Source organism: Artibeus jamaicensis, unplaced genomic scaffold, assembly GCF_021234435.1.
Source record: "Artibeus jamaicensis isolate MK-2021 breed Jamaican fruit bat unplaced genomic scaffold, CSHL_Jam_final contig_1998, whole genome shotgun sequence".
Lineage (NCBI taxonomy): Eukaryota > Metazoa > Chordata > Mammalia > Chiroptera > Phyllostomidae > Artibeus > Artibeus jamaicensis.
The window spans coordinates 1,784,053-1,914,416 of NW_026521407.1; the positions used below are offsets into that span (position 1 = coordinate 1,784,053).

The 130,364-nt window shown below is 54.1% G+C and overlaps 5 protein-coding genes and 1 long non-coding RNA gene across 11 annotated transcripts in view; 3 read left to right on the forward strand and 3 right to left on the reverse strand.

The window, feature by feature from the left end:
* Window positions 1-5,760, reverse strand: part of SP6 (Sp6 transcription factor) — a 5,986-nt gene extending 226 nt beyond the window's left edge. The window contains exons 1-2 of one of the 2 annotated variants that reach the window (XM_037150011.2): window positions 5,346-5,760; window positions 1-3,229 (exon numbers count right to left, since the gene is read on the reverse strand). The exon at window positions 1-3,229 is cut by the window's left edge and continues 226 nt beyond it. In XM_037150011.2, coding sequence (XP_037005906.1) covers window positions 2,038-3,171 — 1,134 coding nt within the window. In that variant the 5' untranslated portion in view covers window positions 3,172-3,229; window positions 5,346-5,760 and the 3' untranslated portion in view covers window positions 1-2,037. Of the gene's footprint in view, window positions 3,230-4,256; window positions 4,660-5,345 lie in introns of those variants that run through there. The other variant, XM_037150012.2, reaches the window with a different exon arrangement.
* A 37,817-nt stretch (window positions 5,761-43,577) lies between these two features.
* SP2 (Sp2 transcription factor) lies at window positions 43,578-67,377 on the forward strand. Of its 2 annotated transcripts, none has more exons than XM_037149884.2 (7): window positions 43,578-43,659; window positions 58,163-58,239; window positions 58,992-59,966; window positions 63,266-63,578; window positions 64,913-65,087; window positions 65,301-65,494; window positions 66,177-67,377. In XM_037149884.2, the coding sequence occupies exons 1-7, from the start codon at window positions 43,653-43,655 to the stop codon at window positions 66,275-66,277; spliced, it is 1,842 nt and encodes a 613-aa protein (XP_037005779.2). In that variant the 5' UTR covers window positions 43,578-43,652; the 3' UTR covers window positions 66,278-67,377. The 2 variants fall into 2 exon arrangements, with proteins under 2 accessions (XP_037005779.2, XP_037005777.2); XM_037149882.2 differs by having other exon boundaries at window positions 43,599-43,659; window positions 58,160-58,239.
* LOC128625978 (uncharacterized) lies at window positions 53,172-74,893 on the reverse strand. The gene is made up of 3 exons (XR_008389833.1): window positions 73,600-74,893; window positions 60,993-61,118; window positions 53,172-54,382 (listed from the first exon to the last, which is right to left on the reverse strand). It is a non-coding gene; the product is annotated as an uncharacterized LOC128625978 (long non-coding RNA).
* Window positions 74,894-74,979: 86 nt separating this feature from the next.
* On the forward strand, window positions 74,980-80,961 carry PNPO (pyridoxamine 5'-phosphate oxidase). Its single transcript, XM_037149886.2, has 7 exons — window positions 74,980-75,250; window positions 76,398-76,522; window positions 77,690-77,789; window positions 78,673-78,726; window positions 78,951-79,079; window positions 79,405-79,475; window positions 79,695-80,961. Exons 1-7 carry the CDS (start codon window positions 75,206-75,208, stop codon window positions 79,861-79,863), a joined length of 693 nt encoding a protein of 230 aa, XP_037005781.2. The 5' UTR covers window positions 74,980-75,205; the 3' UTR covers window positions 79,864-80,961.
* Window positions 80,962-84,234: 3,273 nt separating this feature from the next.
* On the reverse strand, window positions 84,235-89,217 carry PRR15L (proline rich 15 like). Of its 4 annotated transcripts, none has more exons than XM_053673148.1 (2): window positions 87,524-88,871; window positions 84,235-85,373 (listed from the first exon to the last, which is right to left on the reverse strand). In XM_053673148.1, the coding sequence occupies exons 1-2, from the start codon at window positions 87,691-87,693 to the stop codon at window positions 85,043-85,045; spliced, it is 501 nt and encodes a 166-aa protein (XP_053529123.1). In that variant the 5' UTR covers window positions 87,694-88,871; the 3' UTR covers window positions 84,235-85,042. The 4 variants fall into 4 exon arrangements, with proteins under 4 accessions (XP_053529123.1, XP_053529125.1, XP_037005902.2 ...); XM_053673150.1 differs by lacking the exon at window positions 87,524-88,871 and adding an exon at window positions 86,172-87,088; XM_037150007.2 differs by lacking the exon at window positions 87,524-88,871 and adding an exon at window positions 88,962-89,217 and having other exon boundaries at window positions 84,236-85,373.
* Window positions 89,218-102,205: 12,988 nt separating this feature from the next.
* On the forward strand, window positions 102,206-112,344 carry CDK5RAP3 (CDK5 regulatory subunit associated protein 3). The gene is made up of 14 exons (XM_037149959.2): window positions 102,206-102,307; window positions 102,533-102,578; window positions 105,269-105,400; window positions 105,698-105,798; window positions 106,148-106,196; window positions 106,852-107,030; window positions 107,236-107,372; window positions 107,595-107,739; window positions 108,144-108,254; window positions 108,883-108,961; window positions 109,516-109,604; window positions 111,192-111,397; window positions 111,724-111,895; window positions 111,993-112,344. The coding sequence occupies exons 1-14, from the start codon at window positions 102,302-102,304 to the stop codon at window positions 112,056-112,058; spliced, it is 1,518 nt and encodes a 505-aa protein (XP_037005854.2). The 5' UTR covers window positions 102,206-102,301; the 3' UTR covers window positions 112,059-112,344.
* The last annotated feature ends 18,020 nt before the right edge of the window (window positions 112,345-130,364 follow it).

Genomic DNA, 130,364 nt, shown 5'->3' on the forward strand with positions numbered 1-130,364 from the left:
GGGGGGCACACCCATGTCGCCCCCCCCTCCCCGCCACCAACACCCATTCGGGAGTTTCCCACTAGTATGGTCACTGGGAAATGCTGTCCCAGCAGCACAGGGAGGGGGCGGCTGGTTTCGATGGGTGGAGGAGAAAGGCATCTCACACCCACGGTGCCCTCCCTCTCTCCCCCTCTCTCCACCTGGTCAGGCAACCTGCAGGCATGGCCAGCCCTCTCCTGCCCCCAAACCAGCAAGAAAAGGGGCCTCCGGCAGGGTCAGCAGAAGGTAGTAGCCCTAGAGGGGGATACTAAAGAAAGAACATTACTTCTTACACTACCCCAGGCCCACGAGTCTCTCAGGGAGGGTCCCGCTACCCCTTTTAAGGACTCCCTTCTACACAAACACATATTCCCGCCCAGATCCCAGCCTCCTTCCCCATCAAGCTCCCAGTCCTCAGACTGGGTCCCAGCATCCCCAAGGGAGGAGGAGGCGCTGTAGGCCTGGGCCCCAGGACCTCGGACGGGGTGAACAAGATGGGGTCTCCCTGGCTGGAGACCCCAGGCTCAGTAAAGAAACACACACACACACACACACACACACACATACAACATGCCCTAATATTAAATAAAATACCCTTTGCATATAACTTAAAAATCAATACACAACTAATCCTCAAATAAGGCTCTGCATGGAAAGAGGGCCAGGGGAAGGGGAGGTCAGGGGGAAGCTCACGGTCTCCGCCTCAAGCCTGGGAAAGCCCACTAGCGCCACACCCTTCCCCTCGCTGGTCTCAGCCTTAGCTGGACTTCTCCCCTCCCCCTCCCCCGGTCCATGATCACAATCAGGATGTAGGGCTAGCATCTAGAGGGGACTAGGGACAACTTCACGGACATCACCTCAGAAGACGGACCCCTACCCAGTGGGAGAACCACTCCTTCATAGAGAAGGGGGGATCTCTTAATGCACACTCTGCAGGAGGGGCAAAGCTGCAGGGGCAGGGAAAGGGGAGGGCGAGCAGGACATGGCCAGGCAGACACAGAGTCCACGGAGGGGGACGCCCACCGACGTCCAAATAGCCGAGGTAACCCGTTCCTTCCATCCCCACAGGGAAGGCAAATAAATGACGGGGAGCCTAGGATGAGGAACTACATCAGTTCTAGAGTGGGGTCTTCTGGCTGCCTTGAAAGCCCGCACGGGGTGGGGGTGGGGGGTAACAGATGGGGAATGTGGACTAATGAACTTTATTTTTTATAAAGACCAAGAGTTAAAGGCCGAATCCAAGTTTGAGAGGGAAGGGGTTAGTTCCTTCCATTCCCCCATCAAACTGCTTTCCCTTATTTTAGCAGGGGACCTCTTTACCCACTCCCCAACACCGAGTCTTGGAGGGTGGCCCCCTTCCCCTCTTCCTTCATGGCTCCCTCAGACTGGGTCTGGAAGGGTTAATTAATAAGAAGGAGCATCAAAGGAGTTATTTCTACAGCAACAACCCTCCCAGGCTGATAGAGACCCCTCCCCAGAGGGGACCCCCAGCCTCCACTACCCTATCTCAGCTCTCCGGAAAGCCTAGGGGAAGAAGCACTATGAAGGGGATGAAAGAGACTGGGGCCGCTGGGCGGTTCCGGAGGCGCTTTTATGTCCCGGTTCCCAGGCACTAAGAACGCGTCCAGACAGCTACCCCCAGCGCCCGGGGCCGCCCCACCGCTCTCTGCTCCCGGGATGCACGTCTTCTCCAGCGGGTCCCCTCCGCCCTCCAGCCGCGGTAGGGATACCTCATCCCATCCCCCCAACTCGGGGACGTGGGTGAAATAGTGAGGAGACAGAGCACAGAGGGCCATGCGCAGCTCCCCTGGCCCAGCCAAACAGTCAAAAGCGTCCTGTCCAGCCCGAGACTAAAACACCCCTAAGCCCCCTCTCCCTGACCCCACACCACTTTTCTTCCCTTTCAATAAATAACCACTTTCTCCTCTTACTCAAGCCGCCCCCCAAGGACATCAGGCCAGGGGGGGCTCTTCTGATGTCCCCAGGGTAACCAGCGGGGAGGCGGCACTGAAGAGCTCAGTTGGAGGGAGCTGCGCCGCTGCCCTCGGCCTCCCGCTTGCCCTTGCCCCCAGGGGGTTCCACCGCTCCTCCGGTCTTGCCCTCGCCGGTGGCAGCCCCAGCAGCCTCCTCTTTGGCGCCTTCGTGGGTTTTCATGTGTTTGGCCAGATGGTCACTGCGCATGAAGACCCGGCTGCAGACGGCACAGGGGAACTTCTTGGTGCCGGTGTGGGTCTGGAGGTGGCGCTGCAGCTCGTCGGAGCGCGTGAAGCGCTTGCCGCAGAAAAGCCAGTTGCACACGAAGGGACGGTCGCCGCTATGCCAACGCAGGTGCGCTTTGAGGTGCGACGTCTTGGCGTAGGCTTTCCCGCAGCCCGGGATGTGGCAATTGTGCAAATGCTTCTTCTTGCCCCCATCGGGCCCGCACGGAGACCCCAGTCGCTCCGCCTCCAGGCAATTGGGGCAGCGGCACACGGTCTGACCTGAGCTGCGGGGCACTGACCGCCGGGAGCCTTTGGGCCGGGCCGCCCCATCCAGACTGGAATCCAGCCCCTGGGTCTCCGGGGCGGCAGCTTCCAAGGCCTTTGCCCCGTCGGGAGGCCCCAGGAGGTGCTGCCCTCCGGCGGCTGGGAGGAGGTGGTGCGGGTGTGGGTGGGATGGCGGGGCACAAAGCTGGTGGTCTCCAACGTAGCCCCCCAAGCCAGCCTGAAGCGCCCCCGGGTGGCCAGGTGAGGTCAGCGCGCCCTGAGTGTGGGGGAGGTCCATCCAGCTGGTGCCCGGATGAAGGTCCCACCACGAGCCATCCTCAGTGCCTGGGTGAGTCGGCCGGAACCACGATTCATAATGGTGTGACATGTCCGGCTGCAGGAGCTTGGAGAAGGGTCCCGGGGCCAAGGGATTGTCGCTTTCCAGGTCCTCGCAGGTTACTCGAGAGGAGGCCCCTGGCAGCTCATAGCCCTGTGAGAAGTCCACCTCGGGGCCCAGCTGGAGGCTCTGCAGCTCTCCAGGCTGCAGCGGGGAGGGGTAGTCCCCGGCCTCCGGGCTCGTGTGACCCTGGTATGTTTGGAGAGGCTGCAGGTCCAGGCGAGGAGGGGAGGCGTGAGGCGCGTCCGAGTGCTGGCTGCCCAGAGAGCCGCAGACAGCGGTTAGCATTGCCGGGATGCGGGCTGGGGTGGGGGGCAGGGACGGTCAGGGACACCTCAGGTGGGACCTAAAGGAGGCAGGAAAAGGCGAAGTGAGCAAAATCACCAGCTCATTTTCGATCCCAACCGGGATCCCTCCCTGCAAAGTACTGCTCTCCAAGCCCCCAAGTGAAAGATGGATGCACCTCTGGTTGGGGACTGAAGATCAGTTAAGAGAATTTGAGAGCCCCTAGGAAGGACTGAGGATGTGAAGTTCTTGGCCAAGGGCAGAGGATGATGGAAGTCTACCTTCCCCCTAGGTTATCTCTCCTAGGGGACTGGGCTTATTCTGGGAGCTGGGCTGGTCCCAGGCTGGTAAGCGGGATACTCCTACCGTACAGTGGTCAAACCATCCCACCCCAGCTGCCCAGGCCAGCTCAAGGACAGTGGCATTTCCCCCTTGCACACCTGCTGCCAGCCCAAGTGGAGGATCTAAACCCATCTCAGCTATCCCACTTTAACTCAGGACACAAATGGGGAGAAGGAGTCGGTCTGTTTCTGAAACTCAAAGCTCGAAGTAATCTGACTTGCCAAAGCCCAAAGCAGATTCTGAGATTTTGGAAAAAGAGCCCTCATTCTATCACTTAGTGAGGAAGAGCATTTCACTGCTCAACTGCACTCCTCCCAGCTCCCTGCCTGACCCCCAAACTTTTCCTTCGGGCAGACTTCACCTCCCTGGGGCTGCAGTGCCAGTTTCTGGGGGACTTCTGGCCACCAGAAAGTTAAGCTCCCTTCTCGGCCCTGACCCACACCAAAGCCAGCCAGCTTGTCTGTCTGCTACCTGTGCCCTCCTTCAATGGAGGGGAGACCGAGCTGTGAAGCTGGGAGGGGTAGGCGTCCCCAGAGAAGGGGTCAGGAAGAGAAGAGCTGACCAGTAAGCTCAGGAAGGCAAAACTGCCGCCCCTTGAAGGATTCAGGGTCAGAGAGGGGGAAGCAGAGGGCAACAGGAAAAGCCAGAATCCCAGAAATCAAGAGGAAGGCTTGCCCAAAAAGATTTTATAAAGGGGTGCATTCTAGGCGCGGGTCATTTTTAGGAGTCACACAGATCATGCTAACCTGTAGCCAAATGTTGAGAACCACCGCTCAGGTTCACTCTCTTGTTTTTTTTTTTTTTTTTAAAAGAGGAAACTGAGTATTTGCAGTATTTGGAGAAGCGACTTGAACAAAGACATTCACGTATCCATTCCGTCAAAACGATGGGCTGTGTGTTCCTCTGCGAGCCAGGTCTCTCCACTCTTTCCCTAAACCATCGGGGACCTGAAGACCGCCACTCCTTTCTTGACCTGGGACTTGAAGGTCCCCCTCTTCTCACCACCTCTCCCTACGGCCTGGGGGCCCTGGTGTCCAGGTGTGGGGTTTGTGTCCCTGGGCCTCCTCGGATTGTCGCAGAGGAGGTGCAGTGGTATCCGGCAGGGACTTCCCACAGCAGAGCTCCACCGACCCTACTGCTTTCCGCCTCCAGGACAAGGGAGGTGGCCCTGGTAGTCGGGTAGAAGGAAAAGGGGGGGTCCTGGGGCGCCTACTAGGCTCCTGCTGCCTCACCACAAGAAAGGAACAAGGCGAAGCAGCAGGAACGGAGCCTCAGGCCCAGGCAGGGCAGCCCAGAGGGGGCTGGGCGGGAGCAGTGAGGCCTGGGACCCTAATAGCTCTTGGCGCCTGGAAATGGCCCCAAGGGCTAAGGGGTGTGGAGGCTCCAGGCTCCACGGAGTGGCCCCTCCCGACACAGGGCAGGGAGCCCAGACCTAGGTTCCAGGGCCTGCCCGCAAGGTTTCGGGGAGGAGGACTGCAGGACGCGCAGCACTCCCGGCTTTGCGTTCTCCAACGCGGTTAGGTGGCTAGAGACACCCTCCTCCCCTTTTGGGTCAGCTGCCTGTCCCGATCACCAGCACTCAGGTGGTCGGACTTCCATACACCCAGTCCTCAAGGATCGAGTCCTCCGGTTTTCCCAGTTGCTCTCGTTTCCCCAGTTTCCAGCCTCCTCGCTCCCTCCAGTCTCTCCAGTCCACCCAGTTTTCACTCCGCCAGGGCTTAGCGCCCTCGGATTCACCTTCCCCAGCGCCGCGGGAGGCTGGGGCGCGTTCCGAGCAGGTCTTTCCGACAATCCCAGCAGCGCTCGCCCCGAGCCGCCCCGAGCCGGGCTCCTACCTCGAGGCTGCACTCGGACTCCGGGCGCGGCTGGCAGGCGCGCTATTCGGCGGGTGCTCCCGGGCCCTGCGCGCTGGCGGGCTCTGCAGCGGCGAGGGGCAGGGGCCCAGGGCCAGCGGGGGCTGCGACCCGACCCTGCGGAGGAGGGGCGGAGGGCGGGAGCCAGCGAGCGAGTGAGCGAGCTAGTGAGCGAGTCCAGCTCCGCCCGTGACTCACCCGCGCACTCTGCCTTCATCCCAGCCCAGCGCTCCTTTTTCCCCGAAATCCAGGCCCCGCCCACCGCACCTGCGGCCGCCTTTAACCCTTGAGGGTTCGACTCGACTGGAGGCCTTGCCCGCCCGGCCCGCGACGAGGGGGCGGGAGAGGAGTGGGGGCGGGATCGCTAACTAGGTCGCCGCCCTCCCCCTCCCGCGCTCCTCCCCGGCCCTCCACTCCGTGGATGAGGGGTGCGGGCGGAGCGTTTCCCAGGTTCGGAGACCCGCCCCGCGGCGGGGAAAGCTGCCCTCCAGCCGGCTCGGTCCGGCTGGGAACGCGCGGAGGCTCAGACCGCGGGGGGCGCAGAGGAAGGGCGGGCACTGGGGTGACGCGGAGCCACTTCGGGGCGCCGTTTGCGTCGACGGCCCTCGGCCCACCGGCGTGGCCGCGAACCTGAGCGGAAAGAAGGAAACAAGACTGAGCGCCCAGGCTGTGTCCGCTCTACTCCCAGCCCTAGGCCGTGAGAACTGGTCTTGGCCGCCGCACTCCTTCCCTACCCCCCGCCACTCTGCCGCACCGCCACCTCCCTCCCCGGGCCTGCGCTCTCCCTCGCTTTCCGGTTCTCCCTCCCCGGCCGCTCGCCTTTCTGGGTGACCACCTCCTCTTCTCCCCCACCCTCTTCACTCCCCCACTTCCCCGTCTCTAGCTGCCTCCGCTACTCCTCCAGCCCCCTCGGCTCTCACTCTCCATCTGCCTTAAAGCCGCGCCCCGGCGAAATCCACCCTTGAGTAGCCCCACCGTTCGCCCCCGCGCACCCGGCCCTGAAAACCGCGGCCGGCGCCCGAGTGGCCCTGGGCCGGGACTGGGAAGGATTGAGCGACCCCGTGCCATCACTGCTTCCCGATTTCCCCCCAGACCATGAGAACCTTAGGTTCTTAACTTGGGAGGAGGGTATGGCGTGTCTTTGAGAAAAAACAGACGCTCATAGTGCATCCTTCTGGCAAGATTTCGGGGCGTTCGTGGCTCCCACATTCTTTCAAGAATCGAGCTGATCGCGATGCAGAGCGCCGGTCGGTGGCAGGGCCCCCTTCCCCCGGCTGCCCCCGCCCCGCCCGGCTGCCTTCCGCGCCCCCGTGGTCCGATGCGCCTTTCCGGGTTGGCGTCTCTTCTATCCACCGCGCGGACCTCCCGAAGTCACCCTTGTCTTGTAATGGAATTCTGACCAATTTTCGTAATTTTTTGTTTCGTTGGGCCAGTTGGCTTTCCCTAAGCGCTCTGCCATCGGCTTTTAATTTTTTTCGTGGCTTTTTTTTTTTGGGGGGGGGGGTCTTTACATTTCTTTTTGAACAGCCGAACCGGAATTCAGATTGATTCAATCTCGCTTCTGCAACCGCGATTCCACCACCGCTGGTTCACCCGTCTTGCTTTCCCGTTTGGGATACACTCGAAGTGCAAATGTAAAATGGTTAAACTGAATCCACAAGCCAAGTGAAAAATCGATCTTTGTGTATGTGTTTCCCAAGTAACACACGTTCTCACGTCCGGAGCTGATGTCTGACTTCTCTGTGCATCGTCTTTTCTGTGACTGTGTCCTCATCGAGACAATCTCGGTACACGTTTGGGAGAGTTTCCTGGGGCTTAAAGGAATTGATGTACTTAAAATACCTAGCTCCGTGGGCACCTGGCGAGCGCACAGTAAACGAAAAGATGTCGTCGTCGTTGTTGTTAATAATTATTTTACAAGTCTCCCAACACCTGTTTGTTGGATTAAAGTAAATTCACAAAGGTCTTTGGACTAAAAGTTGATGCACCTAAATTCTAGCCACAGCCCTGAACTTGCTAGGCTGACCTGGCCAGTCAGGAGCCTCAGTTTCCTTCCTGAAATTCCGTTAGGTCAGCTGCCTTCCCCTCACCCCGCGCCGGGCACATCAGGGCGGGACTTTCCGATCAGTCAGATTTCATTCATCCTGACACTCAGGCTCCTGAGTGCAGATGACCAGGAACTGCTCTGGGGGGTCTCCGTGGCCACGGCTACGTTGACAGCCCTCTCCATCCTCCGGTTTTTATCATTCAGCCTGCAGGTGCTGGCTGCATGGGTTTGCATCCCAGTTCACAGCCGCATCTAGAACAGGTCTCCAGGCTCATGGCACAGAGCCCGTGGCTCAGATTCCCAGGGTTAAGTCCTGTCTGACCTCTAGCCATTCTTTGCCTCCTCCTGCCTGCAGCCCTCTAGCCTGCTGGCTGCTCCCAAAGTTACTGCTCTTAAGGTGCTAACAGTTGCTCAGAGACCTGGCTCTAGGTGGGTGACCAGGTTCCCTCCCGCCGTCATTTGTAGGCACCAGATTGTCTGATCTTTCTGGCTTCTGCTGTTTCCCTGAAAAGCAACGGGGAATGAGATCCTACATCCCCTACACGATAGATATCCACCCCACTTTCACCCCAGGTCCCCTTTCACCCCACCTCACCCCGACCCACAGATACTTGGGTTTCCAGAAGCAAAGACCTCTCATAATATGGCTCATCAGCACGAAAGCAAACAGTAATGTAGTTGTGCTGGAAAGCCAGCCATCCTGATTTCCTGCCCTGTCTCAGTGTCTGCTTCTGACTCCAAGCGCACACTGCCTTCCAGATGACCTTGTACTTGCGTCCCTCTGATTCCAGCCCTTTCCATTTTGCACAGGCTAGATGGTTTCCCACTGAACAGTGCCCATGGTCTGATGTGGACATAACTGTCCACTATCTTATCTCAATGCCAAACCAGGCTGCCCATCATATCTCCAGCACCACTGAGACCTGCCCAGGACTTGGGCCATTTCCACTCCTCTCTTTTATTCCCCCAAAGGCGCAAATAGACAGATTTTGCCACAAGTGTCCATCTCCCGTTCCTGCCACTCACTCTGCTTGCTACTCGCACGTCACTGAGAGTCGGCAATCCATTTTGTACGTGGAGCAGCCTCCATCGTCCCCGTGTTCCTCATATCCCGCATTTATTTCTTGAGCATCTTTAATTCTTGTGAGCATTCTGCTAAGTGGTTACTATTATCCCCACAATATAGATGAGGAATTCTGCCAAGGATCGAAAAAGTGAAATGATCTGGCCAGGATGGCGCAGCTGTTAAGAGACAGAGAAGGGAACCCTGTCCGGGTCTGTCAGGCTCCCAAGCCGTGACGGCCCTTCTAGTCTAGATCCTACAGGTGGAGGGGAGAGCATTCTTTTCTTTTTTTTTTTTTTAAGATTTTGTTTATTTATTTTTATAGAGGGGAAAGGAAGAAGAAAGACAGGGAGAGAAACATCGATCAGTTTCCAGATCAGTTTCCAACTGACTAGGGACCGAACCTACAACCCAGGCATGTGCCCTGACTAGGAATCAAACTGGCGACCCTTGGCTTTGTGGGACAACGCCCAACCAACTGAGCCACACCGGCCAGGGCAGACAGGACAGCATTCTTAAACTGATCCTTAGATCAAAGCCACCTTGAGTTGCTGGGACAAGTCACAGCTACATCTGTGATCCCTTCCAAACCTCAATTTCTGTGGTGATTGCACTATGAGAATATCTAAGCTAGACTTCCCATAAAAGTTGTGTGGTGCTAGTCCTCGTTTCACTGGTCGGGAAAAAATTCCAGAACAGAGAGGCAAATAGCTCCAAGTCACACAACAAGTTCTAACTTGCTTCCACGCAGAGCCGGGACCAGAACCCCCGTCTCCTCATTCCTGGCTTCCTAGTTGCTCACTCTTCTCTACCCCCCACCCCAACCTCCAGGCTGTGCTTGGAAGACGGCAGGCTGGCGATCTTAGGACAGCAACCCACTCCTCCTTTCCTTTCCTCTTCCACCCTGCTGTCCCAGGTTCCTGGGACACTGGACAGAGCCCGGAGCTGGGGCCAAAGGGTTTTCTTCCATTCATCCATTGTTCATTCAGCAAACATTTACCGAGGGTCTACCTGGAGCCCAAGCACTAGGCTGGACATTAATTCCATTGTAGATCCAAGTATCAGTAGCATCCACATCTGTTTTCAGTCTGTAAGGTGAACCTCGCTGAGAATAGTGCATTTGTGTGTGTCTGTGGGGGGGTGTTATCTACAAATGTGTGTGTGCATGTGATGCCTGTGTGCCTTCTGGGCTGGATGGTGGGGTGTCTGTCCTCTTTCTCCATGACGGAGGGAGTTAGTTCCCCACTGGACGCGTTCAGTGATTCCTCCTTCTACTATTTTGCAGGTTTTTCTCATGCATGAGCTTCCGTGAGGTGAGTGTGTGCCCTATATGTCTGTTAATATTTGCCCATCTTTTCTATCAGAATGAAGCCCCCTGTCATCTAGTAACTGGTGACTCCATTCCACTCCTCCACCAGATCCCAGCCCAGCCGAGTCCAAAGACCTCCAAAGAGATTCTCTGCGGTGTCCACACAGAGACCCCCCAGATCTCCCTGTTTTCTCCCCCTGCCCAGTTCAGAGACCAAACCCTTCTCCACGACCCCCATTGAAGTGGAGACCTCCATCCTCTGAACCGACCGGAGAGTAGGCCCTCTTACCAGTCCATGGAGCCCAGAGCTGGCAGCGGCAGTGAGGGGCAAGCGGGGTGATGGGAGAGCCAGGCTTTATAAAGAAGGCGACAGTCAGAGCAGAGGGGGAGGCGAGGGATGCTGGCAGGGGCGCTGCCAAGTCCTCACGGCCTCGGAAGCTTTTAGGATAATCCAGGAAACAGTGGCCCCCAGCTCTCCTGGGGAGTGGTGGGGGGTGAGATCTGAGACTCCGAGGAGTGCCAGGAAAGGAGGATTTCAGCTGGAAGAGGCAGCTGGGGGTGGGGGTGGGAGAGCAGGACTTCCTTCCCTCCCCAGAGGTTGGACGGGCAGTGGCAGAGGGACAAAGCGGTTTTCGGAGAATGGAGGGAGGGAGAGCTGGCGTGGCTGGAAATCTCCAAATTTTACACCCCCCCCCCCCACTCTTTTGAGGTTTCCTCCATGGACTGGGTGGGAAAGAAAGTACCACTTCTACGACCTGGGCCACGTACACCCCCCCCCAAGTCAGCCCCTCCCTGCGGAGCTCCGCATCAGCGTCGTTGGCTGCTCCGGCAGGTCTCTCCTGCTTCTACTGGAACCTCACTCCTTCTCCCTTTTCTGTGTCCCCCGCCCAACTGAGACCCCCGCAGGATCCAGTGGAACACACCTTTGGGGTCCCGGCTCTCTCATCACAAACTGGGGAGGGAAAACCCTCTGCCTGACTTAGGATAGGGTGAGGCAGCTTGGGACGAACGAGAGTTCAGCCAAGACCAGAGCCCGAGCCCAGCCAGGAACTTTCAGAGACAGCTCAGGAATCCTGGGGCCCCAGGAGGGCGAAAAGGCCGGGGACATGGCCTGGGAAGGGAGCGGGGGCCTGGAGGTAAATCTAGGTGGAGTCTCCCCCCCCAAGCCCCAACTATTTACATGAACTTAATTTTAGGGTGCCTGTAAGTTCAGGCATGCTGACTAACCGGAGCAGGTCCTGGAGCAGAGAAGGACAAAAGACCAGGGAGGAGAAAGGAGATGAAACAGAGTAAGAAGGCTCCCCAGAGCTCTCTGAAGATAGGAATCCCGACCCACGCAGGAGAGCGGCCTGGGGACTTTTCATGTGTTCACCTTCCATCCTTGGCCACAGCTCAATGCTCTTGGCATGAGCACAACAGCTGCCATGCACCCCCTCCACACATGCTCAGAACCCAGTAACCCAAGGCTTGCCTGCCACCTCCCCCAAGTCCCCCACAGGGTGAGTCAGGCAATCTTGGCCCTGAACTCTTGTCCTGCTCCTCCCCCTCCACCCCCAGAAACCTCTAGATAGGGGATTCCCAGTCCCTTCATTAGCTTTTCAGTAATTATCCCATAAAAGCCTCGACAGGTCCTTCCTCTACCCATTTCAGAGATGAGAACATTGAGGCCCTTAAGAGCTAAAAAGCTCAGCAGAAAGCCACCATCAGGTAGGAGAGAGTGGAGTGGTGGGGGGCTTAGGAGGCAGAACTGCACCCCTTCCATCAATCATCAGCACAATTAAGAGGACAGGGCCAGCCCAACTCCCTGGGGGCACCCAGGCGTCAGGACCGAGGCAGGCTCCAGGGAGGGGCTTCCCTGTCCCTCCCTACCTTCCAGCCCAGAAAGTCAGAGTGAGGGGGGAGACAAGCTGAGGAGACCACACAGGTGGAGTAAATAATGTTAATACGGGAGCATTATCACTAGGGCATTTCCTCATGGATAAATGTCTCAAATACCAAAGGATGCCTCCAAATTATAGTTAATTACAGAGTTGATTTGCATAAATTATAAGGTGAGCATACAAATTCTTTCAATCGGTTCCATATGCTTAGGTAGCAGGTCCAGTCCAAAAGATGGGAGACTCTTGGGGTGAGGAGAGTTGGGGGGAGGAAAAAGACAGCTCTCGGGATGGCCCACACCCTTTCTCCAGCTCTGGATCAGTGAAGGGTGTACGGAGACCCTGACTGGTTTGCGGGGAGGGGAGCTATTACCACAGCACTTGACCCTGTTTGGCAGGAGACCCCCTTTCCTTCTCCATTTGCACCTCAGAGCAGTGTGCTTTTTCACCACCAATGACGAGGCGGGGAAGTGGGAGGGGGGAGGGGGGGGCGCCTGGAGCTACACAAAGAGGGTGGGACGCTGGTACTTGGTGAGGCTGAAGACCCAGCAGGGTTACGGAGAGATACAGCCCCTCTCTCTTGCTCTCAGCTCCCCCTGATCCACAGCACCCCCCCCCCAACTGCAGCTCACTCCAGAGCCAACCCTCCGATCCCAAGTTTGATGTTGCCGCTGCCTGCACCTTCCAGGTGGCTCCTCAGAGGCTCAGACTCCCAGACTTTTGTCTCCAGTGCCTGGGCCCATTTCCTCTGCCCTCGCCTCCCCGTCCCCCACCTCCTCTGGCTGCTAAGACTCTGCTTCCTTCTCCAGCTCTCTAATTTGTCCCTCCCTCCCAGCCCCTACGCTCCTTCTCTCCATCTTTCTCCTCCTCCCCAGCCTCCCTCCCCCAGAGATCCCAGGTCCCCCCTGCACTCAGCTCTCAACTGGGCTTTTTCCTCCCACCAGCAGCTCTCTGCTGCCCAAGCTGCTCACCCTCCCACCTTCAAATTTTCTTACCTCATGCTGTCCCCCAAATTCTTACTGCATGTGTCCTCTGATTTTTTCATCCCCCCCCCCACATACCTGCTCCAAAGGCAGAAGCTACTGGATAACTGGGGTTGGGGTAGTGAAAGGGGGGACTGGGCTGAAGCCCCCAGGTACCTGTGGGTGAGAGTTTACCTTCATCTTCAAATCCAAGAGTCAGCAGGAGAGGGGTGGGGGGTGCAAAGAGACCCTAAAATGGTTCCCGGTACTTAGCAAGTGCTTAGTATGTGTTCAGTGAATGAACGAACGGATGAATGAATGAACTGGGAATGGCGGCTGGTCTTTGAAAATCCTAGAAAAGCGCCAACTTGGTCCAGGAATTACTTCTCATCTGGACTGTTTTTCGGATCTCTCAGAGGTTTTCTGCCGCTTCCCCGCCCAGCCCCCTGAGCTGTCCTGCAGACCAGTAACGGATGAATCACCCTGAAATGCCGCTCCAGCCTGGAACTCTCCGTCTCAAACACGTCCAGTGACTCTGGTGCTAACCATGACATTCAAGACCCTGCTCCTTGGCCTCTGTCACCTTTGCCACCATTACTTCCCTTGGTCCTTGAACAAACTCTCCAGCCCAGGCCAGCCCGCTGCACTCAGTATTCACCAAATATGTCCAGCCTTCCTACTTTTTAAAAAAAGATTTTATGTATTTATTTGTCTTTAGAGAGAGGGGAAGGAAGGGAGAAGGAAAGGGAGAGAAACATCCATGTGTGAGAGATGCATTGATTGGTTGCCTCTCGCACATCTGCCACTGGAGATCTGGCCTGCAACCCAGGCATGTGCTCTGACTGGGAATTGAACCGGCAATCTTCTGGTTCTCGGGCCCACACTCATGTCCCTGTGCCACACCAGCCAGGGCCAACCTGGCTCCGACCTGGCCAACTTTTGCTCCAACCCTTTCCACCTCGCCACCCCATCTCTGCTGTGGGAAAGCTTATCATCCCTCAAAGTCCCTGCTCACAGACTGCGTCTCTGCAGAGTCCGCCGGTCGGCAGCCTCGCCGGCTTGCTTCTCTGAACTTCCCTTGGACTTTCTGCCATGCGCCTGCTCCCATGGAGTTGTCTTCTTACTTCCCTACCGGTTGGTCGGTGGGCTCTTAAGAGGGCAGGTCCCAGGTCTTTTTCATGCCACACAGTCCTCAGCCTAGTGCCTTTCTTTGAGAAGGGGATGGATAAGCCACAGCTAAGTGAATCAGAAAATGTTTTCCTGAAACCAAAGCCTCCAGAATCTCTCATCTGAGGAGGGTCATGCCTCCGAGAAGCATGGCTCAGGCTGCAAGACGCAACAGAGGCCTCGAGACCCACAGACCCAGGAGGGGAGTGAGCCCAGGTTCCCTGCCATTCCTCCTCTGCCCACCCGTCCTCCCGCCCCCCAACCCTCACACTGGCCCTGGGTGTGTGATGGGAGTAGAGGGACCCAGCGGGGCGTCTGGGACGTGCAGGGTTGGGGTGAGAGCTGAGTGAGGGGGTTGAAGCACTCTGCCCGTTAGCCTGCTTGGCACAATAAGTCAGAGGTTTGGCACAGAAGGAGCAAGGGCGAAGAGTGAGAGCTGAGCGAAAGAGCTGACAAGACAGCAGCCATGACGAAAGGCAGAGGCGTAAAAAGCAGAATCCCCTTGTCCCACTGTGGACGGTGAAAATTCTCATCATGGTGGCCACATCCTGGTCAGGTCCATGCCTCAGCTCCAAAGCATTTGAGCTCTGGCCAGTGTGGCTCAGTTAGCTGGGCAACATCCCACAAGGGGAAAGGTCATAGGTTCAATTCCCGGTCAAGGGCACATGCCTGGGTTGCAGTTCGTGCCCCCCAACATACACACACGTGTGTGCATGTAGGGTGCAGGGCATGATGTGGGCTGGGCTGTGTTCTCACATTGATGTTTCTCTCCCTCTCCTCCCTCCCTTGTCCTCTCCCTAAAAATAAATTAATTAATGAACACTCTAAAGCATTCGATAGCTTTCCATTACGTACAGGAGGAAATCCATGCTCTTTGGTCTGGAATCCAAGCACCATACCCATCTGGTCTCATCCACCTTTCTTGCCTCATCCCTTACACTCCCCAGGTTCCAGCCTCAGGGGGATTCTACTCCGTCCTTACTGTTCACACATTTTCATGCCCGTGCCGTTCCTGGTCGGAAGTGCTCTCCCCGTCTCTCTGCCTCCGAGCTCCCACGGACCCCCTGCAGCCCAGCTCACGTGTCTCCCTCCTCTAACAAGCCTTCTCCAGTTCTCCAGGTCACCCTCTTCTGAGTTCCTGCAAAGCCCTGAAGTGCAGAGGGCTTCACGCTGTCCGACGGGTGATGTGCTTAGTTGTGTGCGTGTGCCAGGTCACGAGCCCCCTGAACAGCTGGAATTTCCTCTGTTCATCCTGGTGACCCCCCAGCATCTCGTACACTAGCTAGTGCTGAGTGTGCGATAAACGTATGTTGTACTCCATCGAATTGTGCCCTTCGTCACGGCCATCCAGAGTTCACGTCACGGGGGCTTCGAGTCGCTGCATGCCCTCACCTTCCTCTTTCCACCCCCACTGTGCCCAGTGCCTCATCAGGAATCCAAGATCGGGCAGGCACATGAGGATCCCTGAGGGGCCCAGCATCCTGTGTCCCGACCAGCTGGGCACTGCCACCAACCTGCAGTCAGGGTCACCCAGAGAACCTCCAACTGGATCCCACGAGAGCGGAATTAGAGGGGAGGGCTGGGTACCAGGACCTGGCAGCCAACATTGGTGGGTCGGGGGAAGGCGGGCAGTGCCCTGGAAAGGGGGCCGGTCCCATTGTTGTGGTCTGTCTGGGAGATTCCTCCTCTTTTTAATTTGCTTCCTGATTGAGGGGTTGGCTCTGCCTGCCCAGCTCCCCCGTCATTATCTGCTGCCGGTGGCTCAGGTGCTGGCGAGCCTGGTGTGGCCCCTGGGTTATTACCTGGAGCTCTGGGGGTGGCAGAGGCTGCCCCTCTGGCCGGGGTGGGGGCCTGTCTGGAATCTGCCCTGATCCTACCACCCACAGGGGCAGCCCTTTTGATGCCTCGCATGGTGGACATACTCACAAGGTAGGGGGCTGCTTTGAGCTTTTATGAGAGAGACAGCTGGTCCCAGGGGAACTTCAAAATCTAGAAGAAGTTTCATGTGTAAAGCGCCTACAATATTGACTCAGGAACCTAAGCCAGGCAAGACTTAAAAGCTGGAGCTGTTCCCTAAAGGCCAGTGAAAGGTACTGAAGTCAGACATCCAAAAGGACTTCCCAGACAAGTTGGGAATCAGAATGGGAGAGGGCCATGAAGGTTGGTGATGCCCACCCTGAGATCCTCCTGTTCCGCAGCACTAGAAAACCAAGGGTGGTAGAGGGAAGGGCATGGCGTGGGGTGACCAGAACCCAGAATCCGGGAACTTCCTGCAGAGTGGGGTAGGGGGACTGGGGCTCCTCACTCAGTGCCCTGGAGCATCGGCCCCTCGACCTCTGCCCAGCACCCTGGGCTGCAGCCTAAAAACCTTCAAGGAAGGGCCCCCTTGCCTCACCCTCTCTCTGAGTCCCCAAAACTCCTGCCCTTTGCCCCATCCCTGGTTGGGCTTGTGGGCTTCAAGGACCAGAGATAATATCAAGACAAACAGGAAGTGCCCAATTAGAGACATAAAGTTTGTTGTTTTAGAGGGTGCTCAGCGCCAAGCAGCGGTGCCAGGTTGGCCGCCCTGGAGCCTGGCGGCTGCCTGCTCCCCGTGCAGCCGGCTGCCCCTTCACAACCTCACCCAGGACCTCGGCCGCGGGGCTCCCTGGAGGGGGCGGGAGAGAGGGCAGCGAACGACAGGGAAGGGGTTAAAAAGAGATTCTTTTTCTTCAGCAGCTGAACCTCAGTGGTGTCGCCTTTTATCCAGACCGGACATTTAGTCATTTATTCAGCAAATACTTGTAAGTGCCTACTCTGTCCTAGGGGTGCACTAGGCACAGCCACTCCCGCCCCCGCCAGCCCAGAGCTAACACAGGACGCACTGGAATGTAAGCCCCATGGAGCCAGGGGTTTGTGCATCGCTCCGCTCCCAGGGCTTGGAACAGTGCCCTGCACGCTACAGAGAATTTACAAGTTTGCAAAGTGGATGAATGGAAGGATGGATATGGGGGAAGGAAGAAGAAGAGGGAGGGGAAGAGGGAGAGGCCCTTGGAATGGACGTAGGAGGGTCCCATGGTTTTTCAATTCACTGGCCTTCTTAGTGAGAGTATTGATGATCCGCAGGTGCGCTCCTCCCCCCGCTCCCCCCCCCAGGTCCACCTCGAATGAACCTTAGGGTCTCGAAACCAGCAGGTGGCCAATGGTTCATTTTCTTGCCCAGACGCCACCATGGAGGTCAGCTCCTAGGTTGCACAGAGAGAGAATGAGGGCAGAGATGATCGGAAATCATGGGCTATCCGAGCAGGAAAGCCCACGAGGTCACGGCAGGTCTCCCCTGGGCCCTGGCGAGCCACCTTCTGCCCCAGTCCTCCTCCTCCCTCTGCGAGGGTGCCAGGTAAGGCTTTGGGCTCGGCAGAGGCTGCACCGAGAGCCACCCCATCTTGTTTCTGTGGCTCCATCCCCCCATCCACACCCAAGAGGTGAGATCCTGGGGCAGTTGGCATCTGACAGCCTGGCATCGACTCATGCCAACAGCTTGGAAGCTGCAGTAATTAGAAGGGAAGAGGGAGAGGGGGGGAGAGAAGGAGAGGGAAGGCAAGCTCGGGAGAGAAACCTTCTCCTGCCTGCCTCGGGGCAAACTACTTCAAACGAATTCGTTTCACTCTTGTGAAACTGAAGACAATTTCCTTTTCTGTCATAAAACAAATTATTGCTCATCAGGAGTGCTGGGCTCAGGACTGTCTCTCTCCTGAGGGTTTGCTGCCGCTCCCGTGCAGGGCCTCGGGTGGGCAGGAAGGTGAGGTGGGTGGAGGGAGGAAGCAGAGGCCCAGGGGGCGATGCATGGGGAAGAAGGTGTGGAGAGACTCATGTTCCCCTCCGAGGTGACACGGGACTCCACCCCCCTCATCGACCTCCTCCACCCACCGGAGAAGGGGTCCAGGAGGAAGCCACTGGCCCCGGCCTGGGGGAAGGCCGTCTCATCCACCGTCCTGCCTCAGGCACCTGCTCCTGGGGTGGACGGGTGGGAACAGGAAAGGGAGGCCCAGAGAAGTCGAGGGACCTGCCACAGATCACTCAGCAAATTAACGGCAGATCCAGGATTAGAACCCAGTGGCTCTTCCAGGCCGAGACTGGAGGATGGCTGGGGCCTTCGTTAGCACCTCCTACGACTCTGGACCACTGCGGTGAGCCGGGGACAGCCAAAGCTACTGCTGGGCACGTGGGCTCGGGGAAGAGGAGGCTGACAGAGCAGCTTCGCTCCGCGCTCGACAATTGCTGCCAGCGCCGGCCTCCACCGTGTCTGCCTGTATAACAGGGACTGTCACCTGCCCCAGCCCTTGCTTTGGCAAACTCTTCTGCCGAACTTCTCGTCGGCCCCACCAGAGGAGCCACCAAAACTGCCTATCTTCCCGCCCGCGTCTCTGCACCGCTGTTCGCATCTCTTCCTTTCTCTTCTCTGCCCTGCCCACCCTGGGCCAGAGGTCAGGGGGACACGGTTCTTATTTACTCCTCAGCTCGCGCCCATTCTTTCCCGTCCCTGCCCCTCGTGATCGCCCTCTTCGAGTGAGGGAGCACGTGTGGCGGCTCCCACCTCTGGGTGTTTCTGATTGGGGTGAAGAGAGATCCAGGCCCCATCGCAGGGAACTCCTGGCTCATCTGAACAAGATCCAACCCCCACACCAGGAGAGACCCCGGCGGACTCCGGCTGAAAGAACAACGGGGGGTGGCATTGGGACTGGGGAGATGGGGCCGGGAGGAAGAAGAAGCAGGGCCAGGTGGCGAGGGCTCCCTGGGGAAGGAGGGGGAGGAAGGTGTGAGGTGTTTGGAGGAGAAAATCCAAGCCACAGAATTCCTGGAGATGAGGAGGAAGATGGGCCCACACTGGAGAAGCGCCGTAATGGCTGGGAAGGGTCTAGAAGCCTGGGCACGGGGTCAAGCAGGCAGCTGGGAGGGTCCGAGGCGAGCAGCCATTTCCAGTGATGTGGAAACCCAGTGCTAAGCCAGGGTGAATGGAGAATTGTTTGGGGACTGGCTGCCAGACTGGAGCAGCCAGACATTTGCGGGGAACAAAGGGTTGGGGATGGCGTCCAAGAGCGGAAGGGAGGCTGGAGAAGTCACCCTGCCTACTCTCTGCCCCGAGGCACTCAGGTTCCTTTCCCTCCCAGTCTGCTGACCAGCACTATTCTGCTCTAGGGAAACTGGGGCCTACCACCTGCCCAAGTTTCCCATTTGACAGAGCCCCCAAAGTCCTTCCTAGCAATCCGAACACAATTCTCCTGGTGGCTGGTGGCAGCTTGGCAAGGAGAGGGTCAGGAAGGAGACTGCAAGCAGCGGCCCCTCCTGAAGGTGGTTTCCCTGCGGCTGGGAGGGAGATGGGGAGGAGGAGGCGGGCAGAGGGCAGGGCCGGGAGGAGATCGTGTCCGGGCGAAGACTCTGGCTCATCGGATACGCCACGCTGGGAATCCGAGAATCCACTGTGGGAATGGGCCGGGTCGACAGGAACAAAGGATGAAAGGGAGGTTCTGTGGCCGGCTGGGACACACCCACCCCCCACTGACGTACTTCAGTGGCCGGTGACCTCAGCCAGGCCGCAGACCCCATCGCATGGCCCTGTTCCAGTGGGGTCCCCCTGCACCCAGCCCCCAAACGAGGCCTGAGGACATGAGGGAAGTCGGTTAGACTGTAGAAGGACCTGCTGTTTTTTTGGTGAGCTTGGGGGATTACCCTGCCTGAGATGGACAGGGTCGGAGGAGGGGACGTGGGAGGGTGAAGAGAAGTAATGGGGCTTAGAAGGAAAGTGGAGAAACCATGATATTAGCGCCTCCTGACTTGAGGCTGCAGGGTTTCCACGATCAGTGGGTTCTCATCTATGTAAGGATTCTGACAATGGGAGGGCAGGGCCTGGGTTGGCCTGGAATATAGAGGAATTAGGCTAGACACCAAGCAGAACTTTCTTGCATTGGGGTAATAGGACCATGAAGGGCCCAAGTGCACAACCCCGCAGCCAACCCATGAAGTGTGAGTCATGCCTTCCATTCAAGGGCAAATCACCATTTGCCTCCAAAGCCAGTCAAGGGCTCTGACCCTCCTACCCCTGCCTAGTTTCCTGGCCTCCCAAGGAAACCCACTGCCAGCGCCCCCCCACCCCCCGCCCCGCTCCCTTGAACCAGGAGGAGGTGAAGGACCATGGTGTTAGGGCGGTAGGTGCCTCCAGCCCTTACTCTACTTTGGGGAAGGAGTGCGCCCTTACTCTCTCTCTCCCTGGTCAGGGACCTTGGAAGGAAGAAGCTCCCTGGCTGGGGGTCTTATCTGCTCTGCAAAGAACTCACCACTGCTGAAAGCCCTAGTCAGCCTCTCAGGCACAGCCACTCTTGCCTGTGCCCCCACCACCCCCCTCACGCCCCGGACACAGATGGCTACAGCTCCTCCTGCTCAGAGTTTCCCATGAAATCACACACGTAGATCCTCTGCCATCACACACACACACACACACACGCATGCACGCACACACATGTACACACCCTCAGATGTCATCACTCACTAAGCGGCTCATTCAGACCTGAGCTCAGACAGGCGCTGTGGACTCGCCCTGCTCCTCATACACCGCAGTGACCGCCGGTGTGTCCCCACACGCACATCCCCCCTCGGGTGTCACTGTGGTGCACAACGGCCACACACACTCATGCTGGCTCAGAGACCCTCACACGCTTCCTTCACGTGCCCCCGTCACAGTCCGCATGCACAGCAGCACGTGGTGCAGACGGCACCTGCCGCTGCCGGGCCCCGGGCTGAAAGCATCGTTGCGAAGCAGTGCATTAAGAGCTGAAAGAGGAGTAAACGTCATGGACTGTGGAGACTACAGCCCAGGCTTGGGGGTCCACGGAGCCTTCCCGTGGGAAGTGGTATCTCTCCCACGCCCAGGTAACTCCCTGCTAAAGGCTAAGTGTTTTATATGCATTGTCTCATCTATTCTTCACAACCACTCTGTGAAGCAGGCACTAATACCCCCATTTTACAGGAGAGGAAACTGAGGCTCAGATAAGTGAAAGGCAAAGCCATGCAGCTAATAAATAATGAAACACGGATTCCAACACAGAGCTGCCTGAGTCAGAGCCCAAGTGCTTGTGGCCTCCATGAAACAGCTTCTGTCATACACTTGAACTTTCACACTCAGGAGGCTTAATTCACCTACTCCATAGGGCCTCTCGGTAACCCTCCTGACGCCACCCAGACCCTCCAGCCCCTGACCCTCATGTCCACGAACAGGCCCACCTGCCAGACCTCTGCTCTCCAGTGCCCTCCCTCCCAGGAGACAGGGCCACTTGTCACTAGAGGAGCCATAATTGGCAGGTGCCGAGGCTGCTGCCCGAGCTTTAAAACAGGCAGAAGGGAGGGAGGATAAGGGTTCCTGAGGCAGGGGGCTTGAGAGCTGGAACGAGGAGAGGGGGGGCTGGCTCCAGTGCCCTCTCCTCCGATCTGCAGGTGTAATTAGCCCTGGCAGATGAAAGGGCGTCTTTGAAAGCAGGAGAGATCCTTGTCTGTCAGCAGGGCGCTCTGGGTGGCATCGGCAGCTTATCCTGAAACCACACACGGCACCAGAGTCGGGCTGTCTGGGTGCTACCTGGGGGTGGAAGGGCAGACCCTGGGGCCTGGGGCCTGGACTCCCCGCTCCTCAGTGTCTCCGGCCTGGGCTCCCTGCCTCTTTGGGCAGGAGTGTCTGTGAACGTGAACCCTCCAGAGCCTGGCGAGGCCCATCGCAACAGGCTGACGCCCATCCCTAGAGCCTCAGGGGACAGGGTCCTCCTCCCCTCCCCCGCCAAGCTGGACAAGAGGCCAAGGACAATGGCCCTAGGCAGTCCTTTCATCCTGAGATCTCAAAGTGCCATCTAATTTACCCCACCCAGGCTGGGGACTTCCTCTAGAGTCCCTTTGGAGGGGTGCGGTCCGGGGCCAACAGTTCCCAGATCCCAGCTCGGATAGGAGCCCCAAGAAGAAAGGTCTTCCAGAGTGTTCATCCTGCTTGGAACCCGGGAGTCTAGAGAACCAGCAAAGTGGGGGTGCTGACAACCGTCCCCAAAAGGGGGGCTGAGAGGAATCTCCCAGGAGCCTGAGCTCGACATCCAAAGGCCACGACTTCTGATACATCCCGCCCCTTCCCTCGCAGCTGGGCTCAAACTCAAGCAAAGCCTGAGTGTCACAGACGTGCAGAGTGAGAGGCCAGACGCAGCAGCCTACACAGGACTCGACTCCATCAGTATGGAGGACACGACGGGTGAAAAAACGTCTATGCTCTTTGAAGTCAGAACAGAGATTCCGCTACCCGTGGGCGGGGGGGCCAGTCACCAGACCTCGCACAGCGAGGGCTTGGAGGGGGGCTTAGTACGTTCTGTCGCCTGAGCTGCCTGCAACTCGGTGAAAGCGCCCCGCGGCGTTTACTTATGATTTGCTTGTGTCATATGCTCGTGACGGTTCTCCATGTGTGTGTCATAGTTTATAAACATTTACATTAAAATGCTTTTACAGGTCAGGCCCAAACTCAGCTTCGCAGTTCCTTTAAGGGGCTCTTACGTGTGTCTCTTTTCTCCGTTGGAGCATCACAGGGCTGAACGAAGACCTGGAGGTGAAGCTGCTTTGACACATTGGGTAGGATCCTGCACCCGTTCCCCACCGGCACTACCGCCACCCCCACTGCCACCACCGACATCTCCACCACCATCGCCACCGCCACCCTCAATACAAACACACTAATCGGTTCTACTGTGCTGAAAGCCCATGGGTGCTTCAATGCCAAGGACACCAATGAGACTGCCAGAATCCCTGCACCTCGCTGCCCCACCCCCTCTATCTGCCCCTGAAATCCTTCCCAGTCAGGTCCCACCCGACCTGCTGTCCCCTCTGGCCCCATCCTGCCTGTCCAGGGTCAGCTCTGCCCCTTTCATGTCCTCTGCTGCAGGGCCGAAAAGAGGTAGCTGGGGAGAGGTGGGAAGGGATGTTCGTGGAGGAGCCTTTGGTCCCCACCTCATCAAATGACATCCCTGCTTCTTTGTCCCTCCTCCACCCCGAGAAGGGCAGGAGGCACTGCTTCCTCTGATGCCACGGAGGGAGAGGGCTTGGAAATGGACCCTCAGGCCAGTTCTTCATAGCTGGGGTGGCAAACCAAGTCCTCTCGGAAGAGAGAAAAGAACCAGGAGGAAGGTGCAGGTTTCTCTGAAGACTGAGCTGCTCGGAGACGGAGGGAGAAAGGGGATCATCTGACAGGCCCCTAAGTGTGCTGGGTTTTCCCTGCAAGAATCCTGGCACCCAGGAAGGAGCTTGCTCCCGACATCACATTCATTACCTGAATAGCAGCATGTCCTCAATGGCTGGGTTTCCCAGTTGGGATCCCAGAACTCACGGCCACACCAGATGCTGAGACTCTGCTTATGCTGCATGACTTTGGGAGGGATCCGCCCCTCCTGCTCTGAACTCAGTGGGTGAACCACTGGCAACCCGGTCCCCGCTGGTTTGATGGTCTCCATAACCTGGAGCTAGATCTCACCTCCCATAGTTTTTGGGCAAATCCCACCACCCTCTGAGCACATCCTGTCTAAGGAGCATTCCTAAAACATGCTGAAAAGAGGAATTTGTACTTTGCTGGCCTTCCTTCTAGAGTCTATTACCCCAAGTATTCTGAAGGATCTTCATTTTGCTCACTAATTACGTCAGGAGCACTCAGAACAGTGTCTGACATGTAGCAGGCGGCTCTAAAAATGTTTGTTGACGGCCAGGACCGATGTGGCTCAGCTGGTTCAGTGTCATCAGGCAAAGCAAAAAGTTGATGCTCATTCCCAGTCAGGACTCATGCCTGGATTTTGGTGCTGTCCCTGGTCAGGGCTCAAGGGGGAAGCAACCAACTGGTGTTTCTCTTGCACATCACTGTTCTCTCTCTTTTCTTCTCCCTCCCTTCCCCTCTCTCTAAAAATAAATAAATAAATAAACTCTTTAAAGAAAACTTCTTAAGCGGCCATAGAGATGGACAATAGACAAATGAAAAGATGCTCAGTGTCACTAATCATCAGAGATGCAAATTAAAACCTCACTGAGATTCCATCGCACACCTGTCAGAATGTCTCTCATCAATAAATCTACAAACAGCAAGCGCTGGTGAGGATGTGCAGAACCTTCTGCACTGTTGATGGGAATGCAGACTGGTGCGGCCACTGTGGAAAGCAGAATGGAGAGACCTCAAAAAATTAAAAATGGATCTGCCTTTTGACCTAACGATCCCACTTCTGGGAATATATCTGAAGGAACCCAAAACACTAATTCAAAAGAACATAAGCACCCCTGTGTTCGCTGCAGCATTGTTTGCAATTGCTAAGATATGGAAGCAGCCCAAGTGCCCATCAGTAGATGAGTGGATAAAACAACTACGGGACATTTACACAATGGAATACTACTCAGCTGTAAAAAAGAAGAAAATTTCACCATTTCCGATGGTATGGATGGACCTGAAGAACATTATGCTAAGTGAAATAAGCCAGTCAGAGAAAGACAAATATAACATGATTTCAGTCATACGTGGAATCTAGTGGACAAACTGAACTAACAAGGGAAACAGGGACAGACACACAGAGAGCAGGCTGACAGCTGAGTAGGAGGCTGGGGCTGGAGGGCTTGAGTACGAGGGAAAAAGGACTCATGGACGTGGGCAACAGTGTGGTGATTGCTGGGTGGAGGCGGGTATAAGGGGACTAAATGGTAATGAAAAATATACAATGAAAATAAATTAGAAGAAAAAACAAACAAATATTTGTGCTTTTTAAGAATATTTTATTTATTTTTAGAGGGGAAGGGAAGGAGAAACAGTGGGACAGAAACATCAATGTGTGGTTGCCTCTCATGCGTCCCCCACTGGGGACCTGTCCTGCCTGTCCCCACTGGGGACCCAGGCATGTGCCCTGGACTGGGAATCGAACCCACAATCCCTTGCTTCACAGGCCCCGGCTGAACCCACTGAGCTACACCAGCCAGGGCAAAAAATATCTGTTGATGAATGGTTCTTATGTGTAGAAAGTCCCTCCTCCAGAACTCCACCTGATATGCCTATTGCTGCTATTTAAACACTCAATTGTCCTAGTCTCAAAAGAGAGGGGTCACCTGCCACCTATTATGACTGATTGAACACCTACTATGTGCAAGCCTTTGCGATATAGTAGTCTCTTCATAATTTAAGAGTCTTGGCTTATCCCAGTGCCTCTTAATGCCCCTCTCCACCTCCAGCTCCAGCCTTCATTCAATCTCAGCAGTCTGTTCTCCAAGAGTTGCCCGAAATTAAATAAATATCTTGCTTTTTCTAGTTATATCGGCCCGTCCTATTTCTAATGCAGTCTCGATCTGAGAGAAGTGAAAAGCTCTCCATTTCTCTGCCACTTCGTGTGCCTGAGGCTCTCTGAGTCGCCTTCTCGGTGGCTCCTCCGTGTCTGTCTCTTGGCTGGAGTTTATTCCCTCCTTGGTGTAGAACGCCTCGGGCACGCACTCTCTCTCTCTCCTTCTCTCTCCCCTTCCTCTCCTTTACAACAAATAGATAAACTGGTGCCTAGGAAAAGAAGACGACGAAGCAGCAGCTGGCGTGGAGTGTTTTCTCTCAGGCATCAGGGCTGCAGGTCGCTCCAGCCGCGGCTGGGAACGAGTCCCGACAGGTGCAGCTCCTTTGCAGAGGTTGCGCAACGCCAGGCGCGTGCCCGGAGCCCCGTCCTGGGGCCGGTTCCCGGGGAAGAAGACGAGGTAGGGATGCAATGCAGACCAGAAATGGCCTTCCAGGTCCCCGTCCCAGAGACCGACCCCAGCCGGGCCTGTCCCTCCCCTCGGGGCTGGAGGGAATGGGGGGGGGGGCAGGCAGAGAGGCTGTTTGCCGGGAAAGGCCAGCTTGGGACGGGGCGGGGAGTTCCCTGCGTCTGGGCCGTGGGGGGAGCTGCAGGCCGGCGGGGTGAGTAAGGCCCAGCGGACGCAGGAGGTTCAGTGGCGGCGGCGGCGGCGATGGGGAGGAGGGTAATTACGCAGGGAGGCTCTCGCCACAGCACGTCCCCACAAATGAGAGGCCCCGGGCCCCAGACACCACACAACAAAGCAGGAGGCAATTATTTGGCTCCAGTGGGAGGGGACAGCCCTTTGCCGGCCCACTGCCGCTGAGGCCCCAGCCTCTGCTGAGGGCGCGGAGGGTGGGGGCGCGGGGACCACTCTCACCAGCCCCCGCGGGCAGGGGAGGGCCCGAGGGACTCCCGCTGGGCTGCCCTGGGCCGGCCGGGGTTCGGTGGGAGGCCTTCAGCCAGCCTGCAGCCTCCCGCCAGGCCTCCGCGAGGCCTCGGCGCACCCCGCGGGAGCGAGGCGATTCGGGCCCGGGGCCGGGCTTGCAGGCCCTTTGTGGGTCCTGGGGATGCCAGTGGCCGACATCGGAACCCCTCTTCCCCAGTTGTGGCCACATAACTGGCAACGGGGAGGCTCTCGGGCAGGCGGGGAAACGGCAGAGGAGGGAGCCAGAGCCAGGGAGATTCCAGGGCGCTCGGCCGGGCCTGGGAGTCACACAGATGATATGCAAATGAAATGCAAATCTGGCAACTTTTTCCCCTGAAAAATCTTCAGATCTGGCCCTTTTGGAAGGAGAGCACTTCCGACCAGCCGGGGGTGTCCCGGCCTCTGCCGGCCTCCCTCTCCCGCTCCATCTTCCTGTGTTCGCTGCGGGGGAACTGTCAGCAGGGCCCACCAAGAACTTGGATTCATCTGGGACCTCCCTGCAAAGGACTTTCCCGCCCTTAGATGAAAGAGCCCAAAGTACAGATGGGGAAAAAGAGTCCTTAAGAGATTCAGGTACTTTCCCCTGCGCTAACCGCCCACCTGGAGGACGGCGGGACTCTCCGGCCTTCTGATAACAGCTCTGGATTGCCCGCCTGCCAGCTGGGGGAGGGGACAGAGTGCGGAACGGGGGGCCTGAAAACCTGCTCTCTGGTCTCAGCTCTGCCTCTCAGGGGCCGGGTCAGCACGATCAAGCCATTTCTCCCCTTCAAGCCGCGGTTTCCCCGAATATCAGCGGCCCATCTCCGAACACAAGCTCTTCCAGCTGTGGAGACGTCCCCTTTCTCAGGGCCACCCAAGGCTGCTGCTCAGAGGCCTCGGGGCCAACTGTCCCCTCTCCGTCCTCATCAGCTTACCCCTGTCACAGCTCCAGGCCAGTGGAGGATGAATCCTCAACCCCTGTCTTTCTACCTCTTCAAAACCTCACTCAAAATTCACTTTGGGAGGCCTCCCCAGATTAACCCTGATGAGCTGTTGCTACTTTATCTTGGGGTCCCCGCCATCTGTGAAAGGCTAGGTTTGTCCCCGTGCTTATATGTTGCTGCAAGGGCTCCCAAGTCATTTTGAGAATGTGCGTAGCACCCGTATGCGCCCCGCCCCCACTGCAGGCCGCAGGCCGGGGCTCTGTCTCCTCTGGAGCCTGTGGGCTCCCGAGGACCTGGGCTGTGTCCTGGGGACAGAGAGCTCCCATGGGGAGATTGTGCTCCGCCATCAGATTGAGATTTTTCTCTAAGGCTGAGGGCTCTGCCTCTTCGACCCGCCCCAGCCTGGGCTCTGCAGGAAACGTTCTATAGAACTAGCAGGGAGCCACCCAGACAGCCTGCCTCTCCAGTCTTCGCTGGCTTTCTCAGCTCTCCCTTCGGCCCCCAGCCATGGATAGGGCAGCAGCTTCTGTCGTCTCTCTCTCCTGACCAGGAGCGATTCTGCCTCTTCCTTCTTCAGAAAACTGGCCTGGCCTCTGTCTCCTCCTCCTCCTCCTCCTTTTCCTCCCCCTCCCCTCCCCCAAGCCTCCTGCCTCCAGCATCTCTGCCTAGGGCCTCGGGGCAAGCGTTTGCCAGCGCCAGGTTAGTGCGCTCCTGGGCCTGGCTGCCGGGCTCCCCGCTGCCCTGGGGTCCTGGGACCCCCGCCCGGCTGGCCTTCCTCAGCAGGGCTGGCCTTCCTCAGCAGGGCTGGCCTTCCTCAGCAGGGCTGGCCTTCCTCGGCACAGCTGGCCTCCGCACCCACGGAACGCCCGGGCCCCTTGCTCCCTTCCCTCCCAGGCTTCCTGGCACTTACAATGCCAGGGCTCCTGAAGTCCTAGACTGCTTCTCTGCTTGAAGCTGGAAAGGCCTGAGGGGAAGCCCGAGCGCCCACCGCAGCTGCGGGCTCCGTCCTCAGCTTCCCTCTTCCACATCTTCCCTGTCCCCCTCAGGGAGCCTCCTTCCCTCGAAGCCCACCACTTTCTATTCATTTGCATACTCTAGTGCCATATTTATTAATGCAAATGCCATGCAAATCAGATGCAAAGAGCAACAACAGTGGACGGCCTTGACAGGAGAGGAGGTCCCCAGGTCTGTAAGAGCCTGGGCTCTCTTTCCAGAGGTGGTCATTTGTCGGGAAGACTGAGGCTTAGAGAGGAGAAGCAACTGATTCGCACATTCCTGGCTAGGATGCCCGGTCCTCTGGGGAATTCCAGGGGCCACCGACCCGAGTTGTGCTTTTCTCTTCCTTAGGCCTCCTCCAGCTGCGTCTCTTCTGTCACAGAGTTTTGGTCATTTTCCTTTTCTCTGATTTTCCTCTTCCCTGGCACCTGCCACGCCCTGCCCTGGGCATGGGGGCCCTGTACCAGAGCCCTGTACCCATCCCATCCCTGTAGGTGGGCAGTGGAGAGCTGAGAAGCCTCACCTGCCCCAGTGAGAGAGGCCTGCCAACCTGCCCCAGGCACCTACAACCCCTACCTTTAGACGGTTTCTGTGAGTGCCAGGAATTACGCAGGTGCATTCTGTTTAAAGAGAGGCGACCCTGGGGTGGGGGGGCGCAGGGGAGAGCTGGCGGGGGGGGGGGGTTGTTGGAGAGGCAGGGAAAAGGCCTGCAGTGCAAGAAGGGACCTTTAGTCTCTAGAAATGCATTCAGTCATTGGTGTTTATGGGACACTTACTAGGTCCCAGGCACTGAGCCGGGCACCGAGGGTGTGTCGGAGAACAAGAGAGCCTGCCCTCCTCTGGCACAAGGGGGTCGTTCTCTAGCTTGAACCACACCAGCATCACGTGGGACGTTTCTAACATGCAAGGTCACTAGTCCCTCTTGACTCAACTCAGTAAGTCCACGGAGGCCCAGGCGTGGGCACGTAGACAGGATTCGCCCTTCTCTTTCTCCGTGATGTTGGTGCACGTAGCCTGGGGACCACACTTTAAAAAGCTCTGCTGGCGTGTCCTGGGTTCTAAGAACAGCCTGGAGTTCCCCAGGGCCCCAGGAAGGCAGAGAGGGGAGGCAGGTATTGAAAGGAAGAGCCAGTTGAGGCAGGAGGGGACAGGCAGGGTCTTCTCCCCAAGGCCACCATATCCTGGAGGAATTAGGGCTCCATCCACCAGGCTTTCTGCCCGAGTATCTCTCTCCTGACCCGCGGCTTCACCACAGAGCAGGCCCAGCTCCCTCTCCTAACGCTGTTCCTTGTGGACGCTCAGGTTTCCCAGCATCCTGTTGGTTCCCACCCTTCACCTGCCTCCCAGCCCCAGGGCATCTTCTCTGGAGTCCAGTAGGGAGAGATGGCAGAGCTGTTTGGCAGAGACCCCAGACCAGGCCCCTACCCCACCTGCCCCTGGCTATTTGTCCCAGAGGGCCTCCTGGAGTCAGTGGTCAGGCTAAAGAGAGAGGGGCTGGGAGGAAGGGATTGGAGAAAGCAGAAACAGAGGTTGAGAGCGGAGGCCAAGAGAGGGAGGCTGCCCCCCCTTCTTTTGAGCGCCCGTCATTTGATGCTGGGGGAGCCAAGACATCTCCTCTCCCGGAAACGCCAGGCCAGACAGATAAACACAGATGGAGGGAGAGACTCCGATGCTTTATTTATGGGCCCGGTGACAGGCCCTCTCCTGTCTCAGAGTCACTAATCTACCGGGCGGAAGAGACATCCCACCCCCTCGCCACCGTCTTCCCTCCCTCCTGTGACTGGGGCTCAGCCAGGCTCTGAGCCGCCCCCAGCCAGTCAGGCTCAGGCCTGTGGTGCCAGTTCCCGTGGGCTGGGGAAGAGCGTCCAGGGGCTCAAGAGACACCCTGTCCCCTGCCTCTCTTTCCTCTGACGAAATGGGCAGTGCACAGCTCACCCCTTGCTTCTTCGCCCCTGGCCCATCCTGGCTTGAATGACTGTCAGGACCCTTTGGCTCTGCCAAGAAGACCCGCCCCCCGAGATGTGCCTGGGGACAGGAGGATGGCCTAGGCTGTCTGGGTGTGTCCCGCGGAGAGGTTGGGCAGTCCAAGTGCCTTGACTTGGAAAGTACCTGAGAAGAACCCCTGGGCTGGCCCCGCTGGGGCCTGGCCAGAGCTGGGGTTGGCAGGGTTTCCCCGATGTCCCCGCAGGGTCAGACCCAGAGCTGAGGGGTCCTGTCCCCTGCAGTGTTTCCTTCTAACGAAGCCCCTCTAGTGGCAATTAGCACCCACATAAAGGGGGCCCTGGGGACCCGTATTAATTCCTCCTCTCCTCCGTCACCTTCTCCCCACCTGCCCACACCACACATGCCTGCTCCTTACAAAGGGTTGAATTCCTCTGTGGCTGTTGGAGAGGGTTGCCAGCAGTGGCCAGCAGTCCCATTAGCTGGACAGCACGGACATCTCTGGCCCTGTTAGTCCGTGCCCAGCTGGATAGCCCCTTCACCGTGCCATTTTCATCCATGTCTACCCCGAATTTGGGTAGGGGGACAAATCAGCTTTCCAGAGAAAATGGGTTCTTCCAGCTCTGGGGTCAGAGGTCAGAGAGCAAGAAAAGGGCGGGAAGAGGAGGAGGAGAAGGAGGGGGCAGATCACGACCTGGCCGGTGGCTTCGAGGCCAGACACGGGGAGCCTTTAAAGCCCCAGAGATTCTGAGATTTGGCTTTAGGATCAGACGCCGGCTGGCACCTGACTCACTGGGGCCACCACTGGGACCTGTTCAACTGGCCTCTCTCTCCTTTTCATTTAAGTGACTCTGGGTCATCCGAGGGCCAGGGAGGAACTTCGCCAAAATAACAAGCTTCTCCTCCCTGCCCCACTCACCCCTTCACAGCCTCCTCCTTCTTTTGCACCTTACCCTAGCACCCTCCCCCAACAGGGGGGAGAGGAGGAATTTGGAACCTGGGCTCAGATATACCGTGGCCTCAGGCACTTTCTTCTCTGGATAAATGGGCATAGCTTAAGGATAAATGGCGTCCATTCACTGGCCTCTCCTCCCAAACCGTTTTCATATTCTCCCCTGGGAAGCGTTTTTTCCCCAACAACTGCACTCAGCCCCCTCCCTAGATGCCGTTCTAGCACAACCGCAGGAATCTCATTCATTCGCTATCTGCCCTCATTCCTGGACTCTGCTGAAGGGTCAGGAACGCGTTCTAGCTTCCGCACCAGACTCAGTGACCTTTGTGGTCAGGAACGATGTCTCCCCCATCTGACCAAGCGCTCCTGAAAGTGTCTCCTCCCGGCCCTGCTTGCGGCCTGGGGACAGAGCCCTAAGGCCAGGCAAGGGTAGCCAACAGCAGGCGGGAGGGAGAAGGGGACAGTGGGGGAAGCACATTCATCCCTCCACTCCTGTAAACAAATCCTTGGAAGGTAAGTGCAGGGAGGCAGGGAGCGAGTCATGGCAGCAGATGGAGAGGCTTCCCAGTGGGAGTGATTTTAAGTTGAAACCAAAAAGATAAAAGGAAGAAGAGAGAGCATTTTCCTTCAAGATTTTCCCAAGAGCTGCATAGCCCCTCCTCCTACTCCACATCCCCATTCCAGCTTGATTCTGCCAGGGAGGCCCGGTACAGAGGCCTGTGGGGTCTGTCCTTCTGAAAGGTCATGGTGCTCCCTCTGCCTCCCCTTAGCCCGTCCCGCTTGCCTGAGGGCTCGGGCTCCACACCAAGTGTGTGTTCAGCCCCACCCAGGGTCCTTAACTCAGGGTGGAACTGGCTGGAGAGGCAGCGCCTCCTCTTCCCCGAAGCAGCTGCCATGCCAGAGGCCCCCTCCCCCTCCCCAGGAAAGGAAGTGTGGGTATGTGAGGCAGCTTGAGGACCACTCTGAACTCAGGGGCATATCTCTAACCATGATGAAGAAGGTGGATGTGTGCTCAGCTTGGGTATGGTTTTACCTCCTGCTTTCTCCCCTCCTTTAGGAGATTTTGCAGTCTGTGATCTGGGAGCCGTCATTGTGTCCATCCCCCTGCCTGTGCCCAACCCTCCGCCGTCCTCCAAGCAGCTCTGCTGGGTTTGAGATGGCTGTCATCTGGCAAAGAAGCCACTGTCCTCCTCCCTGACCTTCTGAAGCAGCAAGACGCACAGCCCCTTCTCCTCTCCCCTCTGCCATGATGGCTGGGTCCTAACTCGATATCCATTTCATCACTGTGCTCTTGGCTCTGGGGCTCCGAGATGGCCCATGCTAGCCACAGGTCTCCTTGCTCACTCCTGGAGATAATGAACATGATCTGTCCACCTGGATTTCAGCCAGAGACCCACACGCAGCCTCCAGGACAGCTCTCTCCTGTCCCTCCCATTCGGAGGACTACCCCTCAAAGTCCGAGCTGCGGGAGCCCCATCCTGTTTTCTGATGGGCAGGAAGCCACTGCCCAGGAAGGAGTCTCTTCCCTTTTGCCAGATTCCCCACAATCTAGTGAGAGCTCTCATGTACTGAGCTCTAACAGTGGACTGGGCCTCAATCTTCCCCACAGCCCCTCCGGTGGGTCCTATTATCACCCCATTTTACAGAGGAGGGAGTGGAGGCTCCGAAAGGCTGGTGGCCCTTCCTAACCAGAACGTAGGCCCCTTTCCGTCAAAGCCAGCATCATGGTTCTGAGGACAGCAGAAGTGACTCCCTGCGGACAAAGCTCTGCCCTGGGCAGTCGAGGGGAAGAGCATGGGACAAACACTCTCTTAGGCGTGTTCAGTCTGGTGGAGGAGACAAAACCACTCTCCTTCGGGAGCTACTGGTTGGACAGAGAAGTCAGATTGTGCTGGAAAACTGGGAACTCCCTGACACCTGAGCCAACATCCAGGAAGGCACCAAGCACAGGCCTCCAGGACTGTGTAGGTGCCCCGCCCCTGCTGACCCCGTCCTGGGACAAATGGGGATGGCATTTTTCCTCCTCCCTGAGTTGCTGGAGCACAGGGCACTAGAAAACCCCTCTCTCCTGCTGAGGGACCCTGGGGAGACACAAAGACCTGCTGATCCCAGGGCTGCAGCCTCACTTGGGGAAAGTTCCCCCGATGGCATTTTGGGAGGCTGGGTGGGAGGGCCCAAATGCCATCCACGGGGTTGACTGGGGTAAACTCGGAAGGCATCTTGGAACTCCATCCTATCCCATTTCCTCTTCTTCATCCTGGCCAAGTTCTGAGGATTATGATGGTGTGCGCAATAAAAAGTGCTTAATTGGTTGTTGTCCAGCTGAGGGTGCTCCCCACTTCCCTCCGTGGGAGTGGGAAACCAGCTGAGTCAGTTTCACTTTTGTTGTTGCCCAGTTTCCTGATGGTCGCTGGGCACCAGCGGAGGCAGGCACCCAGTGGGAGTCAGCAACTGGTCCCTGATGCTGCTTCAGAGGTGGGCCATCCGGGGAAGCAGAGGGGCTTGGGAGGACCTGAACGTTAAGTCACATTGCTCCTTTCCTGAGGAAAGAGGCCAGCACCACTGTTGGCCTCTGTGGGAGCCCGGAGGGGATACAGCGATGTCCTTGGCCCTGGCCTTGGTGATAGCATCCCTTATTTAGTGGTAAAGGGCAGAGGTGGAGAACCGGGGCTCTGGAGCCAGGCTGCCTGGGTTGGAGTCCTGACCGTGCTGTTATCCGGCTGGGTGATCCTGAGCAAGTCCCTTAATTTCGCTGTGCCGCAGCTTTCTGCTCTGTAGAGCAGGGCTGAGTGCACGAAACGTGCCCAGAGCAGTGTCTGGCACTCAGTGAGTGCTCAGCGCATGCTAGCTGACCCTGACCAGTGTGGCTCAGTGGGCGGGGCATTGCACCACAAAGCAAGAGTTTGCCAGTTTGATTCTGAGTCGGAGCACATACTGGGTCACAGGTTCCATCCCCAGTTGGGGGAGCGTATGAGAGGCAACCGATCGATGTTTTTCTCTTGTGTCAATGTTTCTCTCCCTCTCTTCCTCTCTCTCTCTCTAAAAATAAATAAAATCTTTATACAATAAAAATGAATGACAGCCGCTAGCAGTGTCTTGGCCCAGAGTGACGGTGGGAAGGTCAGGTGTAAGTCAGGCTGAATGTGGGCACAGTGGCAGGGCAGAGTGATGGGCAAGCTGACTCCCACAGAAGAGAACCGCCAACAACATGGGTTTCCCAACATCCTCTCTTCCGGAAGCCAGATTCCTTCTGGAAAAAGCTGGGAGTTCAGTGAGACCCTGGGGTGAAAGGTTCTCCGCTTGCCAGGCTGCGTTTGATTTCACCACGAAGCCCCCTCCCTGCCTTCGGTTTCACCTGATTCCCGGGCGGGGCAGAGCCAGGCCCAGGCTCCTCGCCTTCCTGGCAAAGCTGCCTGTGTCCTCTCCCCCTGGGAACCTTTGCACAGACCGGTCCCTCCGCGGAGACGCCCTGTCCCTCTGCAGCTCTCATCTTCTCCTTTCTGAGCCTGTCCTGCCTTCCGAGGTTTCCAGGCTCAAACCCACCCCTCCCTTCCTGCCCCAGCCCTGACACTGACCCCAGGGCCTGCAACCCGGCCCCCTCCTCTCTGGCCCAGTCCCGGGACAGTGTCCCGTCTCCACCTCCCAGACTGGGAGGTGAAGAATTGCATTTCACTGCCGAATCCACTGAACCCTACCAGCCATCTGTGGCCCCTCCAGGTCTCAGCCACTATTATTCCCATTCCCACCCTCAGGCTCCTCATTTTGATCCAGGAAAGTGGCATAGTCACTGGGCTGCCTGCCACTTCTGACTGCACCTGGGGGCTTGGCAGACAGACAGCCACCTGTCTCGGGAGGCTCAGCTGGATGCTCGCAGGCAGTGGAGGCCAAGGGCCTCCAACCGGAGACCCCTGCCCCAGAAGCCCCACCAGCGCCGGAAGCTGCCGCAGCAGACCCCTCAGTCTCAGAGTCCAGGCCCACCTGGGGTGACAGCTGATGCCAGAGGGGCAGGGGAGAGGGAACCCTGGAAGCCCCCACCCAGCCGCTGCCTTTCTCAGAAATCCTTTGCCCCCGTTCCCTGCTGTGTGTTCTGCAGTCCGCCATCTCTGGGGGAGTGAGGCTTACGGGTGGGAGGTGGAGTGGGAGGAACACTGCCTGGCCCTTAGGGGGGCAGCCAAGATTTATGGGACTGGATTTTTACAGGCTGGGGAGAGGCCCCAGGCAGGGGCTGTGGAGCCTGACGCACAAAACCTCCCGACATGAAAGTCCCAGCAGTGGGCCCCCCCAGGCCTGTGGGTGGTGAGGGATTTACAACTCTTGCACAAGGCCTGGAGGGGGCCTGGGGAGCTGGACACTTCAGAGCCAGAATAACTCCCGCCAAGGCCTTCACCTTTCTCCTCTAGGAAAAAATATTACTCACCAATAGAACAGGTTGGAGCTGCCAGAGAGATGGTTATCGCTACAGGGACCCCGCCCCACCTGGAGACCGGGTGCCTCCCAACTTCCTTCCCCACCCCGGACTCTCCTCTCCGTCCCCAGTCAGGGAGAGGTGCCTGGGGCGAAGTGGGGGGAGCCCTTTCTGCAAGTTCCCCCCCCCCGCTCTGGAGAGTGGGGCTCCAGTTGCCACGGCCACTCTTCTCAGAGGAGGACAGAGCGGCAGTGGCCTGGAAGGGGGGGCGGGAGTGTGGGCGGGTTCTGGCCAGTGAAAGGGCTCTGATATTGAGGGAATACTTTCGGACTGTGGTAGAAGCCTTACCTGAAGGGGGAGAAATATGGCACAACAGGGACACAGAAACACACAGAGCCCCTGTGCTTGGTGGCCCTCTCTCATTTCAGCCAATGACGAGTCAAAAGGCTGAGCTGGGAATCTTAGGAGCAGAAGGTGCCTGGTGCCAACTCCGTATCCTCTGTTCTCTCCCACCGAACCAGCAGCCAGTTTTCCCGTAGGCCAGACCCCTGGCTCCTTCCGCCCCTGGAAGTGTTATTTAGGGGGTCAGTGGTTCTGAGTCTAAGGCTGGACATCACTGGGGACAGCTCAGCTGGTGTAAGAGGGTGTTTCTGCTTTCTCCCAGACTCTGGACTCTGCACCCTTCACCCTGGCCCCCCAGGTTCCCTGCACCTGCATGGAGAAGCCCTGATCCTCAGCTAGGTGGGGGAGAGGTGCACTGCTAACCACTTAAAAGGGCAGGTAAGCATCTGGGACAGGTGAGGAGCCAGAGCCTTTGAAATGGGAGGGGGGCGGGGCTTCTGCCCCGGAAGATGGAAATCCTGGGCTAGGGCCTTGTAGCTCTCCAGGGAGAGGAAAGGGGAGGAAGCCCCATTATGGGAAGACGCAGGGAGACAGCGCCTACCCTCTCTCCAGCCCAACCTTCCCCTCCCTACCCCTCAGTCCAGCCTCCCAAGCCCAGAGCTGGCACTGAGACAGCCAACTGAGTAATGTCTGGGGTGCCCGGCCAGGTGGGCACAGACTTGCCCATGGCCAGGCCCCACCCGAGTGGTCGGTCAGCACTTCCCAAGACAGGGAGGGTCAGAGGCACGACAGGGAGAGGACAGTGACACTGCCCTTCCAAGCAGGGCGCTGCTCCAATGTGGCCTGACAGGCAAGAGGTTTGGGTGAGGACCCCAACTTTTAGGAAAGTTGGTGAGGGGAGCAACTATACTGTCCTTACGTCCTTTCTCCTGATGATCTGTATGTAGGCAGGCAGGAATAGAAGACAAACCTGAAGTCAGCGCCCTAGCAGGGGAAGGAGAAAACCAGAGAGGAAGGATGGCTCTGCTCCCTTGCCCCCCAACCTCCCTGCCACCAGCTCCAGACTACAGGCTCGGGGAGGGGTGGGCCGGGCCAGTCCGGACCTGCCTCCAGCCTGCCTTCCTCCCCAGCAGGTCGGGGAAATTACTCTCCTGGTAGTGCTTTTTATTTTTTGAAGCCAGATCAAAGGTGGGACCCAGCTGGGAGCCCTAGTAAAATCTCAGCAATGTGGAGCCTGGGAGTTTCTGCTGGGGAAACCAGGAGCTGGGGGCGGGGCCAACCACCCCAGGCCCCCAGGGGTCAGGGGGTCAGAGGCAAGAGGAGAGTCAGGAGTGAAGCTGGTGGGTGGGGGCCAGTCCAGAAGGATCAGCGACTTGAAGAATTCAGCCGAGGCTGCCTCCTCGTCTGTTCGGTTCCCACAGCTCTTCTCCAGACGTGGACTCAGCCACCTCTAACTCTCCCCAGCCCAGCGTCCAATCCCATTGAACCCGGAGTCCAGAGTCCGCAGTAGCCAAAGGTCTGGGACACCTGCTCTGGGCTGCTACTGCTCTAGGGCATTATTTTGTAGAAACGGGAAGCTCTTAGATTGGATAACCTTGCTCCCCTCCTGCTATCAACAAAAGCACATTGGAATTCAGGCTAGAAAAAGCTTTTCCTTGTTTCTGTTCTGCTTTTCCGGTGGAGACTGGAAGCTCAGACTGAGTCAGGAGCTGCAGCACCCTCCGGCTCCTGCCCTCAGGTCTTCTCCTGGAGGCCGATCAATTGCCATTCTCGCTGCGAAGGCCTTCCCCTTCCCCTCCAGCAAGGAATCACATTGCCATCCGTAACACTGTAGCTGGAAGGGGTTAGTGGGGTTCTTCATTCATGCTGGTTTTTAGGGTGAATATCAGTGACAGGCATGTTGTGTGGGGGCCCCAGACATACCACAGTCCTTTCGTCATGAGTTCTTCAGTCAAGAAAGGCTTGGTCCTGACCAGCATGCTGTCAGATGTGAGGTGTGTCCAACAGAACAGAGAAAGATTTCACCAGAGCCTTGGCTGGTCCCGAGAGGGCCTCCTCAGTGACAACTGGGAGGTCCCTTCTATTACCCCAGACAACCGTCCTTTACTCCTGTTCCAGCTTCTCCCAGGTCCTGGGGTCCCTGGCAGCAGATCCGGGGGGCAGTGAGCATGTGTGTTCATGGACACACACACCTAGGTGGGTCTGGATGGGGAAGAAAGGAAGGAGAGATGCTGTTCTACAGATTCTGCTGTCACCAATGCACTATGCGACCTTAGCCAGCTCCATCACCTTCTCAGGCTCTGGTGTCTCCCGGCCATAAAATATGGGGTTAATTGTCCCTCGTAGGGAAGCTGGGAGGGTTAATTGGGCAATGGCTCTGAAGTATCTAGGAAGAGAAGGAGATCTATAAATATAAGGGATCATTAGAGGCTATTTCACAGCCGTTTTGTGGGCCCCGCTGTTATTATTAATAGTATTATTGTTATCGCATCACGGCCCACTTCCCGAGTCTCCGCCAGCCGCATCGGCACTGCCAGGGGAGGTTAGGCTCCCGATCCCAGCATCCCGGCCAGTGGCCTCACTGAATCCACACCGTCCACTCAGGGTGTCTGGGCGCCCCTCAGGGAGCTCTTAATGGCAACAGAGAGGGGGCTTAGACAGAAGGACGCAGAAGAGAGAGGGAGACAGTGCCTCCCCTGAGGAAATTCATAGCCCACCTTTTCTCTAGGGAAGTTCCCAGTCTGCTGTCCTGGAGTCAGAGAAGCCGTTAAGGAGCTGGAGTCAGGAGGGTGGAGAGGGGAGGAGGGGGGCTGAGGACAGGGAAGAGGCTGACGTGGAGAGAGGACACTGTTACCAGAGGCACTAAAATAAGCTGTTAGGAGGAGATGATTCCTTGCAGCCAAGTGACTCTTCTTTTTCAGGGGTCTTTGCAGAAGCTGGACTGTACTGTTTCCAAGGGAAGCAGGGGACTGGCAAACAGGCAAACAGTGGGTGCTCGATGCATGCTTGTTAAATGGAATTTTCATGCCTGCCTTTCTCTCTGTAAGACTAAAAACCCTACATATTGCACTTTGACTAGTGTGGCTCAGTTGGTTGAGCATTGGCTCACAAAGTGACCAGTCTCCAGGTTGATGGATCGATTCCAGGTCAGGGCACTTGCCTGGGTTGCAGGTTTGGTCCCCAGTCGGGTTGGGGTATGTGTGAGAGGCAGCTGCTCGTGCAAGGGGCAGCGGACTGACGTTTCTGACCTTCTCTTTCTCCTTCCCTTCCCCTCTCTCTATAAGCAAGCAAGCAAGCAAGCAAGCAAGCAAGCAAGCAAGCAAGCAAGCAAATCAACCCCTAGTATTGGGTATTTGAGAGCAGCTGGGCGAGTGCAGCTTGAAGGTTCTCATTACCAGAAAAAAAAAGTAACTTTGTATGGTGACAGATGACCAGACCTGTCATGGTGGCCTGTGTATGCAAATATCAAGTCATTATACTATGCACTTGAAACTAATGTTATATTTCAACTAGAAAAAATACATCCAGCATCTGCTTTTGGGAATGCCTTGGGCTTGGGTGCCCCCTGGTGGTGATATGCAAAAACTGAGGGACACCGGAGCCTTCCACCCTAAAGGGCTCCGTCCTACCTCGGGGTGGGGAGCCGCCCTTTCTTAGCTCCACAGACCTCATCCCAAGGAAACTGGGGTAGAAAGAACCAAGAAAGAAGAAAGAACCCCGCGGAAAAGGATGGGTGGGATGTCTTCGCTGCAGGATTCCATGGCAGTTGGTGGACAGCCAGCCATGGGCCTGGGCAGGGGAGCAAGGGGGCAGAGACAGCGGATGAGCGGGGCACAGCTTGGAAGGGGCATCCCTGGGCGGAGGACAAAGAGGGGCAGCTGTGTGTGCACCTTGGGTGCTGAGTGGGGTAGCTCCCACAGCATGATAGGGAGATGTATTTTACAACTTCCGTCAATGTTTTATACTCACAGAAGACGGAGGAAACTAGGTCATTGAAATCATAGATGGACTGGGGAGGAAAGAACCATGACTTATTTAAACTAGGTGTTCTCCTCATCAAATCTCCCTTGGGTGTCAGGGTGGTTTGAAAAGTCTGCAACTTGGATTTCTCTGTAGGTGGAAAGAGGAGAGACTGTAGAAAACCAGAAGAGGGGAAAGGGAGAAGCAGAGGCTACTGGGAAAATCCTTACGGCAGAATGAGCAGCCTTTAAAAGGCTGCGTTGGCTGTAACTCGTCAAAAATAAACAATAAAGCTGAGGCCACAGCTATGAGAGAAGACCGATGGATAGTCTTCCAGTTTCAGGACGTCCAGCACCAGCTGGAACATGTAGTTCCTTTCGGAGGAGGCTCCAAGATGCTAAGGGCAGAGACCGTGGTTCTGAATCCCTCCCTCTCTCCTTCTGGTTCCTCAGCATCCTTGGGGACAGACACTCTCTCTGCTGCTAATCAGACGAGGGCAGCCACATCCAGAAGAGGACCAGGGCGATGTTGGGGAAAGCACGGGGAAAGGAAGAGGGAAGGGAGTTAAGAGGCAGACAGAGAAGCAGAGGCGAAATGGAGGTGGAAGAAGATAGGCCTGGAAGAGAAGGGGGTAAGTCCTTGCAAAGGGTTAGAAGGATAGTTAGTCAGTCAACAAACATTTAGTGTGTACCTGATATATATTGAGCAATGTGCTGGGAGTGGGAGGAATAGTAGTGGACCAGAGAACATGGGGCTTTTAGAGGTGGGGCATGGTTAGCTTTGTAAATTAGAAATGGGGTGAAAGTGACTACTTGGAGCAGGAAGAGGCTGAAAGCCTTGGTAACAGGAAGAAAAATATCCCTGAGAGTTCTGTTCTTTGGCCCCAGAGAGAACGGCCCCAGACGCAAGGGCAGGGACGGGTGGGGAGAGGTCTCCCACATGGAAATACAAAGGAGCCACCTGTTGCCACCGGCCCTGCAGACTGAGGCAAGGAGGGTGGAGAAAGGGAGAAGTTCAGAAAGGGGAAGGACGGCAGTGGGTCGGTGTGGAAAGTACAGACTGTCCAAGTGAAAAACTGTTTACTTGAGCACCCCGGGGTGGGGGAGGACACCTTCGGGCTAAGGAGCGGTTCTCAACAAATGCCCGCTGGGATCACCCGAGGAGCTTCCTAATACCTGCGTCTGGTCCCAACCTGAGGTTCTGATTTCCTCGGCCTGGGACAGGACTGAGACTTCAGAACTTAGGAGAAGCTCGCTGACAAGTCCCCCGTGCGGTTGGGGAGAAGACGGGGGCACTTACAGGCTGGCTGCCTGGCCTCCTCCCTCTTGGGGAGCATAGCACGGGGCCCTCGTCGGAGAAGCCCATCTGTGAGAAGGGAAGTTGTGAGGGGGTCTGGGGGGCGTTGAAAGTGAGACCCAAAGACTTCAACACTCCTGACAAAAGTGGAAGGGGGTCCTATCCTAAGGGAGCGCCCCTTTCCTGGGCAGTGCCTCTGGTGTGAGAGAGGCCAGATAGACTAGAAATTGAAAAACAACAAGAAAATGGCAGCTTTCAAAAGCAAAGCTTTTGAGTTACCATTCAGGTAACTCAAAACTGCTGCCAAATTCTAAGTTTTTGCACCCTGTCTTCCCACACACGCACGTGCCCGGTTTGTTTGTCGCCGCCCCCCCCCCTGCTTCTGCTGTCCTCACCATGGGGCTCCTGGGGTGCAAGGAGCACAGGTGCCCCCAGCTTTCATCCCACAAAAGGTTTGGCAGCGGCCCAGCAGGATACTCAACCCCACCTCTCCCCCAAATCCCTGAGTCACTGAACCCGGGTGGAGTCCTCAGCTTGACAGTGAAGCAATCTTAACATGAAAAATGGCCTGGGAACAGAATGTGTGGTCTACATAAACAAGTCACATGTAGATGTAATTGTATGCAAATATTCATTCTTGAACTCAGCAAACATTTCCTGCCAGTCCTCTGCAGTGCCCGCCTCAATCCTTCCAGGGCAGCTCAAGATCTAGCAGGGAGTCAGAAGTGAAAAGAGGTGTGCAATTTACTCACGCCTGTGCCAAGAACTGTTCAGCGATGGAAGAAGCTATGGCTGGGTGGGAGTCTGGTGCTCAACTTTGAGCAGAGTCTTGGAGGACACATTAGGAATTTACCAAAAGAAAGGAAGGATCAGTAAGGTAGAGAAACAGTAGAGAGAAGTGTAAGTGTTTAGGAACTGTGACATATTTCCGAGAGCCAAAAGGAGAAGATCTGTGGGAAGAAAATGGGGGGGGGGGGTCGAATTTTTTTAGAAGTTTTATTTATTTATCTTTAGAGGGGAAGGGAAGGAGAGAAGGAGAGAAATATCAATGTATGGTTGCCTCTCGTGTGTCCCCTGCTGGGAACAGGCCTGAAACCCACGCATGTGCCCTGAATGGGAATCGAACCACGGTTGTTTGTTTTACAGGCCCATGCACTATCCACTGAGCTACACCAGCCAGGGTGAAGATTTGAAATTTTTGCAAGCAAAGGATATGAAGGGATTTGTTTGCCTAAAAAGCAAAGTTTGGGCTTTTAACCCAGAAAGGAGCACAGGGCCAATGGAGAATCTTAGAGGACTGATATCTTTCTAAAGTCTTGTTTTCAAAGGCTGAGGCTGAGAGGAGTAGACTGGAACAGACTATTAACATTTATTCAGCAATTACCGGACACACCAACCCTTTATGACAGTGCTTTTCAAACTTCCAGGGGAGAAAGAAAAAAAGGACTGAGAGAAAAGGAAGGAGATAGGACAGCATAAAAAGTATCAGGTAGTAAGGATAAATGTTGTTTTTGGAAACTTTGTTATACACTCGCGTAGAAATAGGAGTGTACTGGGCCAGGATGCCAATGTATTTCCCACTGTGGGTTATGGTTTAAAAAGACAGAAAATAAAAGGGAAGGCCACTGTTCTAAAGTGTAGGTGTGGTTAGCCTCAATTTACAGGTGAGGACACAGGCTCACAGTTTTGGTATCCAGCCTCTGCACGTGGGATGTGTAAATTTCGAACCAAGGCTTGGTAGGAAGCCAGAGTGGATTCCTCCTCGCTAACTAATGTGAGGCGGCCTTCCTAAGTTACAAGGATTAAAGATCTGGGAGAGAACGATAAACCTACGCAGGTAGCACCTGCCAAGTGCTGTACTCACAGCACCTCTTTCAAAGAGGGAAGGGAGGCAGACACCAGCTCCACACTCGAGGTGCTTATTCCAGGAGTGCCCCAGTAGCACGGAATAGGATTAAGAGAAGCGGCCCCAGGAATCTACTTTTAGAGAGCTTCGGGTAATTCTGATGCCAACTTTTGGGGACCGCCAGTTAGGGGGTGGCTACAATAAGTAGGTGAGGATTACAGGGGCTTGAACTGAGACGGTGAAAATGATCCCCTCTTAGAGGTCGCGAAGCTCCCGCTTTGTCCAATGCATCTTTGCACAAAGTTGCCCAGGAGCTCCTTTCCCTCTTCCGAGGCAATAAGAGAGAGAGAGTATCTAAAAGGCTGGTGGCTTTCCACTCACCAGGAACGAGACTACAAGCCTAACTAGCCGGAGCTCCCAGCTACACCACAGCAACCCGGGATTGAGGCGTAATTTATACCCTACGTAGAGGACTTTTTTGGGCCTCACCCTGAGGACTTCTGATTGGCCTTACGGGAGATCTATCATTCATTCTCTGGGTTAGAGGTGGGTGGAAGGTCAACCAAGACCAATACAAAACCAGTCCTCAGCTAAGCCCCGCCCCATCTAGCTTCCTGTTGCTGTCCATCAACCACCTTGTGGGCGGGACTTTTCGTCCCTCCAGTTGGCTAGAGAACATGTCATTCACTCTATAATAGCTTTTCGGTTGGTGCCTTCTACAGTCCATCAGTTACATTTCGCACTTCTATTGGTCAAACCAACGTCGCTCTAGATTACTCTCTTTGATTGGTTAGTAGTGCTGTCGGTCCCCAATGTACAGCACTCTTACTGGTGATCGCTGCCGTCGCTCGGGCGGTGGCGGGCTCCGGGATTGGCGGGTGCTGGGCGGGCGGTGTCAGGCTCTCGGTGGCGGCGGAGGCGGCGGAGGCCAGGGAGGAAGATGTCGTAATGAGCGGTGGGTCCTGGCCACTGCCGGTGGGGTCTTCCCGGCCCCCAAGGGTCGGGAAGACGGGCAGAGGCCGCAGGGAGGGGGAACCGGGGCTGGGGGTTGCCCCCTGGGGCCGGGCCTGGCGCCGGGGCCCGGCTCCGGGAGGGGCGGGGGAGGAAGGATTCCCGCCCGGAGGAGGAGCGGGGCTGGCCAGCCGGGCGGAGGCACCCGGAAGGGGGCGTTCGACTCCCCGCCCCCTCGGAGCCCGCTGGGCGGGAGGGCAGCGCTTCCGGGGGCTGGTGAGAGGAGCGGGCACCTGGGGCCGACTGAGCACCCCCTCCGCCAGGTCGCCGACCCTTCCGCGTCCCTCACAGCGCTGTCTGGCCCTTGGAGATTGCTTGGGTCTTCTCCGAAGAGGCAGCCAACGCCCCTTCGTGCTTGCCTTGTGTTTGGAGGGCCCGTCTGCACTCTTAACTCTAGATGCCCACCAGCGATTCAGGGCTCGCCCGAATGCAGAGATGGGCAGGGGAGTGCTTGAAATTCAGACGGTTCCAACCATATGGGCACTGCTGGGTGTAGAAGCCAAAGTGGTTACTAGTGTATCTCAATTGAGAGATGGTGTCAGGACACGAGGGCACTCCTAGACAGAAGACCTTTCGCTAAAGACTGCGAGTAGGCAAGATCTTCTAATACGTTCGTTTCACTTGGATCCTTGAGCCTCCAGCTAAATATTTGCAAGAACTATGAGACGTTTAAGAACTTGGTGACTGAGCTCGCCTGTTAACCCGCTGTCCCGTTGGGGTAGGGGAGGCTGGCGAGTCGCAAAGGCCAGGCACAAACTTAAGAAATGAACAGAAAAAATAAAACAAAATGGATACTTTTCTCCCATCCCATCCCCATCCCCTTTGGTTACTTATGAATCAGCCTCTTACCCGTGCTTCTTGGCATGTGTTTCTGGTGGTTTTATAATTTTAGTTGAAAAGGAACTGTCTTCTCTGGGCAATTGAGAAACCTGTCTTTACTGCATTCTTTGGTTTTGATTCCAATATCCTGTGATGTAATTTTTTCTGAACTAACTTGATCCAAGTTAGCTGGATTGGTCTGGCTTTTCTCAGGGCACATTTTCCAAACTTTGTTTCTTCTGAGGTCACTTCTTGTTCACTCAATGAAAAAGGGCGGGAGGAGCCAGTAGTCTGGCCCTCCATTACACCAATTGCATTGCAGATAGGAGGGTGGTGACTACTTCAAAGTACACTGGCAGGAACTGTCTAAAAACCCACATGCCCTACCCCAGAAAGCATTAAGTGTTCCCCTCGTGGAGGGCTAAGTGTTGAGTTGGTAATTTGGATAAGAGTATTAGGGCTAGAAAGTTTAGGGTGTTGGCCAGCTCACAGAGAGGCAGTGAAAAGAACGATGGTAGCACCCACACCATATGAGTAGTTTTGATTAATGAGACAGAGAAACCTGTTGTCTGCAATAATGACTATAACTGCAATGACTTGTTTTTGTTTTAAATTCTTGTGTGTGATGAAGGGGGCAAATCTGTCATACAGCCTATCAGTTGTGTTGATTAATAGGCACTAATATCATTTGGGAATGGATTCTCATTGGGACAATTGGGAAGATTTCTAATTCTGGTTTTTCCACTTGGTTGTACACAGGCTTAACCTCTTTATTTAAATGCAGCAACAACAAGAAAAAATTACTCAAAAATTATAAACCCCTGAACTCTAAGCCGTTAAAGATTTAGTCTCCTAAAAAAAAGAAAAGTATATGTATAGGTGTATACACACATACACAGTCTCTTAGCTAAGGAGACCCAAGTAGAGTAGTTCCTAATCTTACTCTGACTGTCCAGAAGGGAGTAGCTCCAGAAGGCAGAGTTTGGCATCACTGTGGGTTTTTTAAAAAGATTTTATTCATGTATTTTTTTAAAGAGATTTATTTATCTATAGATAGAGGGCAAGAGAGGGAGAGAGACGTCAATGTGTGGTTGCCTCTTGCACGCCCCCTACTGGGGACCTGGCATGCAACCCAAGCATGTGCCTTTATGGGGAATCGAACTCATGGGTCTGGTTTGCAGGCTGGCACTCAATCCACTGAGCCATACCATCCAGGGCTTATTCATTTATTTTTAGAGTGAAGGGAAGGGAGGGAGAAAGAGTGGGAAAGACATTGATGTGTGAGAGGAACATTGATGGGTTGCTTCCTGCCTGCGCCCCACCCTGGGGTGGCCCCACAACCCAGGCATGCCCTCTGACCTGTAATCTAATGGTGGGGTGGGGGGGTATCTCTTTGTGGTACGCCCACCCAACCGAACCACACCAATCAGGGTGGTATCAGTGGTGATAGTACTTAGATTAACTGGCTTTTTCTCTCAGGTTCTATTAAAGTTTGTCCCTCTGGAGTCCTGTCAGAGGGGAGAGGAAGCTGTAAGAATATTTTGGCAAATGTCTGGGTAAAGATGCCTCATGACCTAACCAACAGATAGGGTAGTTCATTTGGATATCTTGGCCATGAACTTCCTATAGTTGTTGATTATAAGCAGCCTTTTGGAGAAGTTGCAGGGTCCCTCATAGCCTGAACAGTCCTTTGACACAGGTATGTAGTAAGTCTCAGACTTGCTTTAAGCAAGTTTATTACCCAACGAGGGCCCTGTGAAGACATTCCAAGCTTGCTGCAGCCAACCAGTGCACTCTGGTATTGACGTGGGCTCAGCAGTTTTTGAGACCTTGCTCACCCCGATTTCTGTGATGGGGATGTAGCATGGTTTTGCAAGACTTCCTTTCACTCCTCTGTTCTCTGCCTACACGCAGATTAGAAGCCTCCCCTCCAAAGACTGAAAACTTTGGAAATTATCTTAAAGGGAATGGGCAGTGGCCACAGAATGAAAAGATGCAGAGAGACACTGTTTTAAAGGGTGTGTAGAGCATTAGAAAGTTTAGAGGTGTAGTTGTGTGAACACTTCTGAGTTTAAACAGTTACAACCTGAGGCCTTGTGGGCTGTTGACTTGGAGGAAAATCTTTTTGGAGAAGCTGCAATACTTGCTTGGAGTTTATTGGGTGATAGTATCCCTTTGGGCAGCTTAACTGGATTTGTGAACTTATTCCCAACAAGTTTGAAACCAGGAACCTTTGGTCCACGTGTTGGACCAAACCAGTACAAGGTGGGCTGAGAGATGGACATCATTATGGAATGCATTGGTTGATGTTTTTGCTTGTTGGTTTTTTGCTTTGTTTTTATTTTGGATCCACATGCAGTAGATCTAGAATTGTGACTTCTAGATCTATTGAAGGAGGGGGAAAAGCTTTCTCTTCATTTCTTCCTTCATAGAGCCAGTGCTTGGGTCTTTGTATTTCTGAAATGCAGTTGAAACTGTCTCTTAAGTTCTTCCTCACCCAGCCCAGATGGCTAAATTGGTTTGAAGCATTGTTCTGTACACCAGAAGGTTGCAGGTGCAATTCTTGGTCAGGGCACATACCTAGGTTGTGGGTTTAGTTCCTGGTCAGGGCATGTGAGGGAGGCAGCCAACCAATGTTTCTCTTTCACGTTGATGTTTTTCCTCTCTTCCTTTCTCTCTAAAATCAATAAACATAACCTCAGGGGAGGATTTAAAAAATGATTAAAAATAAATTCTTCCTCAATTATCAGGAGACCTGTTTTGGCTGGCAGCATTGTCTTAGGAGACCTCAGGTTCAGTCAGTTATCTATCAGATTGCTGTGGGGCGGGGTGTGGGGGCAAGAGCAGGCAAAAATGTGGGGCATGACCAATTCAAGGGCATTGTCAGCCTAAGTAGGAAAGGGATTAGGGATTACCCTTGAGGAGATGCTCAGAGGTTGTACCGGTGGATTCGTTCCAGTTGACAGGATTCCCAAATGGAAAACTGATTTCTCTGTGGCCGAAGAGAGCCCAGGAGCCAGCTCAGCCCTTGCAGCCTGGGGGCAGCTGCAGCTTCTAATTCGGGTCTAGGAAGAGTTTTTCCGATGCTCTGAGACCGCCGTTGGCACAGACAATTACTGGACTTCTCACGGGGGTGGGCTTCTGGCTGGCATACTCTGGATTGATGAGCAAGGGAGCGTGGAAGGGGGCAGCGCCCGGTTTAGGTATTTCTCTCTTTTTTTTTTTTTAAATATTTTTATTTATTTTTCGAGAGAGGGGAAGGGAAGGAGAAAGAGTGGAAGAGAAATATCAATGTATGGTTGCCTCTCGTGAGTCCCCTGATGGGAACTGGCCTGCAACCCAGGCATGTGCCCTGACTGGGAATCGAACCGCGATACTCTGGTTCGCAGGCCCGCGCTCAATCCACTGAGCTATGCCAGCCAGGGCCCGGTTTAGGTATTTCTCAATTTACCCCTGTGAGTGGCTCTGAGTAGCGTGGAGATTTCAAGGCTGTTCACGTCACAGGGAGAGCATGCCGACAGACCCAGCTGTTTGAACCCTCCCTAGGATGATATCTCACACCTTAGCGACCACTTGTTTCTCCATCACAGCGGCCTGCCGTACCCAGCCGGAAGCCCCAGAACATCACAATGCACAGGTTTAGCTTGGGTGACTTATTTTTGATGCGCAGGGCCCTGAGATGCCAGTTTGTCCCTAGGTCATGAGGTGGCCTTGTTCATCTCAGCCACAGGGTGAAAATGGCCCAGGAACCAGGAGGCACAGCCTGCATGTTTCCAAACGTCCTCTTTCTAGAGCTTCCTGTTTGGCTTATCTGTTACCTCTCCTGTGGGACTGGGTGGAGTCACAAAGCAGCCTCTCTGGAGAGTGTGAATAGAGAGGAAGAGGGAGCAGGCAGGGCCATGGGATTGGAAGTGGAATAGTTCTGCTCCAGGGCAGTGTCTAATTGGAAGTCTTCGATTCACCTAAGAACAGACCAAAATCTTTCCCAACCTTCAAAACGTAATTGGTAAGCCAACCCTCTCTTCCCAGGACAAATGAAGTCACCACTCTTTTCAGAAGCTGATCTTAGCCCAGGCATTGACTGACTCACAAAGAAATGTGCCAAAGCAGAGGAAGCATGCGTTTTACATACTGATACCCTTTGTGTGTGTGTGTGGGGGGGGGAGTATATTTTGGTTTCTTTTTCCTCCTGTTCTCCAAAACAGAATTCTTTTTTTTTAAGGTTTTTATTTATTTATTTTTAGAGAGCGGTGAAGGGAGCAAGAGACAGAGAAACATTAATATGTGGGTTGCCTCTTGCACACCCCCTACTGGGGACCTGACCTGCAACCCAGGCATGTGCCCCGACCAGGAATTGAACCGGCGACCCTTTGGTTCACAGGCCAGTGCTCAATCCACTGAGCCACACCAGCCAGGCTCCAAGACAGAAATCTGAGGACCAGTACTCTTTGCACCATTCCTGGGACTGCTTCTCTGGGAGTGAAGAGTTCTCAGCATTCCCTGCTGCCCTGTGTTCCCACTCTCCAGAGTCCCTTCCAATATTCAGAGTGTGACCCAGTCAGCGTGCATAGTAGCTAGTGACAGTCACATTTTGGGGAGAGGAATTCAGGGTGGAGACAGATAAGGGGTATTCATATAGGAGGTACCCTCATCATCTTACCTTACTTGGAAAAGAACTTCCGTCCAACATGGTAATTGAAAGCAGCATTGAAGTGTGGTTCCTGGGGTGTGGTGATGATAACACATGTGCTTTGCAGTATTTGTCCAGGAGCAGGACTGGACTCATCCTGTGTGAGGTGAGATGGGTTCAGAGTTCCCTCTGGGGCTGGAGTAGCTGAGCCGACCTGGTGAGCAGATCCCAGCTGAGTGCCAGGATGTGCAGTCTGCAGGTTTTCTCCTCTGGTTCCTAAGCCCCATGCAGGCTCTCCCACCCTGCTGTCTCCAGGCTTCACACATCCATCCATTCAACAAATATATATTAAGCACCTACTATGTGCCAGGTAGGGAGGTACATCAGTGAGTACAGTGGAGAGACGTCCATGCCTTTAGGAAGCTTACCTCTTAGTGGGACATAATAAATAACAACTAGATTTTAGACAGTGAGAAATAATCAGGAGAAAAGCAGGATAAAGGACAGGGAGAATGTGAGCACTGCGGCTTATATAGGGTGGTGGGGAAAGTCTCAGTGAGAAGTGACATTTGAGTGAAACTGTGAAGGAGGGGAGGACCGAGGCATACTTAATCTGGGGTGAGGGGCAGAGGGTGAAAACTGAAGCAGAGGGAACAGCAAATGCAAAGACCCCGAGAACGTGCCCATATCTGCCACGTTCAGGGCCAGCAGGGAGGAGAGTGATAGGGTGGAGCGGTCAGGGGAGACAGGTCCCACAGGGCTTCGGCTCTTTCTTTGCGTGAAGCTGGGATGCTACAGGGGGACTCTGAGCAGAGAAATCATGTAATGACCTAAGTTGGATGGGTCTCACCAGATGCACGTGGAGAACAGGCAAACAGGGACAAGGGGAGAAGCCCAGCTAGGAAGAAGGCTTTCGCAGTTCCACAGGTGAGCTGGGATGGTAGGGGACCTGAACCAGGTGAGGAGCAGAGGTGGTGGCAAAAGCAGTCAGATTCTGAGTATGTGTCAAAGGCAGAGCCTGAAGGGTTGGCTGACTCAAATGCAGAGTGTGGGAAAGAAGAAGGGTGACTCCCACGGCTTCAGGGCTGAGCAGCTGGAGGGCTGAAGTGTCATTCACTGCAACGGGGACTTCGATGGAGGCACAGAATTAGAGAGAGATCAGTAGGCTTGTTTGGGGCTAATTAGACTTGAGGTGCTTATTAATGCAGTTGCCAGTAGTCAGATATGCAAATCTGAAGACAAATTTGGGAGTCATCATTATGTGGAACCTATATGTTACTGGTTTTTAAAACCACGAGACTCGATGAAATCACCCAGGAAATATGTGTAAACTGAAGAAAAACAGGTTTTGAGATAGAGCCCGAGGGCAGCCCAACCATTTAGAATTCGAGAGTTGGGGAGGACCCAGCAAAGGACGTCTTAGAAGAGGTAGGCCAGCCTGGCAAGTGTGTCCTGGAGCGAAGTGAAGAAAGTGTTTCCGGGAGGAAGACGGGTCAGCTGTCAGAAGCTCCACTCAGAAGATGAGGCCTAAGAACTAACCCTTAGACTTAGCAAGGTGGAGGTCAGTGGTGTGTGCACAGGTTCTGTGTGTGGATGGGGCAGGGGCTGCCTGGTTGGAGCAGGTTCAGGAAAGACAGGCAGGAGAGAAATTTGGGGTAGCGAGTACAGGAGACACTTGCAAGGAGTTTTTCATTGAGAAAAAGAGACATAATAGATCTTAGCTAATGAAGGGGATTTTAACTTCTTGATGAAATTGTGGACACACATCAGGGTCCTGGGTGGAGGCTGGGGTCAAAGTTCAGAGTCAGGACGACTGGGTGGCTGGATGAGGTGCCTGGGTGGAGACGCGATCTCCGTTCTTCATTCACTTTCCTCTGGCGAGTGGCATTAGCCAGCCGTCACCCCGAGTTGTTCCTATTTAATAAAAGACAAAGAAATTCCTTTTGCTGTTATTGAGCTCTTTTCTAAGGTTATTGTGGTGGCTGGAAATTTGCTTCTCTGAAACGCTCAGAGTCGTTGCGGAGTCGTTCACAAGCTGGTTCTCTGGGCTCGTTTGTCAACTCGCTTTGAGGCCCAACTTTGTTCTCTAAAACCAGCCTGGCTTGCTTTTCCCTTATGAGCTCCGAATTCTTCCAGGCCAGGCAACTGGGAAAGACTAGGCTTAAAAACTGTTTTGTTGGCTCCAGGCCCAGCTGCGCTGACCAAAATAGACAGCAGGAGGACTGTTTGTGTGGAGTGAAATTCCTCCAGGCGAAATACCAGAGCAGGAGGCCAAGAAAGCCATGGCTGGGATGGTAGGAACCTTAGGGGGCGAAAAGCTGAGTACCCACAAGGCCTGCATATAGAGTTTGAGCCAAGTTTCCGTCCCAGAGGGAAGAGAGCTTCATGAAGCCTGCTGTTGTGGTATTTCTTTCTGTCCCTTTTCTCGCTCCTTCCCTGTGGCTCAAGTGAAAGGCCCGCAGAACAGCCCCTAGTCCACAGCCAAGGCTTCCGGGTCCCTCCTGTTATGCGGTGCTCCCGGTGTCGATCTGTGGAAAGACCCCCAGGACAGAGACCCGCTCCCGCCCGTGCGGTGGGGCGCTGTGAAGGGTGCCCTGCTGCTGTACACTGGCGCAGCCTTTGCCCCACACCTGTTGGGGTGGGAGGGAAGAGGAAAGTGTTTCCTGAGTGAGTTATAAATGAGCTCCAAAGGAGGACTGCGGGTAGACAAGTGGAGGAGAGCATGCTTAGGTTCCAAGTGAGCGAGGGCTTGTCATAGCTGAGGAAGTGGAGAAGGCAGGAGAGAAAGCGGGAGAGGTGGAGCGGGGAGGGGAGGTGGGAGGGCAGATTGTTTTGGCCTCTATAAGCTTATCATCATATCAACTGGAAGCTCTTGCAGGGTTTAAGCAGGGGAATGGCTGAATGGGATTTGTATCATGAAAAGATTCTTCTGCCCTGGTTGGTGTGGCACAGGGGATTTAGCGCTGGTGGTGAACCGAAAGGTCTCTGGGTTTGAGTCCCAGGCAGGGCACATGCCTGGGTCGCAGGCCAGGTCCGTGGTTGAGGGTGTGTGAGAAGCAATGTTCATATTTCTCTTGCACGTCAATGTTTCTCTCCCTCTCTTTCTCCCTCCTTTCCTCTCTCTAAAGAAATAAATAAATGAAATCTAAAAAAAATAAAAGATTCTTCTGACCAGATTATGGAGGCTGGATAAGAGGGGCAAGGCCAGTGCTGGGAAGCTGTTCTGACGGCTTTGGGCAGCATTTCAGGCTGAGCTGACGGTGCTTAATGCCAGGACAGTGGTGCCAGCACTGAGGAGCACTGAGGCTCGTGTTTAAGAGGTGGAGTCGTAAGGACTTGATGACTGATGGGCAGTGAGGGCGGCGCTCAGGTTTCACTGTGATTGGAAATACTAGAGAAGAGGTTGGTTTAACCGGACATGCGCTCAGCCAAGAAGGGCTGCTTTTGCTGTGTGCTGGGCCAGCGCGTCTGTTCAGCAGACAGACCTGGTCCACCCTGCGGGGCCTCCCAGAGCACGAGAGGCACGTTAGCCTGTCATTATGTAATGGGTGGTCAGTGTTAGCAGAGGCATCAGCCTCCTCTCATCTCAGGGGCCTGGAAGACCCCTGTGAGGAAGTCCCCTGCCTGTCACATACTGGACTGTCGATAAGTTTGGCCGAGTAGGCGTTAGCTAGTAGGAGAGGAGAAAGCCCTAAGCAAGGAAAGGGCAGCAGCAGATGATGGAGGCTCCTCCGGGGTCTGGAGGAAGGCCCCTGTGGCTGGGGACTAGAGAGCGAGGGCGAGCGTGGGCGAAGCCGCAGCTCAGTGTGGGGTCCTGTGGGCAGCCCGAGCGGAAGGCGCACCGAGCGCTGGACGGATGTGGTCTGCACTCGGAGGAGACGTCGGCCACGCACGGCCAACCTATGGAAGATACCTGAAGCCATGTCTGTGGGCACGGTCACTCGTGGAGTGGGTGTTGGCTGAGAAGGAGGGATTCTGAGAAACATCAGCATTTAAGGGGTGGCAAAAGGAAAAGGAATCCACGAGGGGGAGAGAAGACCACAGAGGCAGAAGAAAATCCATGGTGTTGTGGGGTTTTTTTTTAAGATTTTATTTATTTTTAGAGTGAGGGGAATGAAGGGAAGAAGAGAGGGAGAGAAACATCAATGTATGAGAAACACAGTTTGGTTGCCTCTCACGTGCCTGTCACGACCCAGGCACGTGCCCTGATTGGGAATTGAACTGGTGACTTTTCGGTTTGCAGGCCGGTGCTCAGTCCGCTGAGCCACACCAGCCAGAGCCCATGGTGTTTTCAAGGAGGTAGGAATGGTCAGAGGTCGAGAACCGAAGAGGGTCTCTTGGCTTTAGTACTGAGGAGGTCACTGGTGACCTGTGAGTAAAGGCAGAGAGCCAGGGTGAGAGTCCCAGTGCCACTGCTAGGGGTATACACAAGTGAGAAATGAGGGGACAGGCAGTTGGCCAAGGACAGAGGAAGAGAAGGCTATAACTGGAGGGGACAGAGGTGGAGATAAATTCTCTGTCTGTCTACCAAGAGCTGGATACTCAGGGGATGCTTTACTCATGGCCTTAGAATTAAACTGGCTTCCAGTACAGGGAAAGGAAAGACAGGCGCGGTCCCGTCAGGCACTGGATGTTTTCCTTGGAGCCAAAGAGAGCTGCTCTTGCTTGTATAGTAAATCACTGTAAAACTTCACCAGCCAAGGGACTCTGCTGGGAGAGTTTTAGCCAACCTGGATGATAGAACTGAGAGAAATGCTGCCTTTTCTTTCAAGAATATGCAGCCACCCCCCCCCCCCTTACCAGTGTTGCTAAATGTAGGTCTCAGTGACTGGATGTAAACTGCTGTTAAGAGCAAATGACACAATTAAAATGGGGGAAAGTTCAGCACAATTTACGTCCAGAGTACACAGTTTAAATATAAGGTTCCAAATTAATGAGGTTCTCAAGTCTTTGATCATAGTCTTGTAGTTCCGTACCTGCACCGTTTCTTAACCACTTTTCGTTTCCAAACACCAACTGGAAACGCTTCTCGTTTCCCTCTCACGGTCAGTCTGAGGATGCAGCTCTGTTGATCTCAGGATACAATGGCAGGGAGATCCGTGGGTCTCAGTTTTGGTTGCCCAGGTCTGCAGCACAGGAGCCACAAAACTCTGAGTGGTCCTGGGAGAAATACTTAGAAATGCTGGTTTGCAGAGTAGAGGAGTATTTCCAGAGCCAGCTGGGGAGGAAAATGAAACCAAACTGAGACGGTGCTACGTGGAGCACCAGCGGTCTGCAGCTTGCTTCAATCCATTCTGCTGTAGCTTCCCAACCGAAGGCTCACTCAGAGCCCAGCCCGGCCTCCAAAAGGTTTGAGTCCAGGGTAGTAACGACTGCAGAGGGAGAGGGAGATGGGGAAGGGAGATGAGTAAGAGGCTCTCGGCCAGTTTTCATTTCGTTTGCACTCTGTCCTGTGCTAATGTCCTTCCGCCCCTAACAGAAGATGTCTCAGGGAGAGTCATTCACCAGGTTTAGCTAAGTGAGCCTGGGCCCAAGGGGCCCCTGGGAAAGCCTCTGCCCTCCCTTCCCAGGCCTGCCAGCAACTAGCTCATCGTGTGGGCTTTTTTTTCATCTTGTGTTTTTATCAGTAGCATGGTCTGAGAATTGTAAAAATCTTAAAGGGTGATTCAGTCCAACTTGCCACCCTTCCACCCTACCTAGACATCCTGTCTCGGAAGGACACACATTCTGCCTCTGGCTAAATGGCTCCAGGGAAGGGAGAACATTACTTCAAAAGGCAACCGATTCCATCTTCTGAACGCTTTCCCTGTATTAATCTGAAATATGCCTTCTTGAAATTTCTACCCTGAAGTTTCGGTTCCACCCTTTGAACCCAGGGATGGAATAAAGACCCTGGTGACTGTGGCTGCTCTGGCATCCGGGTCACCGCCATTGCTGCCTCCGAACCAGCTCCCATCACAGGCCCCGCCCCCTCTCAGAGCACCCCTAGGATGAAATGTGACACTCCAGATGTGGCTCAAGTGTGCAGAACACACTAGGACTGTTATTTTTCTTCTGTGATTGAACTTTTGGAAACGTGGTCCAAAATTGCAGTAGCTTTTTTGGCAACCGCATGTCGATTCTGTCGGCTCCCATTTTGCTTTGAGTTGAAACCGCTGGGGCTTTTTTGTGTGACTCACTATTAAGCTCCATCTTCCTGTTCTATATACATGTGACTTTAAAAAAGCCTGAAGTGCAGAATTTATTCAACTTCAAAGTTTAAAGCCACCATTTACTGATTACCCACTGTATGCTTAATGCCTCTCATATCAATTGTCGGCGCCTCCTGGAATCACGAGGATAACATCCCCCCCGTGGGACAAGGCAGGGCAGTAGGGCTGGGAGAGGAGTGCCCCGCCTCCCCGCGGAGGACCCTCACTGCGACCTGGACCCGCCCACACACACCAGTTTCTTAAGGTCTCTGTGAACCCAGTGCCGACACCCACCGTGTTTACAGTCCTCCTCGGTCTTGTGACACCTGCAAGCTGAACTTGCCTGCCAGGTCCTTGGGGTCTCCCAAAATTGGGAGGTGGTTAGATTGCTCTAAAGCCTCATCTTCCAGCTTCTTGGGCATGAAACTAGCGTTTAAAAACATGAAATAGAATAGAGAAATATCAGCCTGTCACATGTAGTAAGGGCAGACTTTGTTTCTGGAAACTTACTGGGTGAGCACAGGGCAGGGAGGTGTGTGAGTGTGTGCATTTGTGGGTGTGCGTGTGCCCTGGGTCTCTGCGTACATTGTTTGTATAACTGTGGTTCATGGTGTGAATAGTTTGAACACTTTTCTAAAAAAAAAATGTTTTTGAGTCAACTGAGATTGTTTTCACTATAACACTACAACTTAATTATATACACACATAAATCTGTGCATCAACTCATTGATCTAGCTCCTCTGAAATTAATTGAATAACTACCAAAAAGCCAGTAAAATTCAAACTGGCCCCATCGTTCTGTGAGGACGACATGGGTTGGAACCTGACTCGCTGCTCTCAGCGTAAGCGCAGTGCAGATCTGACACCCTGGGCTCCCTGACTTCCGCCTGCCCACCTCACAGTGTCTGGTGCACAGAGACACCGTCCTCCCACGCTTTTCTTCCCAGCTCTGAGGAGCTGTCATCCCTCCCATTGCACAGACGTATCATGAGTCAGTCATGCAGAATCCCGTGGCCCTCAGCCCACGCAGTGAGAGTGGTGCCGCTTGGCACTGGTGCAGCTGTAAACACACGGCCCTGAGATGTGCAGATCTGGGGGAAGCAGCAGCGATCTCCAGCATTTGTCCTTTTTTTAAAGATGATCTTTGCAGTGAAAACTAAGACGTTCTGGTAGAGAAAGCGTGAGCCTCCACGGAGGAGCCCGCTGGCCTGAGGTTCCCTGGGTGACCTGGTGGCAGCACACCGAGACAGCACGGTCTCGGCACCCGGGTGCAGGCATGTTCAGCTCAGCCCCCCGTGAGCCTGTCGTCCTGCCTGCAGTAGCTTCCTTTCATGTTCATAAGAATAGTACAAAAATTTGCCCTGACTAGGGTGGCTCAGTGGATTGAGCACTGGCTTGCAAACCAAAAGGTCGCAGGTTGGATTCCCGGTCAGGGGACATGCCTGGGTTGTGGCCCAGGCTCCCCAGTTGGGGGCGTGTGAGAGGCAGCCAGTCGCCCTCTCTCACACACTGATGTTTCTCTCCCTCTCTCCCTTCCCCTCTCTCTATAAAGTAAGTAAAATCTTGTAAAAATATATTACAGAAGTTTCAGTCGGGTGCCTTGTTGAAGGAAAACGTGCACTGTACATCTTTCTCCTGATGTGTCCACCCAAAGCCTCAGAAAACAGTAGTTCAGCATGACATGTTTTCTAGCAGCTCCTGCGGATCACTGCTTCCCTCCCTCCGTGATTGCAGCGCTGTGCAACCATTTGTTCCAGGGTATTGGCTGCACAATTACTTGGTATTTCAGGATCCACCTGTACTCTGGGTGCCGCCCGGAGCTGCCCGCCGGCTCCTCGCTCACTCTGCAGGTGGTGGAATGCAGCAGGTTGTGTGGCCTTGGGGCCTGGACACCATCAGGCTTTCAAGGCACTGGTGTGCTTTGTTACTCGTCCACCCCTGTCCTGGCTTCACTGCCCCCTTCACCTGTACCTTTTCCCATTTAAGAATCTTCTTCCTCCAATAGAGAGAGAAGCCAGAGGCCAGCCAGAATTAACTGGTTCCACTTTCTCCCCAGCTTCTGCCCTCTTCTGGACAAGATAGCCAGCAGAGGCTCGGGGCCTGAGCCATTCTGCCGTTTTGAGCCTCTGAAGTAGTTAATACCCCTCTCGTTTCTGTGCGTCCCGCCTGGGCATGCCCGTGCCTTTCCTGTCCCCCTCCTCTTCCCCTTGACCTTTACCTTCCTCTCTCCAAACTGCAAGGGCCCTCCTTTTGCTTCTGTAATTTGCTTCCTAAGCCCACGTCTTCTGTGGACTACTTCCACCTCTGTCACTTTCTAAGTGAACTTTCCCTCATAAAAAAATAAAAATAAAAAGCAAAGGTCTCAGATACAGGTCAGGCTCTGCCCAGTGTGCTTTTCTTCAGTGATTTAGGAACTGAGATGGTGTAGACTCTCCCCCAAACTCTCACAGTTCCCACTGTGCCTACGTTATACTTATCGTTGGTCGGAGATCGGAGATTCCCTTTGTTACTCCCTCAACATTCTTTATTTTTCTTTATTTAAAAAAGTACAGTAGAGCACATTTATTGTGAGAAAATGACAAAATACAGAAAAATGAGAAAAATTCTTTTAAGTTGAGCAAAATTCAACCACCAAGATAGAATGGTTTTTAACATTTTAGCATGTGAAGGCTTCTTCCGGGTGGGGTTAGTGTGGGGAGAGGTCGCCGGCCTCCCTTGGAGAAGCAGCAGCAGCAGAGACACGGGAACGTCAGAGACGAGTGGGTTCCGTGTGGCATCTGGTGCATTCCCTGCTCTTCTCCCAGCAGATCCACAGAGCAGCATGGCCGCCACTGCCGCCGTCAGTCCCAGCGACTACCTGCAGCCCGCCGCCTCCAGCACCCAGGTGAGTGGGCTCTGAGGGGCGGGGGCTGCAGCAGCCTGGGGGGACTCACTGAAGCTGCCATCCAACCACGGCTGCACACTCACTGCGATACCCCAGGATGTAAGACCAGGGAAGGTTCCGTTAGCCGCTGTTTCTGAACGGAGGAGCCGTGGCCACTTAATCCGAGGTGCCACAGTTGGGTCAGGGGCGAAAAGCAGGATTCGACTCTGGTCCCTGCCACCAGAACCTGCTGACCGACTGTATAAGGAGAATAAAGAAAGTGTCCCCACCCCCCAAGACTCCTTGTAGCCTCAAAAGAGCAGCCCTCCCTGGTCAGTGAAGTCCTGTCCCATGCACTCGAAAACACTTTACCAGAGGGTTGATTCCTCTCGTTGCCCCTCCCTTACACTTTCCCTCCTTGCCTTAGTTGAGGAATTGGGGGTCCCTGAATCCCTGTGACGGGCCAACAGAACTCCAAGAGCTGAGGGTGGTTGTGTGTCCCTGTTAGAAATGAGGCCGGGGGAGGTGGGGCTAAGTGGTTGGTTTATGCTGCTAACTCCCCGTCATGGGGTGCTTCTGGGGTGCTCCCCAAGAAAGACATATCCTCCTCTTTTCCCCTTAACTCAATGGAGAACCTGGCAGGGGAGACTGGACCACTGCAGGGGAGGGTGCTGGCACCCGGCCTGCCACAGAAGTGGGGAGGAGCCTGTGGAAGAAGGATCTAAACGGCAGGCCCTCACGCCTAACTCCTTTTCTGTGCTTGGTGTTTGCAGGACTCCCAGCCATCCCCCTTAGCCCTGCTCGCCGCAACATGTAGCAAAATTGGGCCTCCGGCTGTTGAGGCTGCAGTGACGCCTCCTGCGCCCCCCCAGCCCACACCACGGAAGCTCGTCCCCATCAAACCTGCCCCGCTCCCGCTCAGCCCCAGCAAGAACAGCTTTGGAATCTTGTCATCCAAAGGAAACATACTTCAGATTCAGGGCTCACAACTGAGCGCGTCCTACCCTGGCGGTCAGCTGGTGTTTGCCATTCAGAACCCCACCATGATCAGCAAAGGGACCCGGTCGAACGCCAGCATCCAGTACCAGGCGGTCTCTCAGATTCAGGCAAGCGGTTCCCAGACCATCCAAGTACAGCCTAATCTCACCAACCAGATCCAGATCATCCCTGGCACCAACCAAGCCATCATCACCCCCTCGCCGTCCAGTCACAAGCCGGTCCCCATCAAGCCAGCCCCTGTCCAGAAGTCAAGTACAACTACCACTCCCATGCAGAGTGGGGCCAATGTGGTGAAGCTGACAGGTGGGGGTGGCAACGTGACCCTTACTCTGCCTGTCAATAACCTCATGAACGCCAGCGACACCGGTGCCCCGACTCAGCTCCTCACGGAGAGCCCCCCCACTCCGCTGTCCAAGACTAACAAGAAAGCCAGGAAGAAGAGTCTTCCTGCCTCCCAGCCCTCTGTGGCCGTGGCTGAGCAGGTGGAGACGGTGCTGATCGAGACCACGGCGGACAACATCATCCAGGCAGGAAGCAACCTGCTCATCGTTCAGAGCCCTGGTGGGGGCCAACCAGCTGTGGTCCAGCAGGTCCAGGTGGTGCCCCCCAAGGCCGAGCAGCAGCAGGTGGTGCAGATCCCCCAGCAGGCCCTGAGGGTGGTGCAGGCGGCATCTGCCACCCTCCCTACTGTCCCCCAGAAGCCCTCCCAGAACTTTCAGATCCAGACGGCTGAGCCGACATCCACTCAGGTACCACACACACCCTCTGCGCCTGCTTCCTTCCTCTCCTTAGCCCTGACTGGCTAGCGCTCCATCCTGTTCAGCTTGCTTTTGAAGATGACCTCCGATCTGATCTGAATGTTGGGAGTCAGTATCCTTTGGGGTGGGCAGTGCGTGGCCACTTCTGCCTAACAAATGGATTCTCTTCAGTTCTTAGGGCCAAGTACAGCTTATCTGTAGAAATCAGATGAAACATACCTACTACCTATATTGTGGCCCACTTTTCCTTTATGGAGGTCTTTTAGGGGATAGATACCTACTTTTTAGTAATAAAATATATTTGGTATTATAGAATTACATAGTGAAAACAGTAGCAAGAATGGGAAAAATTCCAGTCAGAACCATAGAATTTGATGTGAAGTAAGACAATGAGACAAATGCTGATCATTGCTAATGACAAGGAAAAACAGGAAGCAGCAGACGAGTGTGAGGACAGGGACATGTAGGCTGGTCATCCGGGATGTGAACCTGAGCAAGCACGCTCTTATCTTTGGCATTCACAGAGATGCTCTAATGCTTGGCTCTGAGGCAGGTTTGATTCGCTCTGTGTGCCTACGGAACGCCCTTGATGCAGGTGGGAAACTCGGGACCAGAGAAGGCACGTGGTGTCTAGACATCACAGTGCATGGGTGACAAGAAGCAGGACTCAACCCCAAACTCCTCCACTTTTTTCCACCTCGATTCACTGTGTCTTACGTGTGGCAGGTGCTACCACTGAAATTGAGACAAGGATTTTTTTTTTAATATTAGCTCTTGCCCTTGAGGAATTGGTAATGTAGTCATCTGTAGAGAGAACTGGGGCGACAGTGAGCCACAGCAGGAAGTCGGGCGGTCTGCCGGGTGAAGGAGTGCCCTTGAGTTTGAGCTGTGGGCATGGAGTCAGGAGAGCCTCAAATGCCTCCTCCCCCCTGGCATATTGGGTACTGCCAAGTGATTTTCTCTAAATTATTTAATTCACTTATTACAATACTTGCGAGGTTCCATTCTCAAGCCTACCTTGCAGATGGAGAACTGGGTGATGATACCCTCACAGGTGCACACATCCTCAGCGGTGCCTCCCCTCCCTCTCCTGAGGTTCTGGATCTTAAGAGTGCTGGAGGCAGGGCTTAAACCCAGGGCTTCCTAAGGAAATAGTCATACAGATAGAGAAAGATTTAGCTACATTATTTCTTAAAGATGACGTAGTTTTCCATTATCCTCAGGTGCCTGTCTACTATACAACTATCCTTTTACTTGTATATCTAGGCTGTTTCCAACCTTAGAGCTAAATAAATTCCTAAAAGCAAGTAAGAGGATGTGCACATTTTTTTTTAAATCTGTTGTTTTTTGTATCAGAGACTGTCAGTCCACAGCCCCTCGGGTCAAGTCTGGCCCACCCATCTGTTTTTATAAAGAAAGTTTAAGACGTGACCATCTAAGTTGGGACACGCCCACCAGTGCAGCGTTGGCTCTCCGAGGCAGCCACCTCGTGGCCCGCAGAGCCCAGCAGTACCCACTGCCTGCCCTTTGCAGAGAAGGGTTGCTGGTCCCTGCCCCACGTTGTGACCAGGAACTTTCCTGGTAGCAGAAACTTAAGATACACAGAAAATAGCAGTGCCTTTCAAAAGGGCACACACCAGAACACTGGCAATGAACTTTGTATGTTGGGATGACTTGAGATTTGTTCGTTTGCTTTTAACTGAGGAACATGGCCCTAAAATAATTTAGGAATCAAAAATAACCCCCGTCGAATCACCGCAGGATTTTTTTTTTACAAATAACTTTTTCCCTGAACCACTGGAACGTAAGTTGCCACCAAACGTTTTGTGGAAAGTGTGTGATGCTTACACACAGGCACCTCCTACACAACCACCGGCCATCGGACGTGGGAAAGCAGCGGAGAGACACGTGGATGTCGTGATTCCGAGGCCCATTCAGGTCTCGCCGCTTCTCCTAATAATTCCTTTGTGGCAAAAGTCTCTCACCCATCGCCACCCACTGCATTTTATCATCAGGTCTCCATAGTCTCTTTGGATCTGGAACAGCGCCTCAGTCCTTACAAGCTACAGGGTGTTTATCTTGTAGAATGCTCCTCAGTATAGGTTTCTGTGACGTCTGCTCCAGACTGGACACAGGCTGTGTGTGTGTGTGTGTGTGTGTGTGTGTGTGTTCTCCCCAGGAGTGTCACCTTGAGACTGTGAAGACCCCATTCCTCACCAGATCTTTGCCCACTTGTTCTGGTATCTTTTACTATGATAGAGATTTTAAAAATTAACTTGATTTTAGGGTAAGTCTGTATTTACAGAAAGGCTGTGGTGGTAGTGCAGTGTATCTGTCACTAGCATCCCCATTGTTAAGTATCTTATCACCAGGGGACGTTCGTCAAAAGCAAGAAACTGACGCCAGACATTACTGGTAACTAAACTCCCAGGCTATTTTCGGATGTTATTGGTTTTTCCATTAGTGTCCTCTTTCTGCTCTATCTATCTATGCATCTGATATGTGTATATAGATAGAGAGATATAAATAAACCCAAGAGTTTTTACCAAGACCTCCAACTCCCACCCAGCACCACGGGGTTCGTTTCAGTTTTCGCCCTTCCCGTGTTTGTACCTCCCTTCTCTGACAGTGAGAATCCTCACTCCCGCTGTCCTCAATGTGTGTCCTGTCTGGGTCAGTCCCTGTGAACATGACTGGCCTCCCACCACCGCTGCAGCTCTTCCAGGCCCTCCTTACCCCAGCAGGCCCTCACACGCACATTTTTAAGGCTTCTCATACTCCCAAATTCCCCTCCAGCCGGGACACTCGCCCCACACCCCGACTCCTAGTGTAAGAGCGAGCGCCTGCTCCCCTGCTCCCTCACCAACAGTAAACATGGTGTTTTCTTCTTCCATCTTTGCCAATCTGGAGAGAAGCTGTTTCTCCAAATTAAGAGAAGAGCTTTTCTCCTCCATTTCATGGTGATTGCATCTTTTGTGAAGTCATCATTTAGTTGCCTTCTGATTCTCCAGTTCTGAGATTTGGCATTTCTCTTTTTCCCTGCTAAATAAATTAAATGTTTGGTTTCAAATCAACGGTCACTGTCTGCCAGCCTAGCACAGGATGCTGTGAGACCTTTGGTGGACGTCAGCCTGGACGTACGGAGGTGTGGGCTGGTCGGAGAAGACTTGGGCAGACAGAGAGGCACCCCCGCTTCTCACTGGGGCGGGGCGATGACGCCGCACTCACCAAAAGGTGCCAGGAGCCCAGTCTCTACTGGGACACTGACTTTTCCTTCTGGTCCCTCCCAGGTCTACATCCGCACGCCTTCCGGTGAGGTGCAGACAGTCCTTGTCCAGGACAGCCCCCCAGCAGCAGCTACGGCCACCTCTGCCACCACTTGTAACAGCCCTGCATCCCGAGCTCCTCATCCGAGCGGGGCCAGCAAAAAACACTCAGCAGCAATTCTCCGGAAAGAGCGACCCCTGCCAAAGATCGCCCCTGCTGGGAGCATCATCAGCCTGAGTGCGGCCCAGCTGGCGGCGGCAGCTCAGGCCATGCACACCATCAACATCAACGGTGTCCAGGTCCAGGGCGTACCTGTCACCATCACCAACACCGGCGGTGAGAGAAGGCCCCGGGCCAGGGCGCGGGTGGTGTGCCTGTACATCCCTCACGTGGGAACTGCAGGCCAGCCCTGTGCTGCCCAGTAACACAGCGAGGGCACTGCCTGCCCTCATCCCTGCCAGCTTTAAAGCGTGTCCACTTGGCCTCTTGGGTAGCCCTGTGAGATAGTTTAAGGGGTATGTTGGTGGTAACTGGTGTGGCTCAGTGGGTTGGGCATCACCCAGCAAACCAAAGGGTCACCAGTTAGATCTCCAATCAGGGTACAAGCCTGAGTTGCAGGCCAGGTCCCTGGATGGGTACGATGTTTCTCTCCCTCCCTTCCACTCTCACTAAAAATAAATGAATAAAATCTTTTTTAAAAAAAGGATGTACGTTGGCCCCTCTGACAACAGAAGACCTTGACGGTGGTAGAGAAAATGAGATACACTCAGGAGAACTCTCCAGCTGACATGCAACTGCATGTTAGTTTGTTCCAGACCAGAGACACATGTTCCAGGGAGGCCCTGGGTAAAGAAACTTAACGGAAGGCCTCCAGAATGAGCACAGCCCAAGTTAAGGTCGGAGAGAAGGGAGGGAGCTTTTGGCAGTGAGAATGGCTTGTGTTTCACTTCAGCCGAGTGGGAATCTTTGGTAGCACTTCAGAGTTTGAAAGCAGCCTTGCAGATCATCAGAGGAATGTTGCGGCCGCCTAGCAAACGGTTCCGGCCAAGCCTTCGTTCCCTCGCAAAAGGGCCCTGTCGGGGCAGCAGTGCTTTAACGCTGGCAGTAGGTCAGCGGCACGCCCTGCTCTGAAAGGTGTTATGCACGTCCTAGAGGACTTGGTTTTTTCCAGAGCCCTTAGAACTGTTTTCTTACTCCTGTTAACACAAACCCCTGGAGACTGCTGAGAGCAGAGTTGGTATCTCACAAGGGCCTAGGGCTGGAGGAAATTCTGTAAGAAACACTCCTCCAGACAACTCAAGACGAGAACCCTTCCGAGTTCAGAGGCAGCGTCTGAAAGCAGACCCCGCCGGTGTGGTGAAGTGGTGCAGTGTGCATTGCCTCTGAAGGTCAGGTCTGAGTTCTGCCACTTAAGGGCTGTGTGACCTTGATACGGGATTGAGCCTCAGTTTCTTCAAAGTGAAAGGAGGATAATAGTACCTGTTTTACAGGGTACTGAAGGTTGAAGGAGTTTCAGGCCTCCCGAATGGCACTCAGCATATAACAGGCTCTCGAAAGCATTGGCTGCTGTGGTCATCCTTATTACGTGCAGAAGGGAAGGAGGGCATCAGGCTCCCTGCTCTGCCCCTTCAGGCCTCTCACTGCAGACCACGCCCTCTGGCTCCCCACAGGGCAGCAGCAACTGACGGTGCAGAACGTTTCCGGGAACAACCTGACCATCAGTGGGCTGAGCCCCACCCAGATCCAGCTGCAGATGGAGCAGGCCCTGTCTGGAGAGGCCCAGCCTGGGGAGAAGCGGCGCCGCATGGCCTGCACGTGTCCCAACTGCAAGGACGGGGACAAGAGGTAACTGGAGCCAGGCCGGCAGCCTGGTGTGTGCCCTGTTCCCCAAGCCCCTCCCTGCCTGGGACACAGATCGAGAGGAGACAAGGCAGCAGCTCCATGCCGATGCCCTGCTCACCTCTCCGTGCTCTCTGACCTGACCCCACATCTACTCTGCACCCTGTTCTGCCCGCCTTACCCTCACCCCCTTCCCTCCACCGCACCCTCCATTCCCAGGTCTGGAGAGCAGGGCAAGAAGAAGCACGTGTGCCATATCCCCGACTGTGGCAAGACTTTCCGGAAGACGTCCTTGCTTCGGGCCCACGTGCGCCTGCACACTGGCGAGCGGCCCTTCGTCTGCAACTGGTTCTTCTGTGGAAAGAGGTTCACACGGAGCGACGAACTCCAGCGGCACGCCCGCACCCACACAGGTCTGTTCCCCGCCCCAGCAGCACACGCCCACCCAGACAGGGCTCCTCACCCTCGCCCCGCCAGGCTTGCCCCCCCTCGGGTCTGCCCCCAGCCTCTCCCTCCACCCCCCTGCATTGCCCTCCATGACATCCAGGTTCCTGGGCCTGCCAGGGAACTGCTGCCCTGAGCAAGAGCCGCAGCCTGTCTTCCAGGGTCCCAGCCTGCCCAGGAACCGCTTTCCAGCCATTTCTATATTGCGGTGTTTCCCAGAGTGATGTCATCCGCACTGTGCAGCCTCAGTGGCCCCTCCCACAGCCGCACAGTTAGCTATTTAACAGGCGCGGAGGCAGAATGCCAGGCGCTGTGCTGCACACTTCACAGACCGACTGGTTTGATCCTCGTACGACTCGGGAGGGTGCTTTGATTACGCCCGTTTTACAGAGGCTTGTGGGGGGGAGCGGGGGGGGGGGTGCAGGTGCAGACACGGGCGCTCTGGCTCCTGAGTCCCTTCTCTTAATTGCTTCCCCACACCACCTTTCCTACTATTATTTCCTGAGATCGTTTCGCTGTTTTTACTCATTGATGTCCAATCACTGTTGTTTTTGACATCACAAGCTTGATGTCACGTGTGCTGCTCCTTTTTGGGGGCTGGGATAAGTCTGTGAATGGGCTCTGTGAGTGATGGGCACCTCCTCTTCCCAGGGGACAAACGCTTCGAGTGTGCCCAGTGTCAGAAGCGCTTCATGAGGAGTGACCACCTCACCAAACATTACAAGACCCACCTGGTTACAAAGAACTTGTAAGGCCCACGGAGGCGGGAGGCCTCGGAGATGCAGTCCCCCTGGCGTCCTGCCCGGGCTGCTGGTGGCAAGGAGGCTGCTGCTGCCCTGGGCCCGCCCTCGGCCCCCCTCCTGTTTTGCAACTGTCCCCCCAGGAAGGGGCTCTGCTGTCCCATACTTGCCTCCTTCTGAAGCCCCTTGGCTCTGCCCTGGCCCTTCCCTCTCACCAGACCGTGGACACTGGGTATGCCCAACGAGACGTTCTAAACCAGGACGAGTGGGAACCTTTATTTCCAAAGGAAAAACATGAATTTCACTCCGTCGAGGAGCAAAGTGAGACCCCCACCCCCAACACTGCCCGAGTTGCATCATTGTGCCATGCGCCTCTCCTGCACCTCCTTGGCCCCCTGGCTACCTCGGACGCTCCGGGCCCTGCACCCAGGGCACCACTGGCGTCCACCCACCTCCTGAGGCGCTCAAGAGGCCGCCTCCACTCCACAGGCCCCAGCCCCGCCACGACTCTTCTCCAGCACATTCCAACTTTCTATTTAAAGATAAAGCTACCCACGGACTCCCTGACCCCTTTTCTATGGAGAACGTTGCCTTATACTCTACTTCAGATAATGAACACTGTGTATTGTGTGTGCTTTAAAGACGTTTTATTTAATTGCTCCCTTCTTCCTGTCCTTGTTACTCACCTCCCCCACGCCTGCTTTCAGTTTAGGGTTTGGGGGGCAATGATGAGCATATGGATTTTTTTCTCACTCTAGCAGTTCTCTTTTCTAAAGGACACAGCATTTCAACTCGAATTTGAATTCACACCCGAACCCGCCGCTGTCCCTTCGTCTCCCCCAGCCCTCCCGGCCCGAGCTCTAGTTGTGTACAGTGTATATTGTATAATAGACAATTGTGTCTACTACATGTTTAAAAACATATTGCTTGTTATTTTTAAGGCTTTTAAATTAAACAAAATCCAACTTTATTTTTAGTTGTAACTGCTTGAGGTATGTTTTATGATTGACAGATTTGTTATCCTTTATTAACGATGTACTTTGTTGTTCAGCACTGGGCTGACAAAATTTTTTTCTTGCTAATAAATTTAGTTGCCTGAGGCAAAATCTGCAGCTTGGCAGTGCGGCTTCCTTTTGTCTTTGACCTCAGAGGACTCGGAGAGGGGGTTCCGGGGAGGGAGCCCTGGTCTCCCAGAGCCACCTGCCCTGGGACCCAGGCAGGGCCTTGCTCTCCTGACCCCAGGAGGGCCTCAGCGACGCCTCCCGGAGCACCTGGGTGGGACCTCCAGGGGACAGGGCCCAGCGGAGGTGTCCCTGCTTGGTGGTTCTACAAGCCAGACCGAAGTAGGCACACGCTGTTTGGACTCGTCACAGCAGTGTCCTCCTTACCAGCAGACTACTTCCGCTCCACCGTGACCCGGACAGAGGCTTTGACCTTAGAGTCTGCTAGCAAGGAGCTTGGGAGAGAGAGCCAGAGGGGCTTGGCTTGGTCATTTCCAGAAGGCCAAGAAGGCTGGAGAAAATGAAATTTCTTAAGGGCCAAGATCCTTTCCCAGGGCGGAGTGCCAGGCCAGGAATCCATCTCTACCCAAGAGATCCTGCTTTTCATCTGCCCCTCACCCCTGCACCAGGGAGAGCAGCAAGCCGATTTCAGCAAGTGCTGCAGGTCTGCCGCGTTGGTGCGTGTGGGGGGAGCAAGCCATTCGGGAGGTCAGGGTTGCGAAGTTTCGTAGTGGGACCGGAGCTACCTCAGTGCACCTGTGGGGGCCTGGGAGCATCGGGCTAAAGGAGAACAGCGCATGCTCCTTACTGTGACGATGCCTCTCACTTACCCGGAGGGACACACCCAGGGTGGTGCGCTATACCGGCACCTTGGGGCTCTCTGGGCCCCACATTCTGTTGCTCACTCTTTTGTTACCAGCGGCCCACATTTGCAAGCAAACAGCTTTTCCTTAAAGCCAGTCCACTCTCACACCAGCTAAAGACAGAAAAGGGAGATGGATCTCAGATGGGTCACAGATTCTCTGCCCCGATTACATCTTCATTAACAGGCAGGAAGGCCCGAGACCTGTCCTACCCACACTTAGGTCCTTTGGGTGATACCAGACCAACGGCTGAATCTACCCTGGCATAGACGCCTCGTAACAAGCCCATCAGCCCTACATCTCATCACTGCACCGGCAGGGGAGGCAGGAGTACTTCTTCCCCACACACGGATTGTGCGACTGGAAAACTGCCATGCTGAGTTCTGAATCGGGACTGGTGGAGAGAAGGGGGATATTAACACATTGACCTCTTTCTCCCACATGTTCCCCAATGGCTTTCCTGAGAGCTGCTTCCAAGTCGTCTGCTTCCACTGCGGAAATTAATCTGACTCCGTGGCCTCCTCTAGGATGAGGGTGCCGGCCCCCGATCGGCAGGACTGAGTGCTGACACTTGGGATTGCCCTCTCCTGTGAGAGGGGTTCAAAGTGAAGCCTGGCCGTCTTTGCCTGCCATAGGCTGCTTGAATTAGAAAGGGGGCAGAGAAGGTGTTCCGTCTAGCCCAGGGGACAGCATGAGGACAGAATGGAGAGGCCTGGTGGCAAATCAGCCCTCATCTGCGGTAACCCATCCCCTTGTGAGTTGCAGGGGGTGGGGGCTGTGGATGCGATGCCACCCAAGCTCACCCCAGGCCAGAGCCCCCTGGCAGGACACCTGATGGGCCCTGGTTGAAATTGGGGGGCAGGCTATCCCCAGCAGCTTGAGAGTGTGGGGCCATGCAGCCCAAGTTCCCTCCTCAGAGTCATCCACACCAAAGCCACCTCCCTGCCTCTGACGTCTGCTCAGTGATGCTCAGTACAGCAGCTCTTTGACCCCAGATCCCAGGATTACTAGCTGGAAAGAAAAGGGGGCTGGGGAAGTTCTCCCCCATACTGAAGGCAAATCCAGGCAAAGTACCTTTTTAAAAAAAAATCAGCCTTGGCTGGTGTGGCTCAGTGGGTTGAGCACTGGCCTGCAAGCCAAAGGGTCGCAGGTTCAATTCCCAGTCAGGGGTACATGTCTGAATTGCAGGCCAGGTCCCTGGTGGGGGAGGGGGTGCATGAGAGGCAAACAGTGATATTTCCCTTCTCCCTTCCCCTCTTTTTAAAAATAAATAAATAAAATCTAAAAAAGAAACAAAAAACAGCAAACAGAACTCAGGCTTCCTTCAAACTACTCAGTCCATTTTTACAACCACCTTCTGAGGTCACTCTGAGGCCCCACGCGAGTACGATGACAGGAGCCACCTGCAGCATCTCAGGTGCCGGGACCCACCAGGGGCTCCTGGCCTGTGGATGTGGCTGTGGCCCACACCCAGGGTGGGGTCCAGGAGACCTAACCCGGGGTGAGACACTCTCTCAGGACAGAGACCTCTTACGACTTGATGAAGGTCTTTGGGGTGGGGATGAAGCCATTAAAAGAACTACCATCATCTCGGGACGGGTGGCAGCCGAGTTTCCTCGGGAAGGGGTCCTCAGGGAGAGGAAGAGGCGGGAAGAGAGTCTGGGAGGGTGGGGTAAAGGACAGGGGTATGGGTGAAAAGAAAGCAGACCACGGTGGGAAACGGCAGAGAAGTGGGGCTGGAGAGGACAGTCACACACCTACTTGCGCATCGGGATCCCGGGCAAGAGGAAATGGGGATGACCACAGGGCGGGCCAAAGGCAAGGACCACCAGGATTAATCAATGAAACTATGAAGCCGCCAGGTCATCTCCTTTGGGTCTACCTGGGAACGCGCCATCAGGCCTCCTTCCTCTGCTTGTGGCTCACGCACCAATTACTAAGGCAGTGGGTACCTGGACTAAGACCGATGCCTTCGGACCTCACTCAGTCTGGGAAAGCTTAACATCCCTCCAGCCAACAAGGGCACTCGGCCTGGTTCCACCAGGAGCACACCACCTCCAAACCCCACTCACAATGCCCAGCACCTGGCTACAGAGAGGCGTAACAAAGCAGTTTATGCATAAACATGACAGATTAGCATTTCCTGGCTGGCATATTGAGAAGGAGCCCTAGGAAGTCAGTGATATGGTGGATCCCACAAAGGAGATCCTAATGGGAAACGTGTATGATAACCACAGGATGTGTTTGCATAGTGACCCATGAACACACACATGCAAGGGTCATGTGAGGGGTCACCCACATAACCACAGGCAGGATGCTCGGATAAAAGCCAGTCCCCTTTGCATCCCTCTTCTGGGCCCTCTGAGAACCGTACTTGGGACTTGGGCATCTGTTGGCAGAGCACCAAGCACCCACCTTTCTGTGTGTCCTGAGTTCACCCCAAGGCTGGGCCCGGTAATTCCTGAGCTTTTAGGGGTCCCAGCACATCTCCCCCCAGCCTGCCCTCAGCCTCCTGGAAAGCCGGGCAACTGTGTATCGCCAGCATCATTTCCATCCTCCTGGGCCTCTCCCCTCTCCCACCGTCTTCCTTACCTCTCCCAGACCCTCTACCTTTCTCAGACACTCTCGTCCTCCCCTGTGGTTCCAGATGCCACTTCGGTGGCTCGTGACACCTACACGGGTCTCATTGGCCCAGACCTCTATCCTAAGCCTCAGACATGATTATCCAACCAAACCAAACGTGCGTGTTCCCTAAACCCTCACGTGCCACAGGCCTGGCAGTGACTTCATCTCTCCCCCAGACCCCCTCCCCCAACAAGCCCCACTCCAGTGAACAGCACCACCCACATCACCTAAAGTCATCCTGGTGAGTCAACCCCTGCTTCTCCACCCACTCACCCACCCACCCACCCACACACTCAGGCACCAGGGTCCTGCCTCCATTTAGACAACACTCCAGTCTGGGCCTCCCTCTCCTGCTATCCACTTGGTCACCGGCTCCCAAAACACAATCACTAAGCTGCAATTGAAATATATAACCCAATCAAACCATGAGACTAAAAGACATTTTCAAAACATAGATGCAAAAGCATCGGCAGAGAACAAGCAAAGCACAGGCCCCAGACCCACCCATGGCCTCTCTGTTTCACGTGGATAAACCAGTGTGCCTTTTTGTGCAATGACCTACTGTAATATATTTGCTATTCACTTAAGATTCTCTCGAGAAAAGATTAATAAATTTACAAAGTTTGGGCTGGGGGGGGAAGGTGGCAAAATATTTAATGAAAAGCAGTAACAATAAAAAGTTCAATTCTCCCACCCAGGCAAGAAAACCCTTGCTGAGGTTACAGCCGGAGAGGCCCAGCCGGCGGGCGTGCCCGCCCCCCCCTTTTGCACTTTGTGATCCAGACACCAAACCCCACCAGGCAGAAAAGCACAACACAAGCCTACTTATTATTTTCCAGGCAAAGGGAAAAATATGAAAAAGCAACCAGTTGCAAGCTTCCTCACTAACTGCCAAGGATGGGAGAGGCTGTTGGAATCTACTTTTTCTCCTCAGCTGGCCTTTAAAAAACAAGATTCAGACACTCGGTTTGGACAACAGCACAGGATGAAAAAGAATCGTGTAAAAGCCTAATCGGAGCCACCTGCCCGATCGCCAGCTGGCACGCCGAGCCCCTGCCCAATGCCCGGCCCAGTGCCCGGCCCCTGCTGGCCAGCTCACCACCCATTTACGCAGCATCCTACTGTGCCAAGTTTCCCCAACACACCCAGCCTTCACTCAGGCTGCTCCCTCTTCCAGGCACAGCCCTCCCATTGTCCACCTGGCAAACACATCCTCATTTGGACAAATCAAATGTCTGCTCCTTTACAAAAGCGTCCCTGACTACCGGAACCCCAGACCACTTCCTCCTTCTTGCTCCCCATTCCTTCACAGAAGCACCTGTAACTCTTCAGCTTACAGATCCTGGTTGCCCTGCAGACCACAAATCCCTGTGGGCTAGAACCCCGCCATCTTTATCTTAGTATGCTCAGACCTAGCTCAGTACCTGGTCCAAAAGAAGTCTTCAACAAATGCCAACTGAATGAATAAATATCTATTCAGTGGACCCTTGAACAGCCCATGGCTTTGAACTGCACGGGTCCGCTTATACACAGATTGTTTTTCTCAATACTGTTTGTTTATATATTTTCCCCCCCTTCTTTATGCTTCTCAATAAAATTTTATTTTCCTTTTTTCATGTAACATATAAAATATGAGGGGAAGCCCCTTCCAACAACCGGAATTATCTTCTGGAGGGCAGGCCCCTTGTAGTACATACAGGTTTCCCCCACTAAAAGGTATTATAGGAACCCATCTGTATCAGTGTACCAGCTGGTGTTGTTGTGAGAGGCTGTGTTCAGCTTCAGTGAATTTTTTTTGAAGACTTTCAGTGAGGTTGCCAGTTTCATGATAGCTGATTTATGAGTACATCTGCCCACACCGCACTGAGTGTTCAGCACTTTTTGACTAAAACTGGCATTGACCCCCTGTGCCCCCTCCCTATTCACCCAATCTTGTCCTGGGTGACTTTTTTTGTTTCCCCAGATGAAAAAAGTCAACAAAGGGAAATGTTTTGCCAATGTGGAAGAAGTGAAACAAAAACAGCAGAAGCCTAAAAGCCATCAAAATCGACCAATTCAAAAACTGTTTTGAGCAGGGGGGGAAAAATGTCTTGATAGTGCATCAAATGGAGCTTACTTTGAAGGCAATGGAAGCTTAAACATGTGAGAATAAATACACAATTTTTTATAAATAAATGCCATAGTTTTTTGGGTTCCTCCTCGTATGTGGCAATCAACTGTTTATGTTACTGGTAAAGCTTCTGGTCAAGAGTAGGCTACTTACTCAGAGTGAAGTTTGGGGGAAGTTAAAAGTTACATGGGAATTTTCAACTTGGGAGGGGTCAGCAGCTCTAACCCTCAAGTTGTTCAAGGGTCAACTGTACTGAGCTCTTGACTTTTGAGCAAACCACTCAAACGGCCCTTGTCTCGGCGCCCTGCGATCCTGGAGCCAGGATAGCGCAGCCCAGGAGTGCTAAGAGTACCGACCCATGAACAAAACTGTCTGAGTTGAAGCGCACTGATGACTACGTATAAGATTTAAGTGCAGGTGCTTGGGAGGAGGGGAGGGCAGTAATGTTCATTCGTGGAAAAACAACCTCAACAAGAAAGAAAGTCTAGTCAACTCTCTCTCAGTCATGTTGGTGGAGGAAATCAATGCAGCAAACAATTTCAACCAGCAGAGAATCCATAGATCACCATTATTAAGCCTTGAGATACATATTATTTCTTTGCAGAAAATTTGTCTTCCAGATTCTATTTGGCACAAGCTCTGTGCACATGATAAAGGGTGATAGGGATCTAACGTAGTGCCATATGTAGCTTATCTGTAATGCAGACACCTGGGCGGAGCAGGCAGTTCCCTTACCTGACATCTTGAGGTGCCTGCCTAGACGTCTCTTGCAGCTCGCCTTCTTGATGATAGTAGAAACCAGGACTACAGAGAGGCCTTGACCCATGGCTGTCCCAGCCAGGTCAAAGCTGGAATGGGCACTTGCAGGTTTCCCATGTCTCTGCCCTGCATCCAACATTCTGGAAATGGCTTTGCACATCCACTTACTCTCCTATGCCCTCAGTTACAGTTAGTGTTCACCAGAATACCAGACCCCAACTATCTGGGAAGGGCAAAATGTGAAAAAGCAGAAACTCAGACCTGGCTGGTGTCGCTCAGTGGACTGAGTGCAGGACTGTGAACCAAAGGGTCAGAGGTTTGATTCCCAGTCAGAGCACATGCCTGGGTTGCTGTCCAGGTCCCCAGTAGGGGGCGCATGAGAGGCAACCACACATTGATGTTTCTCTCCCTCTTCCTCTCTCCCTACCCCTCTTTCTAGAAATAAATAAATAAATGAAATCTTTAAAATCAGAAAAGGTGGGGTGAAGGTGGGGTGAACCCAGCAAAGACGAAGAAGGCCCAGTAGAGGTGGGGCAGTAGCAACCTTCCCAACCTACCTGAACACCGACTAGTCTGCTGCACCAGGAAAGGGGAAGCCATGAGCAAAGGGGGCAGCATGCTCTGGCCTGGGGTGAAAGAAATGAGGCTGGAGAGAGGGGGTTCAGAGCTAGAAGAGGAATATGGCTCTGGTCTGGGAATAGCTTGATCCTAAATTTCCACCTTGTCCTTCCCATTCAGCTGTCTTCCTCTGCACCCCACAGTCTCTTCCTAACCCCACTGCACCTACCCAAGCCCCAGAGTTGCGCCTCCCCCTCCCCCACCAAAAAAAACCCAACACAAATACACTACCACCCAACGCCTACTTGGAGAGACCACAAGTCAGTTCAACCTCTCCCACTCTCGATCCCTGATTTCTTCCCCTCACCCAGATGGCCCCTTTCTCTGTATCCCCTCATCATCTTGCCTCAGGGTCCAGTCCCTATTTCCACTTTCCATTTGTCTTTCCCAGGCCACCAGCCTCCCATCTAGGAAGTACTTCCTGCACTGGGCTCGCTTTTAGGCACCTACCAGGGGCCGGCCACTTAATACTGACCACTACCCCCAAGGTCTCAGCGGCTCATCCCCCGACCCCAGCTTGGGCGGCAGCAGTCTCTATATCTTTAACAAACCTCCACGTGCGTATTAACGGCGTTGACAGAATTTCCTTGTCTCCCTGCGCCCTCCCCCAGAGGCGCCGCCCATTGGCCGCTGGATTCCTCTATTCTCGCCGTAATTGGCCTCGTTCTGGAAAACGGAGACCAATAGTCTTCCAGCGCCAGTATCCCTTCTCCAACCCTGGACTCCCATTGGCTCCGAGGACTTAGGGGGCTCTAGGCTTGGCGACTGACAAATTCTCCCTTTCCCCGGGCAGACTTCGGACTGAAAAACTGGCTCCGAACGCAACCGAACCCGGTGCCAGGCGACGCCGGGTCACGTGGCTGACGGCCCCATGACGTGCAGGTTGCGGGGCGTCACGGTGACGTTCGGGCGATAGGCCAAGTGGCCCCACTACCTGCGTCCACTGTGCAGCCGTGGAACTGTCATGGACCTGGGACCGATGCGCAAGAGTTACCGCGGGGACCGAGAGGTGTAGTCTCTGGGCAGGGTCTCCGCAGGGGCGGGGAGTCGCAAGTCATTTGAGGAGAGGAGGGAGAGTGGGAGGAACCTTACGGGGTTTCTGACGGCCACCTTATGGGGCGAGGGGGCTTGGGGTTACCGTCGTGGGACAAGGGCGTTCAAAGACGACCAACGTGGGAGACGTTCTTGTGAAACCCAGACGAAGATGGGCCCTAGAGGCAGCTCGTGGTGGTGGGTTAGGGCACGGTCTCCAGGCTCGGGGCTGTAATCCCGTCATTCACCGGGTGCATCACTTCGGGCAGTGTACTAAACCTTTCTGGCCTCAGCTTCCTCACCTGTGAAATGACGGTACCTACCTCACAAGAATGCGATGGACTCAGATGTCCGTAAAGTACTTAGAACGGGGACAATCAGCATATAAATGTTTAAGGAAAAGCAAGGGGGAGGGGGACTAACGCACGGAGGAGGCAGGAGAGCGCTACTAGCTCCTTTCCCCTCCTCTGGAGAGGAACCAAGAGAACAGTTTTGGGATCGGATCCCAAAGCATTTCCAGACATTCTTTTTGTTTTTTTATTGATTGATTTTAGAGAGAGTGAGGAAGGGGGAGAGAAGGAGAAAGAGGGAGAGATTGAGCGACACACTGGTTTGCTGTTCCGCGTATTTATGCATCCATTTGTTCATTCTTGTATGTGCCCTGACCGGGGATCCCGGCACCTTGACTTAGTGGGAGGACGCTGTAACCAAGTGAACCACCAGGCCAGGAAAGCACTTCCAGAAATTCTTGTTAAACACGCAGTTTTCCATTAAACCTTAGACCTGAATGAGAATTTACAAGGGCTGAGCCCAGAATTAATCTTCTTTTTTTTTTTTAAGGCTTTTCAAGTGGTTTGTTTGGCACCCGTGACATGAAACACTGATTCATCCTCCACCACTAGCCAAGGGGACCCAGCAGGTTTTTCCACCTTCTCGTGCCCGAATCCCCACCTGCAATATGGGATCAACACAGCCTCTTGCAGGGGTCCTGTTTTTTGTTACGAGGCCATTGTTACAAGGACTTAATGAGTTAACATTTGGGCCGTGCCTGGAATAGTTCTACACACACATTAAGCAATATATGTATTTTGTTTATTAAATGAAGTAAAATTCTCCCTTCCCAGGCATTTGAGGAAGCGCATCTGACCTCTCTGGACCCGGTGAAGCAGTTCGCTGCCTGGTTCGAAGAGGCCGTTCAGTGTCCTGACATAGGGGAAGCCAATGCCATGTGTCTGGCTACCTGTACCAGGTGGGCACAGCTGTGGGCCCTTCCACGAGTGGGTACAGATGAAGGAGGACACTTAGAAGCTCTCAGTTTAATGGATGACAATTTTATGATTCCAGCCCTTTTTTATTAGCATGCTATGTGGTGGCAGGAAAATTACTTGTCCTCTCTGGGCCTTACCTGTAAACCAAAGATAATACTTTACTGAATCCATTTCAGTGATGAAATTCAGTGCCTCATTCATCTCTGCCCTTGACACAAACACCCCTGCCACCCATACACCCTTGCCTCCCTCATCTCCCCACCTACCCTGTTCCCAGCTGCCATTTAAGAGCTGTGTCTCCCGGGACCTCTCCATGAAGCTCTCTCTTTCTGGAAATGTAGACCAAGCCTGGCTGTATCATTCACTTGATAATCAGTCATTGAGATTAGCCTCTTATCCAGCTCTTCTTGTCCCCCCTCACTAAAATGTGAGGCCTGCAAGGCAGGGCTTTTGTATCGTGCCCTGGGTATGCCCTAGAGCCCCGATCAGAGGACCTGATACAGTGACACCTTCTGTGATCCCTAAGCTGATTGCATTATTATTTGTGGTCGCCCTTAGAGCCTTGCTACTTTGCTAGGGCTGCCATAGCAAAATACCACAGACAGGGTTCCTTAAACAACTGAAATTTATTTTCTCACAGCTCTAGAAACTAGAAGTCCAAGATTAAAGTGCTGTCAGAGTTGGTTAGGAGGCCTCTCTTCATGGCTCGCAGACGGCTGCCTTTTTGCTGGGTCCTCACGTGGCCTTCCTTTTTTTGTGCATGCAGGGAGAGCAAGTGACAGATCTTGTCTCTTCCTCTTAGAAGGACACCAGTTTTTTTGGATTAGAGCCCCACCCTTATGACCTTATTTAACCTTAATTACTTCCTGGAAGTCCCTATCTCCAAATACTCACAATGGGGAGGTTAGGGCTTCAACATAGAATTGTAGGGGGACACAGTTCAGCCCCTAACAAGGCCCTAGGCAGCAGTGTCATCCTGTACGTCCAGGACAAATCCCCAGGGGCAAGTGGGAATGGGTGGCCTGAGTGCCCAGACAGTGCAGAACAAGGGGACACAGATGTAGGGGTGCTCAGCCACCCTGTGGGGAGGGGCAACAGCAAGGACATTGAAATGAGCTCTGACCATGGCGCTCTGCTCTTCCTCCCAGAGATGGGAAGCCCTCTGCCCGCATGGTGCTGCTGAAGGGTTTTGGCAAGGATGGCTTCCGCTTCTTCACTAATTCCGAGAGCCGCAAGGGAAAAGAGCTGGTGAGGGTTCATGGTAAATCCTCAGCGCTGCAGAGTCCAGCATTGCCTCGTTGGTCACCAGTTCCTGCCACCCCCAACCCCACCCGCTTGTGATCTGTGCTCGCGCACCACCCAGTCTGCGGGCCTGTGCCCTCGCCATTCTCCTTGCCCTGCGAGCATGCGCGCATGCTCTCTCCCACTGCCCCCAGCGCCGTCATCTGTTCGCCTGCGTCTCTCCTGTCCTTCTAGTCTCCGCTCCAGTGTTACCTCCTCAGAAAGGCCTCCTCGACTCCTCCACTGAGTCAGCCACTCGTGCTTTTGCTATCATAACTGGCAACGTCTCTGCCCTTTTTTCAGTTTCGAACTGCATTTGTATGATCACATGATCAGCGTTTGTGTCCTTGGTTAAGTGGTGAGCTTTGCAGCGGCAGAGGCTGCATCTGTTGTATCTGCTACACCCCCAGGACCTCTTCTGGTGTCGAGTACAGAGCTGGCACTTCATGTACATACAATTCATAAATCCAAATGAGTCACCCTTCCTGAGTCCCTGCCAGCCAAACTTGCATTTCTCAGAACTTACAAATCTGTGGGTTTGAGAAATGGCAAGCATCGCTTTGGAATCCAGCTGGCTTAGGTTTCCAGCACAGACCTGCCACTTGCTGTGCGAACTTGGGCACGTTACTTACCCACTCCGAGCCTGTCTCCACCCCTGTAAGAGTAGACCCACCTGTGAAGGTTTAAATGAGATATTACATGGAGTGCATCTCCTATGGGCCTGCTCGCTGCAGACTCCCTGCCTCCCAGCTTCCCCCTGCCTGCTGCAGACTCCCCACCTTCCCCCTGCCCACTAGACGGGTCCTCCCCACCGTCCTGATGGCTGTCTGCGGATTCCCTTCCTTTCCAGGACTCTAATCCCTTCGCTTCTCTTGTCTTCTACTGGGAGCCCCTAAACCGTCAGGTGAGTGAACACGCCCAGGACAGCCTGGGGTGAGCTGCATTGGGAGGGGCCTGAGTTTATATATGAGCCCAGTGGAGGTCCTGGGCTGGGCAAACACCCTGCCTCTCAAATAACTCTCAATTAGCTGTTCTAGTCGAAGCCCACAGTGATGGGGCAGTGGGGCCTGTGCTGGTGGGGAGGGAGGGCGACGCTGAATGCCAGGTACCGGGGCCATCCCTGAGCAGGTCCGTGTGGAGGGCCCTGTGAAGAAGCTGCCAGAGGAGGAGGCCACAAGCTACTTCCGCTCCCGCCCCAAGAGCAGCCAGATTGGGGCTGTGGTCAGTCAGCAGAGTTCCGTGATCCCTGATCGGGAGGTAAGTGGGCCTCCCCCTCAGCTGTCCTGGTGGCGAGGGCCTGGGCTTATCCCCAGCGGTTCTGTCCCAGGGAGGCCAGGGCCCTCCCTCTCCCTAAAAGTGAGAAGGATGGTCTCCCTGGGGGAGTGGGGTGGGAGGGGACCGGAGAAGCAGGCCTCTTCCGTCTGTCTGACCCTCCCGTCGGACTGTGTTCCTGGAGAACAGGCCAGCCCACCTTGCCCCCGTGTGCCCCCAGCACCTGGCTCAGAGCACAGGCTTGGTGAGTGGTTACTAAATGAATCAGTGACCGGGTCTGGCCCTTCCTCCATCTCCTTCCCCGGGACAGTACCTGAGAAAGAAGAATGAGGAGCTGGAGAAACTCTACCAGGAACAAGAGGTGCCAAAGCCCGAATACTGGTGAGTGGTGCCGGTGGTCATTGTGGGAAGGGACACCAGGACCCCTGTGTTTACTTGAAGCCACCCTGTCTGTGGAGTTAGAGATCTTCTCCTCCTGGTCAACCCTCATCAGACACATCCCAGCAACTTCCTTCGGGGACCCCAGGGTGGCAGGGGTGGGGACGGTAACATGGCTGAGAAAAATGCACAGAGCCCCAGAACCCCTGCTTCTCTTTGTAGGGGTGGCTACGTCCTGGACCCACAGGTGATAGAATTCTGGCAAGGCCAAACCAACCGCCTGCACGACCGGATTGTCTTTCGGCGGAGCCTCCCAGTAGAAGACTCCTCCTTGGGGCCCATGACCCATCGCGGGGAGGCAGGCTGGCTCTACGAGAGGCTCGCTCCCTGACAGCCGGGCTGCGGCGCCCGCTGGAGCTGGGACGGGTGCTGAGAGACGGTAGGGGGTTGGGGCCCGGCCCTTCTTTTTTTTAAAACAGCTGCATTTTTTTTTTTTAATCTTTAGAGGGAAAGGGAAGGAGATAGGGAGAGAAATATCAATGTATGGTTGCCTCTCGTGCATCCCCTGCTGGGAACTGGCCTGCAACCCAGGCATGTGCCCTGACTGGGAATCGAACCGCAGTTGTCTGGTTCGCAGGCCCATGCTCAATCCACTGAGCTACACCAGCCAGCAGGCCCTTCTAAAGCCAACATATTTCCTTCCCACTCCTTGTCTTTGGGGGTCTTCAGAGTTTATCCTTCAAGCACTCTGTACCTACTTGGCTCCTAATAAGCTGTCTGATGGAGTGTGACGGAGGCATAATAGAGAATCACAAATGGAAAGTAACCCCACAATTATTTTCTTGATTCTAACAGTCACTATTGGGATAGCTCTCTCTAGAGCAGGGGTGCCCGACTGTTTGGCATCTCTGGGCCACACTGGAAGAGGAAGAGTTGTCTTGGGCCACACGTTAAATACACGTGATCACAAAAAAAATCTCACAGTGTTTTAAGTAAATGTACGATGTGTTGGGCCGCATTCGCAGCTGTCCTGGGCTGCCTGCTGCCCGTGGACCGCAGTGTGGACGCCCCTGCTAGAGGGAGCAGCTGACGTGACTCCCTCTTCTGGTGACAGGGTGGGTCCCCAGCAGCCCCGTCTTAGCACTGTGACTGGTCCTACCGACCGAAGCTGACTGGTGCCGGCATAAGCACCTGAGCCAATCTAGCCCGTCAGTTTTTCTTGTCAACTATTTGATAGTTGAAGTGGAGTGACCCAGAGCATGACGCGTCATTGTTGGCAGGTCATTAATGGCAGCCAAGAAGCACTGGGCTCTGGCCGCTGCTCTCGCAATTCCCTCGGCGGCCCTGGGTCCCTCCTGCCCCCTCCTGGGCTGTGCAGTTCCTCCGCCTGCCTCGAACACTCACTGTCTCTAAGACGAACTTTTTTTTTTGTTTACATAAAATAGCTGGATCAATTTCTGTTGATTGCAAATAAAAGAACCTTAACTTATTTATTAATAGATATTCCATATTTTTATAGTCCTGACACTACTGATAGCTGCTTTCCGTTGTCTGAAACGCAGTGATGTGGAAAAAGGTTACACTTACTCTCTGTAGCTCCGAAGGACCCGAAGGTCACTTATATCGCCCAGAAAGAGATTTCATCTCAATATGGGGAGAGACTTCGAGAGGGGGCGGGTAGTGAGCATTAGGTAGTGAGTGTGCTGTTACTGGAAGTATTCAATCGCAGTTAGGAGTTTTGTGAAAAGGATTCCTATGCTGGTGCCTATGGGCCAGGGAGATTTTAATCAAGCTTTACTTTCCATGTTTATTTATGAACAGCATTGATTGATTGATTTTAATATCCAGGTATCAAATTAATCACAGAGATTATGCCTTCGTGACTACTCCAACGTCTCCTCCCCCTGGCCCTTTATTTATCTTTAGAGGGGAAGGGAAGGAGAGAGGGAGAGAAACATCAATGTATGGCTGCCTCTTGTGGGTCCCCTGCCAGGAACTGGCCTGCAACCCAGGCATGTGCCCTGACTGGGAATCGAACCGTAGTTGTTTGGTTCCCAGGCCCACGCTCAATCCACCGAACTACACCACCAGCCAGGGCCCATCCTGCTTTTAATAGGACACCTCCAGGGCAACTGATACCCTGGCCTCAACCTCTAAACCTACTACCTGTCACCCCCGCAATTGGATTCTTCAACAACCCTGGGCTGAGGCCTGTGTTGAACTGTATTTACTTTCCTTGAACACCAGTCTGGTGACCAGGGACATCCTGGATGAGTGGCCTACGGGCTGTGGAGAAAAGCCAGGCTGGGTGAATGTTTGCTGTGACTAAGTCAGGATAAGAGAACTATTATTTGTGCACCTTGGCATTGAAGTTACCGCTCCATAAACTGCTCCATCCCATTGTGTGGGCGTGTGCCTCAGCATCTCTGTTGTTGACCAGCCCCCCACGGGGCCCCCCTCTCAGTGTTGACTCCCCCGTAAGCCTCAGTGCAGGAAGACACAACAGCTAACCTTCCCGAAGCCCACAGGAGGGGGCACCGGTGTCCCTGCTCACCTTGTCCTGTTTGTGTTACTGGGAGCTGTGTACCCTCCCCCCAGCTGTGAGCCTGGTCTCAGCAGTTCCTTTCCTGTTCTCCGTCCAATACTCACTTTGCCAAACGGTAACAAAAACTCATCAGACGTGTGTGATGTAAATGTTCAATCTGGCCTGGTCTGCCCGGAACCCTGGGAAGGAGAGCAGGTAGGGGATTTAAGCAACTCCTCACTTCTCTCCTGGGAGGTGGGGCGTCCAGCAGGGGGAGCCCGCTGCCCGAGGTTGGCCCCTCCTGGGCAGTGCAGGCCAACTCCAGCGGGCCCCGCCTGCCTCCCCCTTCCCCCTTGGGTTGCGTCCCAGTGAAACTGTGGTCGATAACCCATAGCCTCTCCCTGGTTCCTGCACATATTTGCACTTTCGGTTCCTCCTCCAGCCTGGTGAAAACTTGCGGCTCCCTGGGCTCTGACGCTCTGGGCAGGCAGACCTCCCTTTGGCCTTTCATACCACCCACTAATACCCAGTTTAGGGGTGTATGTGGAGTCTCCCTCGATTTTCCTGCGGTCGTCACTTTGGGACCATGGAGCATGGTCCCATGCACGGGGCGGAGGGGTCTGCAGACCCTCTCCCCTGAGAGAGGATTGGCGGCATTAGGTCAGGGTAAGCCACAGGTGGGGTCCGCGGCCCAGAGCCCAGCCTCACCCCCCACCGTTGTGTCAGGGAAGCTCAGGATAGGCTAGAGCGGGAGGTCCCTGCCATCTGGGGTCTCCGCATGCTCAGCCTCCAAGCTGGCTGGCTTTCCCCCATGGTCCCAGTCTGTGAGCACCCTCAGGTGGAGCTCACCCCCTAGACCACAGGGTTTAGGCCTCTCTCACCCCACCTCCCCTCCAGCAGAAGGTGACCACACTCCTTCCTTTGTCCTGAGCCTCAGTTTCCCACCCACTACGCAGATGAAAATCGAGAGTGGAAGGGGTGGTGCGGTTCAGTGGTCACAGGCTCAGGCCAGGTCCGCCTTCAGTTCCAGCTCCTCCACTGCTGCCAGGACAGGACCTGGGGCGAGTGACTCAACCCCTCTGAGCCTCAGCTAACTCTGAAAACTGGGAGTAATTAATGACAGCCCCTGTCTGGGGGTGGGGTGGGGGATGAGAGGGTTAGATAACCCTGGGCAGTACTTGCCAGGGGGCGTGGCCCGTGTTAAACCCTCTCTAAAGGTCAGGTATTGCCACTGGGCAGGGCTGGAGTGTGGGGAAGTCTGCTCTTCCTCGGAGGCTCTGTGGACCAACTGAGGAGACCCTAGAAAGCTCCATGTGATGAGGAAGGATAAGGGAAGGGTCCTCCTTCCCTCCCTCCAGCTCCTGGTGGCCCTCACTCATCCTCACAGCTCCCTTGCCCTGAGTGAGGCCACCTAACAAAGGCCCCCTTGTACGGTCTGTTTGTTTTGCTAATACATTTCCTGAGAAAGCTCCTTGGGGTGGGGGCGGCCCAACGGCCTGCAGGGAGCTGGCCTGGGAGCTGCTGGACCACATTGTTCAGTCTAGTCGCCACCTGCATCTCTCTCTCTCCACGTTCCCACCATGAGCTCCAGAAAATTGCCCAATGTTTTCCCAGTTCCCAGCTTCTGGGGCTTGAGAAAAATCTAGACCCGACAGCAGAAGGAGCACACTCCTCTTCCTTAAATGGAAGCTGCGGCTACGACCCAGTTCCTTAACACAGGGAAGGGAACCAACGTTCACTGAGCCCCTGCTGCAGGGCTGCTTGGCCACTTCACTTCCGGCCACTCGCTGTGAAATCCCTGTCATTACAGCCCCCCTTCATAGAAGGCAAAACTGAGGCTCAGAGCTGTTGTTTTTGTTTTGTTTTGTTTCCCAAGTCACCCAACTACTAAGGGGTGGAACCGGAATTTGCATCTGATCCCAAACCAAACCAAACCAAACCATGGCAACCCTGGGTCAGTCACCAAAGATCTGCTCCATTCTCTTAGAGCCCCTGATGGCCGGTCTGTTGACCAGAGGAACTGACCGCTGAGGTGTCACAGGCTCCTTCCTCTGTTCTCTGTCCCCAGATGCTAAGGGTGCCTGGCGGTGAGATTAGTGTCCCAGTTTCTCCACTGACACCTGGGGACTGTTTCTGAAATTTGAAAGGAACAGTTTAAGCACCAAGTTCCAATGTACTTTCATGAAGGGAGATGAAGGCATGAGAAACAGTTAATGCAAAGCAGGAGTAAAAAGCATGTAAATAGGTTCTCTGCTTTTGCAGCATTGTTTATTACAAAGAGAGAAACGTACAATTGTTTTTCAAACAAAATTCAAGGCTTCAGGATTCATCTCCGGGGCCCATCCGTCTTAAACACAAGCAGGGAAGGAGGGGAAAGAGCAGGCCGCTTTCGGCTCCTACCAGGGCTTCCGCAACCCGTCCGCTAATTTGGGCCCATGGGGTCCCTAACCTGGCCTTCTGCAGCACGCCCAGGGCATGCCAGGGTCATCCTCCCCCTGCACCTCTAGAGGCAAAGTTTCGGCAAGTCCCCCACTTGCGTTAGGAGGTGAGCTCAAGTTCAGGAGACCTCTGGTTCCTGGAATCAACCTCCAATCATGGGAAACTCACTCTCAGAATCGGTCTAGGGAACAGTCGTGGGTAGAAAAAGCAGAGGGAACAGCTTTCTCTACACACCCTTGACCCTGTGCCCTGGGAGGAAGTGAAGTCAGACAGGCTCCCTCTCCCTGCCGCCTCCTTGGAGTTCCTTGGCCTCCTCCCTGCCGCCCAATATGCCTTCAAGGAAGACTGTCCTTCCCGGTGGAGCTTTTCATCCTTGAACTGGAGTGCCTTTGTATGTGGTGGGGGGACAGCAGGAGGACCCTGGGATCTCCAGGCTTTCCAGAGAGCTGGGGCACATAAATACAAACCTAAAACCACACATTTCCTGCCAGCAGGCACAACTGGCCCCACGGCTTCAGCCGTGGCCACAGGGGCCAGCGTGGCAAGCTCCTGTCGGTGCGCCTGAGAGCAGGGAGCAGGGAGGTACTAGCATCCTCCATGGCCCCCTTCACTGTCCCTTGTCCTCCCTGTCATCAAAGAGGTTGGGGTTCTCCGCCAGGGTGGCTCGAACTTTTTTCTTCTCCTTGAAGCGGCCAGAATTGGAGACCTTGACATGCTTGCCCTTTGTGCTTTTGTCCACAATCTTCTCCAGGCGCGCGTTAAAGTCACAGTTGGGGTCCCCGCCCTCGGGCCGAGGGGGCTCCGAGCTGCCCTCCGTCTGGGCGTAGGTGTCCGGGATCTCATACAGCACCTTGGGGGTGGATTTCTTTTTCCGGAGGAAGGTCAGCTTCCACCAACCAACTTCGGTCATGGCGCTCCCTGAGTGGAGGGTGGGCTTTCTGCAAGAGCAGAGTAGGGAGAGAAAGGGGTCAGTGGGGAGCAGGGTGGGAAGAGAAAGGGGTCAGTGGGGAGAAACAGGGGAGTGCCTTAGAGCAGCTCTGTCTAGACCCCTAACCACAGGCTATTTGAAGAGCCCAGGCCTAAAAGAGTTAAAGGAGGAGCAGAGTGAGCCTAGGATTCAGGTCAGTGACGCAGCGCATGTTTGGAGAGAATGAGCAGGGAGAGTCTGGGGAAGGGGCGGCCAAGTACATGTCAGTGGGAGAGCGGCCTGAGCCAGGTGGAGGTGACCGTGGGAAAAACCGCCCACCACTGCCACGAAGCTTCCAGCTTCCAGGTCCCCTGGGGCTGCAGGAAGGTGAAGGGCGGTCAAAGGCATCCAGGTCTTTGACATCCTTTGGTCAGTTGGACAGAAACACCCTGTGCGTTTTGCTTAGAATTCATTATGCAATTTAACAGGATCTGTGATGTTTGGAGTAATTTGGACTTCCCAGTGGTGACCGGCAATACTACGGAAGCTGCCGGGAGCGGGAAGACCTGGGGACCGTTCAGCTTCATGACCTCCACCCGCAGGTCACTTCTCTGGACCTCAGTGTCCTCAGCCGTTCTTTCCAGACTAATATTCAGCCGTGACATTGATGTCTGCCCACAGAAGCAGATAAGCCTTGCAAAGTACAACTTACAGTCATGGTAATAAGTTATTGAAGGGCGACTCCTTTCCTGCACCCGGCCTCCATGAGGACAGAAGCTTGAAGGGGAGCTGGACATTTGGAAGGAGATTTGGTGGGGCCAAGTGGTACCTGTGAGACGTGGTTGTCACAGGCTGGACTCCCCACACAGCTGCCCAACAGAGATGGGCCGTGGGGGCCGAAGGGGCTGACATCCAAGCCATGTAGCCAGGATGCGACTTCACCATTGAGGCTCCCCATTGCGAATCCCCACAGAGGTGGTGTCCGAGTGAGTGGAAGTCTGGGGAGGTAACATTGCCTGGATGTCACTGACAGGCGGGGTGTGTGAGGTGGAAGGAGACAGGAAACCAGAGGAACCAAGGTCAAGCCAAAGGCAGGCAGAGCGGTGAGAGACCCAGGCCCCTCCACAGGCGCACCGAGGGGTCTCAGGACTCCGGGCTGTGGCTGTGATGGGGGAGGAGGGGCAGTAGCCACAGTGCGCCAGAGAGCTGGATGGATGGTCAGCCGCCCAAGCGCGGGTAAATACACCGCCTCCCTTCAAAAACGGATGGTCTTAACTACCTTTCCTAAAAAGACCAGAAGGAATATGATACATGGTTAGTCGCGGTCTTCTTAATGTAGAGGCAATATGGGATGCTTTCTCCCCTCCCTGGTCCTGATCTCCAGAGTTTCCATCGTGAGTATGGAGTTTGTGTGTTTGTTTTTCTTTTAAGATTTTTATTTATTTATCTTTAGAGGGGAAGGGGAGGAGAGAGAGGGAGAGAAATATCAATGTATGGTTGCCTCTCGTGTGTCCCCTGCTGGGAACTGGCCTGCAACCCAGGCATGTGCCCTGACTGGGGTTTGAACCATGATCCTCTGGTTCCCAGGCCCCACGCTCAGTCCACTGAGCTACACCCAGTCAGGGCAAGCTTGTGTATTTTTAAAAGAGGAGCATATCAGACTCAGGAGAAATGAAGGCAGGTGCTGGCCTGGGCTTGGAACGAGCTGAGTGCCTCCACCCATCGGCCCCTCGCTGTTGTCCCCTGTCCCCTACACGCCCGTCTCCTAGCCCAGAACACACACCCAACCGACTCCTCCTCACCATTTTGTCCAGACAGCAGGCCCTGCACTGCCATCTCTGTCCCCCGTAGCTGAGCTCAAGTAGCGAAAGAACCCAGGGGAGCTCCCACTTCGAAGTGAGGGAAGGCCGAGAGCGGCCAGATGAATACTTTCAGGGCACCCCGGAGAGGTGAGTGCGCCCAGGGGACAGCCTGAGAGGTTTGCTTTGGCAGCCTGCCCGCCTGGGCTTAGCACAGCCTTGCACAGAACTCGGCGTTCCAGAATGGGTGTCTAGAAAGAGTTGTGAGGAGGGCAGGGAAGGAGGCACGGGCACTTGTTTAGCCTGTGGGTGCCCCGGTCGCCACCTGGTCTGCGGCACGTCCCACAAGCCCACCACTACCCACCCGGGGCTGCCAAGGAACCTGGGGAGTGGAGGATCCAGCTCCTGAGCCGGCGGTAATCGGCAGACCGTCCAGCTGCGTTGGAGAAGTGGCTTCTGCCTGTGCCAGTTAAAATATACCCGCTTTCCCTGGTAGTTCAGGTTGGCATGGACAGGGAGGGGCAGACCACAGGGAGCTTGTCGGGAAACCATGGAGTTGGAAATGGCCCTTGGACCCTGCCCTGGCCTCCACGGCACCAAGGCCTTGGTGCCCTTGTCTGCTGGCTTGAACTTGGTCTCTCTAGAATACTTTTTGCCAGACTTTGCTGTCTTTCTGTGTAGAACATTCCAGCACAAGTAAGCAGGTATTTGCCCGTTTAGGCAAGCCTGACCTATGGAAATCTGAATTTGCAAAATGGCTAAATTATTTGTTTTGCAGAATAATCCAGCCAACTATAAGATTCTTGTAAATAGTGAGTTGCTCAGAGAGAGTGTAAAATCTGCCTTAGTTTTCAAAAAAGAAAATGGAAGAAAGAAGTGATTTCCAAACTTCCCAGCTCCCCAAAGTAGCCAAGAACAGGGTGCTCACAGCCACACGCCCGCCCCTGCCTAATCACAGGAGGCTGGAAGAGCTGGGGGCGGGGGCAGAGGTGGGGTGGAACTCGGGATCTTGAGCAGATCCCGTAATTGGTGACACGTGGTCCGCAGTCTACTCCTCCAGGGCCCTGAGCTGGCCAGGCTGAGGGCTCAGCCCTTGCCCTGGGGCCCTGCAATTCCTGGAGCGATAGAAATCTGCCTCCGAGGAGGCCCGCTACACCTCCGCTGTTTGCGCAGCTTGGGAGCCCTGCCTCATGGGGCCTCACAGGACAGTCCACCGCCACTTGCCTAGGACGGCCAGCACAGTGGCCCGCATGTGGGCACCCCTGGACAGGCCCCATCTTCCCCGCTGTGTTCTTCGAGCTGCTCTGAGGGTCTTGCCCAGACTGAAGAGAGCTCCTTCTTAGCTGATCCAAGTTAACCACTGACTGGGGCAAGGTGGAGGGGTAGAGGGGATTGACGGAACAAGTCAGCTTCTCTGTTGCAAGACAAAACCCAGAACCCCTAGCCCTCAGTCCTCTGCAGGGCCCCTGTGAACGTTCTCCACTCTGGGTAAGACTGGGGTAGCCTCTGCAGGAACAGGGAGAGGTTCCCAGAAGCCAGAAACGTCCTCTAGGCTGGAGGGCAGGAGCTGGTAGGTTCCAGTTCAGCAAGAGTTAATGGGATTGCTCTGGAGTGAAACTTTCCCAGAAGGAGCTCTGCGGAGGCCTGGATTAACTCCAAGAGGCCAATGGGATGAGTTCTGAATTCTGCCTGCTCACCTAGGGAGAGGTGGGAGCTGGCATGCCTGGGTTCTCCTTCCCACCCGGGCTCAGCAGCTGTGGAGAACGGGGTGCCCTGACTGTACCTCGGTTTCCCCACCCACCCACCCTCTCTGCCTGTACCTGTGATCCTGACTGCTGCAGGCTGGAGGTGAGACCTTCCCTAGAGAAGGAGCTGAGCGCAGGTGCTTCCCGGAGGGGAGCCTGGGGGAACTGGGGGTGCCGCCAGGGTGCCGCGCCAGGCGAGGCTCAGTCCAGGCGAGCTGGGTAGGAGCAGCTGTGCAGCAGGTGCAGGAGAAACAGGTGGAGGAGCGGGTACCTGCTCACTGCGCCTCCAGGAGTCAAGGTGAACCTGAAACCCAGCCCCTCCCGGCTAAGTAAACAGAAGCAGAGGCCGGCTTGGGCTGATGAATATTCATTACCCCAGTAATCCAATCCCAGTGCCCCTGCACCCACCCAGAAGCCAGGGTCCTCTAGGGACCGCCTTGTGTGGAGCAGGAAATCCCAAGGGGAAGGCTGAGGTTGGGGAAGAGGGGAGCCTCTCTCCTCAGTTTCCCCACTCTTGGGGTTCCCGGTTGCTGGCCAACTGTAGCCAAGTTCACCTCCACCTGTTTCATGCCCCAAGGATGTTCAGACCCCTTTCTATCACAAAAGAGGCTGGACTTTGCCCTGGGCACAACTGGGAAGGGGTTAAGGCCCGCTGCTCCGGCTGTTGGCAGAGGACAGGGTGCACCCAGCTCCTTTGAACTCCGGAGTCGAAACCAGTCCCTGGTTAAACTGGTTAGCAGACCGGTTCCCTGGCGGTCCGCTCCGCCCCAAGTTCAGTGCTCCTCAGGTGGGCGCTGGCTGGGGGGCTGTGCATCCCACCTGACGCAAAGGTCCCCTCCTCAAGATCTCCCTGGGCTAGGGTGGGAAGGGGACCCTGGCCCCGCCTGGGGGCAGACTCTCTGACTCACCACAAGCTGGAACATCCTCATCCCCACCTCCCTTGCTGAGAGGTGGGCTTCCAGGTCCTTAAAATCATATGCAAAGTCCCATGTGTGTGGGCAGAGGGGCGTTTATTTTTCTGTATGCGAGATCATACTTTTATTTGCCTCTCAAAGAGACCTCTGATGGCCTCCCCACCCCCAAATATCCAATATTCATTCAGCTTCCCCCAAATATCCAGCTATCCTGTGGACAGACTATACTGGATATCATAAAGCGAGCAAAAGCTGGAGCAAGATCTCAGGGAAGGAGGTGGGGAGGGGTCCTGGTGAGGTGGGCAGAGAAGGCAAGGCAAGAAGACAGAGCGTGCACATGGCGGCGGGGTTGGGGGGTGCCCTCATTGGCCCCTCACTGATCTGCGGCCACACCTCCTCTTGCAAAACTCCATCAGCCAGGGCTGGTGCGGCCAGCCCACAGCCCCTGCTGCTCTTACAGAGGGTGTGCGGGTTGGAGAAGGTTATTCATAGCCACCTTTAGGTGGCCTGTTTGTGTTTGCATTTTCCGTCCCTTCAGACAGATGGGCATCACTGGAGAGCGGGAAACGGCTGCATGTTGAATGTCCCTGCGGCTTCCTGTCCCAGTGCTGGCCAGCTTAGATGGACCCTCAGTCCACCTGCCCAGCCACCTTCCTCCATGGACTGAGCAAGTACGTGCTAGGTCCCCAGGGCAGCACTAGGCAGAGAAAAAGCACAGTTCTCCCTTCCCTTGTCTCTCCCGCCAAGTTATATTTTTAATCCTAACTAACCCACTCTTGGACCTGCCACTCACTGTCTCCAGCCCTGCTTCTCCCCGGTTCTGCTTCTCAAGGCCTTGTGAATTTATCCCCCATCCTAAACAGGTGCCCCTAAGCCTCAGAGGGACAGTCCTTCAAAGGCACCGAATGGCCCACAGCGGTACCCTCCCAGCCTGGCCCTCCTAGGATGGAGCTTCTGCAGCCTCCCCGCCCAAGCTTCCCTGAAGGTGTACACTAGGCCCTTTCTCTGCCTACCTTCCTGGGCGCAGAGGCTACCTAGCAGGGTGGGGTCAGGAATGCATGCTGTGCTCTTGGCCAGGAATGGCCTCCCCACCCGCTGTGTAAACCAAGACGAACTCCTATTCATCCCTCAATACCCAAATGAACTATTTGTGTCTGAAGTTTCTCGTTCCTACAGAGCTTGCTCTTACACTTCCATTTTACATGATATACACCAGGATCAATTACACACACACACACATACACGTATGTAGTATTATAATGATCCATTCATGTGGTTACCTCCCGTATAGAGTTTTAGGTCACTGATACAGGCCTGACATATCATATAAATGCAAGTTTTACAACCCAAATGAGAAACAGAAGCAGTCTTTACCCCAAGAAATTCGTAAAGCAGCCAAATGCTTCTGTCCCACTCTCCCTGGAACAGGTGGGTGTGAGGGAAACCCCAGCTGGTTCTGTTCTCGTGGCTTCAGCTGCGGCAGGCTTGTTGTTGCATTGTCTCCCCAGGATTTATGTGAATTGAAGACATTGTTTCTGCCAAGTCCCTTGCCTCTATGAGAAGAGTGCACAGTTGTCCCAGGAAGATGCCCACAGTTCTCTAGATCCGCCACTTCTCTGGAAAGCCTGGTCTGTTTGGGAGTGGACATCCAGCCTGGAAGACGCCGGAAGACGCTAAAACCTCATCCGTTGGGAAGAGACCAGACAGACTGAGGGACTCTAACCAGGGGCCAGGATGCCATTTTTTTTCTTTTTTTTTTAAGTCCTCAACCAGAAGATAAGTTCATTGCTTTTAGAGAGAGAAGAAAGGGAGAGAGAAACATCCACGGGCTGTCTCCTGTACACGCCCCGACTGGGGACGGAACCTGCAACCTAGGTGTGTGCCCTGACCAGGGATCGAAAACCCACCACCTTTTTAGTGTATGGAAAGGTGCTCCAACCAACTGAGGCACAGGCCAGGGCGCCATTTCCATCATTACAGGGAGGGGCTCATGTTGAAAGCTCTCATTTCCCCTCAACTCTAAAACCCAGGTCTCTCTGACTCCTGGGACCCACAGGGGCAGAATCTTCTTCTCTCAGCCGACACTGGAGCAGCCCCAGTGAGAGCCGCAGGGGCCCGGATTCCAGGGCCAGGTCCCCGGCCCACCCTCCTGGGCGCAACAAGCCTAGGAAGTGAGGCCCAGTCCCTGGTCTTTGCAAGATTTGTTGCTGGGAGGAGCGGCGTTGGGAGGGAGCTGGAGATAAGGTCGTAACCACGAATACTCCTGTACCAGATGACTCCTACACACAAACTGCTTTATTGCTGTGTAAAGTCTCACCTTTCAACGCCCCTTCCTAAAACTAGGTTCGAGTGTGATATCCCACGCACACACCCATGTGCACGTTTTCAGCCATGCATCCTTGGCTTTCATCCTTGGGTAGGACAAGGGAAATACACTAAGGGAGTTCCAAGGACCTTGCCGGCCTGTTGGGGTACGGAGCCCTTGTCTTTCTGTCCTCTTTGTGCGGATCCCATCTGGCCTGACAGACAGATGGTTCCTACTGTGCCAACCTTGGCCCAGGGAGGGGACCCTGGCTCCAGGGTTGTTTCTTTCCCAAAGCAGGGAGGACAGAGTAGCTGCCACTCTCCTCAGCGCTGCTCCTTCTCTGCCAGGACACTGGAGATCTTGGGGGTGCCCCACCCGGCCCAGGTGACAGGTGGGGCAAGACCAAAAATTGGTCTCTGGGGGCCACACCAGGTGCAGCTGAGAGGCGGGCAGGGGCAGGCAGAAGCTGCATTCTGATCTGAGGTGGGTGGTGGGGTTAGCTTTGGAGGGGGCTTTCCCCTTGTTTTTTGTGGAAAGGCTCCCCTTCCGGAAGGGGGCACAGTGGGAAAGCAGAGGGATGGGCGGGCAACATTCACGAGGACTGTTCCCAATGCTCTGCCTGTGCGAACTCTTTTTAAAAAAGATTTTATTTATATATATATATATTTTTAGAGAAGGGAAGAGAGAGAGAAAGAGGACAGAAACAGTGATGTGCGAGAGATACATCGATCGATTGGTTGCCTCTCGCACACCCCCAGCTGGGGACCTGGCTCTCAACCAAGGCACGTGCCCCCCCCTCCCTGCCACGGAATCAAACCAGCGACCTTTCAGTTCACAGGCCAGAACTCAATCCACTGAGCCACACCAGCCAGGGCTAAATTTTATTTTTTTAATGTTTTTTTTAAATTTTTATTTTTAAATTATATTTCATTGATTATGCTATTAGAGTTGTCCTGATTTTTTTCCCCTTTGCTCCCCCTCCACCCAGCACCCCCCACTCCCTCAGACAATCCCCCCACCATTGTTCATGTTCATGGGTCACGTATATACGTTCCTTGGCTACTCCATTTCCTATACTGTACCTTATATCCCCAGGGCTATTCTGTAACTACCTGTTTGTACTGCTTAATAATTCCCTCCCCCTTCACCCATTCCCCCATAACCCGCTCCCATCTGGCAACCACCAAAACACTCTCTGTATCCATGATTCTGTCTCTGTTCTTGTTTGCTTAGTTTGTTTTTTAGATTCAATTGTGGATAGACATGTATTTTTGCCATTTTATTGTTCATAGTTTTGATCTTTTTCTTAAATAAGTCCCTTTAACATTTCATATAATAATGGTTTGATGAGTATGAACCCCTTTAGTTTTTTCTTTTCTGGGAAGCTCTTTATCTGCCCTTGGATTCAAAATGATAGTTTTGCTTGGTAGAGCAATATTGGCTGTAGTCCTTGCTTTTCATGACTTGGAATATTTCTTGCCAGTCCCTTCTAACCTGCAAAGTTTCTTTTGAGAACTCAGCTGATAGTCTTCTGGGAACTCCCCTGTAGGTAATGAACTGCTTTTCTCTTGCTGCTTTTAAGATTCTTTCTTTATCTTTAACCTTTGGCATTTTAATTATGATGTGTCTTGGAGTGGGCCTCTCTGCATCCATCTTGTTTCGGACTCTCTGTGCCTCCTGGACTTGTATGTCTATTTCTTTCACCAAATTAGGAAAGTTTTCTTTATATATATACATTTTTTATTTATATTTATATTTATATTTGTATTTATATATTTTATTGATTATGCCATTACAGTTGTCCTATTTCCCCTCTTCATTCCCCTCCACCCTGCACACCCCTCCCCCACCATTCCCCCCTTCATTTATGTCCATATGTCTCAAGTTCTTTAGATTCTATATTTCCCATACTATTCTTGCCCTCCCCCCTATCTATTTTCTGCCTACCATCTATGCTATTTATTCTCTGTACCTTCTCCCCCCTCTCCTCCTCCCACTCCCCTGTTGCTAACCCTCCATGTGATCTTCATTTCTATGGTTCCGCTCCTGATCTAGCTGTACTCTTAGTTTGCTTTTGTTTTAGGTGTGGTTATTAATAACTGTGAGTTTGCTGTCCTCTCACCATTCATATTTTTTATCTTCTTTTTCTTAGATAAGTCCCTTTAACATTTCATATAATAAGGGCTTGGTGATGATGAACGCCTTGAATTTGACCTTATCTGAGAAGCACTTTATCTGCCCTTCCATTCTAAATGAAAGCTTTGCTGGATAGAGCAATCTTGGATGTAGGTCTTTGGATTTCATGACTTGAAATACTTCTTTCCAGCCCCTTCTTGCCTGTAAGGTCTCTTTTGAGAAATTAGTTGACAGTCTGATGGGGACTCCTTTGTAGGTCACTGTCTCCTTATCTCTTGCTGTTTCTAGGATTCTCTCCTTCATTTTAATCTTGGCTAATGTAATGATGATGTGCCTCAGTGTGTTCCTCCTTGAGTCCAACTTCTTTGGGAATCTCTGAGCTTCCTGGACTTCATGGAAATCTATTTCCGTTGCCAGATTGGGGAAGTTCTCCTTTATTATTTGTTCAAATAAGTTTTCCACTTGTTGCTGTTCTTTTCCCCTTCTGGTACCCCTATAATTTGGATGTTGGAACGTTTAAAGATGTCCTGGAGGTTCCTAAGCCTCTCCTCACTTTTTTAAATTCTTATTTCTTCATTCTTTTTAAAAAATATTTTATTTATTTATTTTTAGAGAGAGGGGAAGGAAAGGAGAAAGAGTGGGATAGAAACATCAATGTGTGGTTGCTTCTCATGTGTTCCCTACTGGGGACCTGGCCTGCAATGCAGGCATGTGCCCCGACTGGGAATCGAACCAGCGACCCTTTGCTTCAGAGCCCGTGCTCAATCCACTGAGCTACACCAGCCAGGGCTCTTCATTCTTTTCTGATTGGATGTTCTTTCTTCCTTCTGGTTCACTCCGTTGATTTGAGTCCCAATTTACTTCCCATCACTATTGGTTCCCTGTACCTTTTCCTTTATTTCACTTAGCACAGCCTTCGTTTTTTCATCTAATTTGTGTCCAAATGCAACCAATTCTGTGAGCATTCTGATCACCAGTGTTTTGAACTGTGTATCTGATAGATCAGCTACCTCTTTGTTGCCTAGTTGCATTTTTTCTGGAGCTTTGATCTGTTCTTTCATTTGGGCTTTTTTTTTTTTTTGTCTTGATGCACCTGTTACTTAGTGGGGGGTGGATCCTTAGGTGTTCACCAGGGTGGGGCAACCCAGTTGCTGGGTTGTGATTCTGTATGTGGGGGCAGGGTCTGAGAGGGAACAAGGGCTCTTGTTCCCCTCTCTGCCAGATTTCACTCACTTCCTTCACTTCCCCCAAGCAAACTGGGCCCTTCTGGTGCTGATTCCTGGGTGGGTGGGCTTGTGTTTGTTCTAGGATCCTGTGGGTCTCTCCTATGAACTCTCCTGTGAGGCTGGGAGTCTCTCCCAGCACTTCAACCCCCACAGGTGTTTCCAAATGGTGTTTTGAGGCTTTATTTTCCAGCACTGGGATCCTGGGTTGTGTGGTCTGTCTTGCTCCCCACTTTTGCCTGGTTTATCTGTGTGTGAATGTGGGACTGCCTGGTCCACCAGCCGCCTTGTGCACCGCGCCCCTCCATAGTCCACCACCTCGCTGGGTCCACCTGCTGTCGCCTTGCGCACCCAGGTCCACCAGCTGCTGCTTTGTCACGAGTCCTCTCCACCCAGCTGCCCATCTCCATCCCTCCTATGGGTCTGGAGGAATGTGTCCACTTTAACTCCTTGGTTGTGGGACTTCCATACAGTTAAATTTTCTGTCAGTTCTGGTTGTTTTTTGTTTTTAAAATTGTCGTCCTTCTTTTGGTTGTGTGAGGAGGTACAGTGTGTCTCCCTACACCTCCATCTTGGCCGGAAGTTGAGAAGTTTTCTTTTAGTATCTTTTAAAATTGTTGTTCAAGTACAGTTTTCTGTCTTTTACTCCCATCCCAGCCCACCCACCCAGCCCTCCCCACTCCCTATCTTTTAGTATTTTCTCAAATAGATTTCCAAATTCTTGCTCTTTCTCTTCTCCTTCTGGAACCCCTATGATGCCGATGTCGGTATATTTGAAGTTGTCCCAGAGGCTGCTTATACTATCCTCATATTTTTGGCTTACTTTTTCTTCTTGTTCTGGTTGGTTGTTTTTTACTTCCTTATGTTCCAAATCATTGATTTGATTCTCAGCTTCATCCACTCTAATGTTTTTTTTCTGTAAAATGTTCTTTATTTCAATTACTGTGTCCTTCATTTCTAACTGGATCTTTCCTTGAGCATCTTTATAACCAGTGTTTTGAACTCTGCACCTGATAGACTGTTTATCTTCATTTACTTTAGCTCTATTTTCTGGAGTTTTTATCTGCCTTTTCACTTGGGCGCGTTTTTTTGTCTCCTTGTTTTGGCAGCCTCTTCATGTTTGTTTCTATGTATCAGGTAGAGCTGCTTTGATTCTGTGTGTTGATAGTGTGGCCTAATGTAGTAGGTGTCCTATAGGGACCAGTGGCACAGCCTCCCCTATCACTCAAGCTGGGAACTCAAGGTGTGCCCTTTGTGTGGGCTGAGTACACCTTCCTCATGTAGTTGAGCCTTGATTGCTGTTGGAAGATCAATGGGAGGGATTTACCCAGGCCAGTCAGCTGCAAAGATTGGCTGTGACCACTTACCTTCACCCTCTGCCCCCGTGGAGGGTGAGCTGTGCAGGGGCAGGGTGGTGGTGCTCCAACATGATCTGTAGCTGTCCACTGTGTGTGCTAGCCCTGTGGTTTCCAAGGTGGCACAGGCCAAGGTCAGTCCCCATCGGTGTTTTGCTCGGGGCCACCCTGCCTGAGTTATAAAGCAATCTGAGATGGCTGCTATCGGTGCCGGGCTTGGAGATTCCCAGGGGAAGCCAAGCTACAAATCTAGGCTGGCTGCTGCTAGTGCTGGGCCTGGGGCTCACTGAGGCCAGATGTTGCTTGTTTGATAAGATTTAGGAAGTTTAGTTTAGTGAAGCATGAGCCAAGACACAGCCATTCATATGGAAAAGCACCTTAGGTAGGCCCATAAGTTGGGTGGGGCAGGGTCTCTAGGGATCTCCAGGGTGGGTCAAACAGTGTTAGCCAGGTTGATGGAACCTCAGATATGGCACCAGCTTGCCAGCTCTGTGGCTCACTGGTTCTGTGTGTGGAGGATTTAGAAAAGGGACAGTGGCCTCTGCTCACCTTGATGCCAGACACTTCAGTTTCTCCCAGTGCACTGGTGCCTTTCAAGCTGCTACCCCAGTGCTGGAGCTCTCCTCTGAGTGAGGAGTCTGAGTAGGTGAGTCCGTGCATGGGTTCTTTAAGAGAAATGGCTTGGGGGTCCAGAAGTTTCTTCCACCAATTCAATCCCTGCTGGTTTTTGCAGCCCAAAGTTGTGGGGACTTATCTTCCTGGCACCGGAACCCTGGGCTGGGTGGTCTGGTGTGGAGCTGGGATTCCTCACTCCTGAGATATCCCTTACAAATTTCTATCCATGACACACAGGTGTGGGACCAGCCTGTTCCATGTCTGTGCCCCTACTACCAGTATGGATGAATGTGGTTTCTTGAATTCTGTGATTGTCAGACTTCCATTCAACTTGATTTCTGACAGTTCCAAGTGATGGCTGTTCTACATTTTAGCTGTAATTTTGATCTGGGTTGTGTGAAGAGGCAAGCCGTGTCTGTCTACACCGCCATCTTGACTGGAAGTCCTACAGGATTAAATTTCAACCCTTTGTCATGGGCTTGAACGTCCTTTGTGATCTTCTCTGGCCAGTCTCTTCAACCAAATATCTTTCCACTCTCCCCATAAACATGCCTTGCTCCCATGATAAACTTCTGGAAGAGCCACACTCTCTTTTACCTTGTACTTTATTCATGAGATCCCCTCTTCCTAGAATGACACCTGCCACTTCTGTTCCTCTCCTCTCTTCTCTCTCTTCTGCCACAATTCATCCCCTGCAAGACTCAGCCCCCATGGTACTTCTCCTGTGCCAGCCTGTGCTTAATTTTGGAAGCCAACGGGCCCTGATACCCTCACTCTGATTTCCTCCCTCTGGTTCCAAGTGGTTCAGGGTGGATTGACTGCAAGCCCTGAGCTTTAGAGAGAGGGATAAGGAAAAGAGCTGGGGAACACAAACCCCTTCCCCCAGATCAAGTGATCCTGGTCCCCACTCATCACTAACTGCTTTCATGCTCATGCTACACCTTCTCTTATCACTTCCTTTACAAGCATTCATTAAGCACCTCACATTCAAGGTCAGGTGTCAGGCCAGGCGCCAAGGTTACAGAGGTAAAAAGCCTGTCCTCCCTGCCCACAAGGTGCTTGCGTACTAGCTGGGGAGACAAATGGAAAAACATTACACAGAGATCATACAGCAAACAGCAAGAGGCCCAGATAAAGGTGCTGAGTTTCCAGCCCAGCGGGCAGATATCTCACACACACACACACACACACACACACACACACACACAGTCAGTCTGGCTGTGAGCAAACACACAGAAAACATGGAGCATAAAGTAATACATGGCATATTAAAAAATGGATTACTTGAATTTCAAGGGCAAGCCCTCTTTTTATAGATATGGCAGGAAGATGAGTAATGGGAGTTCTTGCCCAGGATGGGGTGTGGTAAGAAAGAACTTTAGAGCCCTGACTGGTGTGGCTGAATGCCGGCTGCACCCTGATAGTTGGTTGAACGTTGTCCCGCAAAGCAAAAGATCACCATTCCAGTTGCTGGTTGGGTGCAAGCAAGAGGCAGCTCATCGACGTTTCTCTCACACATGGATATTTCTTTCCCTCTCTTTCTCCCTCCTTCCCCTCTCTCTAAAAATAAATAAGTAAAATCTGTTTTAAAAAATAAAAAGAAAGAACTTTGGAAAGGGGCAGGGACAGAGGGTGGGGGTTCTGACCGCTGGGCACAACAGCTGGACAGAAAGTGGAAGCCAGGCTGAAGGGGAGAGAGAAAGAAAGGCCGGGGCTGTGGAGGCCGAGCTGTGGGAGGGGGCGGGCAGCGCTGCAGGAGAAGCCACCTCCTAGAGGACAAGAATGCAGGCTGGGCAGCCCGACAGGCCTGGGGTTGAATCCCAGCCCCACCAGCTGTATGATCTTGGACAAGTTTTTTAACTATTATTATTTTTTTTTAAGAGGAAGAGGGGAAGAAGGATGGGGGAGGGAGGGAAAGAGAGAGACAGAAGCACCAGTTTGTTGTTTCACTTAGTTATGCAGTCATTGGCTGCTTCTTGTACATACCCTGTCCGGGGACTGAACCTGCACTGTTGGTGTATTGGGAATGATGCTCTAACCAACTAAGTTACCTGGTCAGGGCAGTTCCCTTGTCTCTAAAATGTGACTAATAATAGTAGCATGTATTATAAGATTGTTGGATCAAATTAGATAAGACTTGTAAAACGTTTAGTTCTGGCCTGGGGCACCTGGTTATCACTTAATAAGCAAACTGACGACAACAACAACAAGGAGGAGGAAGGTGGCCTGTTTGCACAGCACCCTGAGGGTGTGTGCTCTCCCGTCCAAAGCCGGCACAGGCTTACTATGTCCTCCCCACCTCCCTGCCTGTGCTCCTCTCCCCCAGACAGCATCCCACCTGCCAAATCAGCAGAGAAGGGAGAGGTTCACAGTCAGAGGCATCTCCCTCCTTCCTCTGCCACTTTCCAGATCCTGGAGTCCCCTGGAGGCCAGACCACTTAGTGCTCATCTGCCCGTAGGCCCTGAGGTTTTCTATGGCCTCGGAAAAGGACAAACAGTACAGAATGTTGCCCAAAGCCCACACTCCTCTAGGGCAGCCACCCCGAGGCCAGCAGCTAGGTAGGAAGGTAGGACTGTCCTCAAACATCCTTCTGTTTCACATGAGTCACTCATGGGAGCTGAGGGCAAGATGAAGTGCCAGTGGTCTGCATTTCCTCCAAGTCCCCAGGGCTGGGCCTTCCAGACTCATCACACCCTGCTCTGCCTCACCTGCTGCTTCTAGGAGACATCCACCCTGAGGGTGGAGCAGGGCCAGGCTTCCTGGGGTGTCCCAGGGAGCCACAAACACACAGTGGAAGCCCAGTAAGTATTTGTTTAATCAAGGGGGAGCCCTAGCAATTCCTACGGCCTGAGTCAGGACTCTGAGACGAGAGCCAAATTCCCATGAGAGAGCCCTGAAGAGGCCCTCAGTTCTGCTCTATGAGCCATTTTCAGGAGAGTTTTTCAACTTAGGATATCATAATGATTAAGGTTACACGCATGCAGAGTTTACAACTGTTCAATATAGTTTCTGCATGAGAAACTATATTAAAACGTGCTATAAACTGTAAAGAGTTATATACCCCTAGATTGTTTATTTATTTAAGTGTATAAACAGAAATACCTTGAGACAGTCAGGATGGGTGCTATCTCCGTGTTGAGGAAACTGGCTGGCAGACAGGTTATGGAAATGGTCCAAGATCTCACTGGGCAGGAATCTAGATCTTCTCACTGTTGTATCACACCACACAGTTTAATAAAACATTTATGGAGCCCCAAGTGCCACGCTGGCACAGCAGTGGGGGTCATTCAGAAAGAACCAGGCAGAACCCCCTGGAAGAGCTATGGATCTGGAAGGGGAGGACCGAAAAATGGCACACTCAGCTCTGTGAGATGCCAGGAGTCTCTCCTCACTCCACCTGCTCCTTGCTGAACCTCATACCCTCCCTCAACTTCAGCCACTGCCAGGACCAGAGCAGTCAGCCTGTGCCTCTCCAAAGCTGTCTCCCCAGCCCCACACTCCTCTGAACTCTAGAGCTACAGACCCTAGTGCCTCCTGCACACTCCCTACTGTCTCTCAGCACCACCCCTACAAGCTCAAAGCTGAGATCCCCTCTTCCCCAACACTCGCTCAGCACCCTGCATCCCTGTCTTAGGTGGTGGCTCCCTGATCCAACTATTTAGGTGTCATCCTTGCTGTCCCACATTTCCCCCACCCCCCATCAATTGCCAAGTCCTGCTTATTTTTCTCCAAAACATCTTCAAATCCAGCCCTTCCCTTCCTCCTCAGGCCTCCCTCCCAGGTCAGGCACTAACTTCCACTTCACCTCCTGACAGTCTTATCTCCCATCAACCCATCTATCTTCCTTGCAGCCAATCTGTACAGCTGCCTCCCTGCCTCAAACTCTTAAAACCCTTCAATGGTTCCTCTCTGCAGGGGTGAAGTCCAAGTTCTTTAAGGAGCGTCCCTATGATCCGACCCTTCAACCTTGGTCTCTTCTCTGGCCAATCCATGCCTCATGCCTTTTGCTGCACATGGGCTGGACCACCTGCAGTGCCCTATGGAGTGCCCTCTGAAATGCATATTTTTGAGCAAGGGCCCTGCATTTTCATTTTGCCCTGGACCCCACCAACTATGTTGCCAGTCTTGCTGCCTCTTGTTCCCTGCACCCCTCTTGCAGTTTGAGGCCTCCAAAGCTTTGTCTGTACAGTCTCCTCGACCCGGACCCCCCCCCCCACACACACACACATCACGCCTCTTTCTGTAGCTCTTCCTTTAAGACTCTGTATGTATTATGTTTGTGGTGCCTCCCTTGACCCTCTTCCCTGTCCTTTCCTACCCTATCGACATGTAGCAGGTGCTCAATACATGTCTATTAGATAAACTGAATAGGAAAGCAAAGTGTGACAAGTGCCAAAGAAACCTACAAAGTACAAGAAACAGTAAAATGACACAAAACGGGAACAAGGCATTTTTAATGGCCTCCAGGTCGCCCCGTCGGCGCTAGGACCCTGCCTGCAGTAACGCGTCTGTGCGTGGGAGCTCCAGGTGGCAGCGACCAGCTCTCGCGCACCGCCTGCCGTGATCGCGCCGCCACTGCAGCCCTTCCTCGGCGCCCCGCCCTTCTCCGGGCTTGAGCCCGCCTTGCATCTCCCATTGGATGTCTCCCGTTCTCCCTCCCTCCCCGGGCTCAGCCATTCGGAGCCCTGGGTGGGTGGGGCTTGCGTCTGGGGGAGAAGCGAGCGTCCCGATTGGCTCTGAGGAAAGCGGCGACGTGGCCGGAGGAGGCTGGTTTGTGCATAAACTGAAGCTCTGCCACACAGGCGCTGGATTGGTGGTAGGCGGGGCGTGCTTGGGTCCTTGGCCGGAAGCAGAAGTGGAGGAAAGATGCAGGTGGGGAAACAGGAGCTGGGGAAATGGGGGTTAGCCCGCGACCCCTGGGCTGGGTTCAGTCCATCCATCCCTGACCCGCCTCCTCAGCCACCCTCCCAGGCTTGCTCGGCGCTCCTCCGGCTACTCGTTCTGGCTCCGCAGGGTGGCAGTTGTGCCCGTGAAATTAGCGCGCGAGTGGCACGCCCCTTCCCTGCACTCACGCCCGTTTGTCGTGTTTCTCTCCAGGACCATCAGCACGTGCCCATCGACATCCAGACCAGCAAGCTGCTCGGTAGGATGGGGTGTCCCGGCAAACCCATCTTTCAGGGGGAGTCCTGGCCCCTTGCCCCCTGACCTCAACAGCTGGGAGTCCTGATGCCCTAAGGCCCTTGTTAAATTGTTGGCCACTCACCCCGTTCAATGCCCCGCTCTGTGGCCTGGCCTGCCTCGTTAATAGGAACGGGAAGGAAACATACATAGTCTGCACCTGACTTGCGTTTTCTACTTGTAACATTTACTGCATGTGTTGTCAAACCTCGAAGACAGTCATCAACTAAGTGGCAGATCTGAAAGCGGAACTTAAGTGAAAAACCACTCTCCCTCTTTTCTATTTAAAAGCTTCCATCTTCCCTTGACTTTAGGAAGAAGACATAGAAGCAGTTGGAAATAAAGACCTTTTAGTGGCCAGGCCGTCTAGCTCCCTGCTCTCTGTATGTGATCTGCCTAACTCCTTCCTAGTTCAGGGCCAGGGAAGGATCTGTTCATTCTGACCCCTCCAAGGGCAAGTGCACAGCTCTGGGTTTTTTTTATTTTTTTATTTATTGATTGTAGAGAGAAGAAAAGAGAGAGAAACATTGATTTGATGTTCCATTTATTTATGCATTCATCGGTTGCTTCTTGTATGTGCCCTGACCCGGGATCAGAACTGGGATCAGAACCCATAGCTTTGGCATATTGGGACGATGCCCTAACCAACTGAGCTACCCGGCCAGGGCAGCTTCTGGGGTTTTTTTGTTTGTTTGTTTGTTTGTTTTTTTAAAGATTTTATTTATCTTTAGAGGGGAAGGGAAGGAGAGAGGGAGAGAAACATCAATGTATGGTTGCCTTTCGTGCGTCCCCTGCTGGGAACTGGCCTGCAGGAAACCTGCCTGCAACCCTGGCATGTGCCCTGACTGGGAATCGAACCGTGATTGTCTGGTTCGCAGGCCCGCGCTCAATCCACTGAGCTACACCAGCCAGGGCAGCTTCTGGGTTTTTAAACGTTCATTGGATTAATTGATTTGTTGCCAGTTTTGCTGTTTGACTACCTCATTCCTTTGCTTCTACTTCCATGACATCTACAGAATTTTTCTTTCTGAAAATTTTAAAGGAACAGAGCAGAGGGAGAATAATGGTAACTAGTGTGGGGCCCCAGTGTTTGGCCAGGTGGCGGATTTACTAACCAGGGCAAGGTTCTGAATTTCCCGCCCTGGGTCTTTTAGTCAGTCCTGTGCAGGGGCTGCTTAGTGGAGCTTCGTTAGCTTTGTTCAGATTGTCCCAGCTCTTTAGCTTACGTGCACTTGGTGCATGAACTTGCCATTGGTCATGAAAAACACAGATAAAACAACCACAATTCATCAAGGAATTGCTCTGTACCGGCTTCGTTGTTAGGCACTTGCCATTGTGAAAGTGAAGATCACTAAGAGTTTTTGAGTCCTTGCCATGTGCCAAGCACAGTGTTCAATGTTTTACCTACATTTTTCTGTACACTCGGTATCTTATTATCCCCATCGAATTTTTTTTAAAAAGATTCTGTTTATTTCCTCTGGCTGGTGTGGCTCTGGTTTGAGTGCTGACCTGCAGACAGGCCGCTGGTTCAATTCCTGGTCTGGGCACACGCCCAGGTTGTGGGCCAGGTCCTCCGTTGGGGGTCATGCAAGAGGCAACCCATGGATGTATCTCACACACCGATGTTTCTCTCCCTCTCTTTCTTGCTCCTTTCTGCTCTCTCTAAAAATAAATTTTAAAAAATGAAATGAAAATGAACTAATAAAAGGAATGAATAATAAAAAATGAAATAATAAAATTAATGAGTAATGAAAGAATGAAGTAACTAAAAACATTTAAAATGATCTTTTAGTTTATTTTTACAGAGAAAGGAAGGGAAGGAGAAAGAGAGGGAGAGAAACATTAATCAGTTGCCTCTCATACTCTCTCCGACTGGGGATTGAACCCACAACCCAGGCATGTGCCTTGACTGGGAATCAAACTGGTCAGGGCTTTATTCCCATTTTACATGTGCAGAAACTGGCGCAGAGGTTGAGAGACTTGCCCAAGAAAATTGATCATTGGCAGCCAGGGCCATCTGACCCACAGAGCCTAGCTCCCAGCTCTCTGGCACTGAGAAAAACATGCCTGGCTCTCAGCCACCCATGCCCTCTGCTAAAAACATAAGCCTCGGCCCCAATTCCAGGAGGTCGGCCACATCGGTATTTGCGTGCCTGGGGCGGTGCTCCACTGGTACGAACAGACCGGCGTTATCTAGTCTTTAGGGCACTGTCGGCATTAGGGGCTTTGCAGTTGTTCATCCACCAGCACTTGGCATAACCATCCTGTGTTTTCCATTGTCATGGTTAATCCCAGCCCTGAGGAGGTAGAAGTTGAACTGCACATCCTTTGTTGGGAAAGTTATAATTACCCCTGGAAGCAAAAATATTTTGGAGAATTTAGAGTGGTCACAAGTGCCACTTTGATGTTAGGACCAATTTAAAGTTTTCCTTTATCCCTGTGTCCAGGCAATTGCTCTATGAAGTCAACTTGCCAAAGTCTGTTTAGCCCCAAGCACCCCCTTGGGCCTGTCTATTTCTGTCTTCGCATGACCCCCATCCCTTAACCAGCATGAATACAACTTGTGGCCACTGTCTTAGCATTCGTCACTTGGATTAGTGATGGAATTTTGACTGTGTGACTGGGAGGGCTGTGATTTGAGTGTTTCTCACATAGACTGGCTGGTGGACAGAAGGCACTGCAACCTGAAATGGCAGAGTCTGGTGCTGACGATCCGAGAGAAGATCAATGCTGCCATCCAGGACATGCCCGAGAGCGAAGAGATTGCCCAGCTGCTCTCCGGCTCCTGTGAGTGCTTCGGGGCTGCATGACTGGAGCCCCCTCTTTCCTGGAGTGGTCTGTATCAGCCGAGCTGCTCCCCTGTTGTTTAGCCATGAGGCTGATCCCCAGACAAAGAGAGATTTTGTTTGGGGTGTAGATGCTGGTTTCTTCTGACACAAACAGATGCAGGGGAGAGCTGTACATGATGGGAGAGCTCCGCACGCTAACACTGCTGGCCTACATGAGAGTCAGCATGTGCATTGGCCAGAGTAAGTGGGGAAGGTACTGGGATTCTTGAAGCCTTTGCTCCGCCTTGCTTTGCAGACATTCACTACTTCCACTGCCTAAGGATCGTGGACCTTCTCAAAGGCACTGAAGCTTCCACAAAAAATATTTTTGGCCGGTACTCTTCACAGCGAATGAAGGCAAGTGTGGGCGGAGGGTGGTAGTGGGATCAGAGCTTCTCTGGTCTCTCGGAGGATCTGGCGGAGACGCCTGCATGGAATGTTTCCTGAACTTTCTCTCTGTCCCCATAATTTATGCCCAAAACAGCTCCTAGCCCGGGTTTACATTTCAGACCTGCTGCTTTGGGGGATTGCTCATTGGCGCCACACTCTTCAAATACAGTGGGTGGTCCAGCCAGCATTCCGAAGGACAAGGAATTTGTGTTTGATGCCATTCGGAGACTGGGAGAGCTTCCCCTGTTCGGGATCGAGCTGGGATGTGACTGCCAAGTGCAGCGCGGACTCACTTCCTGTTTCTGTTCTCCCTCAGGACTGGCAGGAGATCGTAGCACTGTATGAGAAGGACAACAGCTACCTAGGTAGAGTGGCCCCGGCTGGCATCCAGGAAGCCCACCCCCACAGTTCTAAGACACTGACTAGGCTTCTGGGAGGCACAGACTGGCAGGGAAGAGGCTGGGCTGTAGATGTTTGCAAGGTGGGAAAATAGATTCCACAAAGAGTGGTGGGAGGAGGAGGAGAACCAGGCAGGGAGCAGGTACTTGCCAGACCTGATCCAGCAGGTGTGCGTGAGTCCTCTATACTGACCTCTTGATACTGGAGCCTCCCCCCATACATACTCTGCACTACGCAGAAGAGGTCCTTGGGGCCGTATTGGGTGCCTGAGAGAGTAACTGAAGGGCTGATTGTAGCTCGGGTCTGTTTTCTAACAGTATAAATAATACTAATAATAGCTAGTATTTACCAAGCACCTACTAAATAGAAGGAATTAGGCTTGGTGTTTTATATGGATTCCCTGTCTTGGTCCTTATGGTAAATATTGTTGTCTTTGTGATACAGACGATTTTGGACTAGAGAGGTTAAATGACTGTCCTAGGTCCCACCACCAGGAAGAGGAGGAGCTTGGAGGCCACCCCATGCTCTTTGCCACCAAACTAGGGCCTGTGCGCACGTGCCCTGGGACATGCTTGCCTTATAGTGTGTGTGTCTGAAGTGAATTTCCTGGGCCCTTCCCAGTGGAACTCTCTAGCCTGCTGGTCCGGAACGTCAACTATGAGATCCCGTCGCTGAAGAAGCAGATCGCCAAGTGCCAGCAGCTGCAGCAGGAATACAGCCGCAAGGAGGAGGAGGGCCAGGCCGGGGCTGCCGAGATGCGGGAGCAGTTCTACCATTTGTGCAAGCAGTACGGCATCACGGTGAGTGGGAGGGGTCTCACTGAGGTGGGAAGGCACCTGGGGCCTCTGCCCGTCTTCCGGGCCCTACGCTTTTGCCTCCGGGTGCCCTTCTCAGCCTGCGGAGTCCTTTTTGCGCCAGCTTCTCCCCGGTCTTCGCATGTTTTCTTCAACCTATCGGGCTTCATTTCCCATGCTCTGGTTAGCCCACTTCTTCGGTCCTCTCTAGGGAGACAGCGTCCGAAGAGAACTGCTGGCCCTGGTGAAGGAGCTGCCGAGTCAGCTGGCCGAGATTGGGGCGAGGGCGCAGTCCCTGGGGGAAGCCATTGACCTGTACCAGGCCTGTGTGGAGTTTGTGTGTGAAAGGTAAGGAGGGCCTTGGCTTCTCGCTAGCAGGGGGAACCGTTTGCCTCTTTTCCCTGGCTCTTCTCTCCTCTCCATTTGTCTCCTTCCCAGATGATACCCGAGTTTTATTTTGCACACTTGAACCCACGGGGCTTTGCTCATCTGACCCTAGCGCCCGGGCCACAGCCCCCAGTTGGCTTCATGAGTGGGCAGCAGGCGAGTCCGCTGTGTGCTCTGTTGCAGCGCCGAAGTGCAGGTGCTGCCGATGCTACGGTTTGTGCAGAAGCGGGGCAACTCCACGGTGTACGAGTGGAGGACGGGGACAGAGCCCTCCGTGGTGGAGCGGCCACACCTCGAGGAGCCTCCCGAGCAGGTGGAGGAAGACGCGGTAAGACCATCTGAGGGGGCGCTGCCCCCAAACCCCACCCACAGCCCTCACGGCCTGAACTCAGAGTCCCACAGGACTAAAGGGTGTGTGTGTGAGAGGCTGGAGGCGAAGGGCCAGAAGGCCCTACCCCCTTATTTCTCTGGCCTTCTTGAGGTCAGAGTGTAGGTGAGTGCCGGAGAGTCTCAGCAAGCTGTTTGGCTTTGAACTAGGAACTCTTCAGTCCCATGAGCTCTCCAAAATGGGCTCGGGGGAGCCCCAAGATCTTTGGGGAGCTCGGAGGCCACCACTTGAAAACAGTGTGCTAGTACCCCCCTCCCTCCCCCAAGAAGCAGCTGAGTCCCGTGGGAGGGTGGGCTCCTTTTTCACACCCACCTTCTGTGAGCTGACATTTTTTTTCTTCCTAGATTGACTGGGGTGACTTCGGGATGGAGGTGGCTTCTGAAGGGACTGACTCTGGCATCTCAGCCCAGGCCACTGGCATCGACTGGGACATCTCCCTGGAACCAGACTCAAAGGTTAGAATGCGCCCTGGCTGGTGTAGCTCAGTGGATTAAGCGAGGGCCTGCAAACCAAAGGATCGCAGTTTGATTCCCAGTCAGGGCACATGCCTGGGTTGCAGGCCAGTTCCCAGCAAGGGACACACACGAGAGGCAACCATACATTGATATTTCTCTCCCTCTCTCCTTCCCTTCCCCTCTAAAGATAAATAAATAAAATATTTTTTTTAAAAAAAGGTTAGAATGCCCTCTCCATCCGTCTCCGAGGACTTTTTGTGGTTACTGCTTCAGTGAGAAGAAAAGTATTGTGTGGGCCTTTAAGGGCGTTGCTCAAAGCTCACAGCTCTCGGGCCAGGTGTAGTCCAGGGGGGGACGGAGGTCCCAGAATGACGTGTCAGAGTCTTGACCTCCTTTCTCCTGCTGTTTGGGGCAAGGCGTGGGGGCGTTGGTGGGTGGTAGCCCTACCAGCAGGGGTGAGGGTGGCAGCATACATTGTGCCGTCTTCGCCACTCACCTCGGGGCTGCATGTCCTTCATGCAGTTGAAATGTGTGGTTGTTGAGCTTATCCAGGGCTTTGGTTTATCTCGGCTCCCTTTGCTGGGGAAAATTCTGCCAACACTTCTGGGGTTCTTTGCTCACCACGCAGGAAGCTGGGGGTGATGGGAGAGACTGGGGAGACGATGCTGCTGCTTTGCAGATCACAGTGCTGGAAGCTGGAACCCAGGGTAAGTGCACCATCCCCTGCCCAAAGGCCCCTGCGTCTCTAGAAACAAGAAAAAAATGCATTGCGCAGGCTGGACTTCTCACGCATTTGAATATTTTGATGAGGGTGTGAATGCAGGGGGACAGAGAGTCCTTAAAATTAAGTCTAGAAACTCTTGACTTTTTAGAGACAGATGTGGGTCAGCCGTTCTGGTATCGGGTTCCAGGAATGCTGATAGGCTCTTGAGTCAGACCGCACCCGTGAGAGGCTGTAGTAGTGATGTGAGCCACTAGAGGGCAGTGCAGGATGACACTTCACCTCCCACCCTTGGAGCCGGGACTGGCCTTTCCACTCCTCTGAACCCAGCTCTGGGGTCCTCAGGCTTGGGGTTGGCAGTAGCACCTGGGTAAGGCCCAGACGGTTTGGGAGAGACTTCCTCTTTGCGTTGGAACAGAAAGCGGCTTTAGTTCAGTGAATCCATGTCCATATTAACCCACCAGGGCTTCTCAAACTTGGGTTCAGAGGGTCTCCTCCAGTTCTTAGTTCCTTTATCATTTCTCTGTCTCTTCCTGGCAGCTCCGGAAGGTGTTGCCAGGGGCTCTGATGCCCTGACCCTTCTCGAATACCCTGAGACCCGGAATCAGTTCATTGATGAGCTCATGGAGGTACTTTTCTGCTCTTCGAGAGGTGTGGGGCGGCCTGGCACCAGCGAGGGGGGCATCGCTCCAGACACCTGACCTGACTCCTCCTGTTTCTGCAAAGGGTGCCAGAGGTCTCCTTGTTCTGGGACAGGGACATTGCATTTTAATAGGATGCCCCCCATTTAGTCAACGAGTATCGTGCCCTTTCTAAGCCCCGGGCAGTGCCTGAGGTGCCAGAGTTCAGCAGGGAGTAACATAGTCGAAGTCCTTGTCCTCCTGGAGCTTATTTATGTTCTAGTGGGGAATGCGGACCAGAAACAAGGCAAAGTAAAGTGTGCAGTACGGTGGGTGTCGACATACGTGCCGGGGAGGGAAAGGAAAGCCGTGAGGGAGGTGGGGGTTGTTGGGCTGCTGTGTTGGGTGGTCAGGGAGGGCCTGGTAGCGAAGATGAGCAGGAAGTCAAGACCTGCAGGGTGCAGAGAGAGCCATGCCGAAGTCTGGCCAGAAGCTTTTCAGTCAGAGAGAGCACTTAGGAAGGCCCCGAGACTCGAGTGAGTGTGCCCTGCACACACTCTGTGTTTGATGAGCACGGAGGCCTGCGTGGCCGAGCCAGGAGCTGGTAGGAGTAAAGGAAACCGAGCGGCGATCTCTGAACTTGGGCTTGTACTCTGAGTGAGCTGTTGGTGGCTTTGAGCGGGTTTGGAGCCACACGACCTCACTTGCGTTTCAATACTGTTCCTTCGGCTAAGGTGTGGAGCGGCCTGGAGTAAGGAGCCAGCGTTCTTGGGCCATCTTTGTGGGAGTGGGAAGCTGGGGGCCGGCTCTTGTTTCTCTCTGGGTCTGGTCCCTTCCCAGTGGCCTGATGGTTGGGGAGAGCTCGTGAAACTTCTTGTCCTCACCAGTTCTATCCTCTTTCTGCCCAGAGAGTTCCCTCCTGGCCTCCATGGGAAAGGAGGGTAAGAGGGATCGAGTTTCCGTGGTTGAATAAGAGTGACAAGATATGTGGCTGGGCCCTGGCTGCTGTGGCTCAGAGGGTTGAGTGCCAGCCTGCTAACAGAAAGGTTGCTGGTTCGATTCCCCGTCGGGGCACAGGCCTGGGTTGCGAGCCAGGTCCCCAGTTGGGAACATGTGTAGACATTTCTCTCCCTTTCTCTCTCTCCCTCCCTTAAATGAGTAGAATCTTTGCAGTAGGTGCATGGAGAAATGTGGCTGGTTCTCAGATTCTTTTGAGCCCTTTCTTTTTCCAGGGCTTTTCAAACATGGGTTCCATGCCCCAAGTCTCCTTCCTCCCATGGAGAGAAAGTACCTTTACTGGGGCCGAGAAAGCCCTTGAACCTCTGCACTCTTAGTCGTCTGATCCACAGGCTGGGAGGAGGCAGCGGGGTCTGGGGCCAGGTGGGGCTGAGACGGGGGACCGGAGGGGGACCACTCAGGCTACCCCCAGCTCTCACATTGCAGGCGGTGAGTTTCTAGCAATAGAAGCATTGAGAAGAGAGAACCCCTCCTCACCCGGAGTCTAACCCTTACACTTCGGTCTGCATTTTGAGCAGTTTGAGGGCCTAGCCTCTGGGTTGTCCTCTTGGTTTGAACCAAGTCCTCCTTGGTCCACAGCTCGAGATCTTCTTATCCCAAAGAGCGGTGGAGATGAGTGAGGAGGCCGACGTCCTGTCCATGAGCCAGTTCCAGCTGGCACCAGCCATCCTGCAGGGCCAGACCAGAGAGAAGATGGTTACCATGATGTCAGTGCTGCAGGATCTGATTGGCCGGCTCACCAGCATTCGAATGCAGCACCTGTTTATGATCCTGGCCTCACCAAGGTCTGACTTTCCTCTTGACATTGGCTGTTCGGGGACCTGATGCAGGGTTCCGCCATCTTGAGCTGCACCAACCCCTTATAGTGTTCTTCTCCATGACCCCTTAGACCTCATTCCATGACTGCGTCCCAGCTGGGCACACAGATTCTCTGTGGGGCGAGGCGGGGTGATTTGATGTTTGCAGGAGTGGTAACCCTTACAAAAAAGGGTAGAAGGCCGAGACCAGTCGGGGGTTTGGTTTCCGGAGCTGCATTGCCCCAGCCATTGAACAGGAATGCTCAGGATGCGCAGTTGCCCCAAAAGCTCACCTGAACGCCCTCCCTGCCCAGGTATGTGGACAGAGTGACCGAGTTTCTCCAGCAAAAGCTGAAGCAGTCCCAGCTGCTGGCGTTGAAGAAAAAGCTGATGGTGCAGAAGCAGCAGGAAGCACTTCAGGAGCAGGCGGCTCTGGAGCCCAAGCTGGACCTGCTGCTGGAGAAGAGCAAGGAGCTGCAGAGGCTGGTAAGACAGCAGAGGGAAACCCCCACAGGGAGGGCCCCCAGTTCCTGCAGAATGTGGCCTCTCTGATCCCCGCCCGCTTGGCATCGCTGTCTTTCAGATCGAAGCTGACATTTCCAAGCGGTACAACGGGCGCCCCGTGAACCTTATAGGAACCTCTCTCTGACACTCTCCACATTCTTCCTGTTTGTCTCCTGAGCCTTCGGGAGGCAGCTGGGGCAGCCGGGGCTGCTGTCCTGGGGCCTTTCCCGACAGGAGGCCAGGCCAACTGGAGGATGGAAAGTCACGGGCTGGAACCATCACCCAGGTGGTGACCTTGGCATTCACTGTACTCTCTACAAGAAGCTGTCTTGATGGGCCCTGTGGCCTGTCAGCCTGAAACCAGCTTTCGCTTCTTCTCGCCATCTAGTTGGACTTAATAAAAGAGCAAGAGACTCTGGCTTCATTCCTGACACTTACGGCTTCTCTGGGCCTGGAGTTGAGGCCTTGCACCTGTTTGCATGGGGTTCTTGATCCCCATTCCCACAGGGAGCCGGGTTAGGGACTTTTCCTCTCTGGGTGTCGGGAGGACCCAGATTAGTGCCTGCAGATGGTGCAGCCAGGGGCCCTGGGGTAACCGAGTGGGTTGGGCCCCTTTCTCACCACAAGGCCCAGCGTGTGGCACTCGTGTCAGGAACCTGAGAGAAGCAGTCAGGTGGCAGCCTCGCTGGAGCCAGCAAAGCCGTGTCTCCCTTTTAACCACAGCTCACCAGCAGGCAGGGGGAAGTGCGGTTTGGGGAGGAAGGGTCTGACGAACAAGGTGGAGACAGGCGTTGTCACCTTCACTGGCTGCCTGTCCACTTCCTGCCCGTCACCTCCTGCTCTGTGATTGGGTAGAGCCCACCTCAGGATAGCACCCCTCTCCCAAGCCACCCACCCATCTCCGTTTCCCAGGAAGGGTAGGGGTTGGGGGTGGCCGGCAATTCGATTTTAATTTCATAGCAGAGCAGTTGATTCATGGCTCTTTGTCGCTGGCGTTGACTCCCGTAATGACTTTCCATCAAAATGAAAAGTGGAGTGACACCACTCATTATTCCTGCTGCTTGTTATCTCAGTTCTGGGGAGGGCCGCCCCTCCCCGCCGCCTCTCAGCCGTCCCGGACAGTGAGTGATGGCCCCTATTAATCACCGACCCCGCGGACTCCGGCGGACACACGCTCTCCGAAGGAGAGAGAGATAAGGCAGCGGGAACTGCTCCGAGCTGCTCCTATCAATTAATGTCAGCCCGGCGCTTCCCCCCAATCCTTGCCCGTTCACCTCCTTTTGGGGGTACTGGGGGTTGAAATAAAAAGTCGGAATTGAAAGAGGAAAAATATTGGTGTGGAATGTCGAGGTAAGACCGTCCTTGGAATAGAAGATGGTAAAGGGACCTGCGTGGGCTGCATCGTGCCCTTGGCCGCTGTGATGGCGCTCGGCCTAGGGAGCTGCCTGTGTCTCTTGGTCCCTTCCCCTCCAAGAGAATGGCTGCTGCCTCCTGCCCCACCTGTTCAGCTGCCAGCTCCGTTGGCCTCTGGCCTCCCTCTTGCTGCAGCCATCAGCTCAGCGAGGCGTGCTGCCCTTGCCCACGCTAATGTCCCTCATCCAATCACCAGCTGTTACCCAGACGCTGTTGCTTACTGGGCATAGAGCTTTAGGGAGAAGCCCTGTGGGTCATGTGACCCCGCAGGCAGGGTCGGCCTGAGAAGCTCTCACTCCTGCCCTTCAGAGGAGCAGCTCACCTGCCGCCTCTGCCCTGCTGAGGGCCCACGGAGGAAGTCGTGCGGGCTTGAGGGCTGGCCATCTGTGCAGGAAGGGAAGTGGGTTTAGGTAGAGAGGGTTTCTCAGCAGATTTTGGCCTCCTTGGTGAACGGTGTGGTTAGGGAACACCTCTTGCAAAGGGATTGGCCCATTTCACCGCTTATCTGGTGAGAGGAAGGCCCACCTGACCCCTGGGCTGATGGGAGTGTTTGTTAAAGGCCTTTAAACCTGCACCGTTGGGTTTGCTCTCCAGAACCTTTAGCCCCAATTGCCTTTGGCCTTGTGCTTCACTTCCTGAGGCCTCTTTCCCGGCTGCCCTAGAGCCCTGAAGGTGCTGCCTGGCTGTTGTGTCCCAAGGGGGACGGCAGCAGCCCTGTGTCTTTCTGACTTGCTCCCAGATTGCCCTCACGTCACTCTGACAGCGTTTCAGTTCCTGCTCCTTTCTCAGAATCGCCTCAGTGGTGGCGGTGAGTGCTAACTGAGTTAGTACACACAGAGCCCCCAGAACAGGGCCGGGACAGATTGAGTCCTCCCTGGACCAATGTGGACTTGTACTTTCGGTTCCTGGGGGGATGATAAGGGCTCTTCAGGCTTCTCTAACCTGCCTTCCTGGGAGGGAGGAAGGGAGGGGTGAGCACCTCCTCATGGAGCTTAAAGACCAAGTTTTGAGCAGTCAGGTTTTTAGGATTGAAAAAGAAATCAGGGAGAGAGGGAAGAGGTGGGCCAAGGTCACACCCTCAGAATGTTTAGGGTGATGTGAATTTGTTGCCAAGAGCACATCCGATTTTTTTGGTTAACTTTTATGCCACCACGTTGCAAAGACAATTTAAGGCTCTCCCTGCTTAGATAAGACTCCTCACCTTACCCACTTCAGGGAAGGAAGCAGAGTCACCTCAAAATCCTCTCCCCCTGCCCCTGCCCTGCTCAGTCCGGCCACTGCCCGAGCCCCACCCATCTCCGCTCCAAGGAAGCCTTTCTGCCTGCAAAGAGTGTGGCTTGGGGCTCCCTTGACGGTCAACAGAAGGAGGGTCCCCTGGCGCCACAGCCCGCAATGGCTGATGGGGAATGTGGGCTAAGCGGACTGTTCTGGCCGCCCACTACGGGAGGTGTGGAGTCCTGCACAACTAGGACTAATTTCCCGTCGCCAGTGCAGGGCTGGGAATTAGCTGCATGATTCAGACCGAAAATCTCAGCCATGTAAAGAATTACCTGCTCCCGAGAACCGGCCCGGAGCTGCCAACCAAAGAGAGAAGCCCATGCCGGCCCCACAAGTGCGGGAGCTCACCCTCCGTTCTCCATTGCCAGGCCTCCCCGCCCCCGCTCTCCCTTCCCCTCATCGATCCCCAAGATTTTGCTTACAGTTTCTCCTCTAGAAACACAGGTCCTGGGGCTCTTCCCTGCCTTTCCTCCACACCTGCCATTGGTGTTTCATCTTTAGTTGTCACCGGTGCGTCCTCCTTCCCTCCTTCCCACTCCTGTGCACACATACAAAATCTAAGAACAGTGATGGTTTAGGAAGACGATGGGCGAAGCAGGGTGGGAGTGACTCGTATGTTCCCCGCATCTGGGAGGCCTGGGTCAGACCCTGGCTCGTGCTTGCTGTCCGTGTGACCCGAGCTGTCTGTGTGACCGGAAACCGGCTCTCTCCGAGCCTGGTCTCCTGCACCTGGAAAATGAGGACAAAGATGCTGCCTCCCCCAGAGGAGGCGGCTGTGGTGGGTATGGAGGCACCTGGACAGTGCCCGGAACACGGTAAGACTCAAACATCAGCTGCTGCGAGAGGCCGGTGGACTGGAGATGTCCTGGGCTGGGGCTAGAAACCTGTGTTTGGGTCCTGGCTCTGGATGTCCCAGACGTTCTCACATGTCATTCCTCACCCTGTTTTCTACCTCTGTTCCATCAACGGGACCCCAATCTGCACTAGCACCCCCTCACTCACCCTTTTTGTGTGCTAAGGGCTTCATCACCCTAATCATTCTGCTCAAAAACTCCAACGACCCCTTAGCTCCCCAGACTCCCAGTGTAGCAAGCCGGCTCCACCTGCCTTTCTGGCCTGGACGTCCATCCAAGACCCCAGGCTCTCACGGTTCCCAGAGCCCCCGCCTTCTTCTTGGCCCTTCCTGGTCCAGAGATCCAGCCAGGCCTCCGTGGTCATTTCCAGCCCTCCCCTTCCTCAAGCAACACCCCCGAAGAAGCCTTGTGTAGACAGGCGTCCTCCTGGGAGCACCTACAGCCGCACCGCAGTGCCTGCCCCGCCTCCAGCCCCACACTGGGCTGCTTACAGTGGGGACTGGGTCTTGCTCGTTTTTGTGCCCCTTCGGAATCTCAAGCTTCTCTGAACCCCAGTTGTCTTCATGATCTCTACAGTGACTTTGACCTCTCAAACGTGACGACCATATGAATCACACATCACCAAGAGGAACAGTCCCACAGAACATGAGACGTTTGGGAAGAAAACTGAGTATGAGTAGGGCTTGTAAGAGGACGGATGGTCAGAGTGAAGTCCTGTCTCCCAGCTCTGCAGTGACAGTGTCCTCCTGAGGACCTCGGTGCCTCATGTCCCCTCTTCCCTGTTTGTTGAGGACTGTGGGAGAGAACAGGAGGCAGGGTGGGGAGGGGCGGAGAGGGCTGTCATCCCAGCCCTTGGAAATAGCATCGCTTCACAGCCCCGGTCCGCCACCTCGAAGCGGGGGTCAGCCCCCACTCACTGAACGTCACCCATATGCTGGGCTCCGGAGTTGTTCTGCACCCCGAGAAACCAGGCCCCAGGAGCTGCTTCCAGGCGTCAGGCTGGCATCCTGCCTGGCAGATCCCCGGGCCCAGCAGGAGGACGTCGAGCCTGCTCCAGGGCTGGGGGGAAGGGGTGCCAGCTGACCGCAGACTCGCCTTGTCCTCCAAATGCCCTTCCTCACAGCCAGTGGGCGGGGCCTTTCTGAGTGAGTTGGCCCTGCGTAAACTCTTACTTACCCCTGTCTGCCACCCTCCTCTCACTCCCCAGGCTTCAAAGAAAACCAGTTTGAATATTTAAACTTCTCCTGTGTGTCTAATAAAAAGTTCTGCACTATTTAACGCCCCAGCTATCCATTACTGTCGGGAGCTGCCCTCTCCTTCCCAGCCTTCCCCTCCCTCCCTCTCGCCCAAACCACTCGCAGCAAAGCCATTTGTCAAAGCTCCCTCCGCAGGCTGCGCTTGGCTGTGTCTGAAAGGACAAGCTGCCCCGCAGGGGAAGGTGGGGATGAATAAAGGGGCTATGCAAATTGCCGCTTAATCTGCAGAGAAACACCCAGGCTTTAGGGAGACACTCATTACTTCTTTTAACTGTGATTAACGGGCAAATTAAACCCAAGCCCTTAACTCTCTCCTGGCAGGAGACTCGAACGCAGAGCCCTGGGCGGTGAGGGGAGAGGGAGGCTCACGTCTGTAGCTCTCAGAAGCCCCTGGGCCCGGGGCAGAGAAACCTGAGGGAGGGGAGCCCCGGACGCGCCAGGGGCAGACGCAGTGCCACTTCCTGAACTTTCGGGAGAGGGAGGCCTTCGCGTTCCCTTTCTGGTTCCTTACAGCCCCCCAAGAAAGAACCAGATCAGTGGCTCCTAGATTTGTTGCTCTTTCCCCCACAAAAAAAGCAAGTGGGAGGATCCCCGGACCTCACCAGCCACGTCAAGCTGAGGGTGTGGCCGAGGTGTCTTTAGCCACATACTGAGTTCATGGTCAGACTGGCCCCAAACCTGGGGCTGGGAAAGTGTGTAAAAGGAACTTTGAGATTTTTGCCAGCAAATCAACCTTGAGCCCAGGGTGGGGGGCAAAAGGCCCAGGAACAAGAGGTGGTGGGTGGAGCGTTTGTATGGGAGTAGAGACCCCAGGACTGGTCTTGCTACAGGGTACAAGCATAGGCTGTCGAACACCTGCATCAGTGATCCAAGGTCTCTCTGTTTCCTACTCCATCAGCGCGTGTGTGTGTGTGTGTGTGTGTGTGTGTGTGTGTGTGTGTCTGTCTGTCTGTCTGAAGCGGTCTGACCCAGCTCATTACAAAACTGGCCACTTTAACCCCTTTGGAGTGTACAGTTCAGTGGCATCAAGCACATGCCCATCACTGTGTAGCCACCCCCCCCCCATTCCGTCTGTTTCAGGAGGTGGCCCAGCCGTCCTGTAAGACCCCTGGTCACCTCTAACCAACAGCAACAAGTGAGGTGGAGCCCTGCAGGGGGGAGAACTCTGTCTGAACTCGGTAAAACGGGGGCGCGCCAGCCGGCGCGCCTGGAAAGGAGGCCTGCGGCTCGAGAGGCAAGTCGGGTGGGAATCCTGCAGGGACTCCCCGTGAAACACAGGTCCCCCGAAGCCTGAGTGATTAGGAGGTAAAAGATGACATACAAGGGTGACAGACTGTCTGTCACCCTGACGGGGCCGAGCACAGACACGGCCCCGTATTTTATTTTGTCGTCGGCGAATCAGTGGGTCTGTCATAGAAACCAGGCCTGACAGCTCGCTCAGCGACTCAGCTCCCTTTTCCTAACTCCCGCAGCCCAGCTCCACCATCTATTAAAACATCCCGGGCTGTCAGGGATATTAAAAGGCTCTGTCACTCCTTCTTAAAACAGTCATAAATACAATCTGGACATGAGCATTTGGGCAGAAGCCCCGGTGCTGAATGAAAAGAGACAACAGCAGGCATGCCTGCCTTTCGGGACAGCCGAGGCTCTGGCACCATTCAAACAGGGAGCCGTGGACGAAGGTCCTCTCTCTCTCTCTCTCTCTCTCTCTCTCTCTCTCTCTCATGCAAGAATCAGGACCAGCTCCAACATCTGCTGAGGCCTGGCGTTTTGAAACAACTGCTCCTGGGCACAGGATGTGGCCTTTGTTAGCACGCCCACAGGCCTCAGTTTATCTCTGGCTCCCGGTGCAGCTAAGCGGCGCCTACCGACCTACCGAAAGTCTGCCTGGGTCGCCTGCTTCCTAGACCTCCGCAGGGGTGCAGGAGGAGGAGGGGGGAACGAAAGGTAACAGACAGCGCGCTAAATTCTTCCTATGCAGCCGATTTTGCCTCCTGTTCTTCTTCCATCTTCCCTGCCCCACGCAGCCCCATGACTGACCCATCTTGGTAAGGAGAGTCTTGTAGGGACCAGAAGGGGACCTGAGGCTTCCCCGGGGGACAGAATGCAGGCTGGAACTTGTCATCTTGTCAGTTTCAAACTATGGAATCTTGTATTTTTTTTTAATCTGGAAACCTCCAGCTTCCAAAGAAGGAGGTTCCTTCCTTTCTACATCTCCGATAAGAACACAAGGCCTCTGGCCTCTTGCTAGGAGCTGGTCCCTGTTTTCAGGAGCATCCCATTTGGGATGGAGGATGGTTCTCCAGCTTGTAGCAGGGATACTGAGGCACAGAGCCAAAGGCCAGCCATGGTACCCCAGCAACTTCTGACTCTGAGCTCCATCTCTGTGGCATCAGGTTGGCTATTCACCAAGCACCTCCTTTGCTGGGATATGCCGAAGGCCCTGCCCATGACCTTCTGAGTGGACATCAGAGCAGCACCCAGGACCCTGACATCTTGATCTGGCCTCTCTTCTGCCCACCCAATGTCATTCCAAGGGCTGGAATTGTTCTTTTTTTCCAACACACTTCCCTCCTCTGCAACTTTTTCCGAATATTTCACGTCAGGCCTTCATTTTCTCTCCCTATGATATTTGTTAAATGACACTTTCCCACTGTGCGGTCCCAGAGAGCAGAACTAGGCCTGCAGGTAAGGGGGGGCGGTTCTCCCTAATATAAGGAAGCCCTTTCTGATGACCAGAGGTGCTCCCCAGAGAAAAAGTCACCCTCACTTAGGACCTCAGGGTGACACTGGATCAATGTCTGGCGGGGACACTGCAGAGGGTGGGAGACTGGTTGGGTGACTCTAAGAGCACTTGGTGTGTCCAGACACTAGACAAGGCCTGGCAGCTGTTCACCAGCTGCCCTCCATGTGGCCATCTTGCAGTTTAATCCCAGATGGTCAGACCCTTCACCCTCAAAGGTCAGAGGGCCGGCTGCCGGGTAGTGGGCAAACCCTTCTTGGCCTGGGTAGCCCCCCACCCTGGGAGTGTCTGTGACCCTGAAGGCAGAATGTGGAGCGGAAATGATGAGAGAGAAATGAAGGTGAGAGACCCCACTAGCCGCCCCCAACCCCCAGGTTGAGAAAGACAAAGAGCGCCCTGCTCCTGCTCACTCCCCTCTCCCTCCCACAGTTCCCACCACCACCTGCCGTCTGCCACCTCCTCTCCTGTTTTCACCTGCCTAGAATTCTCCCTCCCTTTTTCACTTCTTCGTATTCCCCCCTGCCCCCATCTTCCCTCGTTTCCATGGGGATAAAAGGGGAGGTGGAGTGAGCTTCGCCCTGGGTTTTGAGTCTCTCCATAATAGCCCCTTTCTCTGGAGACACAGGGGCTGCCTGTGGAACTAATCTCCCCCTGCCCATCGCTCACAAAGGGCCAGGGAAGCCCCTCCCTCAGCCAGGGCCGCCCTCGGTGACCCCAGCCCATTTCCGGGTGCGCTTCCAGCCCTCCGGGGCCTGCAGCTGGGCCTCTCTCGTGGGATCCTGCACACAGGCAGGGTCACCCCGGCTGACCTCCCCCGAGGACAGAGGTCAAGCCCCCTCTGGGGTGTCTGATGTGATTGGAAGGGAGCTGAGGCAGGGGGAGGAGAGGGGCCTGGGGGAGGGGACCTTCCCTTTTAATGTAAAATTAAAAGACTCCCTGTGCCTTCCTGTCTTTGCCTGTCTCTGGCTGGGCCTAGGACCCCACCCCGGGGCACCTGGGCATCTTGGACATGGGTTAACTCCTGCCAATGGGCTTGGTCAAACCTGACCCCGGAGCATCACAATCATAAAGACCCTGGCACGAGAAGTGGGGGCTGGGGGGGACTCTGGTACTTGCTCCGTGCAGTCTGCCTTTCTGAGCCTCAACGTGCTGATCCACACGCAGGTGGGGACCCTCACAGCACCGACTGCAGGGGCAATGGCGCAGCGAGATCAGGTGCAGGATGTGTTTCCTAGCACAGCGCCCAGCTCACCGACGGCTCAACGGCTGCACCTGCATCAGGCAGGACGGAGTTCTCGGGCCTCAGGAATCATCAAGTCGTTAACTGGGGCCAGGGCAGACAGTTAACGGTGAAGAAGGCACATCCCCATGGAGAATGTTTGAGGCTGTGTAGCTGGTGGGAATACAGCGGGGAAGTCAGCACGGCTGGGAATCAGTCCCAGACCCACGACCTGCCAGCTGAGAGACCCCACTCTCCCCATGTGTAGAACGGGAATAATGACGATGCCTGCTGCCCAGGGTTATCCTCAAAGGCGATCACACACGGAAAGGCACGGGGGGGAAGCTGGCACTCGGTCCACGCGATGTAAATGTTGGTTATGATTATTACTGATGTTATTATTGGGTCTCTGTGGACCTGATTTTCCAGAACAGTGCTTGTTTCAAATATTCGAAGCCTTTGTCCCTACAAGTCCCCTCTCTTTTCCACGTCACAGTGCATTTTCTGATTTCCGACAAAGAATAATATATTTTCCACTCTTACTCGCTTGGCTGATGAAAAAAATGCACATTTTGCCCATATACACAGCGGCTCTAAATGAGAGGCACAGCTAACCCAGAGGGGAGTAATTGGCCCCTTATAAAACAAGGCCAAGTGAGAGATAGGAGTTCAGAAAGGTCGAAAGAGGTCTGGTGGGAGCCGCCAACGGTTCTCCTAACCTGCCCAACTTATTACTGGAATCATTTCGTGAGATAATTTAATGTTCTCCCTCTGTGGCCCTGTTTGCTCCTGAAGAGAAAAATAAATATAAACAAACAAACCCAACCACCTCAACCAACACGTGCTTTATGAGGGCATTGCTGGCTAGTTTTTAATGGCGCTGTTATTAATATAACTGTCCCGGCACCTCCCCTACATCTGATCAGGGTGAATTATGGGCCTTGAACTCCGATTGCTGCTCCGGTTTTTACAGACGTTCCCACTCGGCGCTGACAGGAAGAGCGAGCCAGCCTTGCTGGGGCAGGGAAACTTGGGGGGCTGGAGAGGGGCCGGCTTGCTCAGCACTGGGCTCCAAAGCGGGGGGCAAGGCTGAGAGGCAGAGCGGGGGAGGCTGGGAAAGAACCAGCTGGGCAGAGCAGGAAGGCGCCCGGTCGGTGTGGTGGTGGTGGAGACAGCACTGGCCAGGGAGTCCGGACCTCCCTGCAGCACCGTCTCTGCTCTACGATCCAGCCCAGCCTTTCACCTTCTAGGACCTCATTTTCTTCACCTATAAAATAGGGATTTAAAAAACAAAACTTTTGCCCGTTGCCACTTTTTAGCATTTACTAAGGCAGTGTGCTAAAGGCTTTACTTTAGAATGATCTCATTTATTTTTTAAAATATTTTATTTATTTATCTTTAGAGGGGAAGGGAAGGAGAGAGGGAGAGAAACATCAATGTGTGGTTGCCTCTTGTGAGTTCCCTACTGGGAACTGGCCTGCAACCCAGGCATGTGCCCTGACTGGGAATCGAACCGAGATACTGTGGTTCGCAGGCCCATGTTCAATCCACTGAGCTACACCAGCCAGGGCTAGAATGATCTCATTTAATAGAATCCCATAACCAATGGGTTTGCTGATTCTCCTTTAATGCTCTTTTCGTAGTAAAGGAAACTCAGGCTCCCCGAAATTCAGCCACTTGCTGGAGGTCACACAGCCCGTGGGCGGGCACGCTGGTCTGCAACAGGGACTTGTCTGATTCCAAGGCCCAAGCCCCCGACTGCTAGGCTGTGCTGCCTTTGGGGACCGTAACCCTGTCCTAGCTGGCAGCCTGGGGAGAGGCAGATTTGCCCAGAGGTGTGAAAGGGCTCTGATTGGCCGTAAAGAGCTTTTCCAATGGAAGGCAAAAAGAGGTTGGGCGGGATGAACCGATGCTGAGGCAGGGACCCCAGAGGAAACGGGGAACGCTGCATCGTGAAGAGGACGGAATTTAGCAACGCGCAGTCCGGGTCGTAACGGTACTCCCTTTGGAAGAGTGCCTTGTACTTGATCTCATGTGACGGCTGTGGCTAGACCATGGCAGGGAAGACTGTTGTCATGGTCTGAGTCTTTCCAGCGCCACCAAGGGTGTTTTCATTCTGGTCTTGCTGGGCCATCCTCAGAGGCTCTGAGCTAACCGGGATTCTGGTCCAGTGGAGTGGGGGCGGATCCTGCTGTTTCCTGCTTCCAGAGGACCCTGGCACCACACACAGCTGACAGCCTTGGGAAGGTGACACCCCAAGGAGAAGCCCCCCTGAGGCTCTGGGAGTGCAGCCACAGGGAGCTGGCGGAGCTGGCATGACGGTGCCAAGGTGGCCACTGGCTGTAGGGGGTGGGGATAGACCCCTTCCCCATCCCATCCCACCCCTGCTACCTTTACTGGCCCAGCCCAGATTTGCTGGTCAGGAGGGGCCGCTGAGCTGCTTGGTGCTCCGCTCAGGCCCCTGCATCCTGCTTCCAGCTCCTCTGCCAGTGGACCTCCTCCCCCAGCCCAGCCTGGGCCATGCATTATCCTCGCAAGATTGAGGACCTAATGGAGGCCATCAGCACCCGGGGGAGCCATTCCATCCAGGCTCAGGAAGGAGGGCAGAACAGTGCTAGTTGACTGCTTTGCCTGCCCTGAGAGCTGGGGTGTGCTTGAGGGGTCCCTGGAATTGAGGAAGGGCTCAGGGCCCCCTTCTGGGAGAGCTCTGGACAGCTTCAGTCCAGGCAACGTGGCAACAATCCCTCTCACCCCGGACACCTGGGGTCCCCGTGGGAGACAACAGTGACTACCAGCTCTCTTGTACTTTTTGCTTGCTTTGGGAGGTCGTGCCCCCACCCCTATCCCTTCCCCACGCCCTTGCCTGACCGCCAGCTGTCCAGCGTTGGAGCTGGCCCTCCACTGTCCATTGTTCCTCAGCTCTCCTCCCACAGTGGCCGGGAGGAGGCAGCCCCTCCCTTCCTGGGGGCTTCAAAGGCTCGGAGGGACTAACCCTTGGCCCTGTGGGGCCTCCCGTCTGGGGGTGGTGAGGGGCACAGCTGCCTCCAGAGCAGTGTGCAGCAGCTCCCTGGGAGTGAGCAGAACAGGCCAGGAGGTGATGCTGGGCATGTAGGAGGTCAGTCCCATGAGGGGGGTCTGGAGCAGAAGGCCTGGGAAAAGCCTGGGGATGAGTGAGAGGCGGCAAAGGTGATCCAATCATGAAAACAGTACTCCTGCCTCCAAGAGCAGCTAATGCGCACCGAACACACGCAGAGGACCAGGCACTGTGTTTTCCACGCACCGTGTCATGTCATTCCCACGGGAGCTGGTTACACAAGATCCACACTGTACAGACGGAGACCCCAGGCTCAGAGAGGTGAAGCAACTCACCCAGACTCACACAGGGAGGATCCGAACAGGGTTTGGACCCACACTGTTTAACCCTGGAACCTGGCCCCTAACCAGGTGCTGGGCCACTAGAACACGCAGTGAGCGGGAAAGCAGAGTGGGTCACGGGCACCCAACCCAAACCCTCACCTGACTGCATACCCATCAGCAAAACATGTGTTTCTCGCCATGGAGCATCCAGGGGGCCAAGAGGCATTTTCTCCCACTGAGCCCACATAGAAAAGGATCCCCCCTTCTAGCCCTTTTAAGCTCCTTCATTCTTCTTCTTCCCAGGCTAACCGTCTCTCCTCCTACCCATCTGCTCCCAAGATGGCCCACACTGCCCACCTTGCTTCCCCAGGGATGGATGGGTCCCGGACGCATCCCTCCCCCAGGTGCTGTAATTTGAGGGGCTGCCCAGCTGGAATAGACCCAGGGCCTCCCCAGGCTGCCCTCCGACACTGGGAGTTAGCTGCCCTCTGCCCTCTGCCCTCTTCTGCCATTAACCCTGTCACCTGCCGGACATCAGCCCCCGGGCCCAGTCTGTCATCCGTGGCCAAAGATGGATGGAGGGCGGCTGGGAAGCATAAGCAGCGACCCCTTAATGAGATCTGGCGGGGGAGGGCTGGGCTCTATCGGGCAGCAGCAGGGCTGCGGCGGCCATAACGGCCCTTGCTTAGCCCAACCCGTTTTCCTCCTGTGAAGGGGGAGGCAGGGAGGAGAAGGTGCAGGACAGCCTGGCGGGGGTTGGGGCGGCGGTCACAGGATTCCGCTGCCACCACCCACACCCTCCCTCCTCCCCTTCGGTGCCAAACCAGACTGGCGCAGGGGGGGGGGGTTGGGGGGGAGAGATGGGCAGAAGCTGGGGATGACCCCCTTTCATTCGTCTTGGAACTGTGACCCCAGCTCCCTGGGAAGAAACACAGACACAAAGAATCACCAGGAAACAGGAGAGCAGCTGCCGAACCGGGGCAGCCCCAAGGCAGACCCGGAGACGTCGCATCTCCTGCCCACGCGCAGAGGACGCAGGGGCGGGAGCCTTTGCCGGGCGCTGTCTGCAGAGCTGGGGGCCCCTTCAGAAAAAGGGCGGAACGCGGGCGGGGGCGGGGAACGTTATTGGGTGGCCTCCTGCACATTCCCCGCTTAGTGATTTGTGGACTTTTAAAAGAGATGCTGGAAAGCATCCATCCTAACTTCTCAGGGTACAGATGGGGAAACCTATGCCTTAGGGGAAAGACACCGCCCACATTAGCCTCAGAGCCAGAGCTGGAATGCAGGGTTCTGGAAAATCATGTCCCTTTTCTTAGCATCTACCGCACTCCTGGCTTTCTTTTTACCCAGGAAGAAAATACAACGGCAGCTAAAATGATCTGGACCTGTCTGAAAGGGGCTTGCACTTTCCCAGTCCCCCCTCCCCCAGTGACATACCACGCATAGCCCCAGGGCCTGCAGTAGGCCGGGGGCCCAGAGCACGTGGGGGAGGGGGCTTCCGCTACCACGCTGATGGGGAACGGGGTGAGTCACTCCCCGGGGCTGGAATGAGGCTGGTTGAACATAGGGCTCTCTGAGCTTGCAGCTTTTTGATGGTCGAATCTTAATTTTCTTCATGAAGAGTAAAAAGAAGCATAGGGAATATAGCCAATGATATTTTAATAACTGTGTGGTGCCCGGTAGGGACTTAGACTGATGGGGGGGGGTGCATTTCATAAGTTATAGAAGGGTCTAACCACACCTGAAGCAAATATAAAACAATACTGAATGTCAGCTCTAATTGAAGAAAAAATGACTTTAAAGACAGGAATAGGTTCAAGTGCAGAAAAGAAAAAAAAGAGTAAGGAGAAGTGCCAAATGGGCACCAAGCAAAGGTCGGCTACAAGATGGTTTGGCCGCCGATTTTGACACGGCCGCAGCCAGTCCTTCCTTCCCGGAGCCCCGGCTTTGGTGCTGCCTGCGTGATTTACGGTGCCCCTCCCTGCTTCCTGGCACAGGCTGAGCAGAATTTAGGATTTGCAGTGTTGTTTCAGGAGGTTCGGGTGGTCAGGAGGCTTGGCTTCTGGTCCTGGTTAGCTGTGGGACCCTGGGTAACTTTTTAAAAAATGTTTTAAAATTTATTGATTTGAGACAGAGGCAGAGAAACATCAATCTGTTGTTCCACTTATTTGTGCATTCATTGGTGGATTCTTGTATGTGCCCTGAGAGGGAATCAAACCTGCAACTTTGGCGCATCTGGATGACGCTCTAACCAGCTGAGCCACGTGACCAGGGCTCTCGGCTACTCTTTTCATCTTTCTGGGCCTCAGTTGCCTCATCTTTAACAGGTGATGCTAGTCAGTGGTCTTCACACTTCTTTTCAATAACAGGACCAGACCAAGTGCTGAGACTTGCTGACTGGCACCGGCCCCTAAGAGCTCCCGAGAACCCCCCCCCATGTTGATTTCCTAACTTCACATTGAGAGGCTTTGGTCGGTCGCCTGGAATGGGCTTCAGTAGGAGGATTTACCCCGTAGCAACTGGTGAAGGCTACGCGTCAGGACTTCCCCACTGCCACCCCAGTGAGAAGTGAGAGCGACTGTTCAAACCTTTACCAGTACACCACTGCACAGCCTCCAACTTTGTACAAAAACACGGCACTGCTTTGGTTAAAGCTGGAGTGTCCCCTCCTTGCCAAGCTTTGGCCAAATCCAGGACTCGTAAACTGTCAGACCTGAGATTCACTGCAGATCTAAATTCTGTGGGCGTCAGTGGTAGGCCACAGGAGTGATGCAGGTAGGAGAAGGAAGGGTAGCAGAGAGCCCTAACTAGCTCAGTGGGTTGGGCGTCTTCTTGCAAAGCAGCAGGTTGCCGGTATGATTCCCAGTTGGGGTGCATTCCTGAGTTGTAGGTTCGATCCTGGGTTGGAGTGTGTCTGAGAGCCAAGCAACTGATGTTTCTCTCTAATGTAGATGTTTTTCTCCCTCTTCTTTCCTCCCTTCCCCTCTCTCTAAAAAGAAATAAAATCTTTTATTTTTATTTTTTGTTAAATATTTTATTTATTTTTAGAGAAAGGGAAAGGGAGGGAGAAAGAGGGAGAGAAACATCAATGTGCAAGATACATGGATTGCTTGCCTCTCACGAACCTCGTGCTGGGGACCTGGCCTGCAACCCAGGCCTGCGCCCTGACTGGGGATCGAATCTGCGACCTCTTGGTTCATAGGCAGGCACTCAATCCACTGAGCTACACCAGCCAGGGCTAAATAAAATCTTTAAAAAAAATAAATAAAGAGTCTTGGGTTTTACAACTATATTTGGCTAATCAAGGCTTGCCTGTGTGGGCTAGTTGGCTTTGAGAAGACAGGAAGCAATTCCAGGAGTTACTTGACCCTGAGGTCCCAAGGCTTTGCAGTGGCTTCTGAAAGCAAGGGCCCTCGGGAGAGGTCTCGCCCCAGAAGGCCCCTCACTGCGTGGCAGGAAGATGACCTTGCCTTAAGGGAGGGCACGTCATCCATCTCTTCTGGCCTCCCCTCCCCAAAAACAGTCCCCTGACCTCCTGGGTGAAGGGGAGTGATGTCCTCTCGGGTCCATTTGGGCACAGAGGAGCTGGAGGCGTCTGGGGGAAGCCCAGTGGGCTTATCCATATGTATACGGTGAGGACAGTCCCAACCGGGAGAGCTGGAGACCAGACGCGAAATGCAGGGCTCCCCCTTAGTTCCAGAAGTCCCTGACCTTGACGATTTTTTATCTCAGTACTGTTTTGTGGGATGGGGCTGCTGCACCAGGGCTAAAACCATATTCATTTTAACTTTGGTCTTTTCAATGGGGAAAATAGAGGGTGGCCACCAGGGGCCATAACCCCTATGCGCCTGCAGGGAAAGGTCCACTCAGTAAGCACCCTTCACTCCCACGTTTACCTGGTCACTGCGAGGGGCACGGAAGCCCCTGTTTCCAGAGCTTGCCTTCTCGGGGGCCTCCTAGAACCAGCCGGACTCATCTGTTCCTGTGGGGGTGGGAGCCGGGGTGCAGCGAGCGAGGAAAACTAACATGTGTAGCTGAAAGAATCCTGGCGTTTAATTTAGTGGTTTCTAAATCTGCCAATCACCAGAACTACCTGGGAAGATTCAACAAGTACAGTTTCTTGTACTTTAACAAGTACAGCCTTACTGATTTAGAGATTTAGCAAATCTCTAAAATTAGCAAATACAGACAGATTTTGAAAGCGCTTCCCTACCACTAACCTATATATCTCTGCCGCAGTGCCAGCCCTCTCCTCTGTACGACTTTACCGATGGCTTTCTGAGTTTGTCCGCACGCCGAACGTTCTGAGTTTGTCTCTTCATTCCACAAAAGTCCCTTCGGCACTTACTACAAGCCAGGTCCTATGTCAGGTGCTGGGGAGCCCGCAGTCAGCTAAATGGATGCGATCCTTAGCCTCTGAGCTTACAGCCTGTGAGGGGGTCAGAACCAAACTGGCAATACTGGGATGTTGGGATAGGGGAGATGGTGGGCTAGGGGGTGAGGGGTGAGGGATAGGGTCCTGCAGAAAGGAGGGGGAGGCTGTGGCCTTAATAGTCTAGAGAGAGAGATGAAAGGGTGGGGAACGCAGTTCCTGGCAGCAAAAACAGCATGTGCGGGGCTGGAGGTAAGACCGCAAAGCCAGCCTCCAGGAAGCGAGTGAAAACGCATACAGCCAGGCATTGCGCCTTTGGAACCTTCCTGTCATTTCCACAGCCCTTCCTAGAAAACCCTCTGAGCCCCTCCATGACTCTCTGGGCTCCAGGGAGCCCCCGGGCAAGACAAAGAACTTTTGTCTGCTGAGCTGTAATGAGAGAGTGGCCCCTGGGTTTCTTATTTATGCATCCAGCCCGGAGCTCGCTTTTGCCAGAGTGGGCCTGTGTTACTCACTCACGGCCCACTATGCACTTCACAATAATTCCACAATGTCTGTTTGCCGTTTCATTTCTGCCTAACTTCCCTTTCGACTTTCGTTTTAAAAGCCTTGTCTCTTTGCTCTTTTTTCCTTATCTCTTCTCTGAAGTGGAACCCGTCGAGAAGATGTGGGTTTCGGGGAAATCTGCCATCCCCAGGGTCCTTCTCCAATGAAATGCAGGTCAGACTGAGATTTGGAGTTGAAAGCTGATTAGCCTAAATGCCCACATTTTAGAGAGTCGAACCAATCTGCCCATCAAGGCTGCTGATCCCATCCTGTCTTAGTTGCTGCTGCGGGGCGGGGGCAGGGGGAGGGGAGGGTTGGATGGGGCCGAGTCAGCACCAGACAGAGATGTGCCAGGCAGAATAGAATCTCTGCATAGTGGCTGTTGTGGGGGAGGGCGGTGGGGAGGGGGCAGATGCCGAGAGGCTCATGGGAGCCATGCCAACAGCTGGGTCTGCCTGAGTCCCTGACTAAACCAACTAACCCTTCCCAAGCTGGTCAGGGTGAGGGGCCAGAGCCCTTTATTCCTCCCTGTGATTCCAAGTGAAGCAATGGGGGGCCCCAGAGGAATTCGCTGGTCAAAGCTAGTTTGGTGGGTGGGAGCGGAGAGGTCAGGAAGGGGCAGGCAGGGGGGGAGTTTGCCTGGATCGGCCCCTGGGAGCTGAGCCAGCTTGGGCAGGGAAGAGGCGTTGCTTTGGCATTCTCCTGCAGTTACGAGGCCTCCCGCCTGCCAGACTGCTGGTGTGTAGAGCCCAGCCCCCTCCCCAAAGAGCCCCTGAGAGGGGCCAGGAGTGGGGGGAAGGCCACCCGTGGCCTTGTGAGGCTGAGGCACAAGCTCCTTCCTCAGCTGCCAGGGAAGAATTTAATTACCAATTAAAGCCCCCTCCATCTGTTTCAGTCCTGCCAGAGAGCTCTCTCTACCCTTTAATTACATCTCTGACAACAATTTAACTCAATTAGCTGGTAAACACAGCAGAATGCAGGCAACCCAGGGCACCCTCTTGTCCCTGCCATCTGTCTGTCTGTCTCCTGCTTTCCCCACTCGCTCCCAGTCTGTCTGTCCTGCCCCTGCTTCCCCATCTCGTTTTGACCTCCCCCTCGTCTTTCTCTCTGCCTCTTGTCTGTCCTCTCCAGCGCCTCTTGTCTGTCTCGCACCAGCTGGGTTTCCCCCACTCCCCAGTCTCTGTCATTCCGGTTTCTGTCTGTCCAGCCTTAGCCACTGTCTGTCTGTTCCTTTCCCCTTCTGTTGCGTTCTGTCCGTCCCAGCTCTCTCTCTTCTGCAGGCCGGTCCCCGGGGCCCTTCCTTTCCCTTCCCCTTCCCGGTCTTCTCGCCCCTTCTCTGCACCTCTGCTTCATTTAACCAAGTCCATCCCTTTCAGCGTCTCTTTGGTTTCCCTTCCCAGTTTGCCTCCCTAG

Excerpts from the sequence above, each read along its gene's own strand:
- SP2 (XM_037149882.2), top strand. Across the intron at positions 58,240-58,991 it reads CCGCCGCCTCCAGCACCCAG|GACTCCCAGCCATCCCCCTT; the intron begins GTGAGTGGGCTC and ends TGGTGTTTGCAG. Across the intron at positions 59,967-63,265 it reads CTGAGCCGACATCCACTCAG|GTCTACATCCGCACGCCTTC; the intron begins GTACCACACACA and ends GGTCCCTCCCAG.
- PNPO (XM_037149886.2), top strand. The coding sequence starts at position 75,206 with ATGGACCTGGGACCGATGCGCAAGAGTTACCGCGGGGACCGAGAG. Across the intron at positions 75,251-76,397 it reads GTTACCGCGGGGACCGAGAG|GCATTTGAGGAAGCGCATCT; the intron begins GTGTAGTCTCTG and ends CTCCCTTCCCAG. Across the intron at positions 77,790-78,672 it reads GCCGCAAGGGAAAAGAGCTG|GACTCTAATCCCTTCGCTTC; the intron begins GTGAGGGTTCAT and ends CTTCCTTTCCAG.
- PRR15L (XM_053673148.1), bottom strand. The coding sequence starts at position 87,693 with ATGGTTTCCCGACAAGCTCCCTGTGGTCTGCCCCTCCCTGTCCATGCC. Across the intron at positions 85,374-87,523 it reads CTGGATCCTCCACTCCCCAG|AAAGCCCACCCTCCACTCAG; the intron begins GTTCCTTGGCAG and ends CTGCTCTTGCAG.
- CDK5RAP3 (XM_037149959.2), top strand. Across the intron at positions 105,799-106,147 it reads ACTCTTCACAGCGAATGAAG|GACTGGCAGGAGATCGTAGC; the intron begins GCAAGTGTGGGC and ends GTTCTCCCTCAG. Across the intron at positions 111,398-111,723 it reads ATGATCCTGGCCTCACCAAG|GTATGTGGACAGAGTGACCG; the intron begins GTCTGACTTTCC and ends CTCCCTGCCCAG.